Below are 115,508 nucleotides of genomic sequence, written 5' to 3'. Positions count from 1 at the left end.
TTTACAGAATAATATTCATTTACCGACAAAAAATGTTTTAGAATCTGTATTGGCTGCAATTTTTGTTAAGATGTTTGTTTCGTAAGTTGTGCAAGTTTCCTTTTACATTCAGCGATTTGTTTTTTCCAGTTTTCTCACCGAAATCTTTTGTAACTGTAGAGCAAACCTTTGAAATTTACATGTAAATAATGGATTTATATGACGGTGCGTCTGGTCTGCAGCCCTATGCCAGTATGCCAGGCATAGTTCACATCGAAGTCTCTATATATACTGAGCAGCGACACATAAGGTAAAATAAAATACACAAATGTTTTTGTTCTATACAGAACAATTATGAATGACACAATAGGGATGTTTCCTCAACAGACGCCATATGCTGAGTGTGGGATTGGTTAGACTGTACCCAGCCCTCAACCCAGGACGTTTTGGTTTGCTTCTGATCAGATCCACTTGTGCACTTGCCCGGTTGTCCTCAGCCACTCAGGTCACCACATGTCGGCTCACATAAGCTTCTTGTTACAGTTCTTCATGTGGGTGAGAGAGTGGGCCAAGCGCAACGCACGTGACTTACAATTTCCGGTGAGGAAATAACTCCCCAGTGACCCGTGGGTAACGCTTTTACACGTAATGCCCATGATATTCCTACACATTTTCAAGTATAAGAAAAACAGTGGCATTTGAGTGCAATTAATAAACGGGATTGTCATCGGTACAGTCATAGCTATTTGACAGATTAAAAGTTAAAAAGCAAAATCTTCAAGAAAATCATGAGCTGCTCGACTAGAGTATATCGGATACATCCCCTCTCCTCTATTCAAAATAAATCTAACATGTATGTCTATACGAAATACTGGAAAGAAACTAAAGATACTGAGATATATGGTTGCCTACGTTTTTGGATAAGAGACGCCAGATATCACGTATTCGTGTTTTTGTCATGTATGTTAGTAGCAATGGGTTATTCTTGCTTATATATTTTTTAATTGATCTTAACTGGTCTTCGATGGTGACAACCTCGCCGTTTTCAGATAGGACCATATAACGATACCAGTCTTATGTATACATAAGATGTATACATGACGTCTAATTTGGCCGTGGTTTGCGAGCCAGCACAGCATAATGACCCATGCAGGAGCCTTCCACCAATGCGATCACTGTGAGTTCAAGTCTTAGACAATGCTGGCTTCATCTGGTCGTATTCGGGAAGGTCTTCTAGTGGCCTGCGGATGGTCGTGGGTTTCCTCCGATCTCTATCCGGTTTCCTCTCTCCAATATGCGGCCGTCGTCATATAAGTGAAATATTCTTTAATACGGCGTAAAACACCAATCAAATAAATAAATATATATACAGCCTTCAGACATGTATGTCTTACGTCAGTATGGAGGAACACAGGGCTTAATTATATGTAGATGTGAAACATTGAAAAACAAAAACAAACACTAAATCAAAGAGTCAAAAATGAACCAATGATAAGCCTAAACGGAAGAAATATGCACAATTGGAAACAGTTATTTATGACTCACGCAAAGACTAAATATATTAAACAACAAAATGATAAGATTCACAACTTAAAATAAAATGTCAATAGAACAATGAAACAATGATAACATTGACAAACAATAATGAGTAAACAGTTAATTATATTGGTATTTAGACATTTATTGAATTGTAGAGTACATAAACTGAACCACTGAAAATGAAACACAAACCAATGGATTTGTGTTGACAATTATGTTTGTATTGATTGATTTATTTATCTGATTGGTGTTTTACGCCGTAGGCCTACTCAAGAATATTTCACTAATACGACGGCGGCCAGCATTATGGTGGGAGGAAACACGGGGGACACGCACGAACATCCGCAGGTTGCTTGTAGACCTTCTCAGGTACAGCCAGAGAGGAAGCCAGCATGAATTGGACTTGAGCTCACAGCGGCCGCATTTATGAGAGGCTCCTGCGTCTTTGCGCTGCGCTAGTACGCTAACCACCTCGGAGGCCCCTAGTTTACATCGAGACGTGACCTATACATATCATAAACAATATTACATGTTACATGTAAAGGCATAAAAAGCTGCCTATTACCTTTTTCTGCCTTTTATAAACTTAGTTGACGATAGGGATACCTTGGATATATCATTTCTCGATTAAATCGGCGTGTGCTCTATGCTCTAAGGGTTCCGTAAGTGGTTCATAACCCGTTCGTATATGACCACTCTGCCAACATATCAAACACTTTTCCATAATCAAATGTGTAACTACTACAAACGATGTTCTAAACCCATGAAATTAATTAATCACAAAATACTAATTATATTCATAATAATTGCAGAAGAAACGAAATCCCGTCTCGTTGTCATGGAATGCCTGAATTATCATTATATGAAAGCTGCGATACAGCCATATTGTCTGGAAAGAACATAAATTGTGGTGATGGAGCTCGCTCATGCAGACATTGGTGCAGATTTTTGCTCAGCTAATTGTATGGTCAGAGTTTTTACAGATCTTTTGTTGCAAAACGTAATAATCAGCAGTGTAGTCTGGGAAAAGACAAGCCAGAACGATCAATACAGTGTAGTATACCAGAGACCAGAAAAGCAATTTACCAACCTATTTGTCTCTTTCTGGCTCCTTCGCTCTTCAACTGATTTCTTTCATTTTTGTCTGCAAACAGACGATATACCCATCTGTGGCAATTTCATTTTGTTTCAAACAATAACTATAAATTATATCTTCCAGTGTATCTCTTCGTTTTATAGTAAATTTTCATGTATCCTTTAAGATGAGAACGGTCCAACCGTTCGACCATCAGGCACCAGGCACCACACAGTTGTCGTATTCTGAAAACATCGAAATCCACGAGCTGCCTGCGCTCCGACCGCTTGCTTTCCTTATTTCTTTTAGGCGTTGAAATCAGATTTACATTAACGAAACCAAATGAGTCGGAGGTGTGACAACTCTTGGCCAGTTTAGAGCTGTCACGCCAAAATAATCCACGTAATAACTGGATTATCATTTTAATCTTCCCCAGGGCTCTGTTTTTGTTGTGTATGACAAAACTGAAATTCACGCACACAGCTCTGGGTATTAAAAGTATTAAATAATTTAAAAAAAAAAAGAATCTTAAAAACAAATACCTTTGTCCTATTTCATAAAATCGGTTTCGACATATGTAAATATATAAATGGTGATTTAAACGCTTATTTTTAGAATAATTGTGAAAATTGGGAACCTTAATAAATGTTATTTGAAGACAGTCCTGCCCAAAAAACTTCGGGCGCCATGCACTGTAGTGATTATAATGTTTTGAATTTTGGCTCTAATAACACAAATATGGCTTTTTGGAATCAGCCTTTATATCAATAAAAGAAAGGCATCACTAGACCAAATGCATACATGAATCGCGAAAATATCTCTCCCAAATTTTAAAAAACGTGATATTCGTGACGTTGAATAATCAAAATATCACAGTCCAGAGTTAAGTACAAGCGTGCAGATCGAGAAAACCGAAAGTACCGTTTTGCATGTTATCAGTTGTAACCAATCAGAAACCATTTATTTCTATAACCCGAGAAGGGACCTCCATTATCGCGCGAACCCTGCTATGTCACTAACATACAGATTGAAGAGTGTAAGGTACGAGTGACTCGGCATTGTTTCTCTGGTTTCACTAACATGGCGCATTCCCCGGAAATGCGGAAAAAGAGTTCAAGTCTGTTTCTACCCCTCGTCTGAAATAATTAGGGTTATATTATTTGTTGTCTTTTCAAAGGTTAAGGCAAATGTGCTCTTGTGACGCACACTAAAGAATTAAGGCCGGTGTAGAGATACAACATCCACTCAAGAAAATTAGTTTCTCCGAAGTCTTACTTTCGCTAACTGCAGAAACTGCAGGTTGTTAAGTGAGGAAAAGCTTGTGAGTTCTTTTCTCCGATGCATGGGAAATTTGGCTGCCAAAGTGTGGCCTAAGCTCTTGTGATAACGGGAGTCAGGTGGGGCTGCTGGCCTCAGCACACGTCCTGTCGAGCCTGGGATCATCAAAACAACTATTTGCTGTTTATCAGCTCTGTCTGAGAACTCACTTTCGTTAGCCGAAAAATTCCGCCAGGTGGAGGTCTTTAGCCGAATGTATTTTTTTCCTTTTATATATGGGTGAAAGTGAAGGGGGGTCACCATGACGGCTTCCCCCTTGAGGCTCTATACTTACACAGGTACTTCTCATCACTGAGGTGAACGGCTGCCAAACTCTGGGCGATGAACCAGGCAGAAAAGTAAACGGTGGATGGATGGGTTAGGTAAAGTTTAGAGCTGTTCCGGATTAGGCGTCTGGGCGGTGCAGCGTCGTCACGGCTACTGTTTATTCTGGTGTGGTAATGAATACTCGGTGATAACAACGCCTGGATAACACAGATGTGCACAGCTCGATGTCATTTCGCTGATACAGCACCGTTAAGATTCGCTCGACTATAGGCTGTTTTCACAAAACTTCAGAAATAAAGTTTACTTCACTCTTTGTCTAAAGACACGAAGGATAAATGTATAGTTTTAAGTTATGAAAGTGGCCACGTGAGAATTGGTGATAATTGCCTTTGTTTGAAGACCGGTTTTTGTTGGTCTTGCATATCTTTAATTTGTATTGAAATTAACGACCTGATTAACTGTTTCTCGAATGCAAATTTCGGAACTGAATATTTGATTACCATGTCTACGTACTGTCGTCCTGTAGCCATATATGATATACTGACAATATATAACCAGAAGCCTTTATGTTGAGATGTATCACATTGATGTATATTGACATGTTAACCTTTGGCCATACTGTGTTGGCCTAAAGAATTCAGTGGTTAGCCCTGGAAATTATTTTTCTAACAAACAAAATACCTTACATAGCTGCAATTATATAGAATGATTTAATTATATCTTCACTTTGCTTAGATTCTTAATTGCTCTTATATAAATCAGATTGTAGAGTAGCTTGATAAATATTTCCAAGAAACTTCCAAGCACTACTAATCAAACTTTGTATAAACCTTCAGACAAACGTATATATTTGGACACTTACTTTACACACTCTGAACCGAATATACGCGCATGTATATATAAGTCAGTTGTTATGCTTACTATAACCAAAGGCGTGGGGCTTATAGAGCTGTCAGATTACATTGCTGATGGTTGCCACACTGGGTGTCAAAAGTATAATAGAGTATGTCATACACTCACCCCAGATTAACCTAAGACCTTAGCAGGAGCCAATCAGGTCATGGAAATGTCAAGAATTAAAACAGAGGGTCAACTAAAGCTCCCATCGACTGTCTTAGTCACAGACCTGTCCGACACTTTAATGGCTCCACATAAGTTTATCACACCCTTAAAAGCTGATCGGAATATGTTATGAAGTCTTTTTGGACATTGACATAATCGGCCGGGTTTCTTGTCCTATAAGCATGTAAGACATACACAGTTTCAGCTTACATCGGCAAGCAAATCATGACCGTACCTCTTACGCAGGCATGCGCAAACAGACAAGGTTTCACCATTGCGTATTTGCTTTAACTGATGTTTAACGCCATACCCATGTATTTTCAGTTATAGGATGAAGGTCAGTTTCACCGTTTGATGCACCCGAAAACCACCGACGTTTGGTAAGTTACTGACGATATTTCTCACAGATACAGATATGATCTCATTATTGCATGGTGGGAGACAAGTCGTTTATAATGCGCAATCGGAAATGAGCGTCGTCGACAGTTAATTTTCACCAATTCAATGTTCCACAATCAATGAAGGCCGCGGATCTACACACTCCCTGTCAAAGCCGGGGTTTGAACCCGCATTTTGTGTTTCCCAGTGCTTGAAAGGCAAGCTCTTCTGACCATTATAGGCTAGGCTCCGCTCACTCTTACCATTGTCCTCAGTTAACTAATCATAAGAAGAATTGCTTAATTAATTTTTTGATTGGTGTTTCAGGCCTTACTCGGGAATATTGCATTTTAACTTGTATGTTGTCAGCCAAGGTTATCTAGGTGGAGGGAACTGGTCAGAGACCGCATCTAGCCAGATACCTCACAATGCTCCTGACTAAACCCATAACCGAACAAGCGGAAAAGAGAATGGTGAATACTTATTGTTAGACTTTGGTCACATAAATAAAGAAATCGAAGAGGGATTTCAACGTGTAACTGGCTGAAGATGTCAAAGTACTATTATGAGAAGAATGTGCCAGTTAATAGGCGATGGCATATTACCAGCATGAGCTTCTCGCCGTGTCTTACTTTCAATCAAGTATATGTAGAATAACGTCCGAAACAATTCAAAAACGTTGATTCATTGCATATTTAACACCAGCAATTAAAGGATGTGCTACTCAAAAGAAAAATTCAAACAATCGTTTTGCAGGTTTTCAAATTCTTTCCTATAGACACATTGTCTGAAAAACTGGGTTCAGCGTTTTTTAATCTGGTTGAATAACTTGAACATTGCGTGATATCTCCCTTAACTATGTTGCCATGAAACTGCATTGGCGACGTTATTTCTCAGAAATGTTACCCTGTTCCACCTGATCGCATTCGTCCGTGCTAAACTATTTATGAATCCATGATAAAAATATTGATGAAATACAGACCAAATTACTACCGTTATGTTTGCATGCATGCGAAAAACCCAACCAGGATGTAGTTCATACATAGCAGTCATTACAGCTTAGGAATAGCTTTCGGGAAAAATTAGTCATAACTTCATGTGTGACAGACTGGGAGGACAAGAAATATTCCCTTGACTGAGGCTCTTTCGATCAAAACATGCTTTATCCTTGTTGTTTCGGGGTTTAATTACATTACGGTATGAAAGTCTCCCAATGTCATTTAAAGGATACCACTTCCACCACTGCCTCGGAGATTTCCGTGCTTAGAAAGACGTTAACGCTTCAACTGAGATCCCCCAATTCGCCCCCAACCTGTGGCGTGCTGGATGCGTTGGCTCAGGGCGCCAGACATTGTTTGACGTTATCCCTGGATTGAATTGCGTAAGAGGCGCTAACAGATGCCTCCAACTGACAAACATGAAGCAGATAACCGATCCGCGCCACCACCAGTGCGCCGCCTGGGTGCTTGAGGAAATTAAACCATTCAGACGTTCAGAAGTTGCTCTCTGTGACATCTACTTGTTTTGCAGTACCATACAGCAAATCAAATTGTCTGTCTCCGAAAAAAAACTATTCACGCTAACTGTCGGATTGCCAGCCTAGACTATCTACGAGAAGGCCAGGTCCGGAATTTTGCCAGCCTAGACTATCTACGAGAAGGTCAGGTTCGGAATTTTGCCAGCCTAGACTATCTTACGAGAAGGTCAGGTTCGGAATTTTGCCTGCCCAGACCATCTATGAGAACGTTATGTTTAGACTTGCCGGCCGAGATTATCTATGGGAAGGTCATGCTCGAAATTGCCTATTCAACATTCCATAATATTCAGAATAGCTTTAGTTTAACATTGCCTACATACTAAAAATCGCATTTGTCATGGATTTCGTTTTAACTGTCCCAAACGCCGATGAAAATTATTTTTCAAATAGTGGGATAAGCTTTGCCTGTATTTCCTATTCTGCGATATGTTGATTCTATATTTCGCTTAAATTGTTCTGGTGCTCACGCATGAGGTACATCCAACAATACTGTAACGATGACGACGAACTAGTCGGGACCAGAAAAATTACTTACTGATTCTTTATTAATTTGATTCTTGTTAAAGGCCACAATTATATTTTGCCAGATTTCTGGGACACCATGCATGCATATTGGGTGTTAACCAACGCTAGACTGCGCATAGACCACTTATTCGGTGGTTACCAAGGCCTAGCAAACATCGAGATAGGGAGAATGTACAAATTCCCTGCCCGTGGCTGGAATTGAACCTCGTCCCAGCGATTGAAAGGCATCTTTAACCACCAGGCCACAGCTCGCTCGCCAGAAGTGTATAAAGTAAGTTATCATAATGACAGAAAGATGCACACGTATATGACAATTAACCTGCTAAGCCAATATCATGCAGAAAGATTTTGTTGTATTGAAAGTAGTTACACCAAAACAAACATTCGAGGTTATAAATAGTTGGTATGTCGTCAAACACAACGCGAGAATGCCAAGAAAGCTCCTGTAAATCAGAACATTGCACGGTTTTGTAACCACGAAATGGTCCACAGAAGAGTCCTCTACCAGAAGTTATTCCCCAATAGGCTGAATCTACCTTGTAAATTACACAGAAAAAGATACACATCTGGAAGCCGTTGCTATGCCGACAGCCGCCCAAGACTAAACCTATAGTCCAGTCACTATAGTGGAATGTGTGCGGTACAGTTAAACTAGGTGCTTCTATACTCGCCATGAATTAGTCCGTCTGTCAAATTGGTCCCGTGACTATGCTTACACTCACGCCCAGGCCGAAATACAGTTAAATATACAGACTACGGCCCCGTTAGAAGTTTTACCTGCTACTGACTAACGGAGCCCGTACGAGCTCCTCAAAAACGGGTGAAAATGATATATGAACAATGAAGTCAGAATGGAAGATTATGTAAATTAGTTTTTCAATACACGTCGAGGTGTGGGATAATATTACTTCAATTTTTGTTTTACCTAATTTGCTTAATCATGGTTCTAGAGGACGTCTAATTTGCTAATATCTACTGATTTATATGAGGTTTGGAATAAAATCCTAACTGCGATAAATCGACTGAAGCCGAATTTCAAATGTTACGTGAACATTTGAAAACGATCACCCTGTCATTGCATCTTTTATTGTCTTTCATATTTTATATAATTTATGTTTTTTTTCTTTCTTCAGCATTCTATGCTGCCTTGAAAGAAAACTCTTTCTGGACACTTTTGAGGTAGTAATTGACCGGAATCTGAAATGACTTTTCGTCACAAGTGTATCAGACCTGTTGTCAAAAATGACCTTTCTACCATATCTAGAAGCCGTGTAAAAGCGCCCTACTCGAGAACTAAACGAAACAGGTAAGACAGAGTAAATAAAATCCACAAGTACTTAAACACAGAGTATCAACAACATGATGATGTAAGGAAAACAACAAAGTTTTTGGAGGCCACTGCATTCTATCACTTCAGTTTCACCGTTCCTGTCGTAATAGCTGATCTAACATCTAACCGTTTAAAAAAGTTAATTAAAACACCACTTACATGTATTTTATAACCTAAGGGTCAAGTCGGACATTCATATGCCACTCGCAAACCAGGAAGTGGGTGCTCTAAATCGATAACATTAACATAATTGCTAGTTGTATTTTGGTGGTAACGTACAAGTAACAGAGTAAAGTTCTTTATATTTAGTGACTATAAACATTGAACTGGCTAAGTAACGTACGAAGTGCAGAAGGACTTACTTCCACCGACAAACAGAAAGCTAATTGTGACGTGGCACTGAGTTTGTTTAAAAGTTACTCCGATCTGTCTCCTATATGCCAGAGCTAGGGATCCTGTCGAGATTTATCAAAACACTTCATCCAGACTCTAAGCTAATTTCTGCGTTAAAGAAAATAAAACTTTTCGACCGGAGACATGGAGGCAGTTTTCTGGAGCTTTTATCGTACGCAAGATTCAACAAAGAAGATTATTTTTTTTTCTCCCTCAGACTATATACATATGATTCGTGTCTTGGTGTTTTAGAAAGTTGTTGTACCCAGCGATCGTTTATAGGAAATGAGATACTGCCGGTTATAATGGTTTATCCTTGAACCGAACACATGGTCCTTGTCCGCGAGCCGCTCTGTCTGCCGGCTTTCGTTTTTACTCTTCCCTCGAGGGCTTCCAGCATTGTTCAGATCATTCAACGATAAAACCCTTTAAATCAATATTGCCGATGTATCGCCTTGTATTACGTATGTGACTCCATTAATATTATATAGTCATGACAGCCTTCACGGCGAGTATGTATTATTTCAGTCATGTGTTCAGAATTGTATGTAAGACTATTGAAGGGATGGATCAATCGGCGGCTGGTGATATCTTATCTTCGGGCACCCCTTTATTTAAATATAACGATTGGGAGTCATTAGGTATGTGTACATATTCTGTGTCTTTCTATGGCAGGGCGAGTCCATCTGCTGCTGCCACTGAAGTATCATGCTGAAGACACCAGACATGACACCCCACCCAGTTGTATTATATTGACACTGGGCCAACCAGGCCTGTGTCTTCCCTCTACCCTGTCGGTAGTGCTGAGCGCCCGTGAGTGTTTGGGGTTGATCGAGGCGGACGATCTAACCATGCTCCTTGAATACATCATTCGTCCTGTATTACAAAGAAAATGGCCCTAGTCCCGCCTTAATTTATTACCTGGTTAATTTCTTCATACACTTAGTCTATTTGCTATTGTCGTTTTGTAATTACCCTACTGAAAGTTTCAACCGAGAAACTATTTGTACCGACTGGGTAGCAATGTGCCTATTTTTAGGAGGTAATACTTGGTAATGGTGCTTTATTTGCACCCTTGTATTCGAATACTCAAGGCTGCTTGCTCAATTATAGGCAGGCGATTTTTGGATACGAAATACATTGCCTATATTAATACGGTTTCACTGTGACACTGCTGTACTGTAACCAGCTAAGCAGTTATGGTAGCCCGATCCATCGAAATGGCATAAAGAGTGGTCTCCCATTTGTATGGTTATTCACGCTGAAGTAAATAGCTCATGAATTATCACATGAACGAGGACCTCTTAACCTACGTTCTACCCGTGATAATAGCTACGGGTAAAATTAGTCTGGGTTCTACCCGTGATAATAGCTACGGGTAAAATTAGCCTGAGTTCTACCCGTGATAATAGCTACGGGTAAAATTAGCCTGGGTTCTACCCGTGATAATAACTATCGGTAAATTTTTTACGGGTAACTAAGGGCATCGAAGGATGTTTGATTTTCCTGTGAATTGAAGGGTTGGCAAATACCATTATCCACCTGAACTGCTGACTCCGGGCGATATGTGATGCGAGCGACACTGCCAGTATAAAATTTACTGACCAGTCAAATTCTACCCTGAATTTTGTATCAAGATATGGATTTCAACCCGTAATAATAATAATTCAGAGTACCGATATCAGGTAGCTGAGTGGAAACACACAACCGGAATCATAAATGCACTCATGCATAACACGGCATATTGCTGTTAGGTAAGTGTAGAAACTGAGGAAATATTCATAAATATTCACACACGACCATCCGCAGGTCGCTGACAGACCTGCCCACGTACGGCCGGAGAGGAGGAAATATTCATACAGAAGATTTATTTATTTATTGTTTTTTTTTTTACACCGCACTCAAGAATATTTCACTTACATGACGGCGGTCAGCATTATGGTGGGAGGAAATCGAGCAGAACTTGGTGGAAACCCACGACCATCCGTTGATGAAAGACCTTCCATGTACGGTCGGAGAAGAAGCCAGCGATGAGCTGAACTTGAACTCACAGCGACTGCATTGGTGTGAGGCTCCTGGGTCATTGCGCCTCGCTGGCGCGCTACAACCTCGACCACGAAGGCCCCATCCTTACATACCACATGGCGTGGTAATGTTTATTTACACTGAATAAATGAGAAATAATAATCTGCATGTAAACTGAAACCTATGGTGTTTGTCACGTTCATAAAACTTTTGTTACTGTCAACTGACTTATATTAGGCCTATACGACTTGGATTAACGTGGGTCAGATCACCAGCTGCATTTGGAAAATCATCCGAATGATTCAGCCCTGGAATCAAGGGATAAACAATACATAGTCTGAAATAAGGACTGTCTAATAGTCTGATAGATATAAATACCTATAACGGTTAGAGTTATGAAACAAGGCAATTCACATCAGGTGAAAGCACAGAGACATGTCCATTTTATTCAAGACTATGACTTTACCGTACATGATACGCTGTGATCGACAATGCGATGATGGGATGAGTTAACGTGCTGATGTAATTGACTGTAAACAAAGAAAATAGTGCTGTATAAGTAATATGTACTAAACATGACTGTATACATTAACGTTACATAATGGAAGCTAGACGGATTATACAAAATATATGCAAATACACAACGATTCATTTGGCTCACACTACTTACTGTACACTGTTATCGCAAATGTAAAACGTTCAATTTAGCCACAAACGTACCGCAATTACCACTAAACAAAATCTAACAGAAGCAACGATCATCTAATTAACAATCCAAGGGAGGCGACTGTCACCCAATGCTGGACGCTTTTTAGTACGTGAGCTATAGGATGCGTACATCAGAAAGATTCCTGTACAAAGCATCTACTTCGCATAACCAGACAACGTTATCACTTTACGCATATGCAGGTTATACAGATATACGCTCATGAAAACAAAAGTTGCAATTTATCAAGCTGAGAAGGCGCTACTGTACTGTTTATAGGCTTCGTATCGCTACGCTCGTCAGACACGCATTGACAAGGGCGTCGCCATTCTTTTTCCAGTGAATTTGCCGCCAAAAACAGTGAATGAACAAAACACTAAATCACTAGTTATGCTCCTTACGCCAAGCCTGTGGGTCACAGAGATTTATCCTAGACATACACATCATGTACAACATAAAGACAACTAAACATATTTTGGCCATTACAACACCAGTGCTGTCAGAGCTGGGGCCACTCTCACAAAGCGGGGTACGACATTTTTTATCGTACATTTATCGTATGAAATTTTGTACGTCTTTCTTAATGTGCCATTGCCTTATATGTGTGATATCGTACAAGTACGACATCTGTGTAGCAATTTATCTCTCCCAGGTTAATGGATGGTTAGGGGCGAATTTTCCACAACGCGATGCACACAGCACTTGTTTGCCTTATACAGGCGAATGAAAAATGATCTTCCATTAGCGCAAAACTGCGCGGGCGATGTATTGACCGGTTATCGTATGCAATGCTCTTCGAGTGAGTGAGTGCTTGGGGTTTAACGTCGTACTCAACAATTTTTCAGTCATATGACGACGAAGGAATCATTAGGGTGCATGTACGTGTAATGTCCCTCCTTGTTGCAGGACGGATTTCCACCGCTCTTTTATTTAGTGCTGCGTCACTGAGACGACTTACCGAAGGCAAGTAAGCCGCCCCACCCGAGCCATTATACTGATACGGGTCAACCAGTCGTTGCACTATCCCCTTCATGCTGAACGCCAAGCGAGGAAGTTACAACTTCCTCTTTTAAAGTCTTGTGACTCGATCAAGGATTGATCCTGGATCTACCGGTCCCGAAGCGGACGCTCTACCAACTGTGCTATCCGGGCCGGTCAATGCTCTTCGAACAATAAGTGCTGGGGATTCTGAATATTCGGGACACCTATAAAACTATAGGACTGTACATTTATAAGCAAATCGTAACGTGCTTAACTACCTTGTGGGTAGCATGCGTAATGTCAGTCTATCGGGTTGCCTTATATGTATGTCAGCAAAAAATCAGAAAGACAGAGACGCAAAAAAAAAAAAAAAAAAAAAAAAAAAAAAAAAAAAAAAAAAAACAGAGGAAGAAAAATCGGATAATCTTGTTTATTATGAAGACGTGTGCAAATATTCGTACTTCCAAAATGTACCACTTAATGACTTTGCATAAAGCATTTGAACAGCACTACCTTCTTAAAAGCGGAAGTAATGCTAGGCAGGTAAGCCAATGCCATGCCTATGACTCAAATTCATAGAGAAGCTAATGAATTCTACCCTGGTTTTATATCAGGATATGGATTCCAACCCGTAATAATAATTCAGGGTACCGATATCAGATAGATGAATGGAAAATCGTAATAATAATTCAAGGTACCGATATCAGGTAGATGAATGGAAAAATCGTAATAATAATTCAAGGTACCGATATCAGGTAGCTGAATGGAAACCCATAATAATAATTCGGGGTACCGATATAAGGTAGCTGAATGGAAACCCATAATAATAATTCAGGGTACCGATATCGGGTAGCAGAATGGAAAGCCGTAATAATAATGCTCACAACACTTGTTTGCCTTATATAGGTGACTGAAAAATGCTCTTCCATTAGCGCAAAACTGCGCGGGCGATGTATTGACTGGTTATTGTAAGCAATGCTCTTTGAACAATAAGCGCTGGGGATTCTGACGTGTGCAAATATTCGAACTTCCAAAGTGTACCACTTAATGACTTTGCATAAAGCATTTGAACAGCACTATCTTCTTAAAAGCGGGAGTAATGCTAGGCAGGTAAACCAATGCCATGCCTATGACTCAAACTCATAGATAAGCTAATGGAAGCAAATGGAACGATGATAGCGGTTGGCTATATTCCATGAGGGTTTGTTCTATATGAGAACAGAACATAAATGGGAAATCTAGATACAGAAAAAAATATAAAACAAGCGATTTCTAATTAAAGCAGCTTATTCGGAATTTCCAGAGCGATGTAAGCATAGATATTAGCGAGTTTTAATTCATGCGCGTCATATATGCAACACGGGTGTACAACAATATGTACTTTGATACTGACTTAAAGATATTGAACCTATTTAAACAATGGGATGTTTTTGTGATTGCGTTTGGAAGATCAAATGACCATTTATTTGTTTAAACCTACCTGTCACCGTGCAAACAGCAACACGCTATTCACACGGAAAGGTCGTGCCGTAATATTATGGGAGCAGGCCACACCGCACGCCTGAACCACATTACCATACAGGGTCGGATCTCTGTACGGTGAGATGAATTGATCTTTCCCCCTGGAAAGCAGTCACGCTGCCCTGGTCTCTAAACCGTAACTGTCAGCAAACACGGAAACCAAAAAAGTGAAACACCATCGATCTTTTGTTTTTCTCTTCCTACTTTTAAGGAGGGTTGATGAGTTACCCTATATACTGGACCTACTGACCTCCGTCGACCCAACTGGCGTGTGTTGTCCGGCAGAGTACTAACGTCCTATTCCACACTTAAGGTTCTCACATTGACCAGATGAACAATTATCATTCCTGGGCTTTTGCTCTACAGCACCGACAACAGGGACACCACCAGACTTTGGCTGACAGAGGGCTTATGATGGAGCGCACCTTTCTGAAACGTCTCTATAACCGAGTGTCCCATGGAACATTTAATGAGAGATCTATGGCATATATGTGCAACCTTTCTAGATAATCTCTATAAGGTACATTGGAACTTTCTTCTTGACCACTTCTTTTACTTCACCGGGTATTATAAAGTACCAGTCAACTTCCTGGTAAGTCTGCTTACACCTTTTATAATAGACTTATAATCTGAAATGTTCTTGGGGGGCCTCTGTGGCTCAGTTGGTTAGCTCGCTAGCGCAACGTAATGACCCAGGAGCCTCTCACCAATGCTGCCTTCCTCTCCGGCCGTACGTTGGGAGGTCTACCAGCAATCTGCGGATGGTCGTGGGTTTCTCCCGGGCTGTGTCCGTTTTCCGCCCACCATAATGCTGGCACCCATCGTATAAGAGAAGTATTCTTGATGTACTATATAGCAGCCTAGTCGGCGGGAGCTTGATTCGAACACGCAACCTCACTGATTAGCCGTTTGCTAGGATGAACCATTATATGGCCCACTCAGCAGGTTCCTCTCTACACGTGGATTCACCCAAACACCAATCGTCAGGATTATTTGAATTTTTATGCAGGCACTGCAAGTGTATGTGTCAAATATGGAAAAGCTAGTCAGCAACTAGCCATTGGTCGATGGTTTACTCCGAGCATGCACTTTTTTTTCTTTCACCCAAAATGCTGACCACTATGGTATGAGATAAAAATGTGTGGGTATGGAGTTAAACATCAATCAATCAATCAGTCAGTCAATTAATCAATCAGTCATGCTCATCCACGCGTCATCATTTCAGACCCTTCAAGAGCTGAGGCCAAGCAGCTCACCAGAAGATGACAAGCCTAACTTTGTTAGCGGTGTACTTCACCACTTTCACCATAACCAAGTATGTTAACACTCGTAACTCATTATATTCAGAAGTTGCTGGTAATTCGCTTTTCACACTAAAACGGTAATCAACCGTAGAGGCTATAGTTATTAGACGTTCATAGGATGTTTATAATAATCTTGCAAACGCAATAATTGGCTTAACGTTAAAATGGTTCGCGAAGGTCTTTTCTCAGTACATTTCTGTAGAGGTAGAAAATAGAGAAATGATTTCAAAACCTGGTAAATGATAATTGCTTGTACGAACGTTCAGCTGTCACAGATTTAATTTGCTCGATTCTATTGTGTGCACGTTCATTGATTGGGCAACAATTATTTGGAATTGAAAAGATTTTTTTCTACATTACTTTTAATTATGCAACATCTGCAAATAAACTGAGCTATTAATTGTCAGCACAGCGTCTAGTTGAAATGACAATGACGAAATAAAAAAAACGAAGCACTGTGTGCAAATAAACAAAGTATGATGTAACCTCGGTTACATGTCGTACTCACAATATTCACAATATTTATTTCTGTTATTATCGATTACTTCTGGTTTTCCGGTCAGCTGGGTTCAAGAGTCCATTGCTTCCTTGTGTCAAAAAGAATCCATTATAGAGGGGTTCAGATCAAGAAAATACTTCCGGGAGGTCCGGCCACAGTATCACCAAGGTACGAGTCAAACATCTGACCATTTTTGTCTCATATGACCAGCTTTGGGTAAGATTAAGTACCACTATGGCTCTGTTTAGATTGTCATCTTGGTGAGATTTTGCACGCGTTTTTGGTGAACTTCCTAACCCTTATACATATATTTATTTTGATTTGTATGCCAAATATTTAATACGAAAACTTTTTTGAGCATGCTATAGCAAACAAGAGAAGCTATGTTTAACTTTACAGAAACTGTAGTGGACAAATTATACATTTATGTGCGGTCTGGATAGGACCAATTAAATATATGATCGTGCGATTCAAATGTCAGATCATTGAGCATATCACGTGAATCTCCGTGAGAATTCCTTACATTTAGTGGGTCGTAAAGTGGATTCAATATAAGAACGACATCTGACAAATGTGGACAATTCTCCACTCTGACTTGCAGATGTGTTAGTGGACTACTGCACGGCGAACATGCTCTAGAAAAATTTCATGAGTTGGTAATGTAATGAACATCTGACAAGGTGGGTTTCATGTCATAATGTCTACACAGCCGCAAAACGTGCCTCTGTTCCAAAATCGTCAACAACCTCACCTGCCGAAACCGGGAAGCCAGTCAGAATTTACTGACGTCATCGACTTGAATCCTTGTACGATGATTTGTATTTTATAAGATTTTGCCACAATTACCTGGACTCGACTGTGTGCTGGGTACCCTGCAACGTGAAACTGTAACCATGGGGTTTATGGAGAGGAATCTTATCATCAAAGTGTGGTTAATGCCTCATCTCATGAGTTTTTGGTATACATGTCGCATATGGAGCGGGTCGTGGCTAAATGCGACTTGCTATTCGATTGCAGGGACAAACGGGGTGCATGAGTGCATTGATTTTCCTTACTGTTTATATAGTAAATTTGTCAGCTTCAACCTCAAAAATATATATATCCCCTAAGTTTCGCTTCACACCTTTCCACACCTCCATATGCAGCTTGCACTTTTCTCTACAACATATCAAAATATCAACCTAGCATGGCCACCCGTTTTTAGCTGTAGCTAACTGGAAGTGAAGTCATAACATTTTGTCACCTTGGTAACCTCCAAGGGGGTGGGTAATAACACTGTGCAAAAAGTTTTCCGTTCTATGCAAAACAAACAAAATTCTGATATATTTTATACCAAATGCAAAATAGCAGTGCCAGAAATTTATGGTGTATCAACAAGCTAAATGTCTCTGTGGCAGTATTTCACATTTCCGTGTCGGAGGCATATTTTGGATCCAATTGCCAGAATTGTGCATGAGCGACTATAAGTCTGGCTTTCAACAGGGAACTTTCCTCAACTCTCGTTACATCCTGGGTCATCCACCAGTATAAGGTGTACATATATACGCTTAATATATGTGGAAAACTTCGTCAGTAACATTGCCAAAGGTTGGTGGTTTACCCATCCATAACACTGACGGCCATTGTACAGGTGAACAATGTCTGAACAAAATGTACGTGCAATATTTCCAGCTTTTTATCAGCGTCTTATTCCCCTTTCAAAATTTCAATTAATTTGGATGAAATCTGCTTAGCACTATACACGTACAGTGGATATTATCGTCATTCGACGTGTAAATTTTCCATCCTGTGTCTTCTCATTTAATTGCTGTTGCAATTAATTCCACCATTTACCATAATCACGATTCAATGTTTTTTCTTCATAAGTAAAGTTGAAAAAATGTTAGTGAGTTAATAACGTTAATTAGTTAATTGGTATATTGTCCCTCTCAAGGTTAATTACACGATTACATTGTTAACACAGACATTCCTACAGAAGTACGTGTCAGTTTCTACGTGCAGTCAGTCTATGCGGTTAGTGAGGTGAACATGGTAAGTAGATTACCGAAATTTTTGGCCTCAATTAAATTAGAAAAAATAAATAATCGCATTTAGCGTACATAGTGACTGGTTTAGAAAATTTAGAGATTTCTGACATCGGTCCCAACTCGTCAGTTATTTATCAACTATATATATAAATACATGTTCGGAATTGGTAGATATCCAAAACACTTCTTGTTTACTTTTTTTACGCCATAAACATACCATTGCACTTATCACAGTCCGATGGATAGAAATGTCAATTTGTTTGATTTATAAGTTCACTGTATGTATGATTTGTCGTTGGGAATAATTAACCTTTAGCATAATGTCGTCATTGCCAAGACGCGCATGCGTTATTGGATGTTTTCTAACGTAAATGCGCCATATTGATTTCGAATGAACTATAAACAAATCGGATCGTATAAACCTGACCTTTCTTTAGAAGGACAGCTAGAAAATGGTATTGCAGCTATGTTTATATCCCTTGAATGAAAATTGAGTGCATCATGGGTTAAAGAAAACCCAATAATATACCATGTAAGATAAACAATGACTATATATTTCCACTTCCATGACACAGGAATACACAATTGACATCTACTTACGTCAAAGATGGCATGACCCCAGGCTGGCTTTTGACCTTTGTGACGAATACATCAATCTGACAAGCGATTGGCTGGATATCATTTGGGTTCCAGATATGTTTTTCTTGAACAGCAAATCTGCCATGTTTCATGACATAACCCTGCGAAACGTAGGCCTACATATTTCCCCGAACGGATCCGTATTCTTCACCCAAAGGTAAGCAAGTTTGACTAAGTAATTTGTGGGTACAGTTTCTATACATCGAAAATGTCAAATCTTTTTGATAACGTCGAGATTTGCATGAATGTGATCATGTGAGATTGTCCGTTTGTGGAACTGTTGGATTAATGGCCAGAATCGTGGTAGGAGGAAACCATCCGCCCATCTGCAGGTTGCTGGGTGACCTTCCCACGTAGGTGCCAGAGAAGAAGCCAGCATGAGATGGACTTGAACTCTGTGAATTGGAGTGAACTCCACGTCTACGCTAATATAACTACACGCCGTATTTGTACTGCAGTAGACGTTCAGTGCCGAGGGACCCCGTATGATGAACACTGCAAAAGCTCATGAGTAGATAACAATCCCCCTCCCCTCAGATATACATTCTGTCTGAGGGTAGTCAGTCGATCGGAATTACCTTTACTGTTGCAAAGCAGGCAAGATGCTGAAATTTGATTTTGTGCGTATGAAGCTTATTGTTAATGTTTCATTTGGATATTTTTCCGATTTACAGATTAGGTATAACTCTTGGATGTGTCATGGAACTGTTGAAGTTTCCACTGGATGTCCAAAAGTGCGACACGCAAATAATGAGCTGTAAGTTGGATTAAATGTTTGAAAGGAGGAGAAACTGGAAAAATAAAGCATCAAGTAGAAAAACCATTGGAAATACTTGTACTGATTTTTTTTTCAATTTTCTTCACTGAATTAACTTTATTCAGCTGTTTGGATGGTATCGTGTATTGATCATATTGATATTTTATGTTTTTTTCTGGCCCTAAAAGAGGCATTTAATGTCATATCTGCTTTTTTATGCACAACCACATATTACATGATCACATTTCAAACGAATTGTACTCAGAAATGAACAGAAGGTTGTAAAAAAAATTGTGACGTCACTTAGCGACATACATTACCAATATATCAAAATCTGACTGCATTTTAGTGAGCAAAAAAATCTATAAAAATGTTTTCACGGTGGCTTCCTACTGATGCTTCTTTCAATTCTTCTTTTGGGCGTCGGTATTAGATTTTCACAAAAGCATGTAATAATAATTGAATAGATGGCTGGAAGTCATCTCAGTTGAAGGCTGCGAGGCTAGTCGATCTGTTAATGGCGGGATTAATTTTTCCGACTTCCCCAAAGAACTCCTCCAAGGTTAAGTTTTTCGTGTTCTGGATAATCCGTCTGCTTTGTTGGGTTTGTTGTTGTTGTTGTTCCTCTGGTCAAACGCCCTGTCTGTTAGCCTATATCTTGTTTGATCCCTGTCTAGCTCTCGACTTATCAAGGGTCCTATCAGTTGTGCTTTGTTGTTTGTTGAGTTCCATTCCTCTGATCAAGTCCCTAAGTGTTTGAATTCAACCGAATCCGTCTGTTCCGTCTGTTAGATCTGACCAAAGAACATCTCGACTTTTTTTTCAGTGTTTGTTCTATTATTTTTTTTCTATTATTAATACGTGTATTCGGATCGCGAATATTGCTGTTTGCTCTGATCTTTATCCTCTGGGCTTTCCTGTGACGAATGGCAGTGTCCAGTATAGCTTGCGGTGCAGTTTTCTTCGTATCCTTCCTCTTATAACAAGTTTTCACAAGCCTGTGGATTTTTTTGTTCAATTCCTTATGCCGCTATTTATTTCGTCTCTTTTCTTTGGGTAAAGCTGTCTCCAGAGCCTGCCACTGTTTATTTCTGATGTTTTCCTGGGTTTATAAAGTTAACTGGTGTCTCTTCCGTCCCTTTTTCTCGGCGTAAACATATCCTTCATTTTATGATGATGCCCTTTCTATTCCATGCTTAGACCAAAAGTACGCCGCAATTTACACCTTGCCGCCTGCTCTGTAATGTTGTTCTTTTCAGTTGGTCAGCGCAGATGTTCAGCTACTTTCCTTCGTTTATTCTGTTATCATTGCCCCGCAGACACCCATAAAGCGGACGAGCTTACGATATTGTGGTTCGAAGAACACGAACCGGTCCAGATCGATCCGCATGTCCGGCTTCCGCAGACGAAGATACGGACCACACAACATGGCGACTGCTGGAGAATGTACGAGGGAAGTAAGTAATCCTGTAGGGATTGTAATTCGTTACTCTCTGTAAAAAGGGCTCCCTGCGACTATATCAGGCCCTTCACCGATTAAGTCGAAAGTCAGAATGTTAATCAGGTGTACCAACATCAAATGTGTTTTACTCCGGGTACTTTGACATCCTCTACCGATGAAACATGATCGCCGTCATGTTTTTACATACATTACATAAAGTTCAGATGACAGAGTGTAAAAAGTTAGTCGCAAATGTGGTCTTAAGCATTTTTTTTAGATTTTTCTTTAAAGACAAAAGGCCAATTGAAAATATTTTTTGTATGGTGGGTATTTAGGACCACCTTTTGGTATATATAGTCTTCGTGATAGTGTTATAATTGAGGATGTAACACATGTTTAATAAATATATTTGTACTAGAATTTGTACAGTCTGGATTTTGATCATATTTACATTTTTAATATATTCATAAATATTATCACAATTCGGATCAAATGCATATGTTTGTATATAGAGAACAAATTTACATTCAAATAAATTTATTAGGCATGCATCACATTCTTATTTAGAACATTATTATGCAACCGAAAGGTGATCCCAAACACTCACCATACAAAAATATTTAGAAACACCCTTTTCTCCTGAAAAAAAAATGGAAAAAATATTAAAGATCATATTTGTAAATAAGTTTTGACACTCTTTCATCTGGTTTTGGAATCATTTTTTTGATTTCTTTTCCTTTAATATATTACAAACATGTTTGTGTGTCTTTAAGCACAAAAATGCATATAGTTAATATGTGTAACTGTCTATTGCAACAATGCATAATAACAGTGTTTCGATGCACCTAAGCACAAAAATTGTATTAATATTTGTTGGTTTCATAATACAGAAAACTACTCATGCATTTACGTCGAGTTCGAGCTTCAACGGCTGAACGGATTTTACGTCATACAAATTTACGTTCCTGGGGTTCTGATCGTCATGCTTTCATGGGTGAGCTTCTGGCTGGATCCACGCGCAACGCCAGCGCGCGTGTCACTAGGGTTACTCTGTGTGCTCACCACCACAACGCACACTACGGGGGTCAACTCTAGTTTACCAAGGGTCTCCTATATCAAAGCTATGGATGTTTGGAACTTCACGTGTCTTCTCTTTGTGTTTGGGGCTCTCCTAGAATTCGCTTTAATCAACGTGAAAACCAGAAAAGAAGAGGCCACTGCGAAGGAGATGTTGCAGAGAAAATCTAGAACTACTAGTAAAGTAAGTAAGAAATATAGGTTGACCCGATTATGTCAGTGGACAGGCTTAGTTTGAACTACTCTATAACCCAGAGCGAACCCAAGCAAAGAAATGCAGTCGTACTTACGCTTAATATCAGCTAGATCATTTCCGAGCATACTGACAAAAGCCTCCAGTTTTACTCGCAAGAAAAGGGGCTATGTTAGCCATACATGTCATCGACTGAAATGTCGATCTCAGTAATACACATATTTGTTCATTTCATTCGACCTTAGTAGATCCTTTCTGCAGAACAGTCTGGCTCAGAGAAGGTCAAACACACTGGTATATATCACATGGGTACCTAACATAAATAATGGTATTTACTGGGACATTTTCAAAGGTTCCACTGCTCTCAGCCCGGTTTCCTCCCATCATAATGCTGGCCACCAAAATGCTGCCGTCAAAGTGCTGCCGCCACTGGAGTGTTATGCCGAAGACACCAGACATGACATTCCACCCTGTCACATTATCATGACACCTCGCCAACCAATCCTTGCTCTAACCTCTCAATATTCAGTGGCAAGCGAGCAGCAACAAGCACCATTTTTATGGCCGTCGTAGAAGTGAAATATTCTTGAAAACACCAATCAAACAAATAAATCAACTCAAAGGTAAGATTATTGCCCTAATACCGACTTATTTACTTCAACACTTTCCAGAAACAAGCCAACAAAACCAATCGATGGGAAATGTCTTGTGTGCCTTTTGCCCCAGCAGCAAAATCCGAAGAGGAGAAGGTCAACGGGGTCGAGGTCAAACAGGACGATGTCAAAGGAGCCATGTACTGGACAGCGGAACGACTAGACAAGACATGCCGTATTATTTTTCCTGTGGCTTTTCTCGTATTTAATGTATTTTATTGGTTATATTACAAACTGTCATAACGCTACATATAAATCTTGGTATAAGGTTGTGTTAATATCCTGTCAAACACAATCAAATAGAATCCTTTTCTATTTGATGCCTGTTCGAATGCCTGTTCCCACCCTCACGAAGTTATGGACGCCTGTTCCCACCCTCACCGAGTTATGAGCTATGGATGTGTGTCTCTCACCCTCTTCAAGCTAATACTCTTTCGAAACTACTGTCATTAAACGGAAATTTGCTGTCATCACTGACGTAATTGCATTGAACAAGGACATCTTGAGCGTAGGCCTTTCGACGACATTAAGGGATTAAACTGGTATTAGTTACTGAACATGCAAACTGAATATTTCTGTTGATTTATCATTGTTTATTTTTTGCTACTGCTGCAGTCAGAAGTCTGGCAAATAAATGATATTGAAATGTCTCAGCTCAAACGTTTAATGTTAATGTAATAAAATGAAAATAGCGTCACAGTGACAAAGATGATCAAGTACTTGAGCTACCAATGGAAATAATAGTTCTGCATTAGTTCTGTTCAAATCGCTGTTGATTTCATATTTTTGCTTTACCAGTGCTAGAGTGCCTTCGGGACCTTCGTGGCCGAGGTGATTAACATGCTAGCGCGGCGCAATGACCCAGGAGCCTCTCACCAATGTGGTCGCTGTGTGTTCAAGTTCAGCTCATGCTGGCTTCCTCTCCGGCCGTACCTTGGAAGGTCTGTCAGTCACCTGCGGATGATCGTGCGTTTCCCCCGGGCTTTGCCCGGTTTCCTCCTGCTACAATACTGGCCGCCGTAGCGTTCTTCAGTCCGGCTAGTCGATCTGTTAATGGCCAGAACAAGTTTTGTAAGCTCCCCAAAGGACAAATACTATATGGCGAGATATGTACACACCATATGCAAAACCCTTCGGTATATTGGTGTCCTAGTAAGGACAATTTACAACGTCAGAATTGAAACTATCCCACTTGTCGTAAAGTCTGCGAGAGAATAAACCGTTTTGGTCTTTGTACAAATATAGGTCCAGATGAGATGTACCATCTTAAGCGTCTGTGGTTTCCTTTAAATCCAGCGAGGGTGGGTCAATATCTTTGTACATGGGTCCAAATTGCGACCCCCCACCCCACCCCCTTCTGGTCGACGACCTGTTCTCATATGGATACGACCACATGCAGAAACTATCAAGGAGTAAGGCCCGATCTTTCTCATTCACTAAACGGTATATTGATGATCTGTTATCTTTAAACAATCGATATATAGCAGAGTACATCATTGCATCCCTTACCATCATGTGTTTACACCAAAGAAAAGCCGACAAGGGTGTTAATGTAATAATGAATGCGTATTTCATTTTGCAATGTGCGAGATATGTATAGAGGCAGCTGCGGGCGGTTACTTTGAGACATCCGAGGGTGCGGAGGATCTTGTTGTCGGTGCGCAGTATCAGGTGCTCCCATTTTTATCGAGCGTAAGTGTTACGCACATTCTTTCTGTTTTTCTGATTTTTCTTTTTTGTTTCGTTTTATATACTTTTCTATCAAATGTACATTCAAGAGCTAATGTAGCTATTAATGAGTTGAGTTGTACTGAATATTACAGATCGTGACATTTCTCTCCATCCGTGAAAAGCCAACCAGTGCGGCAACATCAACGCCCATATTATGCCGGAGAGGTGGGTTTACATTTTGAGCTTTAAACTACGTTACCTGTAAATGTCCTAAGAAGTGTCCATAAAAATGACCTTTTAAAACAATATGCTCCATGTATTCTGTTCAACGACGAGCGGTGTAATCTTTATTACAGACAGCAAGTCTTCACCAACAACTCCGCAACCCAGCACCATCCATCTTCAAGCCCCTCCTCTTTGTCCAGAGGTACATTTTGCGCTAAGACTTTTTCATTAGACTTCACCGTACTGGTTAGTCCCCAATTTTAGTTTTTAGCTCGCCGTTACGAAGTAACACGAGATATTGTGAGTATGGGGGGTGTTGGTATCCGAGTAAGCTTTTTTGTTTAAGACAGAAGGACGATAGTAATTGAGTAAGGTTTTATGTTTGGGTCAGATGTTCCAAAGTTTTTCACATAATCCTTATGAAACTTGGTGGGAATGATGAACAGGATTTGTGGGTTTACTCATTATATATAATTAGGGATATTTGTATTTTTAACTCTCCGTTAAGAAGTAATCTTTTTTGTTTGGGTCAGCTGTTGTCAAAGTTTTCACCATATGTTCATGAAACTACTTGAGCTTGACAAACATGCTTTGAAGATGTTGACATTATACTTGATTTTTCTGTTTTGGTAAAAAAAACTGACATGGTTGGGACTCTTGCTGTGTTTGCATTCACTTCACAAACATATATGTAGCCTCAGAGTAAGGTTTTATGTTTGGTTCACCTGTTATCAGTTTTCAGCTGCTCAATATGGATTTAAATGTCCGGTAAGGTTAGGGTATGAGTTGAACTGAAGGCATTACCAGCGAGCTGTCGAGCTTCTTATAACCCTTGTTTTATATAAATCTTAAAGAAAAAATATCTGTCTGTTCTAAATCTATGCATGAATATCATATCATTTCCACAAAGCTTCACCACAATTACAAGTGCGCGTGTTGAATGGGACCCATGGGAGTGTAATATGCACCATGTTACCATTTCGTATGCAAATTATAAATTTTATATAAAGTTATAAATTTATATCCTTGCATGACGTAAATTGACAAGAGACCGTATTTCACCGGTTAGGTGTGACCATTTACCAGCTATCACAATGTCGTCATTGCTTTGGTTTATCTCTCTAGGCTGTAATTGTGCTGTAACTTTAATTGTGTTAAGGAAATTTTTTTTTTCAAACGGACACTGCAGTAGTATTTACATACAATTTACCGCAAGGACAGAACATGGAATGTTATTACCCTAGGGTCGTAATTAAGAAGCTAATTCCTGAATCTTTTATCCCGCTATCATACTGAATTTCTGTAATGACAATATTCATTGTAATAAATCGCTTGTTTAGGTGCTTCCGGCCGAGCATGCGTACCAATTCATCACGTCCGCTCCCTACTCTTCCACAGGAGAAAGACCTCTATCGATGAAGAGTGTGTCCCATCCGGCATGATAGTCCGGGCGACATCACCGGGATTATTTGGATTAGGTCTAAGACAGAGAAATGAAACTGATGGGCCAATTTCGATTGCTGCAGACTTGTTGGAAAACCAAGAAAAAAAAAACGAAAATAATTTGTTTTTGCCGTGAATAGAGTAAAAAGAATATTATTGTTGTCGGTCGTTTCATTCTGTATTGTGTTTGCGAACAAATTTCCCATTTATACGATGTACATCAGAATTATTGACAGAACAGTAGTAACATTTAAACGAACAAAAACATTATAGTTTCGTCCTAGGTTAACGGTAAGGAATACAGGTTACAAATTAATAATGATTGCTCTAAATGATTTACAGCAATGCGATCGTTATGAGTTCAAGTCCAGATTATGCTGGCTTCCTCTCCGTCAGAACGTGTGAAGTCTGTCAGTAACCTGCGGATGATGTGGGTTCCTCCCGGGCTGTGCCCCCCGCCCCTCCGCAACCATAATGCTGGCCGCCGTCGTATATGTAGAATATTATTGAGTCCGGCGTAAAACATCAATCCAATAAATGAATAAAAATATCTACTGAATACAACCATGTTTATCTCCAGCTGCACCAGTTAACCTGTAGCCAGGGCATCACAACTGGCTGTACAAAACGCCCTGGGAGCAAAGGTCAACTATACATCGTTAACTTACTAGATCCTTTATATCATTACTAAGGGACAATTGTTTAACACCTTCAATGTTAAACCAAATATTATAAAGTTAACACGAATTTTACAAAAATGTGTTAAAGCACCTGGTTAAGCCTAATATTTTTGAGGGAGAATTGGCGATAGACCGATCTGGTGATTTCATCCGGTGTAAGAGAACTATAGTCTATTTCTTTTAGTCAGTCGGCTGTGTTTAGCTGTCTGTGAAATTAGTAATATTTGCCACCAAAATAGCCTGTAGCCAGTGACGCGTAACAACACTGGCTCCGCACATGGGATATGTTGAAAGTCCATATTCTTGCAAGGGAAATGAAGTTTGAACACTTTTTTCTAATCCATAATGTTAAACTACATGAGCTCTGTTTTAACGGTAAGAACGCATTGCCGCGGGTGACGTCATAATTATTTTAGAAAAAAGTGGCTATTGGGCGGAGTTCAATATGGCCACACCAGTTACCTAAACTGCCACGGATTTTACTCTAAACACTGTTTCTGACACTGACACATTTGACATTGTTCACGCGTTTTTGGGATATAACACACACAAAAAAGAATTTTATTGTTTTTCTTGTAGTATATGCTCTCACATTGTTTTTGAATAATTATGACATCTCATGAGATAATGAGATAATAAACGTACAACACATCAATGTGTGACGAGTATGACTTTTACAGACAGTTGAAAATATGCAACTGGCTAAAAGAAATAGACTATAGATACTTTGCAGAAAACACAAACTACGTCTGTCTAAAACCTGGTAAGGTAAATCATTCATATACCTGAGAGCACAGTATTTATTCATTCACACAGCCAAATTGTTTTTATTGATTTGAAGACTCCACAAACATCATTATAGTTATGGGATGTTTAAAAATATTTCTCTTGTATAGGCCTATTCTCCGTTGCAAAATTACTCCACTTTTTCAAAACTGACACTTGGTACCCAGTCAAAGGTACATTTCATTACACTATATACGTCCATAAACGAGTAGCCTTAGGCTTTGTGCACAGTATATCCTCTCAAACATAAATTGTGAGTAATTTATTTCGCTTTCAAAAGACGACCATTTGGCAAACATACTATGAACCAGGGTCATTCATTCAGATCTTTCCGTTCCGTCAGCAGTCCCAGGGAAATACATGGTGTTCAAAAGCGATAGTTCCCTTTTCACTTAGTTGTTATAAAATGAGGCTTTAAATGTCTATAAGAACTATCACGAGATGTTACATTTCCGGTTTCTTTGTGGACTCATCCGTTGTACTCCTGGATTTCTTCCACTTCCGGGAGAGTAGAAATACCATGGCGGCCGTTACGAGGAGTGTGCAAACAACAGCCATAGTAACGATACCAACCAACATCATGTTGCTGTTGTTTGAGGAGTCCTCTGAAATGTAAAAACAGAAGAAACGAAGAGATCAGTTCCGCACAAAGTGACAAAAGAACCAACAGAAATAGATGGAAACTGTCCGAAAACTCCGAAAAAGTTCAACAATTTTCATATTTAAAGCACGCCTGTCGCCAGGTACCTATCACACCGTGGCCGAAAAATAATGAGCCTTTCCTGCCTAAATTAAGTCGGGCCTAGGCTATGTGGCCTATCGTTCATTCGTGCCTTTGCGATGACGTTTTGCAGGCAAACTAGAAAACGTGTTACTCATTCGTTACAACAGATGTGGTAACGTGATATGGTATCCAGATGTGTTCTGGACTTATGAATGACCGATAAAACTGTAGGACTTGTTTAGACAAGCTTGAACCGTTTCGTTCGTTTCAAGATTGGGTTTCGGTCCTTTTGCGATCAAGTATACGTTCCGTGTTTTCCTGGTGATACTTGAACTGGACTCAAACCAGTCCGTGCCATAGAAAAGACAAGCAAATTTCACTTTCAGTTTTGATCCGAGAAACCCCAGGAAATTAGTGATTGTAACAGAAATCATAAATAATACCTATAATTCGGTGCAATTAAATGCTTCTACAGCATGTAAAACTTTAAATTAATGCATGATGTTATATATAAGTGTTATTATTACCGTCTGATTCCGATCCGCCAAACGTTATGGGACCATGGTACACCATGTATCGTGGGTGATTGCTCACCGATCTTTTTACTCGAGTCTTGGGTGTTACAGGCGGAGGTAGGCAAGCAGATTTGGACTGAAAAAGAAAGTCAAACTCCCTATATGATTGTTTTCAGATATTTAGTGAAACTTGTCAAAATGTACGAAAAATTAGGCCGTGTTACCTGTTAAGGTATACAAAAGAATTACCTACACTGTGACAAAATATATGGACGATATACTTTGGTGATCGGTTCGCTGCAAGTTTAAAGATGTCATTACAAATACAGCAACCTAAAGCAAAGCGACAGGTTTCAGCATTGGTAAGTGTCCGAATGCGATAAGCAACTTCTTGACTTAATACTATTCGTATTACTCTCAAACTTCAAAATAATTATGCCCAAGAGACTTAGCTATTCGTCTTAATTATATCCAAGCCCATGATTCCTCCACATTATGACATTTTGTGTCTCAGATCTACCTCGAACCTATAACCAATTCCAGATCGGCATTTGTAATCTTGTTTAGATCTAATTTCACCAGCTTACAGGCGGTCGACATGGCTCCTCATCTTCATCCATTGAGCAGACGATGGCTCGGCAGACGACAAACACTGTGTTCACTGCGCCGCGAAACTTGAACGCTTGGAATTCAAACTCGTAGAGGTCGTGCTCCACTAACAGCTGCTTGAAGGTGTCGTCCCCATTAACGCACCTGCCAAAAAAAAAAAAACCCATGGCTGAAACAACCAAGTTGCATTGTAACAGGTCAATATGAAACACTTTAGAGAATTACAAAGCGACTGCATACCTATAACGAAACCCCAAGAAGAACAGCAGTAAGAACTTACTTCATAAAACCCAAACGCCGTACACCCCAACCTTCCCTTTGTCTAGGTTACAGCCAATGAGCGCATGTTTTGGCTGATTATTTTCTCCCAAAATGGCGGAAGTGTCTTACCCGTCTCTTATGAACCAGTGTTTGACTTCTATGGCTGATCGGGTTCGAGTGGCGTAACAGTCCTTCACGTACATGTACAGGTCGTTGTCCGCCTGCATCTTGATCTTACTGTAGATCCGTTGACGAACAGTCACGTGGGTACCAGGATGTATGGGAGATCGGAAGAGCAAATCTTCGTAGAAACCCATGGAGTATTTGAAGGACCCGGTGCTGTTGCTGGTGTATCGGACCGTCCTGTGAGAGCAAGGTGAAAATGATGCATGAATTTACACGTAACCTGCCATGTGTTTGAGTTTGCATACTTAATAGATCTGTTCTAGGAAAATCCGCACAACATTTCATCGCAGGCATTTTATATATTGTGCCATTTATCTTAAATGTGGCATTAAACAACAATGAAATAAAATTTTTCTTTATTGTGACGGAAATAAAAAGGCTAACTTAAATATATGAAGTGTAACAAAATATTAAGAACAGCCAAGACTAGACTATGACCCACGTGACATCTCCGATGAACTGCGCATCAATGTCCTCGGACTTTCGTTTGTAGCTACAGTGCACATCTAGTCCCATGATCTTCTTCCGCGTGATCCCCGTGGACTTCAAATCGGTTGACCCGGAATTGATTCTGACTTTGTACGTCACTTCGTCCGGTCCAATCTTAAGGAAATTAAATATGGATAGTGAGTTATTTAGGAAGCTTGGTGGAACCGAACTAAACGGCCACTGACATTTTTTAATGAAGTCCTCTATTTTTAATGACGTACCTTATCAATCAACTTTTAACCAGTAATTCTTACGATGCCATGGGATGCACCGTGTTAGAACAAACCGGAAAGACGATGTCCAGTCACTCGTACCCTAAGCACATAAAGGCAAAACAGGGTCCGGGTGACGTCATCGGAAACTGCTACATCATCGGGTTTTACAAGACACTTGGGCCTGACTAATTAAAGCTGATGACAAGATGGCACTTTCGTCTGTCTCGTTGTGCGAAATTTTGCTTACTTGGTTGTGCTACATCACAGAAACAAAAGGCTGTGCTTTTTTAAACATCCTGTGGGATATTTTATCGATGCATACTCCTCACATCGCATAGGCCGTTCTCTACGCTTGCGTTACATCCCTGCTACCACTAGGCAATGTTGACCTTTGGAGCCTGTGCAACACACGTAAGTTTGTTTAGGTTTAGCCCCATCACTTGTGTCCTTGCGCGGATTTATAATCAGCATTCGTAGTTAGAATGTGATCGTTAGAATCATGTTGAACATACTTTAGATAAAGGGAATGCATGTGCATCAAGTGTCAAGTGTCAATAAAAACAAAAGCTGAGACAGAGATTTTGTGTTTTCTGTGACATCACTTCCTGCCTCATCACCGTGACTCCAATGATCTCGGCGTTGTTCAAGATTTCTTTACAACATTTTCTAGTGGTGGCGTGGATATAAAACTTGAGGAGCGACGCGTGTACTGTAAGGATTATGCATGGATATATATATATCTTTGGTCATCATATGCAAATAGTCACCGTTTGTTCTGTTTCACATTGTGTGATTCCAAACGTCAATTGGATAAGGCCTTGTTTCGTCTGGCTTGACTGGCAGTGTTTTACAGCAGTTGACGATCCCGCCCGAATGCCGGTCAAATCCAAACCTACCATTTGCGCTGGGTTGATGGTGATGGTAATGACGTCATTGTCACACGTGACTGAGGGAGAGTATCTCTGGGCTGAGGACATAACATTTACAGTGTTCTTCAGTGATTACAAGCAATAAAAGGGCCCTAACTGACGATGATACGTGATGTCACGTGTTTGAACCCAGCTCTCACTGCTTCGACGGGTAGTGTATTTTAGGAATGAATGAATGCTTGCAGGGGGTTTAACGCCCTTCTTAACAATTTTTCAGTCATATGTCGACAAATGGTCATTATGCGTGTGTACATATACTGTGTCCTCTTGTGGCAGAGCGAGTCCATGCCGCCAAAGTGCTCTAACCGCTTAGTGCTGAGTGCTAATAGAGGCAGCAACAGGGAACATTTTCAAAGTCTTTGGTAGGGCCCGACGTGGGTTTGAAATATATTTAGTACATTTGAATTATATTAAGTATATATAAAGATTATAACCTGTTTAACAGCATGTTACCAGGAGGGCCTCTGAGAAACGTAATTATGACTTTAAATCCACCAAAAACAATAGATTTACTACCCAAGTCGATCTCCAGCCGGCCGACCGGTAAAGCTCAGCGGGTGACGTCATAGATGACCAGCCCGAGTTTAGCTGACCTATATAACATGGGAATTCGTGTCAGAATGATGTCATTTTCGGGATGGTTTCTAGCTACACAAATGAAAATATACTGCCGTATCAATTTGAACCCAAAGTGGACGATGTTGAAGTTCCGATTTATAACACAGGCATCTCTGGTCAGACATCAGATTTTTTGGCAGAGTTTGTAGAAGCTGAATTTGATCTTTGTCCAGGCATTTCCAACCTCACTGGCAATGGACTGGTAAGGTATAGCTTTATCATGTGTTAGACTGTAGGTCTACATTTCGTGTGCAGACCTATATCAGATTTCATATTTACTATTCTTTCCTTCTGTCTGCTTCACAATAAATATCATTCTATTCCCAGAGTGGATTTACTTCAAAAATGGGTTTGCGGGAATTGATTTTCGTGCATTTAATCAAAGCAATACTGAAAAATTGCTATAGGTGTTTAGTTTTCCTAGTTATATTATGGCCGGAATTACTCAAGCACGTCAACCAGGTATTATGAAGGGTGGCTTTAAGAATTTGGATTCTTTTCGGTTTTAATCGTCCTCTGTAGCCGGTCAGAAACCGCTGGCATTATCGTAGGTGTCAAACGGCCATTGCGTTGTTGTACATAGTTCACAAATTTGTTATGAAGCTCACTCATTGTTCCGCACGAGAGAGACAGCCAATAGGATAGCGACATTCAAAGCGACATTCATTGGAAGTCATCACATGGTTGTATCTACTTTTCTTTCACTTTACCGGCATACCGAGGATTGATCAAATGAATGACTTATGAACTCTCGCTGTGTTTTGCACCCACCAAGCCCTATCACCAGATTTTATATACATTATTTAAAGCCTAAGTTTTCCTCCCTGCTGTTAAAATTTAGCTGCCCGCCATGATTTCTTACCCCAACTTCTGCCAGCCCGGCAAAGATTTAGCAGTGTTTCGTGGGGGTAAACCATTCCGTCTTGTGTTGTGAATTCACACTAACTCTAGGGTTCTTCTACTGTTTTTACAACCGTATGCAGAACAGCAAACCATTTCTTGGAGAAATTCGATATGCTTGTTGTCACTGGTGTGGCTTTTAAGCACTGAACTAAATAGCGAAGTCCTGACAGCTTTGACTTGAATGACGTCATTCGGCGAAGACTACTGAGTGTTGACGAAAAAAATGCATAAATCCAGCATTATTATCTAGTGATTTTAATGTCATATTACTCAGATTACTTTACTTTTTCTCAACTTTTATTTATACTCAATTTAACAAGATATACAGGGGTAGCTAATTATGAATAAATAATAAATCTGGACACTAATCCTTTAAGGAGGTTTGTTAGGTGTTTGGCAAAGAGTGGTACTTTGGGCACTCCGGTTTCCCCCGTCCATAAACCTGACCGCCATCATATATGCAAAAATTTCCTATATACGTCGCTGAACACCAATCAAATAAATAAATAAGCAAATAAATAAATAATATAACCGCACCATGCGCTGCGTACCTGCATTATAGGGCATGTCCCTGTTACACAGCTCCGTCTTGCAGCAGTAGCCGGGGTTGATGACACAGTCCGTCTCACTCTTGCAACCTTTTCTCACGAAGATCTTCCCATAAGTGGCCGTCCTCTCGTAATAACATTGATACTGAAAGAAAATAGCATATTAAAACGGTTTTAATAAGAAGCTAACATTTCCAGACTTTCTTTTGTCTTTTGGTTTGAGGTTTAACGTGGTCTTCAACACTGTTTCGGTCAAATTACAAACGTGTCTCCTTGTAACACTCTTTAACACCGATAGAGACCTGATATCTCATCCAGTCATGGGACACGCATACAAATACAAACCAACAGACATGACACCTCATCCAGACATAGCATAGTGGCAGTGTTTCATGACAACAGACCGGACACCCCACCAAGTCAGTAAAAGACATCGGACAGGACACCCCACCCATTATGGTACAAGACACCGGACAGGACACCCCACCCAGTCACGCTGTACTGACACAATTGTGAGACACGAGGCACGGAACCCAATCCAGTTATAGTATACTAATACCAGCGTAGTCATAATATAATGGCACCGGTGTGGATCCCAATCATACCATAAGGTATACTGACACAATTACAAGACACCGAACGCGACGACCACCCAGTTGTTGTATACTGACACCAGGTCAAGACACCAGTAAAGACAGGTACTACTTATGAGATGAAGGCTGGCATTAATGTCCTGTTGCCGCTCTTTTCCCAACAACCACTCACCCAATAGCTTATTCACGACTCGTCGACACATTTTTAAGTAATTATAACGGCAAGATATGTTAACAAACCAGTGGACAGAGGGACAGGTATGTAAACAAAGAGACAGGCTGATATGTTGACAAAGAGACGGACACGTGTGTAGACAAGACAAAGAGACGGAGAGATGTGCAGATAAAGAGATGGAGAGATGTGCAGAGAGACATGGACGGAGAGATGTTGGACAGACACACGGAGAGATATGTAGATGGACAGACGGACAGATATGCAGACAAACAGACAGACAGACAGACGGACAGATATGCAGACAGACGGACAGAACCCCAATATAGAACACTTACCCCAGGTGAACAGTTATGCTCCACGAATAAGTTCATACAACTTTTGTGCGCCTCTTCCTCCGTGTCCGCCATATTGGAACACCCGAAACACTTCAAGCCATCTGAAATAAATCATAATACAATGTCGATTTTCATCGTATTCAAAGACATTTGAAGGATTTTAGACATTGCGGTTATGTCCAGTTGTGGCAAAACCCGTTCGCTCTAGTTTCCTCAATCAATAAAGCTGACTCCCATAGTACGAGTGAAAAATTGTTCAGTATGCTTGGAATTCTTACAATAGATGAATAAATATTTAAAACAGTCGTACTCCTACCTGCAGAGGCAAATAGTCCACAAAAAATTAAAACCAATATCCCGCAAAGCATCTTGAAGTGTTAGCTCGGATGTGGGCAGCAGCTTACGCAATGCTCGATTTACTGTTAGGCCTATACCATAACGCCGAGTACTACTGACCCGTACAATACTGGCGGTGCAAAACAACAATGGGCGGGTAGAGAATAACAGGGTTACGTGTAGCGGATTGACACGTGCGGAAGTCCGGATATAACAACAGCCGAAGTTTAAGTGTTGGGCTAAAATCGGAAAGAGGCTCAAGTCAAAATTGGTAAGATAAGCTTAATGAAAACGGAGTGTTTACCAGCTACGGTATTTCTTGCCCGGAAACACTTCTTGTGAACGCGTTGGATGGATGATGCATATTTATCCTGTACCAACACCTGAAACAACGATTAAATGAAATAAGTATTAGCCCCATAGCCGTATTATATATCCATTCACATACTTGTTAAATTTATTTAGTTATTTGAATGATGCTTTTCGGCATACTCAGGAATAATTCTGACCAGCTTTATGGTGGAAGGAAACCGGACAGAGACCAGGAGAAACCCACACAGTTGCTAAAGTTAATACTACAATCAATGTATGTAAATCAATGTATGTTTACTTAAACGTCAATAGATTATATGAAATTAATGTGAAAAACTTCGCGTAATTGATCTCTTTATGGGTTGTAATGTACAGAATTTCCGAACACTACAATAAGCTTGATTGAGTAATGTGTCAGATCGCGTAGTTACTAAAGTTGTGAAATACATCGTCGTGTAAATCTTGAAAAAAAATCATCAATCATCACTAATAATTTGACCCAAGTTATTGTATGACGTCTTGATTCACCTGAAAAATGCATATGGCGTCAACAATAATACAAAAATGGGAAGCTCTTGCAGCAATCTGCGGGTGGTGGTGGGTTTCTCTCGGGCTCTCTTTTGTTTACTTCCGCCATAACGCTGGCGTCGTATAAGTGAAATATTCTTGAGTACGGCGTAAAACACCAATCAAATACATAAATTAATTAAAAGTGACAAGATTATGGCTTAATTATACTGAACGTTAGAAAATGTTAAATAATGAATTTGTACGGTATCTTTATAGTTACTGCTTTAAACAATGTCTCCTGAACAGTTTTGTGTATAAAGACGAAATTGATCGCTCGGCTAACAAAGAAACGTGTATAAGAAAGTACATTTCTTACCAAATCGTACTTGACGTTTTGTGTTAGGTGGGCACTGACTACACTTGGGAAGGTGACCTGTAAAGACAGGAGAAATTTATTTATTTGATTTGATTTGATATGTGTTTTACGCCATATACAAGAATATTTCACTTATACGACGGCTGACGGGATCATGGTGGCAGGAAACCGGGCAGACCCCAGGGATGGCAGAAGAAATGATCTTCAACTTATGAAGGTCAGAATAATTTAAATAAATCGGTTGGCTTTGTTTTACAGTATAAAATACTCTTTTCAGCTGAAAAATATCATGTAACTCTCACCAGTACTATTTTTTTTTTCAAATTGAAAACTCGATTCGAACACAAGCGAATATACATCAAAGATACCGCCAAATACTAATATATAGGTGGCAACTGAACCCAAATTTGCTTCATGACAAACAAACTCCCCTGCGACATGGATGTTACAGTCTGCGATAGTTGTTCAACACACCGATGTTCACTGTTAATGTCGTGTACACAACACCCAGCCACTGTGAGGTTCTTCAGGTCAACACTCCTCATATTTGAAGGTCAGAGAATCTCGGCGGCACGAATGGCAATCGGGAGCTCGGCAAACTATGTGACTCTTCATGAAAGTACGTGATTTCTCGGTTATGTACGTGACTTGCTGTGTATGTCACAGTTCGACCGCGTTACTACAGAATACGATGGGGTCGACCACGAATTGTTTTAAAACAGTATAACAGAAAATGTTTTTTTTATTTCACAGCTGGTGATCATTTCAGACAACACAGTTGAGAAGAGGGTCGCCAGCTTGTGTACGTTAATGAAGAGTGTTTGTCAACAAAGCTGATATTTTCAAAATGGTGCGACAAGGTAAGTTGAAGTAAAGCCTATCGCACTGACCATTTCATCGGGTAGATATTTGTATTTAACCCTTTCTAAAGATTTATTAACAAAAAATATCACAAGGTATGATTTTGAGAATGTCAGAGGGTAGGAAATATACGCTTCTTTAGAATTATACGCGATTTTTTGCAGATAAAGTTAAATAGTTATGGAATGGTAGTATTTAACCAAAGAAAATACTCCTTCTACTTCGCATATCTTTGCACTGATTTAATGCAGTATATAAGTTTCATTGTATACCTTTTTTCGTTCTTCTTTTTTGCTCTCTTTAATAATACGCAAGAGAGCTCATCAACATAAAGGGATAAAAATAGCAAGGTCAAAGGAGTAGTAGAGGCTGTACGTGTTGTATACGATATTATGATATTATTGTTGCGATTAATATTTATTGGAGGTATATTTTTTTTATTATTTCACCTGGATGTGTACAAATTTACGCTTGGGAGTCAACCTAATGGAAAATAGATGCATTAGCTTACTGGAAATGGATCACAGGCTTAGAGCACCCATCTGAGGTCAATGAAAAAAAAACGGCCCACGCCTTTAGTTTGTTGAACAGGGACAAATTCAACAAATCGTTTTTTTTTAAATATTTGATTAGTATTTAACAGCCTAATTTACCAGTGATATACAAAAACGCACATCAAGGAAGACCAAACTAAAGTTAAAACAGGAGATCACTAGTCCCGACGCGTCTCTGTTATTGTTTAAACCAATTCCAGTAGACGGTGAAGTGTCCTACCATACATCAATGTCATCTGTAACGCCATTTGATTTGGAAAGTTACTTGCCATGATGAGCAATCGGGTACCTTGGTACCGTGCAGTGTGAATTCGGGTCCGAGCAAGACTGAACATTGCTCACTTGCAATATTTAATTTTATACGTGAAGACGTGTTGTTTTTTTTTTTTTGTCATTAGGGCCTTAAAACATTATAAGGTCAGGGAATTCATCGTGTTGAATGAGATTGTCTCGTTGAGTACACGAACAGCTGCGATCAAAGCTCAACTGAGGTACATATTTTGATTATAGTCAACCTACAAATTAACGTAGTATACGATTCGGATGCTGATTTTTTATTCATTCGCCTGGAACATTTCTTGCGTCTTTCCAAAACTAGTGAAAACTGTTGTCTGCTTCACTTTGCATCAATCCGCCTTAATTTCGTACTTCATATACTTTCTTTATTCTCTGGTGGTTTGTGTTGAACGTTGTTTCTAGAACTGGCCTTGCGATTATTGACCTGAGGCCTATTGCACAACGCGATCGTAGCTTAAGTTGACTGTAACTACCATGGCAACAAATGTTTTTAACGGTATGTGTCGCCATGACAGTTACAAACAACTTAGACTACGATGGCTTTGTGCAAGCAGCCCTTGGAAAGTGCATTTTGGTTGACGGTTGATATACCAATATCTGTTTTGACGCCTAGATTATATACTTATATGCTAATGTTTACAGCCTATGTCCTGGGATGCTTGCTGGTCATATTCTCCATAACATGGGGTTCCGCTGTGGAGGATGAGTTGGAGAAATTCATGAGAGGAGCTTTAGATTCCATCGCAAAACAGACCGATCCGAAAGCAGACGAAGGCAACAAGATGGATTACGACACAAACCAAGCAAAGGACAATTCCTCACAGGAAGTGAAGACTGAGGTAGAAAACACTAGCAATTTTACGGACGGTATCAGCGAGGACGATAATACAACAAGCAACGTTGCCAGGGGAGAACCCGCTTTTGGAGAAGGGATAGGATCCGGCTTTCACCGTCACATTCCACGGGGTCATAATGGCGGAACGTTCGGTCAAGATCACGGCATTCAAGGTCAAAACGGTTACCGAGGACAAAGGGTCATCGGGAGTCACGTGGACACACGGATTCAAGGCCAGTATCCTAATTTCGGAAGCCCGGAGGTCTATGGTGAACATATTGGAGGGCAGGGTGTCCGACGCAACATCAACCAGCCACAGGTACCGGACGGTCGCATGGGACTTCCCAGGCCTGATGGCTGCTTATGTAACGGTCCTATACTTAACCCTTGCTGCTTCGAGCTGCCCAAAGGCGTAATTCGCGGTCAAAGGGATTTTATTCCAGGTGGGCAGCTTCCTCAAGGTCAGTTTCAGCAAGGTCAACGTCCTCAAAGTCATCATCACCATCCCGAGCGCCAGTCTGGTCTTAAACTTCCAAATGGTCAGGAACCTAATGGTCACATTATGCCACCCCAGACCCCAATAGGGCTGGAGTATAGAGGCGACTTTACGTGTCCCGTCATGAACGGAAACTTCCCGCACCCTACAGACTGTGGTCGCTTCCTCCAGTGCGCCCACTCAGTACCTTACGACTCGCCTTGCCCCAAAGGATTGCTGTACGACAGCACCACAGGGATGTGTAACTGGCCAGACTTGGTTCACTGTAACACCCTTACCAAGACAGAGTTTGTCAACCAGAGTAAGTGTCGTTTCGTTTCGTTTTTTCTACCATCTTTGATTGTGAACCTAGCATTAATCTGCATGTATTTACGTTTTGGTTCCTATTGCATTTTGTGAAACCATTTCGACCGTTTCTGAAATTTCCAAAGCTTGTAATGAAATATTCCTCCAGTATCTGTTATACGAAATCTAGCTCTCGGTAATTTCTAGTGCGTTTTGCTTTCTATAGCACATGTGATTCCATTTCACCCATTTCTAAGAAATCCAAATCATGCAATGAAATGCTAAAGTTGTATATTTTTGGCACGCATGGGGAGTGTTGAATTAATTAAAAATTGACTTATCCTAGGTTGAATTATCTTATTTACGTTCGACCGTGGCCTAGTGTCATAGCATGCTAGCGCAGTACAAGGGCCCAAGAATCTCTCACCAATGTCTCTCACCTGAGTTCAAGTCCAGCTCATGCTGGCTTCCACTATGATCATAAGTGGTAAGGTCTGCTAGTAAGGTGCGGATGTTCGTGGCTTTCCCCTGGGCTATGTCCGGTTTCAAACCAGAATGTTGGCCGCCGTCGTATATAAGTGAAATATTCGTGAGCACCGCTTAACACACCAAATAAATAAATAAAGAAGTCGTTGTTGTCCACAAAACCTGAATTAAAGTTTCTGCGATAAACACGTTTTTTAACAAACCATACAGAAACTAGCCACAGCTTTAAGATTTCCCACACACAATGATTTCAAACTTGTTTAAATGTTTTCCTGTTTTCAGTATACAACTCAACATTGTTGATCCCGGCCGCCTGGGAAGTATCGTGGGCCAAATGCCGCTCGCTAGAGGTCGCTGTCAACGCCGTCTTTATCTCTGTTGCCCAAGCCGTTCTTGGCAAACCCTGTCCAAATTCGGAGTGCCAGTTCCCGTACATCATAGTCAATTGCCTCAAATAATTGGTAAGTCGAATAAAGTCTCTTAAACATGCTACCATCTGCCCATAACAGCTCTAACAAATGTTTATGCATCTTGGGGGAGAAGTCTAACAGTCTGTGTTTGCCTTATGTGATCTGACCCCAATGGGCATGGTGAGAAATTTGCTTTTCTGAGAGGGCCACAGAAAGAAATGGAACTATTTTGCTGTAAAGCGTTCTTTACCATTTTATGTATACATTGTAATTTCCATTGCGCAGACAAAACCAGTTATATGATATTATGAAAATATGATATTCATTAAATATGATGAAAATATTGTATATGCTTGGTGAATTTACCACATATCAGCGCCATCTTTAGTCGCAAAGTGTACCGCAACAAAATAAATAGATGATATTTTTATTTGCAGATGAGTGCCTGGAGTAAAAAGTGCGGGATGATCAGTATTAATTTAGTTAAAGTCTGTCCAAGAAGATTATAGAAACCAGGATGAAGCAGCTAAAGTGGACACTACAAGACATTTCAGTAACTCCGTGAAACTACTTTCTATTACGAGTTTCTTCGGAAAACATGTAAGAGTCATAAACTCGTCAGATGGAAAGGTTGTATCCCGCTCTGCATGACCACCATAAAGTTAAACATCTTTAAGTTAAAACATCACAACCCAGCACGACCTTGTGTGTGAAACGATTGTTTTTAAATCTTAGACCTGTCAAAACCACATAAATAAGTCGTTCACAATTCTAGTTCTCGTAATGAAGTTTTGAAGGTTGACTCGAGTCAAAAATTAAAAACTTCGGGTGTTTATCGAAACGCTTCGTGAAAATTTCGAAATCCATAGGAATGGAACTGCAATCACAAATTGGTATCTTCTATTGTCTTTTGTTCAACTGGTGTGTTCGGCGTAAAGTCTGCCTTGCGTGGTTCTGAACCCGACTTTGTGACGTCCCACTGTACAAAGAAATATCATTCTTTCGAACTCCTGTTCCTATATTAGTAAACCTTCCGTCGACCATAAAAGGATTGTATGCTTCCCGTCGTCTAGATGTACAGTTGGTACCAAAGTCTGCATAGCTAGTAAATATAAGAGACAACATGAAAAGTAAAACGAGAGCAGCGACGACGGTGTGATAGTTGGAAAATCGCTACACATATTATCAGTTTTTGTCAATATAAAAATGCGTTAAACTGGCCTAAATCACTTTTCTCTCACAAAGACAGAACCACACAACATTGACTTAACAGGGGCAAACCATTATGACTGTTTCGTAAGGTAGGTATGCCCAAGTCTGCAGGATCTAAACCCTTACACAAATGTTCAGTGAAAAACCAATAAAGGACGTCCCGTCCAATGTTACTCGTTACTGTGTGACTTATTTGTACTCTATATACCACATATTTTTTCCAATATGAAGACGTCGCTGGCCAAACGCTGTCATTCATTGATGAGATTGTGTCTTCGGATCAAATTTCAGCTGGTTTGGCAGCGGCCTTCCATCAGGAGATTTGTCAGGTACAAAGGCAAGGGGTGGAGGTTGGTAAGGGGGTGGTGGTGGGGTAGTAGGGGTGTATGTTTCATTATCTCCACCCATTAACCGGACCGTCGTGAAATATTTTTAACTATATCATAGAACACTATAAGAAACGACAAGTCGACAGTGGCTGTAGTTGTTTAAACCTGGGTGGTACTACGCAAGGACCATACGACGCAGATATGATTTATCTTAAGGTTGTACTATACTAGGATCATACGACACAAATGTGATTTATTTGAAAGTTGTACTATACAAGGACCACACAATGTAGATGTGAATTATCTGAAGGTAAACTGGGTGGTACTATACAAGGACCACACGATGTAAATGTGAATTATCTGAAGGTAAACTGGGTGGTAATATACAAGGACCACACGATGTAGACGTGAATTATCTGAAGGTAAACTGGGTGGTACTATACAAGGACCACACGATGTAGATGTGAATTATCTGAAGGTAAACTGGGTGGTACTATACAAGGACCACACAATGTAGATGTGAATTATCTGAAGGTAAACTGGGTGGTGCTATCCAAGGACCACACGATGTAGACGTGAATTATCTGAAGGTAAACTGGGTGGTAATATACAAGGACCACACGATGTAAATGTGAATTATCTGAAGGTAAACTGGGTGGTAATATACAAGGACCACACGATGTAGACGTGAATTATCTGAAGGTAAACTGGGTGGTACTATACAAGGACCACACGATGTAGATGTGAATTATCTGAAGGTAAACTGGGTGGTACTATACAAGGACCACACAATGTAGATGTGAATTATCTGAAGGTAAACTGGGTGGTGCTATACAAGGACCACACGATGTAGACGTGAATTATCTGAAGGTAAACTGGGTGGTACTATACAAGGACCACGCGATGTAAATGTGAATTATCTGAAGGTAAACTGGGTAGTAATATACAAGGACCACACGATGTAGACGTGAATTATCTGAAGGTAAACTGGGTGGTACTATACAAGGACCACACGATGTAGATGTGAATTATCTGAAGGTAAACTGGGTGGTACTATACGAGGACCATACGATGCAGATGTGATTTATCTGAAGGTTGCTTAACGTCATACTCGATACTTTTTCATTTAAAGGGATACAGAATCGCCGCTGATTGGCTGATAATGGTTTCGCGGTTTCCTGGCTTCAACCCTAAAGCATTGGTCACGCATGAATAAATCTGTCATACCTGTAATTCAGTTTAGGCTTGGCATAACCTGGACATCTTTCCCAGTCGTCAATCGGATTCTATATCCCTTTAAACGACGTGGAGGAAAGGCGAAGTAAACCTTCCACCTTTGACGAGAAGCTTGCAAATTCTCTGTCTTATGACAAGTGTTCTCCCGGTGAACTTCATGTAAGACCACACTGGAGAGCACCTTTAACTACTTATTTTCAACAAGGCTCCGAGAACAATGAAAAGACAAGAATCTAGATAATGCCCTGTCCCCAAATGGAAGTTTTGCTGAGAGACCATTTTTAACCTATGGTCACACCATGCAATGTCGCCATTTTGAAGAAAAATAATCAACTCGAAAAACTGAAAATAGAGATATATATTTCATACTGTTTATGAAAATAAAAGGCCTACATTTGTAAACGTTATAGCAGCTCTTAAAAGTTACTGTATCCATATATACACAAATCAAATACGTACATAGCAAAGATATGACTGTGTTTCATAATATACATGAATTTGAATTTTTTTCGCACAATGTGTGCTATTATATAAACAGAGACTGTTTCGTCAAGGAGGTGAGAAAACAATAAACAACGACGACAAAATCGTGGCGTAAAATTGTAACACCTAGGCTACAACAAAGTCAATAACACGTGGAGGAATATCTTTCTTAGTGGTTGCTAACCCTTCGTTAGTCCAACAACTGTACAGTGACCTGTTCCTTGACGCCATCTGCAAAATGTTCAATCAAGAACTTATATTTTACAATACCTACGTTAAATTAAACAACATCTGCCAAAGCATACCGCGGTCTAAACTAAAGAAACATACGGAATTTATGAATCCTCAAAAGTGTACCACTGTTAGTATGAACTATGGCATTAACAAAAACATTTAACACATCTATCAGTGTTCAACATTTCCAGGGCAGTACTTTGCTCCTGTTTTCTACACCAACTCAATCATCTTTGTCATCTATTCATTATTTTCAATGTCAAAAATTTAAACAACTAACACAAAATTCGGACTTGAGGACTACGGTGAACATTACTTAACTTCTGCTAAAGTACAAAGCCAAAGGAATGAACAAAGCATAAATGTGTGGCTATATTTTCAAGTAGTCGAGAAGACAGGTAATATATGGTAAATATAAAACAGAACACTACAGCCTACAGAGTAAAACTAGATCAACGACGACGGTGTGATAGTTGGCAAATGGTCACATGTTACCGGTGAAGTACGACCTCCTGTCATTTTAGCTCAATTATAGGGTTTATTCTCATGGTTCACGTAAATTCGTAAAAACAACAATTTACAAGCCTCCTAGCTCCTTGGCTTAAGAAGAATTAGGTACTTTAGTAGACCTCGCCAGTCTAGAATTACACTATATGCTCAAAGATGATTGAGATCACTACAAGACCAGCAAAAAGTAATAAGGCTTATTGGTCCTGAAGTCCTGTAACTACAAAGATTCGGCAAACCAAGTACAAACCATTCTTAATTGAGCATCTACACCAGACATCTAAAATCTTCATCAACCCAGTCTGCGATTCCATAAAAAAAGCAACTGTTATCTTAATTTAAATGCCATTTTAAATGCATTCATCAAAAATTACACCTTAATTTTTCGCCTACAATACTATCACGGCAAAAACGATAACTGTTTCACATATCTTCGTCCAAATTTTGACAGAAATTCATACATATTACACACTTAACAGGCAAGACATGTATATCTAAAAATTACTTACATTACCACACAATAAATGATAATGCACCGCACCAAAATACTACACTGGGTGAGTTACGGGTGATAAGGGTAAATTGCAGTCTAAAGCAACAGAGAATGGCAAAGAGCGAACCTAAGATGAGAAGATGTTAGGAAAAGCCCGCAATATACTGGCATTTACCGTCCGTATTACCAATGATAATGATTTGTGACGTATATTCCTCAAGCCTAATGATGATTGGTTCTGTGATTCCACGTGAATGATGCAATGTGATTTAAATATAGATATGCTTAAGTGCATTAAAACGAAACGTTACAACAATTCTAGTGTATCGAGACCAGCTCAAAATATACCACATTAAATACGAACAAAAACGCATGAAAACGCCAAAAAGGAAAAAAAGGTAAACATCATTAAGTGAGGATACTACTGACATCCACCTAAGGCCTAATATTTCTGTTTTTCGTTCAAAGGCTGCACAAATACTTTAACCATGTTAGAGTTTAACATGGTTTGTTAACTTTATTTGTTTATTTGCTTGTTGTTTAACATCACATATTCACTGATATGATGGCGGTCAGCTTATGGCTGGTCACCAAAGTGCCTGAAGTAAGCCACCAACCTTTGGACAGTCACTAATGCACTTCACACACGACTTGCAGATTGTCACTGCAGGTAAATAAAGCAGCTTTAGTCAGGAATTCTATCTCAAAGGATATCATTTGAGATGAGGGCTTCTGAGTGTACTTCATGAATATATATCCATAGGTAACGCTGAAGTCCATATCTCTTTAACTCTCTTTTACCATATACATGCATGTCAACCATCATACAGGGTACAGAAAACTTAGAAATATGCATCTATCAAGAGAAGAAAACATCTAAAATTTTAAATACATGTATGCTAGGCATGAATTACTTTAAATGTACCCATCACAGGAATTTCAGATGTAACAGTTACAGAAATCTTCATTTGTTACAAGTACAAAAAGCTTTAAATGTAACAGGTACAAAAAACCTTAAATGTAACAGGTACAATAAGCTTTAAATGTAACAGGAACAATAAGCTTTAAATGTAACAGGAACAAAAAAACCTTAAATGTAACAAGTACAAAAAAACTTTAAAAGTACAACATAGAGAAGACTCTGGTGATTCAAATTAATCGAATCTTGAGGTACATGTACTTATCTTAGCAGAAAGGTTAAAACCAAGGCATGACTCAGCCAATAATCCAAGGTTTCACAAAATATTCCTATATCAAAGTTTTATTCGGGTTAATGTAAGAAAGCTCTAGTCAGCATTAAAGATTTCAAGAAAGGCTGATCCAAAATAAACTTTTTCAAACATGTGATTGAGTTTACACTGATACAGCAACACTGAGTGTGTTTCTTCAAATATCCCTATGTTAATACAATAGAAACTGAACAAAAATAGGTTTGTGTAATGGTATATATCACAACATCTCCTGCCGTTCCAGCATGCTTGCCATAACAGTTAAAAGTGTTTGAAGTCAATATCGTTGCCTATTCGTAAGACAAATATCTTAACCAGACTCCATATCACAGCATTTGTATACCTAAAAATTATTTTTGCATAAATGATGTGTTTAATTTTCCATCTCCCCACCCCCTCGCATAAAAAAAACAACAGAAACAAAACCATATTGCCTTTAAAACACTTTGCTGCAATGTCACTTTAAGTGTTTACAGGAACTGGGAGTCAGACATAGCATTAAAACGTATTACTCAGGCTTTGGAGTCCACAAACTCTGTTCAGGAAATTGACCACTTACATGACAGATACATACTCTTACATTTTTTTTTTAATCTGTCAAACCAAGATCTCAGCTCACTCATCTATATGCCATTTGCTAAACATGTCAACAATTATACACTATGTTGCCCACATCCGTATGGTACGAGTTGACCTCAGAATATCTATATGATCTAGATACTCTCTTGAAGCTCTCTTAAAAGTAAGAACAAATATAGTCATTTACAGTATTCTGGAATGTTTCAGGAGGAAAATTTAATGTGTTTAGAACTTCAATACCTTGTGGTGTATAATACTCTAATGGGCTCAAGCGGTCTAACAAAATACACTAATATTATAATATAATACCTCTGCTGTATATACAGTATATAATAAAATATCTCTAAATTGGTCCATTTGAGATTCTCAACTTCATACAGAACATCTAAAGCTTCTCTACCATGAAGTTTCACTATAATACTCTGCTCAAGTCTCTCAACCAATAAATACATCATCAATGTCTACTAAACAGGCACAAAAATCATTCAGCAGATTTCTTTTCCATTCAAAACAATTTGGATCCAACATGTATAATATGTTTTACATGTCTATGGCTTCCCATGATACATGTATATTTGAAAAAAAAAAAAAAAAATTTATTTTTGTGCTGGGGTGATACCTGTTTGGAGGTTGGTCCAAAAGACTACTGCATAAAGATGAAGACAAACACCCACTCCAGTTTGGACTAGAATAACCACTAGATGTGGAAAAAGTGATTCAATGTAAAGTTTTGTAGCTGCCCTACTCATACTAGCAGATAACAGCCTCGTAGTACATGTAAGCCCACAAGCTGATGGTAGCAGATGTTATGGTTACAATAGCCTACATGTTGTATGGTTTCACTACGGATGAATTAACCACAGCAATGGAACCGGCCTCTTGTTTCACACTTTGATGACAGACTTTGACAGCCATGATGACCGACTGTCACTGTGACGATGGGTTTTACTGACATCATGACACATTTCACTGTCATGATGATATTGTACCGCCCTAGCATGAAGTGACGTCTATAGCACCAACATTGCTTGTGGGATTAGTGTCCAGGCCCTACTTCAGAAAACACAATCACTCAATTTTTCGCAACTATTTTCATAAACCCATATTGTCTTCAGGACTATATAAGCATAACAAGCACAACTTACAAAAAAAAGTTACTAAAACACAAATTGTGAATATGAGGAAAGTTTATAATTGGACACCATAACCCAACAGCAGAGTCTCATACCATGCCGAGTGATAGCCATTTTAGCTGCTGTCGCCACTGTCACATCAACTACAAGGACTACACTGGAAGCAGTGTTACAATTTAGTGTCACTTATGCCCACACGGGGGCGTCCCACTTTGACGCTCTGTGTCCTTTGTTTTTCCTGTTTCTGAGTCCTGGCCACAGCAATATGCAAACACTGCACCCATTGTTCAGCATTTTTTCTGTCTTTGGCCTTAAAGATGTAAGTCTGATCAGCTGTAAAGATTTCAAAGGCCCGTGGGATGTCCCGAATGCCCTTTCGCACTGCTTTGACGCTCTGGATTTTGGCAACGGGAAGAGTTTCTTTCCTCTGGAATGTTGAAAAAGGCTGGATCGATTAGAGGCAAGGGTGTGGAAACCCTGCCATGGTAACAACAGTTGGTAAGACAACAGCATGTGGGGACATAGCTTGGCCAACTATGGGGTTTTATAACAATATTTCTATAGGTCTTAGGGTTACAATTATCAAAACTGTACATGATACTACAGCTTAAAGACAGTCAGTTTTATGGGCAACAGAAAATGGGAGGGCCTCTTGTAAACAACTGATATTTTGCAAGTTGGTGTAAGACTTGCATGCCAACAGCCCAACAAATGCAATTCAAGGCTCACCAAGGCACCACAAACAACACATTTCCTTCCTATAAATATTTACTCTTTTGCCTTTGCTGTAGAAGTCACAGAAACTACAGAAGTTAAATATAAAGGTAGGCCTACTCACTGAATCACTTTTGCTGTAGGTGATATGAGCTCCTGACAGAGTGAAGTAGCGAGTCTTCCATCGCTTAAGGAATTTCCATCGTCCTTTCTTCTCCTTTAGTTGGCCCTGGTGGTAAAATTTGACATCATTCATTTGCAAATATCCGAAAATACTACCAATGATTTTCCACACCTTTCCACTAAATTTTTCTCAACAATATTAAAAGGTTTACTTTAAGGACAAGACAGCACCTGCATGTAGCTGACACATATTTCAAACTGGGGGGATTTTCAAGCCTTCAAGTTGGATATTCAAGCTTTCTTAAAAGTATATCCTGTATTATTTTAATAAAATTTCACTGAATAACATGTAAAACAAAATGAAAATACTCCTCAAACGGCTGGTGTGAATGGAGGCAGCCATCTTGAGAATTTTATCCAATCAAACGCGTTGCTATCAGACTGCGCTCTATGAAGTGACACTACTGCATAAAACATCATGATTTACTTACATGTAGCGGAAGTGCCCTTTCATGCAGTGTTGTGGGACATATCGTATCATTTACAAATCGCTCGAGTCACAGGTGAGTGCCAGTTTACAACATACCACCTTTGAACTGACAAAACTCCTGACCAAAAATATGGGCTAAAGTAATTATTTCTGAACGTAAGAACTAACTGTATGGGTGACCTACCGCTATAACAGGGAACCCATCCTGGAGGAGACTTGACACTTTGTCAGGGTGGTTACACATGAAACAAGCCCACACCTTCTCAGGGGCGTTGAACTCGAACACATCAAAATATCGGACACTGTGCAGCTCCTGTATCAGCAAGTCCTGGTCCTATACACAGCGAAACAATCAGACAATGAAGTAAACACAGGTAAGGCCATCAGTAATTATATGTTTCTTGAGTGCAACTCAACCAGCCCTCCAAAAAGGGCCCTAAATTAAAATCTTCTTCAGGACTTTGGTAGGATTATCTTTCCTTAATTTCTGTATCAATGCTTCCAGAAAATCTTACTCCTTTCCGTTAACCATGATAAGGCTGTCTTAAGCTCAACAAAGAATTATTTATGGGTGGATTTATCACTCGTTGTCCTGATTTCAGACAATTTAATCTCAATTTTGACATTTTACACCACATTCTGTCTTGAAAAAGTTCTGGGTGTTGAGGAGGATGGGGTGGGGGTTGAGCCTTCAATAATAGTTTCGTCATATCAAGATGAGCTCCCTGGAGCAGGCAGGCTCTAGATACTGTGTATCTATCATGTCTTCCTATGTGCACTGGATACTCCCCCTCCCAAAAAATCACTTTGAGCCTGGTGACAAGATCTTCAGTTTCCTCCTTGTTCCTTTTTTTTAAACTTCATCATATTTCATCGTCCCATAAAGCCTTGACTTAACACACTGGCTACACCTAACCTTGTGAAACTGATCATTCTGGGGGTCTGTGTCATACTACATGCTAAATGTTGATTGGCTAGGAGCAACAGACCTTTTGAGATGGAAACGCTGATGTGACGAGGGTGAGGAAGTTACTGCTGGTTCTCTCCATCCTCAAGGCATCCCAGCATGCCCGCAGTGAGCTAACAGCTGGGTCCTGAGTACTCAGTGCTGTGGATGCCCGAGACTGCAACAGATAAGCAAAATGAATACTTATGCGAAAGAAATAATGTCAAATTATAGCAAATTTGGTAACTCTTGCCCATTTGTGTCTCCAACTAAAAGCTGATGTGTGTGTTCCACATACATTCTTTAAGAGACATTTTAACAGTAAGGCAGTGTAACACTCCACCTTTTGTATATGGCTGAACTTCTGATTTACCGGTTTACAACATTCTGTCAAAAAATGTACATCAAAGCATGGTTTCTTTCACATTAGAATGTACAATGTAAGTTGGAACGTTGTTATTAACCCAATAATCAGAAGTTTTTTTAATACATATCTATTTTCATACAAATAATGTGATGTGAAATAATGTGAATGTCTTCAAAAAATTCTGTGTGAAAACAGGGTAAGAGAAGAGACTCATTGTTTGACAGGCTCTGTTAGATACTTCACTGATACTAAAAAAGGACAACTTGATTTTTAAAAATACATTAAACCATTTTTTTTTTTGGCTTAGTCGAATTAACAATATTTTCAGTTATTTCAGCCATACAATGGAATTGTGAACACCAGGTTCAATGGAACATCATGCTCAATGGAACATCATGCTCCATGGAACACCAGGCTCATTGGAACACCATGCACATAAGAACACCAGGTTCAATGGAACATCATGCTCAATGGAACACCAGGCTCATTGGAAAACCATGCACATAAGAAGACCAGGTTCAATGGAACATTATGCTCAATGGAACATCATGCTCAATGGAAAACTGGAAAACCAGGCTCATTGGAACACCATGCACATAAGAACACCAGGTTCAATGGAACATCATGCTCAATGGAAAATCATGTTCAATGGAACACCAGGCTCATTGGAACACCATGCACATAAGAACACCAGGTTCAATGGAACATCAAGCTCAATGAAACACCATGCACATAAGAACACCAGATTCAATGGAACATCATGCTCAATGGAACATCATGCTCAATGGAACACCAGGCTCATTGGAACACCATGCACATAAGAACAACAGCTTCAAATGGAACATCATGCTCAAGGGAACACCAGGGTCATTGGAACACCATGCACATAAGAACACCAGGTTCAATGGAACATCATGCTCAATGGATAATCATGTTCCATGGAACATCATGCTCATTTGAACACCATGCACATAAGAACAACAGGTTCAAATGGAACATCATGCTCAATGGAACACCAGGCTCATTGGAAAACCATGCACATAAGAACAACAGGTTCGATGGAACATCATGCTCAATGCACCACAAAAGATGAACCCATAGCACCAGTGCACAAACAGTGAGTCTACCATTACTGGGCCTTTACGGTCGCTGTGAGTTCAAGCCCAGCTCATGCTGGCTTCCTCTTCGGCTGTATGTGGGAAGGTCTGCCAGCAACCTGCGGATGGTCGTGGTTTTCTTCCGGGCTCTGTCCGGTTTCCACCCACCATAATGCTGGCCGCCGTCGAATAAGTGAAATAGTCTTTGAGTACGGCGTAAAACACCAATCGAATAAATAAATAAATTACTGGGCCTTCACATTTATGCTTCTCTCGAGGTATCAAAATTGTCTTAAGTCCTCTGTCATTGACATGACCCAACAAGAGAATGGACATAGAACAGCCCAATACCACAGGTCAAAATACTGAATTTCACCTGAAGTCTGGTTTATAAATAGTACTTTCAGAAGCACACAAACGCCCTTAAAATGACACTTTTGAGCTCAACACTGAAATTTTTCAAATCAATCAAACTACAAGAAGTAACTCTTAAGTGATCCTGAAAGGTAGAAGATTAAATGAGAATCAAGCTAAACACACCAGGCTGAAAAATGCTAACCCTTAGGTGAAATACAGTATTGTCAGAAGATCCATACTGATAATGATATATTTCACAAACTTGTCAGAGCAATAGCTTACCTGTATGGCTAAGAACATTAAATGTATCCAAGTCTTTGGATTTTTAGTATCCATTGAAAAGTAGATCTGACTGTACAGACACTGGTCACCTTGTTTGACACACAGGAAATTGAGCTTCACATAACGCTTGTGTCGACCATCTGAAATAAAAAAAAAAAAAACAATGGGTGAATATACATATACTTATTTATTGATGTGGTCGGCATTTATCAACATACTCAAGTTTTTCAGTTATACAATGATACTCAGTTTTACATATGGAGGAAGCCAGAGTGCTGAAAGTATTAAAACCCCCATAATGAACTGGTGTGACAAATACATTTTAACCCATTAGCCCATATTACTGAAGGTAAATGATCTCTGATGAACTTCGTGTAAGACCATCTGAACAGCCAAATGATTCCCCCCACAACCAATGTTCTGTGAACAGTGGAGATGAGGGAACCTCACAGACTCCCTGTCCACGGCTAAACATAAGCCCACACACGCTGTGAAAGAGTAGCTAACTCTACAAGTACATACCAGTGGTTTAAAATTTCTCAGCTTTTTTCAGTTTAAGCTGAAGTTTATAGTTAGAAAAACCAGTAAAAGTCACATAAATATCCCACAACTAAATTGTGCAAGGCCACAGCAATTAGAATTTCTGGTTTACAGCCAAAATGAATCTTTTCCCAATGTAGGAAGAGGGAATCAAAAACTAAAAATAAAAAATCACCCAATCTGTGGGAAATGTAGAATGTATGGAATTTTTACACTTAAAGACACATTCACATCAGAAAGCCTTGAAAAATCAAAAAAGCACAAAAATATTAAGATCCGACAAAAATAAAGAGGTGGATTTTTGGTTTTATTGTGTTTTTTAATTTTTTAGTCTCAGTGAACTCGTAAAACAAGTATTGCTGCATTGCTAACCACAATCACTATCAGTGAATCTGTTATGCAAGTGGTCTCTGAATCACTTACTGACGACGCAGCACTTGGCTGGAAGAGGTATCCTGGCAGACACGGTATTGATGTAACTCTTGATCTTACTCAGGTGTTTTTCACAGAACAACTGTATGGTGTCCCTCTGGCTATTAGCTTCTATCTGTATGGTTGGAAAAATAAGTAGTCATTTAACAGAGATGCAAAGTATACTTCAGTAATAATACCCTAAATGACCTGAAATTTCGTCCATGGCTAAGTTGGTCATTTTTCATGATTATGAAGGTTCCATTGATTTATTCATTTATCTGACTGATATTTATCTGCCATACTCAAGAATATTTCCCTTATACCACGGCAGCACCAATGCGGTCGCTGTGAGTTCAAGTCTAGCTCATACTGGCTCCCATATGTGGGAAGGTCTGCCCGCAACCTGAGGATGGTCGTGGGTTTTCCCCGGGCTCTGCCTGGTTTCCACCCACCATAATAAATAAATATATAAAAATAAATAAATAAATATACCACGGCGGCAAGGTTCCATTGATTTTAGAATGATTTTTTGGGGTGTATTTGGACTTTCGGCCAATATTTTACAGAGAAAAAAAGTGTTAGCATGAAAAGTACTATTTTATGACATTTATTGACTTCCAAAAATCCATTTTTTTTAGGTCATCCAGGTTAGTTGAAGTGAAACAGGAAGAAACTACTGAATTGACCAATTTATCTCATATTTCATTCACGCAACACATGCAAAAATATCCATAAATTTGCATTTAATCCAATTAGTATATTACACCATCTGTTAACAGGTGTCCAAACACGCCTAACATTAAATCAAACAAAAATTTGAAGAAACATTTGATTTCTGGAATGATAAATCATTATCACACAAACTAACAATTAACGGCTTGATTGTAGTAATTATAGAAACAACTGCTCACATATCACATACACTGTGCTTTAACGGAGATCCCTAACAACCCCCGTAAATCAAAGGGCGTTTTTAATGTCTGGTCCATATTTTCTCAATCTGTGGCATTTTTAGCTCATGTATGTAACTTTACAGTATTCAGCCTCGTGTTATTGGAGATGCAAGCCACTCCTGGATATGGAATAATCTTGAAATTAGCTGTAAAAGTATAGCGATTGTCTCCTGTTCTCTGTGTTGTACACATAGCGAAGGCTCAGACGCCCGTAGCGAATGTAGCGCTGTGACATCACAAGGTCAACGCTAGCTCCATTGTAAAGGAGTAGATTTTCTGATGTTTGATCACCAAATCCTGCCGTTTTTCTACATTTTAACTAATCGGAATCACTTCAGGGGATATCAAACTATTTATCAGCAGTTTGGAAGGTGCAGCACTGAGGATCTACTTTAAATACCTAACTCAATCCCACCCCAACCCCACTAAGACCACATTACCCTCACCCCCATGTCTATACCTGCCCAATCATTCTTTGAAATTAATCCATGCTTACACAGAAATTCATCAGTAAGTTTTAACTTAACATGAGGAAGGGTTTTGTTTTAACCTCTGAGGTGTGTGTGGGGGGGGGGGAGGGGGGGGGGGCTCTGTGGGAAGTTGGATTAATTAATGAACCTGTTTTTCCAAATCTTACCAGATTAAAACCAAGTAATACCTCAATGCAATAATCATTAAATTTTGAACACAGTAATAAGTAGGTATTTCGTATATAAGAAGTGACTGCATAAGCTTCTCATTCAGACCTCCTTTTGCAATGCCTCTGAGATTTGAACACAATATAATAGCTATGAGGCACAGTTGTCCGACAAAAGCCTTTATTTAATAAATATATCCTAAATGTCAACTGATCTTTGAATAAAGTCAAAAGATTCAAAGAGTTTCAGGTTTGACTGAGATTTCATCTTATAACTGACAGTTTTGTTGAATTCTTTTTTACTACGTAACACAAGGCAAACTAAAAACGTAACAAGATGCATGTATGTAAGTGAAACTTGTAAAGCAAACTGCTCAATGAAAAATACGAAAACGTATCTCCTATCAGTGCATTATTTAATATGATTCCTTTTAGTGGCATTTTAGTGAAAATAACAAGGCAAAGCCATATGGATAACAATTTCAAGTATGTTCCTGTCTCTTTACACACACGAACGTGCCCGACAGCAGTCATTCGCTCAATGTACATGTATTTCATGTTAATTATGGTATAATCGTTATGTTTGATAACAGATTTAGTACCTTCACTGAAATGTCACTTAAGAACAAACAAAATGTTGTCATGTTTACATACCCTGACCCGACCAGAGGGAAGGGCTTAAAGGAAACACGAAATGCATGGTTTTAATTTCTTACTGACAATTTTACATATCTTAAAATATGCCCCACAAAAGAAAAATTAATGAAAAATTTCCTGAGTAACCATAATCTTCATTTTAGAGTCACTTTTCATGAATCATTTAACACGCAAATGACCATATTCTACATAATTACTTCTCTGAATTTGAAATATTCTTTCCCCTGATATTCACTTACCACAGGTAAGGGTGTTAAGATTGTGGTGTTGTTGCTGACACTGCCAGTCATAGAGCCTTTCTCAGAGGTCGGGCTGCTTGACCTTTCAGCCTGAGATTTGAAGTTAGGAGTGCTGGCTCTGGGGGGAAATGAATGGGCAGTGTGACATTCAAAACTAGGAAAAGAGTGCAAATTATCCAATTCACAATTGTCTATAAGAAAGAGACACAAGAAAGACAGCTGATATTGAAAACTGCCTCAAATTTACATCGAAAACTTCAAGTTCTGTATTTGACTGGCAACTCATGAATTCGTGAAGATAATTCCACACACATATGTAACTGTCACTTTTGCTTTAAGTCATGCACATAAAAATGATGAGGACTTGAAATTAGCTGAAATGAGTTAAATTTCAAAGCAAACAATTCTCCTAGTAAATTACTGCCTCTGATGTTCTTTCTTAGCACCATGAGAAACTATGCGTGAAATCCAGTTAGTAATTATACCCTGATGTTCTTGCTGAATTTGACACCTTGCCAGACCTGGCAAGGCTCTGCTCACTGGAGCGTAGACTTCCACTAGGCACGTTGGACGATTTGACACCAGATGTACCGCTGACATAAGAGTTGTTTGGGGGATTTCCCACTGTGATGATCGTCACGTTTCCTTCTGTTTGGCTGGACACAGATCGCATTTCCTTCTCCCCTGAACTGTGACAAAACAAACGCGAACAGTTATTTTCAGTAAAACTAACCATGATTTGGGATTCTCGGTTCAGTGGCATATGTCATTATAATAAAGACACAAGGCTATAAGCTGGTTAAGTGACCACAAACTATTGTCCAATCTTAAACGTACCTGCAAATTTTTGGCGGCGACAATGTGTCACTCTTTCTGTTGGTCAGATATTTTATCTATACACACTTAACTAGGTGCCTGAGTACAAGAGGATGTTGACCTTTTGTGGGATGTTGCACCTAATGTGAATCTGTGCTTGTGTTTTAAAGGCAAAGAAAACACTAAAATGAAGTATTTATCAGATGCTCTTTGTTTTTTAAATAATTTTTCTAATTGTCTAAAATACATTTAAAACATAGTTATTGTATACATGTAAGTATCTAGGGGTGTGGGAAAGTCCATGGTTTGGTGTCAGTATTCTTTAAAGGCAAAGAAAACACCAAAATTAAGTATTCATCAGATGAAAGACCATTAAACACTGTCCAGGGAAATAGTTTGATTTACTTTTTTGTAAGTTTTCAAACCGACTAATTCAAAAATGCATTTAAAACATAGGATTCTATGGTGGTCTGTTGGGACCCAGAGGGTATCAGTGATGTCACAGCAAATATTTTTGGCTTGAAATAGTTTGTTTCAAGGTCCACTTGTTGAATGCATTCATGTCTCTAAATGAAGATGCAGGTTTCAATGATGTAATATAGAAATCTATGTGTGTCAAGTTGTAAAAAGCTGAAGTGACACTGGTCACTGGTCCCATATATGGTGCCAGAAAAGGCCACAGCAGAATCCAAAGTTTTAAATGCATTCACTAGGTTGAAATATAATCTAAAAAAAAATAAATCAAACTATTTTTCCGAACACTTTTTAATGGTATTTCATTTTACAAGTACTCCATCCTAGCGTGTTCCTTGCCTTTAAGCATCTGCTGTAGCAAAGTATCCTACACATGCTTATCACTAACTCATTAGCGTCACTTATGACTTCATCACAACAGACACAATGTGTACCAAAAGCCAATGTGTACCAATGAAGTCTTGTGAAATAAAACATTTTTTTTTTTTAAAACATTTTTATGTCTCCCAAATATCACAACTAATTGCACAGGACTGTGGCAACTTATGGCAACAGTGTCTTTTTCATACCTTCAACAACCCATGGAAAATGAATTTCAGATTGCTGTTGCAGCCAATTACAAACATTAAAATCCTGCAACTGACAAGTGATTTAGATGGACAGACGAGACAATACTGGCTGCAGTTATGCAGCACATTTATTTAGCATGTAGCCACCATTTATTAGATGGAACACAGAGACAATCTGTACTGTACTCATCAACTGAAGTAATAGGAAGTCAGTGTGCACAGAATTTCTTAGCCACCTGATTGAATTCCAAACCACTGTCACATCAGTTTCTTTTCTTGTTAAGGAGAGAAAAACAAACTGTATATATAGACACATACACACGCACGAATCATTTAGCTAAAACTGGACACATACTCATCAAACTTAACGCAGATGTTTTTTTTTCTGTTGAGAAATGTGATGGTAAGTCTCTTACCATTTAGAAGTGTTGGGGTAATATGGGTAATACTGCTGCCTTCCAAACAAATCATTCCTGTACAGGCCACAATGGTCACATGTCAGCTGACATCTGAACACACCCCGGCATATATTACACAGTCCTCTCTGCATGTTGACAGACCCGAGGGGAGAGCAGGAATGAGGGAATGGTCTGGACAGGAAAGTATACAGCCTTAAGGGGCTCGTCAGGGAGGGGACAGCGGGTGGGGCATCTACATAACAAAGGGGGAGGGGGGGTGGCATGGGAGGGGGGAATAGGAGGGGGGGAGCACAGATGTGGTGGGGTAGGAGATAGACGTATGGTAAAGAAGCACCAGGGAGGTTAATAAAACAGAAAGAGAGAAACTCTCTGTGAGCATACTGGGAAAGGGATAAAGGGGTAAAGGATTAAAGGGTGCAGATTTGATCCACTACAGAGTCCAAGAGCCAGAGGGGTGTTGCATTCCACAAGGCAATTAACCTGTCCAACCGCTTGTTGACCCCCTGCAGAGTAAATTGCCCTATCCCTTTCTCTCCCCTCCGCCACCAGTAGCTTGGATCCGACTGACAGGCCTTTGCTAGTTTTAACCAGGTAACATCTGGTATTGCTCACCTGAGCATACAGCCTATTCTCTTCCAAAATAACTGAGAACAGATCCAATTTTAGCACCTAGGTGTTACCCTGGACAGTGAGGACTGTATTAGATAACTGACTAGACAGTGGCTAAGCTGATATACAAGGACTGTCCACAATACTGGCTTTGCACTGAAAAATCACAAAGACCTTCATGTATTTCAAACGTAAAGCTGTCAAATTTCAGAGAGACATTTCATCATGCCTTTGTGTATCTAGTCCATACACTTGTGCATCCTTTGTGTTTATGTGTACACATTCGTCTTAAATATTACACATTGTAGTATTATTTTTTTGTTTTTAAGTGTTCGATTCGTTTCAGCCCATGGTTACTATGAAAATTAGGTTACACTAATAGTGTGACCGTGTTAAAATATAGATTACAGTTATTAAATTGGGGGTAAATGTGTAAGTTTTTTGTCACACTAGAGACTCAAAGGCAAAGAATCAAGTACATGAATCTATCAGATTAAAGACCACTAAACAATGTCCAGCAAAACTGTTTCATTTATTTTTGTTTTAGAAGTTTTTCGACTGAGTAAAATCCTTTTAAAACACCAATGTTTAACGTAGTCTGTCGTGACTCAAATGGTATCACTGATGTCACATCCATATTTTTTGCTTAAAAACAGTTTGCTTCAAAGTACATTCAGCGAGTGACTTATATTTGTAGATCTATATGCATTTTGAATGAAGGAATTTAGCAGTGCATGTGTGTCAAGTGGCAAAAACCTGGTAGTCCCAATATGCTCTGAAAAAAACCACTACGGACTCCAAAGTTTCAAATGCATTTTACAAGGTTGAAAAATTCTAAAAAAAAAATGATCAAACCATTTTTATGAACAGTGTTTAATGGTCTCTCATCTGACCTATACTTCACGTCGTTGTTTTTGTTGTTGTAGAGATCATGTTGGTTTCTCGGGACTTGTTTACCAATAAAAAGTTACAAATCACTACAGTCCAGATAACTTCTGCCTCTCGCCTTTCATGGGAAGGTGGGATTGGGTATTGTTTTTTTATGATATTAGCCTACCCTATTTAGATCAGATAAACGTTTCTTCCCTGCCAAAAACATCACAGCCATAGAACTGGCATCAAGAAAACAATTGTCATTCCTGTCTCCATATTCGAAACATTCACATACATAATTCTTGTATACGTTTATTTTCAGACTAATCTGGATCTTAACTTTCTGAAATCTTGCAAAATTAAATCTCGAATGGCGTATAAAATCTATGTCTTACTGCCGTGTTCTCACGTTTCTCATGGATTTGCTGGCATTAAGTTGCCAATGGTGCCCTCCTGTGCGGTCTTGCATGAAGCTTATCTGTATCAGTATGATATGTGTTACGAACTGACGAGTTCGCCAGACATGCCAAAGTTGGTGCTATACTCCAGGCATTCTGGATTTCTCCACTCATAAGCTGACCACCTTAGTAAACTGGAAAAATTCGGGATGGTTTTAACCATCAATCAAATCAAATACATACTCAAAAATCCGTCTGAAATAAAAATTTCATATGTATGCAAATTCCTACAAGAGTTAGTTTCATAGTTTTAACTTGTGAGAAACATGTGAGAAAGGAACACCAAACATACTATTTCTGGTTGTCGTCTTTCAACTGCTCTACCAGAATTCGCACCGAGCTTGCACAATTCTGTCCAAGTTTGTTGATCTCTGCAATGTGTTCGGCCAGTAAGCTGTGATTTGTCAAACATAGGGCTCTGATTTCCTGCAAGACGATTGGCTGGATTGCATGTTCTGTGGAAGCCAACTGACCAACCAGATACTCCAAGCTTTCCTTTGCATGAGACTGAAAAATACAGAAACAAAGAAATTGGAATTACTTTCAAATTATGGGGAAAAAGACTTGAAAATGAATGTCTGAACTGCAATTTATCAGTTCATTCTGACCTCTCTTTGTCTACTCCATAAATCAAAGTGCACTCAAGTGGAATCAAGACAAAGCACATAATTTCAGATGTCCCACCTATCCAAAACTCATCCCTAAATATGCACCACTTACATGGGAAAGTGACCTCAAGGGAGGTAATTTTGTGTGGCCCTACTGGCTAATTGGATACAAAGTCCCCAATATGTGCAAATACTTGACGGATGCTTGAAGAATATTTTTGTAACTGACATATCTAATATATTATAACAAGTGACACCAAACAAGAATATAGTCATAAATTGATAGTATTTATCCGAAATTGTGTATTTCCTTTCAATTTTCTGAAAATCAAAGTTTAATGTGAAGCGGGGATTCCATTTAATCACTATTCAAAATAATGGCCATGCTGAAGGCTACGTTATCATATTTTCTTTAATGATTGTAAATGCATCAACATAAACATTTATTTTATAAAATTTTATTATTATGATATATTTGAGAAGTGTTGGTAATGATTCTGTATCAAAATCACTTACTAAAATATCACTGACACAGCAAGGGCTACAAGAAGTGAGACGTAAATTAATTCAATTTCAAAAATCAAGACATTATTATAAAATGCTATTGGTCAAATTCATCAGATGGACTGTGGTAAAATACATGCAACATTATACCAACCTCACTCAGGTTTCCAACTGCTCCTATAATCTGTGCCACTTGGGTCAGTGTGGTAGGCTGCTGCTCCACTGTCTGTTTCAGCAAAGGGAGGTGACTCTCCATGCTGGCAGGGTTTGCGATGGCTATATCCACCAGGACGATCAGCACAAGAGGGGTGAGGAGTGTGTGAGACAGGAACTCACATAGCTTCTCTACATACGGCTCCATCAACTGGGATAAACACAATGTTGTTGTTGTATCAAAGGTGTGGTCAAAATATATACGTACTGCTAATGTATGTGCTTTATATGTATATTTCCAGCCAAAAAATTCTATGGTATTGCAAATACAGTCAGCTGTTCTTAGTTTTACAATAGCTCAATCAAACTGCATGATGGCTGTGGCCTTATTGCTGTTTTGATATTTTATTTGCAAAACTTAAAATTTTATACAAAGATTCACAGGCCTCATGTCAAAAGTTAGGCAGATTATAATCTGCAATCTTTCACCTTCAAAATTATATTGTTTATATATATCATATGGACATTCTTTGTCTTGAACTTGAGTTTCTTTTCACTACTGCCCAGTTATATCTCACTGCGATCAATCCAGAGGGTATGTCATAGTAAATTCAGAGATCGTACTGATCCCACCTGGCCATGTTTTTAAGTCATGTGAAGAACTTGGCTAATTATAGAAGCTGATGTTAATGCTACAATCAGGCCTGTCCTACCTTGGGTTTGAACTTGGTAACAAGAGCGAACAGTTCAAAGAGGCTGACTTGCTCGGCAATGTCACAGGTGGAGAGGATAGTCACCAGCTCTGAGAGGTGCTGTAAAATAGGGTCCTTGTTCTGGGTAAAGATCTGAGGCAGAACTCTTGTCAGGGACGGATTACCTACAACAACAACAACAATACACCTGATAAACAAGAACTCTCGTCAAAGATGGGTTACCTACGACAACAACATCACACACTTGGTAAATTTTGCCAAAAAAAAAAAAACATTCTTTGTTATCTTGAATACAAAATCTTTACAGAAAGCAACATTATTTTTAAATCCTAAGGCAACTTTAAGTTCCTGAACTTAAAATGGCTCTAGACATGGCCCTGTTCAGTTAAGTAAATCATGGAAAACCTGACCAACCCGTCCCAAGACTTATTTTCATCTACTCGTAAATGTATGGAAGAAGCCACACTTTTAGATGACTGGCTGTTTATAAATGTAAGTAGGGTGACTTGCAACTGAATTAAATGTTAATACATCCCCCTGTCAGTCAGGCCAGTGTTTGCTTTACTCTGCAGGCATGTTGAGCCATGCAATGGGCATGAAAACTTACCGAGGAGAATACATCCCCCTGTCAGTCAGGCCAATGTTCATTTAACTCTGCTGGCATGCTGAGCCATGCAATGGGCATGAAAACGTACCAAGGTGAATACATCCCCCTGTCATTCAGGCCAGTGTTCGCTTAACTCTGCTGGCATGTTGAGCCATGCAATGGGCATGAAAACTTACCGAGGAGCATACATCCCCCTGTCAGTCAGGCCAGTGTTCGCTTTACTCTGCTGGCATGCTGAGCCATGCAACCGGCATGAAAACTTACTGAGGAGAATACATCCCCCTGTCAGTCAGGCCAGCATTCACTTAACTCTGATGGCATGTTGAGCCATGCAATGGGCATGAAAACTTACCGAGGAGAATACATCCCCCTGTCAGTCAGGCCAGCATTCACTTAACTCTGATGGCATGTTGAGCCATGCAATGGGCATGAAAACTTACCGAGGAGAATACATCCCCCTGTCAGTCAGGCCAGTGTTCGCTTTACTCTGATGGCTTGTTGAGCCATGCAATGGGCATGAAAACTTACCAAGGGGAATACAACCCCCTGTCAGTCAGGCCAGTGTTCGCTTAACTCTGCTGGCATGTTGAGCCATGCAATCGGCATGAAAACTTACCAAGGGGAATACAACCCCCTGTCAGTCAGGCCAGTGTTCGCTTTACTCTGATGGCATGTTGAGCCATGCAACCGGCATGAAAACTTACTGAGGAGAATACATCCCCCTGTCAGTCAGGCCAGTGTTCATTTAATTCTGCTGGCATGCTGAGCCATGCAATCGGCATGAAAACTTACCGAGGAGCATACATCCCCCTGTCAGTCAGGCCAGTGTTCGCTTAACTCTGCTGGCATGTTGAGCCATGCAATCGGCATGAAAACTTACCGAGGAGCATACATCCCCCTGTCAGTCAGGCCAGTGTTCGCTTAACTCTGATGGCATGTTGAACCATGCAATCGGCATGAAAACTTACCGAGGAGAATACTAGAGAGGATGAGGTGAATGTGTTTGGCCAGTAGGTCAGCGTTGTCTATGGCCGCCAGGGAAAGATAACTGGAGACGTTACGACTCAGCTCCTTGTTCTCACAGGCCAGAAAGCGGACAACCGTCGGCAAAGTCCGCTCCATGACAGGACGCTTACTGTAGTGCTGTACCACAACAAACAGTAACAGCTTAATAAACATAGGTGATAGGATAAATGACTGAGACTAGAACTGTCCTTCTAAACAGGTTCCTCGATACATTGCAACCGAGCATTTCATTTGATCAGGATTTCACTTCATGCTAAACACAAAAAAAATTATGAATTACAGCCAGTGCTAAACTTTTATAAACAAAGTTTACAATGAGTAAGAGGATCTTAGATTTAAGCTTGAGTGTTGGAAAGAGTAAGTCACAGCTCGCTTTATGAAACAATTACAACAGTTGTCTGGAGTAACATGTAGTGTACAGATATATCATTACGTCAGCATTGTGACAGCTTTGCAAAATGTGTGTGGGATTCTATGTGGGAAGCCAACTGACCAGAAATACACAGCTCATGATATCCGAGGCTATCTTGGCGTGGGGCGTGTCCTCATCCTTTGTTGTGGGGGTGAGGTTATGATCCAGACAGACCTCTAGGAGCCTGACAAGGGCTGACGCATGTCTCTCCACACTTTCTGTCTCTCTGTACAGACAAAAATAAACAAACACAATGTACATATTGTATAAGTTGCATTCCCGTGTCTGGCTGGGCTCAACTATACTAGCTATGTACAGCAAGGTAATCCTGGCCACATTAACGCTCAGTGGAGTTTGAAGTTTGGTGTTTGAAGTTTGGAGTTTGAAGCAGAAGCAGAAGCAGCTTTATATGGCTAACAAAATTGCAATATTCTGAAATCACACACTGTATTTAGTATTTTCAGTCTGTCAAAATGTTTTTGCCACAAGTTACCACAGATGGAAATACCATGTGCAGTGTCGAATTCCAATTAATGGCTATTTAATGTAGTAACCATACTGCTGCTACATGTAAGTGAAGCCGAATACCTAAAAGAACAAATTTGAACCCCGAGGGTTCAAATACCACAAAATCTTATGACATTTCAAGTAAAACAAGGATATTTTAACAAAAAAACCAAAAAACAACTGGGGCCGTCGGAAATGCAAATTTTAATTATTTGAACTAATATTTGTTGCCTGATTCCGAGAGTTCAATATTCATTGAAAAAAGATGTTTGGAATGTATTTTGATGGTATGATGATATCCTACTGGAAAAACATGGGTTTCGGCACCAAAAGTAATGCTTTATGACCATTACAAAAATGCATTTTTACAGCAAATGAATCTCTAGGTAAATACAGAAATTCATTTCTATCATGAGTGATCGGTCATATTTCTATAAAGCCTCTTAGCTAAAAATGGCACCACATTGTTAGCTTTCCATATAGTAACCATCTCAAGCTAGGAAAACCCCTTCACCTACCTCACTGCTTGATCCACTTGCACATGATGAAAGTAATTCAGGACAGATAACCTTAGAATTTTAAACCCTGTTCATGCAAATTTCACAGAGGATATGACAGTAACAATTCAGCAAACCAAACACACATCTATTGGACAAAATAAAATATCTGTACAGAAACACAAAGATATACTACTTACTAGGTCAGATAGCATACTCTTAAAGCATTCATGGCAACATTGTCATACTGACAGGTTACTCCTCTGCCCAGCCTCAAGCCAGCTGTAGTCTACATCCACTCAGTGACATGCCTGGACTGCAAGCCTGGTTAAAAGACTGCAGGATAAAAGTATATCCAGCTCTAAAACTCTATCCAATGTAAATCTGTCTATGTATGTACATGGAAGTTACCCTGTAGCCAATCAGAGCCAGCTTCTTTCCTGCCATGAGGCCTGACATCATTTCAACCATGTGCCAGCTGCTCATATGTTATTTCATCTTGACCTTTGTGTTTTAAAAAGCTTTCTGTGTTCTGTCTGACCTTTAATTGCACTGGAAGATGGTCTCATGTCTCATGAATACACCCCTAGAAACAGTGATCAGGCTTGCAGTTGAGATATGTCACAGAGCTGAGGTGAAGAATATGCTTCAGCGTGTGAAGTTTCAGAGCCCTCACGCTCTTACCTGACAGCAGTGGTAACTCTGGTAATACAGATCTCCACGACGCTCTGATCATTGTCGCTGATGGTGTAATCTGCAGATTCCGCGATCAGACGGATGTTGTCCAGCACCTCAGAGAGGTCCTCCTCGATCTCTTTATCGTCCAATGAAAACAAATCCCCGGCTTTTGACAAGTCTTTCTTGGTTATCACCTGGGTGAATAGCTCATGCATTTTGTCAATTTCCTGATTTGCAAAAAAAAAAAAAAAAAAAATGCAAACAAATTTTAGCACCTTACTCTGGGGTATGCCATCGCATCACTGACTGCAGGAACATGTACGTGAGGAACTGTCAGACTTTCAAGCAATATCACAAGCAATATTCTGGGGCTAGTACTTGCCCCAAAGGACTATGTATTTATTTTGAGCTAACCTGTTACAACAACAGCGCAATGTCCATTTACTTTTTGACATCATGATGGTGAAACAAAGGATTATTATAAAGGGGCCTCATTGGCTGACCAATTTTTCGAAAGGCTAATTGGATTTCACGGAAATATGTCATTTGTCATGTTTTTGTAATTAGTAGTGTTTCAACAGGCCATGGTGAAAGGCAGATCTCCCAGTGAGAAAATGACTGAGAGGATACAAAGCAAATTGCAACTCTTAAATCATCTGTGGAAAAAAAGAGTTGTTCCCATCCTTATGGTAATTAATTTCTGGAAAAAATACATCAATAACACTGTGAAAATTACCATGTTTACCTTGCTTTCAGGAAACCAATCAAATAATTTATTGATCAAAATACTTTTTACAAGCAAAATGTGACAAATAAATTTGTGGTACATGTATGTTATAGATCAGATTTCTGTGGTCTAGTATTTTTCTTTGGGTATTATTAGACATCCATTTCTGGATCAAAAAAGAACCTTTCAGTCAATCATGATTCTGAGGTTAATTGCAGAATGGCACACTTATATACGTACAGGGCTTCCTCTGGGTCAGTATTTTTTTTAGCCAGTCACTTTAGCCTCTCATCAGATTTTGTAGCCAGTACAATCTTTCTTTAGCCATACTTTCTTAGCGGCCTTGACTTAATCTTTGTGATCTTCAACTGATTGAATGGGAGCAGCAGCCATGACTCTTGGTGGTCTCCATCTGTAATTCGTTTTATCTACCTTGGTATAGCTGCTAGAATCTGCTTGGTCTCTTCCAGCTATATCTGGAGTTTATCCCATACCACATTTAGAACAACTGCCCTCAAAATAATGGGAGAGTGTTTTTGTTTTTTGAAAGAAATCAAACCTTTTTTCAATTAATCTGTGTAGGGTCCTAGTAAAATGAAATTTCCTCTATCAGAAAACTTTGTTACAAAATAAATTTATAAATTTAGTTCAAGGGTGGAAGGGTTAAATATTTCAACGGAGGTAACTTCATTTACATGTCTGACACTACCTATATTTATCTCCCTTAATATTTTTTAATTTTAATTTTTTTCTTTAGATTTGGCTATGAAAGGCATCCCCCAAAATGCCGTGATTCTGATTCATTAGTCTACAAAAATGATTTCCAAGCATTATCTAATGCAAGTCAACTTCCAAGAATGCTGAACTCTCTTTGTAGATTTCTGTCAATTAAAATTGCCGTGACTATGTTGTGGTTGTTTCGTTGAAATGAAGGCGCTTGAAATGGAAGTAAATGGATTGTTTTCATCAGAAAATTAGCGAAAATATGCATAAAACCACAGAAAACTCTCCTGCTTGAAAAGTACTAGGGTAACTTCGCCAGGTTATTTGTGTATAAGGTTTGTACATTTTCTTACGCAAATAAATTCATCACCAAAAACATTCGCATATTTTCGAATTTTATCACCATTTCAAAAAATTGTTCTAAATTTGCGACCGTTTCTTTTTTTAAATAATTAAAAAAAAACAGATATAATGCTTGCTAAAAATAATAAAATAAAATAAAATAAATGCACATGGTTTATACGAAACTGTGATTACGTTTATTTATTTCCGTTTGAAAAGAGAAGAACAACACATGGCCATGTGCACTGTGAGTCTTCGTACTGTCACCATTTCCACCTCTTCAATAGCCAGTATGTATTCTCAAGTAAATACTTTTGTCACCAAACCCTTTCACCATTTCCCTGATTTTATCATCAATCCAAATTTTTATTTGCAATTGGCGACAATGGCGAGCACCAGCGGAAGCCCTGTACGAGTATATGAACAAAATCTGAAAATTTAGTGTTCTCTCATAATCATTTTCAGACAAAAACGCCTTCTTTCATGATCTGTTACTTACAGAGAGGACCTGTTTCCTAACATCCCAACATTAATCTTAGCTCTTACTTGGCCAAGACAGTGTTAAAATGCACTGCTCAGCATCACTTATACAAGCTACATCTGTGTATTTATCTTTCACGCTTGTAATCTGCATTTATACCAGTATTCAATGTTTTTCATATATACCCACAATAGTTATGATGACGATTGCGTCTGCTGAAACTCTCTGCATTTTAATCTTACAATCAGCTCTTGGTACTGCACTCTTATGGGCACCCAAACAATGAAGTTATGACTCAATAAGCCGAATTGGTGTTTCAGGATTCTCACGTGTTCACACAGATATCCGCAAGACAGGTGGGGGATCTTGCATACTACCGCAGCTAAAAGATGTGATATTATGTTAAATGTCAACTGCTCTGTTGAGTTGATGGACATATGTGTTTTCAATCTAGTAACTATCGTAAAATAACGTCTTTTATCTAAGATAGTTTGCATGAGCCCCTACCTGTCTTGCCGATCTCTGCATAAACTCGCGAGCCCCTTGAAATGCCAATTAGGCTTAAGCAACATGTTATCAACATTACAACACAACTTTGGTGTATATTATGTATGTCTTAATGTGAACATAAACAAATAACAAATTATGTAGGGTAGGTTATATGTCGCATGCATGTCATCTTCATCATATTTTGAATGAAAAAATATACTTTAAGTACAATTCAAAGCACAACCCAAAATGATGAAAATAATTACTGGACTGCCATTGAACTTAAGCATGCACAAGTTCAGAAGAGTGGCTAGAAGTATGGTAAGTCTCATCAAAATCGGCGAAATAGTTTGGGAGGAGATGGATGGAGTCGTGTCTACAGACAGCCAGACAGATGGGTGATTCCAACATACCCCCACCTCCCTCATGCTAACTTGGTTATGGGGTATGACAACATTAAAATGAAACCAAAATCAGCTATTTAACCTATTCAAGCTGAAAACCGTAGGCTATACGCATATCTCACTTTCATTTTTTATGGCATCAAGAAGGACTGGAGAAGGACTTTAACTAGTAAACAATCAAATATAATGATCCAAATTACCAGATTCTGGTTTGCCAATGTACATCATACACAGCTACATTCCATCGTTTCCACGACAGTCTTCGCTGGTGCTCATGAGTTGACAGGTTGTCGACGTTGTTGTTGTTGAAGTACCTGGCTTCTCGCGTCAAGAAGAGAAATTAAAGTCGTGAAAATAGATTACACACCCAGATCTTGTAGTGCGAAGACAGAGCAACTCTTCCATTCAAGGTTCATTTCTCTCCGACTGCGTAGGCACATTCAGCAATTAATACCTTACATGAAGAAAGAAGAAAAGTTATTTGCAGATCTCATGACTGACAAGAAAAAATGTACGAGTCAGAAAAGACACTTTAGGGAAGTGTACCTTCAACTCTGGGACCGACACTATCCACACTGGGACTGGTTGTCGCCAACATCAACCCAAAATACCCGGAAACCGTGCTACTATGAAAGGTCTTTTTGTTTTTCATAACTAGTCAAAGTATATGTGTCCTATGCAGTTTTGGGTGTATTTGACACCACCGGACGATCACGGAAATCAATAGCTGCAATATATATGTAACTCATCTATCTTTTGAATGTCGCAGCATCGAGAGTTACAATGCGGAAGCCCTCCTACAATGTTCAAGTTCTCACTGAGGATATTTATCAGTAATTATCTTAAAAAATAATCCACGCTGCAAAGGAAAAGTTGTACCGGTAATTAAGATTGTCATGAGGAACATATAAAATAAATTTCATCCTCGCACTCCGATAAAATTAGTTTTGGGCTAATTTGAGCCCCACCCCCACATGTGCTGCACTTAAGAAACACTATTTTTGAGTTTGCACCTATAGTTCTACGTGTTCCGATGCATCAACACTTTCGGCCTTTCAAACGTAACTTGACCGAAAACCGATGCTGGCCCTGGCGGGCTACTGTATTTAGAGACTCACTTAGGACTAAGAGATTGGCGTGACAGTGGTATATCTTTCATACATCAATACTACAAAGTTGAATACAGGATACAATAAAGACTTATCCAACGATTCTGTACTTGTGTATACAAAGCTATGTACATAAAAACAAAAGTTGATATTTGGTTGACATAAGCGGTGACCAGTCTCAGCATGGAGCTTTAGTCCCCTCAGAGAGATCCCAGTAACAACGAGTCCTGATGTCCTGATGGGTACCATTGCTTCAAGGGAAGTAACTTGTGATCGGTACCGTGATGTTACCGTAAAACTACGAAAGAAATCCCTTAAATTAATGCACACCGAGAATAAAAGAAAAGAAAGCGTTCCCCTTGTATTCAAAGGTCAATCACATTTTGCTTTATGGAAAGTCACAGGTTAAATTCACATACATAGTTTTCATATGTGAGCTGTTTTGATATTATGACAGCCGAATCCAGTCCCTTGTTCGGTTCATGCACAAGTCAAAAATTTACATTTTGTATTTATCAGTCCACTTTATGGTACTACAACTGTCACGACCAAAATGGCTTCATCTAGAGAAGACGTGCAAATTTCGCTGCACGATAAAGCTGTTTTGGAAAGAATATTCAATCCAAACTTGCCAAATTACATCGATGAGGATGAAAAAGAGGAAGAGTCTTTAGGTATACTAAAAGATTAGCCTATTTGCCCTTGCCGATTCCGTTTTTATCGCTTTCTGACTTCTGAAGTTCTGTCAATATACCTATAGAGATATGTTTAAAATTGTTTCATACGTGGTAAGTAAATGTAGATCGTCTCTTGAGTGTGCGGTTTTAAAATTCTTTAATATATGGTGGGTTGTTCAGTGGTGTTGTTGTTAGTGCACATCTTGTACAAATTAGGGAGATAGATTGCTCAGTAGGCCTGTGATTATGTTTGATAAATTTATAAAGGATGTCCTTAAATCAATGTCAGAACGTGCCCCAATTAAAAACTGACAATGTAAAAACATAATGTGAATCATATTTTTCATGGAGACCTAAATTGTGAACAAATCAAATTAAGTTCAGTTTATCTAAATCAAGTGAATTCATTATTATGTATTTCAGAAACCGAGGATGATTCTCCAGTTGTCAAAGAATCTAAAGCTTTGGAGATTGAAGGTGTAAAACTTGCGGAGAAAGGGGATGTGACAGCTGCTCTGGAGAAATTCAACAATGCCATTAACCTCATGTCAGACCGGGCGTCTGGGTATAACAACCGTGCTCAGGCCCTGCGTCTGAAGGGCGACACACAAGGTGTGTATTCAAGTAACTCAGTATAGTGTAATGTTTAGTGTCATCATTGTGATGAATTATGACTTCAATTGTGCTGGGGGCCTCCGTGGCTCAGTCGGTTAGCGCGCTAGCGCAGCGTAATGACCCAGAAGCCTCTCACCAATGCGGTCGCTGTGAGTTCAAGACCAGCTCATGCTGCCTTCCTCTCCGGCCGTACGTGGGAAGGTCTGCCAGCAACCTGCGGATGGTCGTGGGTTTCCCCCGGGCTCTGCCCGGTTTCCACCCACCATAATGCTGGCCGCCGTCGTATAAGTGAAATATTCTTGAGTACGGCGTAAAACACCAATCAAAAAAAAAAAAAAAAAAAAAAAAAAAAAAAAAAAAAAAAAAATAATCAATCAATCAATTGTGCTGACATTGTGGCCATCCTGTCACTAAGAGGGACCTGTGAAAAAGGCTAATGATAAGTTCCTCCAGGTAAACCGAGGTAGCTCCTGAGTTGAAAGTTCAGGTCCAACATTACTTGTTCATATTACGTACCTGGTAGATGAGTTGAAAGAACCGGTAAATTCAATGGATAACTTTTGTGTACCTTGCCTGTACAAAGATTGTTGTGAAAGTCTTATAATGCTTTGCTTGCAGTTGCCGTAACAAAGGAAAGTAGTGCGTTGGACACCTGTTGAAATCACACTGATTGTTGCACAAACAAACTTGTGTATAAGAGTATTCTGTCTTCACAGGTGCCCTTTGTGACCTTAATCGTGCAATCGAGCTGAGTAAAGGACGAGGAAAAACAGCTTGTCAGGCCTTGACACAGAGGGCTTTGATCAAGAAACTAGAAGGTATGTTTTGAGAATTTGGTAACATGTGTTCATAATTTTCTATTTACAAATTGGCAGGTAGATTGCAAGTTGAGTAAAACCAAACTTGACAGTGACTAGGGGAGTGATATGGGGATAGGTGAAGTACAGGCAGGTCAGGGTCTGTGTGCTTTGATTGAGATGGGTGTCACTTCTGGTGTCCTCGGTGGTCTCCTCAGCATGGCTACGCAGTGAAGCAGCACTGAATGTTGGCATAGAAACTGGTTTGACATTGCTGTGAGTAGGACAGTAAGGCACAATAGTGTAATATTGATAACGTCGTGCAAGCAGACAGACAAAATTGAAACTGGAATGTAGGAAAATAGGCTTAGCTTTAATGTTGTCTTCATCTCACAAGGTACATGCATGTGCACCAGAAAAACTTCCATTCCAACTGGAACGTACATCCACACTTGCTAAGTTCAGGTGAACTGCATGGACATCGAGTGTCGAGATGTGTTGAAGGTGGCATTTGACACCATATGTAAAGAAAACACTTGAGAATTTTGGCTTAAATATGTACTTTGAAAAGATGTTGTATTTTTATAAACCAATCAAATTGCTCAAATTTTTAATCTTTTTCATGATAGCTGAAGTCAGCTTGCCAACCCATTTGATTTCATTAGAGATTTATGTTGCACCATAGCAGATCTGATAACTTTTGATGCAGTAAAGTTTCTTGTGGCGTATGTTTATTTAGGATAGTTAAGATGATATTGATATTTGCGCTGGAGAAAGGAGTTCATGTTATCATTGTTGTATTTTCCTTGAAACCATTTGATGCAGATATTCATTTCACAAAATCTGTTTAGTTGAATTACATGTTACAGAAAGATACATATTTCCTTTCCACGGTTTGTTCATTTAGGTGATTGTGATGGTGCTTTAGAAGATTTCAAGCTGGCTGCCGATCTAGGTGGAAAATTCGCCAAGCAACAAGTGGTGTCTATGAATCCGTATGCTGCTTTGTGTAATCAAATGTTGTCAGAGGTCATGAACAAACTCAAGTATGGGGAGCAGTAATTATTTGAGTGAAACACCCCAAGCAACTGTAATGCAAAATGTGAAGACATTTTAGTAGATCATGCAATTACCCCTACTGGTGAAAATCTTGCCTGTCAGTAGTTGATATTTGATAGTTAAATCATGGTGATTTATTTTGGTTGCTGTTTGACTTCATAATAAATTTACAAGACATATCAGATTTACTGTTCAGTGAGTTGATGAAAGGGTAAATGATATGGCAATGGTGCTAACATGAAGATGGGATCTGACCATTTCTGATTCATATATGGATGTACGTAGATTTGAGGTACTTTTGTTGAACTATATTTTGTTATATTGTATGATGTTTATTTATCTCAGTTACAAGTGCATTATTTTTTTTTCTGTCTTCTGAAGCGTTTTATGTTTCTGTAAATATGGAGGGGCTTAGGTGTTTTTCCTGCAGCATGTGTCCATGGCCCCGGTTGGTGTGATTTAGCGTGATTTTCAGTGTGACGACTTCAAACTGACTGTAACCCAGATGTAATGGTTGAAGGATTTACTCTATGTGTCACACAAGCATTTGAACTTTGATCGCCTGATCCTGAATCCAGAAAGCACTCTACTGACTCAACTAAAGGGAAATTACCACTAGCTTCCCCGTACTGCAACCGTGTACTCTGAAAACCTACTCCTGTTGGTACATGTGGTTTGTCACTTTTCTGAACAAAATTAAATCTTTAAATCAGTGCATCCGTCTACAATCCGTATAGGGGGAAAAGGCTGCCACCTCTACTTATAGGTCTATGTTTATTGGACGTGTGTGTCCAATAGATTTCTGAATGTCAAGCTTTGTGAAGTATTAAACTGCAAGACGATCTTTGCCTCAGTCTTTACCATGATGAAATTGCATCCTGTCCTTCATTGGGGACTGACGCGTTGATGAACCCATTCCAACCTACCATCACACCTGCCTCTAAGATTTCCTTGTAATTAGCAGCACGTTTAATGAGACACTTACCTTGCCTGTACATGTACTAGCAAGCATTACAGTGCACTGCCATTTTGAATTCATAATCTGGTTTTGGGCTGTATTACGTTCATATGTAGTCCCTTTATTTGTTTATATTTGATGTTTATTGATGTTTTTGATATACATGTACTGTATTGCGGTTGTCTTGCTGTGATTTAAATTTATTACAAGTGCTTTATATGTATATAGCTGCAAATAATAAAATATAAGGAGGGACAAACATCACATTAGCTGTTCTAATTTGAACACTGTCTAGGGTGTAATACACAAAAGGTTGAGGAGTTTCAGTGATACCTCTGGTCATGGTTCAAGTCCGGGCTGGGACAATTTGCTATGTAGTACATAATGATGTTACATTGTTACACAGAAATACACGGGGGTTGTGTGTATACTGTTATTTTAACTCTGGTGGTCATTATTATGCACTGTGTTTATGGGGATTTTGATATTGATGAGGGTGATAACTACATCACCAGTTTGGTTGTGCCTTACAGTTTATATTTGCAGTGAACATTCCCTGAAAATGTTTCAAAGTGTTGCAGTACATTTACACTGGCTGTGCATTTTTCTAAAAAAAAAAAAATAAATAAATAAAAATAAAAATTAAAAAATTGTTACATGAAGTGTAAGTTCTGATTTATAGTGTTCTGTTTTTATCTTTCTCCAAACCATTCATGCTTGTTAATGCATAATATTCAACTTCTATGTGTAGACATATTAACTTGTTCATAAGCAGCATTATTCCTGTACAATGCCATATGTCGCAGTTCAGAACAAAATTAATTTTTACGAAAAAGGCTGCGTAACAAGCTTGTTGTTCAGCACCTGCAGTTAGCACACAGGACTGTAAAGGTGACAGTTTTTTGGGGGGTCTGAAAAAGTTTTATGTGGTGAAACATTAAATGTGGTTTTGAAATCTTGAAAATCCGACCTGGCTGTGCATAACAGCGAAGGGTCATGAAGATCCCCTTTCACAACATTTACTCATGCTTACCCCACACTCAAGTTTTAAAAGTTAACAGCCAAGTCAATGACACTTTTACTCAGCATCTTTAGGGGGCATCTGAATTCCCTATCCTCCACTGTTCACAGGTGGCAATAAGCTGATGCCTGTTTAATAAAGGCACAGAAAACACTAGCATGCAGTATGTCAGATGAAGTGTTATTATCCATTGTCCCTGAAAATAGTTTGATTTTAATATTTTTAACCTGGTAAAATGCATTTGAAGCGTTGGATTCTATGGTGGCCTTTAGAGACCAGTGACGTCACATCACGCTTTGCAGCTGAACACACAGGCTGCTAGATTGTCATCTGCATAGTTTTGTGAACCTCTAGATGAACTATACAAGAAACAAATCGATGTGATGTCACTGATACCCTCTTGTCACTACAGACCTCTGTAAAATCTGATGTTTTAAATTTTTCAACAAATTCGATTTGAAAAATTAAAAAAAAATAAATCAAACTGTTTTCCAGTGTTCAGTGGTCTTTCAGTTGATATATACTTCATTCTTGTGTTTAAAACCTTGATGTGGTATTACATGAAGTTCACTTAAGACCACTTTCCTGTGACATGCATCTGTCACCAGTAAAAGATTCTCACTTGGAAAAGGTGGATATTCCTTGCTCATTCCAGTTTCTGTAACTATTAAAGCCTGACTACTATAACTTACAATGTGAGTGAAATATTCTAGTGTACAGCAGTAAACCAATCAAGATCATTGGTCAAAGGGCCATGATTGCCTGAAACGGGACATAGTTCATGTAATGTGAACTCCCGCTTCACAAGCTGAACTGAATGTAAAATGACATGGCTGACAAGTGAGCACAAGTCTTTCTAATAACTAGCTCTAAAGCATGATTTCGTCTTACACAACTGATACGCCCTGAAACAGCTCTTTAGATTGCTCATCTAATGAGGTGACGACCGTTAATGCAGGTTTCCCAAACTGGGAAGCCAGCAAGCATCTTATATAAAGGGAAATGGCAAAAACAAAACTGTGAAATTCACATTGAGGTTAATCACCCTGTACAGCGAGATTTGGATGTTGTCAGATAGACTCGTGTTTTTGTGTCGGTCCTATCATCCCGAGGGAAAATTCCCGTTTTACATTACAGTACATGACCTGTAGTCCTCTCAACTCACCATACACCTGCCTTTGTTCATATTCCATCAATGAGCATACAGCACTGTTAGCCAGAGGCACCAGAGAAAAAAGGACAAACGCAAAATTATAAAATTTGTTGTAGAGTATAATTAGCAGTGACCAATATAATACAGAAACTTTAAACCCAATAGCACAATACATAGTATTTTCTATCTTTCTTCAGTTTCCTTTCACATAACAAGACTGGATCAATTATTAAAGAAGAACACTGTTGAAGTTGATACAAGTAGAGTTGTACTCTCACAAACCTATAGTACGTGTAGTTTGACATTACTGGTCAGGCCAGCCTCTAGTCCACCTCGCCTCTCGAAGGTTAAACACTGTGTTTTACATAAAGATTGGACAGTTAAAACGCACTTCAGAAGTATATAGACTTTAAAATGATACTTTTTATGACAAAAAAATTAATCAACAAAAAATTCTTTAGTGGCCCTTTAAGTTGGATGAATCAATCAGAATCATGCAAAATGTGTCGCTGGAAAAAAAAAAAAAGCAGGTGAAATCCAACAGGCCTACAGCACACATGGGGCCAATGGTTGTGAAGCCGTTATATTTGAGCCCTTCTCCAAAAGCACCATGGTGGGTGGTTTCCTTAACATGGGTAGATTGGAGAAAAACTTTCCTTTTCTATGGATGGAGGATAAGAAACCTACATGCAGATGCATATGTCACATGGGTTAATCTCATGGCCAGCTGCTCAAATAAACCCTTATGATTTTAGGCTGTTCACAAATTTTTTACCTTCCCCTTGTAGGCCTAATATAGGCAGTGTTGTGCTTGCAAGTATGAATAATAGACCAGCCTGTCACCAAGAAACTTTCGTCTGACTTAAAGCCTACAAATTACTCTTTTGAATAAAATTACAAGACAAATAAAATTATAATACAAATACAATCAGTCAAAATGTGCTTCTTGTAAATACATACAATGCAATGGCACTTAGAATTTTTAACAGTGATGCTAATGAACAAGAGGATGTCAAATCAACAACGCATTCAGAGAATCCCACCAGCTCGCCTGCTGTTGAGGTCAACTAGACAATAGAATCAGAATAAAGATAAAAGCCGTAACGTGTTGTGGTGGTAAAGACATCATTCTGGCCAGTTTGTACACAAAACTGAGGCAGTGGCCTTTGATATGCAAACTGTGAACTGCATGCGGTAATCCATGAACAATTCCAACGTTGTTCATGGCCGACCAGTGTTGAGCTATGGCAGTAAAAAAAAATTTCATTATGGGGTGGTTCAACCAACTCTCTGGAGTGGTCATTGATATGCAAATCGCTTCCCATGATTGGCTATCCTTGTACTCTGAGTGGCCAATGTAGCCCTCTGAGTGGCTGAACAAATACTCAACTGACAACAGTCACTGACTGTATGGATGGCCTTAAATGGAGGCTTAATTTCTAAAGAACGTGTTTACTACAGAAAAAAAATTGAAATTTATACAACTGGTAAATTTTTGAATTGAAAGTCTATCAATTAAAATCATTAAAAAACTTTCACAAAGCCTATAAAACGAGAGCCAATACAACAGTTCAACCTTCCATTAGTGGGCCCTTAAGAAATATAAAAAACAAAACTTTCTAATCAACAAGAGCTAAAACAAAATAGCTTAACCTACCATCTGAGAATGTGCATTTACACACCATACCTCAGAATAGGGAGCCAAAAAAAACAAAGCCTAACCTTCATTCCATGTATGATAGCCCAATATACAAGAGCTAAAAAAAAGCTTAACCTTCTATCCGAGAATGTGCATTTACACACTATACGTTTGACTAGAGAGCTAAATGAAAAAGCTTGACCTTCAATCAATGAATGAGAGCCCAGGAGCTAAAAGAAAAAGTTTAACCTTCCACCCATGTATGACAGCCCATTATACAGGAGCTAAAAAAAAAAAGCTTAACCTGACACCGACACTTTTTGTCCCCTCTCACAATACCTCGCCTTACTTTGTACAGGCGAGCTAAAAACTCTGTGGAACACGCTGAATGAAGACAAAATAAATGTTTCCACAAAACTTGTGAGTGCCTTTTCTGTAATCAACACCTTTTTTTTTTTTACATGCCATAGTGTAGTTTATGTCTTTCTTAACTTCATTTTGCTGCGGACAAGCTGAAAACCATAACAACAGAAACCCTAGAAAACTGTTTAAATTTTTCTTCGTATCAACAGCAGAAACTAGATCTGAGGTACAGTTTATATGCATGGAAGACCTACAGGTACCCTCATCTGGTCGGCAGTTTGTGCAATCAAATTTTTGCTTCATTACTCTGTGAACTGAAGTTGGCTCTTTCACTCAGTTTGGAACTAAAACAATGATTTGAGGTGGGTCATAGGAGGTGTTAGGGTCAGGGGTGAATTCAGAAGCCAGAAAGAAGTCAGTACAGGCACAGGTTACCAGATTTGACTTCAGCAAGGCTGTGGTCTAAAAGAAAAGGCAAGACTACACTAAATGTATATATACATCAGTGAAGTATCCTGTAGGAAGTTTAAAAACCATACCTCTCTATTTTTGTGATTGTGCATATTTACCGAGAAATCACAGTTTGAAGTAAACAAAATTGCTTACATTGAGAAATCGAACGCGCCGACATGTAATCAAATTTAACTCATCAGGCATGGGAACCCACCTGTTTCCGCTGATGTCACTTGGGCATTGTCTTGCCCCTTAGCCATACAAATGTGGGGAATGAGTAACGAGGCCTTCGATTTCTCCAACACGGTGTATCCCATGGCCTATTCCAGATTAATAGCTGATTTCTAGAGTTACATGTAACAACACATCAGGACAAAATGGCTGTTTCTGTTCGTTCTCATTCCACTCCTCTTCCAAAATAACTAAGGTTCTGTGGTTTTTTTCTCTTCTTTTAATAGTTCCTCTTTCATATTTCACTTTTTCATTCCACTTCCTTGTCGCTTTGAAATGACTTATGCAGTTTTTTTGGGGAGGGGTCCTAGAATCAAATTAATGGCATCTGACAAGTGTGAATATGATACTGATTCTTTTAATGATAAACTGATGATGAAAAAAAACGACGACTGCAATGAAAGAAAAGAAAACCTAAACTGGCCACATGAAATATAAGATATTAATACTTGTCAGCGAAATAGGGCACAAAATATTGAACATAACTGAAACTGTATTTAAAAGGGTATTCTAAAAAATGACTTATTTACAAACACATGGAACATATATGTTACACAAAAAGGAGGTTTTCATGCATGTAAATGAACAATGACATTTGTTTGATTATATTCCGATACTTTTTGTGCTCAACATGAGAAAACATGTACACAAATCAATAATAAAAAATGACCAAACGATAAATGCGTGTGGGTGTAAATATCACTAAAATACATAAAAAGAGCACTCAATTAAATATCTAACATGTAAGGTGACAAGCCTAATCTTGCAAAGGCATCTCTGTCACAGGTGTAAATTATTCGCAAGTCAAGTTTTATGCTTAAAGAGGGAAATAAACTGGCTCATGTGGACCTCGATCGCACCTAACATCCTGCTAAATGTTACTCTTACGAAAATAATACCAACCTGGGGGGAAAAATTCATACAAACATGATCTGGTACGAAAATCTTACTCACATCAATAAGCCATGCTTACAATCTTCAGTAATAAGCCAAGCTAGATTTGCTTGACAATGAAATGTACGAAGTGGATGTAACATAACAATTAGACAACTATTCATGTAAAATTCTTTTTGAAATGTAGTCCAAACTATTAACGGCAAACCGAACACTTTACAATACCAGTCAACTGTTCTTTATTTTTTTTTGTTCCAGACAAAACCTTAGAAAGTTAACCTAACATTAAAACGACATGTTTCAGAATACACTCTGAAATTCCTTCTAATGCGTTCTTGTTTAAAACCAATCCACAGACCTACATAAACATGTACCACGACAAATGCTCTCAAGAGTCACCTTGTGTGACAATGTATGATGTAGAATAGCACATACATTCTACACATGACAACATCATCAATGAACATGACCACAGGCTGCTGTAGCCTAAAGGATACATGCAACAGTCCATTGTCAAGCTCAACAAAAAAAAATACCTTTGTTAAGTGGAGCAAGACATTCTTTCAATTTCAAAATTTTTTCAAAATTTACAAACTGATTCGACAACTGACAGATTTTATCCAAACTATTATTTTTACATCATGAAAATACCAACTTGCTCTGATCACCAGAGGGTTAACTGAGATGCACAATAGACTTCTTTCTAAAATTTTCAAATAACAGCCTTTTTTCTTTTTAATGACAACAATCACGTTTCAAAATAATTAGAAGGGTGGTCTGTTGTATGGCGAGACAGTGGACCAGAGTTACAAAAGGGAGGCAACCCATCCATCAAAGTTGAAGATCTGCTAAAACTGTGACCTAGTTAAGAGAAACGTTCAACACCTACAGGATTAACACACAATTGTTCACACATAATCATCCTTAAGAGAGTTAATACGAGCACAGATTTTCAGGGCCGGCCCCAATTTCATGTTCATCGTTGTCATTAAATGATCTTCTTTCAACAACAGCAGTGCTTGCCCGTCTATTTCCTGGGCCTTGAACTCCTCAGCGTATGTAGCGCAACCAGTAATAGAGTTAATGAAATCGTACACGTCTTGTACCTGAAGTCAAAAGAAAACAAAAACAACTTTAGAACCAACCAGAAAAATAACATTCATTAGCAACTATTCATGAAGCACACGACTTTAATACTTGAACATAACAGATTATTAAAAGCTCAGGGGGACCGTTTTCCAAAGAAGGTGTAACTTATGCCAAACTAAACTGTCATAATAACACACTGTAGAGATGCGTCACCATAGTAGATTTGTCACCATGGTAGTTACGTCTGACGCAGCATTATAACCTCTAAGTAAAACAAGCTCTAGGTATTGATTTCATGAACCAGTTTTCAACTGGAGTCAAGTAAGATTAAGGCTTGTTGTTGCAAAGTGTATCATGCAAAGGAACAATTTGGCCCAAAGCGTGTGTTCAACTTGGAGTCTTGAAGACGAGCTACATAGAAGATCCTAACCCCAGAAGAACAGAGTTGTTTTCTTCTGTGACATTGCAGTGCTCGTGTCCTTCGTATATGTTTTACACATACACCAATTATTGTAACATAATAAAGGAAAGAACACGAGTTCACATCTTTGTACTGTACGGTTACTGGCTGGTGGGAGTTTTACAAGATTCCCACCAAACCAAACTGTTCCCTCATTCAGTCTGTTATCTAACCTCTCTATGGTTACATCAGAATTGGAAACTGCTTTACAACTGATAATTTAATTCAACTCTAGCTTTCTACTTGATACATTTATGTTTACATATGAGACTGACACCAGGAGTAAATAATTTCCACGGGCCTCTTTCACAAAGTGATTGTAAGTCACGTTGACTGTAACTACCATTGTAACACATGCTAAAAATATTTGATGCCGTGGTAGTGCACGATTGCTTTGTACAAGACGCACAGAACCAGTCCTTACTGTCCACTTGGAAGGGTTTGACTGAGGGTTAGGTTCATCTGTCTCCATCTCAAACTCCTGGGGAGGGGATGGAGAGCCCACGGAAGAGCTACTCTCGTGTTCACTACGCGATGAGCTGTTATCCTCCAGAGGCTGTAAAGAGCAGACAGCAGAGAGAATTAGGTCCATAATACTAAAGAGGCTTTTTACTCAGACATATAATACAAGTCTGAGAAGTATAATCTGAGCCTATTACACTCCAGGGGCTGTAAACAGCAGAAAGACATTTTGGTCTATTACACTCCAGGGGCTGTAAACAGCAGAAAGACATTTTGGTCTATTACACTCCAGGGGCTGTAAACAGCAGAAAGACATTTTGGTCTATTACACTCCAAGGGCTGTAAACAGCAGAAAGACATTTTGGTCTATTATCCTCCAGGGGCTGTAAACTGACTCACAATAGCAGAAAGGCATTAGGTCTATAATACTCAATGGGCTTTACACAGTCACACAATAGCAGAGAGGCATTAGGTCTCTATAATACTCAATGGGCTTTACACAGTCACACAATAGCAGAGAGGCATTAGGTCTATAATACTCAATGGGCTTTACACAGACACAAAATAGCAGAGAGGCATTAGGTCTGTTATACTCAACAGGCTTTACACAGACACACAGTAGCAGATAGACATTAGGTCCATAATACTCAATGGGCTTTACACAGTCACACAATAGCAGAGAGGCATTAGGTCCATAATACTCAATGGGCTTTACACAGTCACACAATAGCAGAGAGGCATTAGGTCTCTATAATACTCAATGGGCTTTACACAGTCACACAATAGCAGAGAGGCATTAGGTCTATAATACTCAATGGGCTTTACACAGACACAAAATAGCAGAGAGGCATTAGGTCTATTATACTCAGCAGGCTTTACACAGACACACAGTAGCAGATAGACATTAGGTCCATAATACTCAATGGGCTTTACACAGTCACACAATAGCAGAGAGGCATTAGGTCTCTATAATACTCAATGGGCTTTACACAGTCACACAATAGCAGAGAGGCATTAGGTCTATTATACTCAACAGGCTTTACACAGACACACAGTAGCAGATAGACATTAGGTCCATAATACTCAATGGGCTTTACACAGTCACACAATAGCAGAGAGGCATTGGGTCTATTATACTCACAGGCTTTACACAGACACACAGTAGCAGATAGACATTAGGTCCATAATACTCAATGGCTTTACACAGTCACACAATAGCAGAGAGGCATTAGGTCTATAATACTCAATGGGCTTTACACAGACAAACAATAGCAGAGAGACACGAGGTCCATAATACTCAATGGACTTTACAACAGCAGAGAGACATTAGGTCCATTATACTCAATGGGCTTTACACAGACACACCTTAGCAGAGAGGTATTAGGTCCATAATACTCAATTGGCTTTACACAGACAAACAATAGGAAAGAGACACGAGGTCCATAATACTCAATGGACTTTACAACAGCAGAGAGACATTAGGTCCATTATACTCAATGGCTTTACACAGACACACAATAGCTGAGAGACATTACATCTATAATCTAACACACAGACAATTGCAAAAAAGCAGGAGTCCTAAATGAGTCTGTCCCCTAAACGCTTGGAAATTCCTTAGCCAGTAACTTGCGATTAGGTATCTGATTCAGGCAGTTACCAGGTTACTGCCCTCTGCCATTTTCCAACCCTGGATTATCTAACTTTTTACACGGAAAGTTCAAATCTCAAATAAGCCCCACATAAGCACTAACATCACTGTCTGGATGACACTGTATAATCAACTTAATGTGCTACTCAAGATTTTATTACATGTTTTACAACCTGTGATGATGCAAATGACAAGGTGTATGTAGAAGGCCCACAGTAATCTCCCCTTACCTGACTGCTGAGACTGTTGAAACTCATACGACCACCGCGTCCTGACCTCCAGCTCTTCCTCATCCTCAGTCCTGCTGGCTTCCTCTTCCTCATACATCGGCCTGCAGGCATTGACACCGACCCTACATACAGACACACACACAGGCGGACCCATTAGTTCAATATGCATGGATGTCTATGTTAACATATATGTACTTATGTACTTATATATTGTACAAATCTCAAATACAGCTTGAGCCCTATTAATATAAAAAGTTTCGATTTTGGCAAAATAATCAAAAAACATTTCCTTATCTATTTTGGGGAGATCCGAGCACCAAAAGATAGTAGAAACTTCAGACAGCAGTTAAAATATTGTATGAGCCAAATAAAAATCATAAAATAACTGCAAACTAGCTCTTAAATGAATGTGGTAACATAGTTTCCTGTAAAAAGCAGGCATGTTCAAATTCTCTTTTCCCAGTCAAATTCTAATTTTAAGTCAAATTCTGGTTTTAAAGCTTTGGAGTCCTGAGAGTGTATATATTGGAATCTTGAAACAAATTAGACACAATGTAAATTACTCTTTACCAAAGACAATCATGGCTATGGTATGACACATGCAGGACCAAGTTCTCAAACACATTTCAGCACAGATAACTGGCAGACATTTCCAATATGTGGCTAACTGTCAAATGAAATACATGTGTACATTTTCATCATGCCATGCTAAATGTGTACCCTAAATGTGGAAGCAATAATGGGTCAAATCATGCAACAGTCCTTTGTACTGCATCGTAAACTAATGATATGCAAAAGACTAACCACCTAAATTCACATTTTCATGTATATATAAATAGAACTTCTGGAAATGAGAATTTTTTGCTGCAAAAACTGATCAATGATTTGTTGTCCTTGTTCAGGTTTCACATAGTTGACAAACTATTACACACAATGTATACAAGTCACTGTCTCCAACATCCAGGGTTAAACAATACCTAATATAATCATACACATACACGTTCAAGTGTACATGCAAGTATTTAGGTATGTGTAAATGTGCATAACAATGCACACGTAATGTGGCTAAAATGTAGCACTTGCTTTCTATTATAAACCATATAAACGTAACTTTGCGAAGAAGTTGGTACTATAACGCACATCACACCAGATTCACGAATATGGAGATTACAGGTGCTTTGAAGGACGCATGCAGACTGTTGTTATTGGGAATGGAGAATATCAACCCAACTCCCAGACTTATCATATGTACAATGGAGAATTAGAAACCAAAGGTACAAGTGTATCACAAACAACACACCTGTACACTATACGTGAAAGGAGATAAATTCATTCAACAGACAGCTAAGAACAGGTGTGCGTGAATTCTGAAGGAACAGGTAGTTAACAAGTACATATATGCATGTTGTGACCCGATCAAAACATCTCCATGAACTGCCATACATTTCACTTTTGTTCAGTTCTTGTGTGATTTAAATTTGTTCATAGGGCAAGGTGAGGTGCTCACAATTTTGCTACATTCAATGCATTGTGTTACCAATAATAAATGTTTTCAACTGCACGTACATTTATCAAATTATTTTTAGACTTTCCTTTCCCTTCTCTATAATTTGAGATGCTGTTTGAGTAACCATATAATCTCTCCCCTGATATATATATACCTCTATGTGTTGTGAAAACATGTGGTAATGCAAGTCTAGTTGACTGATTAAAGTGTCCAGGTTAATCAAATTTATCTAACATTTTCACATATTTATCATAAGACAGTTTGGACATATACATGTACATTTAAAGGGATACAAAATCGATGCCGATTGGCTGACAGCGGAGATGCGATTTCCTGGGTTAATTCCTACAGACTTGGTCATGCTTGAATAAATGCGCCATACCTAAATTTCACCTTAGACAGAGCATAGCCAATCAGAATCAATTCTGTATCCCTTTATGCGGCATTTGCATAATGCACGGCTTAATAACTTAATGAAGGCTTTCATATACATGTACTACTGTACTCACAAAAAAGATACACACACACATACACACATATATATATATATATGTACACGTACACTTCAACAACAAAAGCTTGTTACATTTAATGCTTTCTACTTCACGTTAGAGGCCTAGCTACGTGTACATGCACAACACATCTGCAAGATACTTATGCTGTATACGTTATACGCACGATGATGTACATCTAGACAGATAGTTCAGCAAAGAAGAAAAGACAGATCTATATTGTATGTACATACATTTTTGAAGAGTTTCCTGAGAATACCTACATATAGATACCTAATATATACAAAGCTTCAACAAATTCTTCACAGTCTCACCGTTCAGTACATGTCTCCCCCAAAATATGAGATACAAGTTATCCTATTTTTGTGAACAATCTGCACATTAACAGGGAACTTTAGAGACAAAATTTTAAATTCAATAATTTTTATAAATTCCTTCAGAATTCATACAAATGCTCATCATGTGAATTTAATTTGATTTGTCAGAGGTAATACTTTTTTATATTTTGGCACAGTAGTGATATCTAGACATGCTAGGACAACTCAACACTTTCTGGATTCATAAAGTTTGAATTCAATTACAAATGACCATGTACCATTTGTTTTTCTGTCCAAAAAAATATACTGTATTTCCACCGAGGGTTTGACATGTAAACACGTACTTTCAGAAGCACATGAAGGCTTTCAAATGATACTTTTGATGCCAACACTTCAGTTTTTCTGATAAGAAATTAATCAAACTTCACAAAACAAACTGTAAAGTGGCCCTATAAGGTGGATTAATCCGTCGGAATCAAGGAAAATGTGTCGCAAGAAAAATGCTAAAATTTTAGGTGGAATACATTAAATTTCGTTTATGACGTGAAAAGGAAAAGGCAATTCAGAAGTCCTGCAAACAGAATACATGAGCTTTTAGGTACTTTAGCTGTTTTCAAGCAATTTATGTGCTCGATGGCACAGGTCCATAAATGGGCAAATATTCACTGATATCAGCAATTCAGCTTTAGCGGGTGTTTTAAAAGACTTCCAATGACCCAGTATACTGCACTTTACCAGTCCTTTAAATGATAATTTAGTTAAAGTATAAACTTTTGCAAGGAAGCTTATCTTGGTAGCTTATCTGTTGGCCCATTTTCAAAGACAATATAAATAACATTGAAAAACCAAGTACTGTAAATCTTCAACCTTTTCGCATCTTTGCAAGGTGTTTATGCACATTTAAGCATATCCTGAAGGCATTATTATGTGTGAACTGATAACATTATACTTTTAGGGAAGCCCTGAAATTGGCCAATGCAACCACAATGTAGTTTAGTCTCAAAATGTTCATAAACTGCACTGAAAGTTGTTTCATATGCGAAAAGGTTGACAAATTCTTTTTCAAGGACTTTCATTGTATTGAAACCCTTTTAACAAAACTGAAAGTCCTAAAGATTTCAACGAACAGTGGGAATCGAGCTTTAGGGTGAAGGTGGTACATGTGGGTGAGACCTGAAGCAAGTGTGAGAAGCTGCCAGTGGGTACCACAACTGCTCCCAGCACATGTACTTACGCACTAGATGTTTAGTCTCGGAACTGTCTTTAGAGCTACTTGACTTAAAGAGACTCAGGCGTCGCGAACATCCAACATTGTAGCGTTTTGCACAGGTTGTGGAACAGAAGCGCTTGGAGCAACGGAACTTCTCTGCCTTAGCGACTTTGCCACAGAACTCACACTTTAGGGTGGGGAGCGGGCCTGGGGCGGGCTGGATATGTAGGTCCCTCTCCTCCACTGCTGAGGAAAGCACAGTGTTACTGGAGTACGTTAGCTACCACCGGGGACAAAGGGAAATAGAGGGTAGGGAATCTGGGGGACTGAATGAGGATTGGGAGCAGTGAATGACAAAATGAGTGGATATGGTTTCAATTTGGCAATACTGCAGCCATAATGTGGTGAAAGCATGTTTAAACCATGAGCCATCAGAGGGAGTGTAGTTGACATACACAATAAGATTTTTTTTTCTGGTTTTGCATGTGTTAATAATACCTTTGTCCGATATAACCATGTGTGACCTGTTCCATTATTTGATTTTTTGGGTAGTTAAGTAGAAACTGCTAAAGTCAAAGTAGTTAAAACTACAGATCGATAAACTTTCTTCTAGGTTGACATCTAATTCTTACACATGTACAGAATCTGGAATTTTTAAATTGCTCTCTTCAGCGTGCATGTCTGCGATAAGCAGATACATATTTTGCTGATCATGTCAAGCATTATGTGTATTGCTCTTATCTAATCATCATGTTTAATCAATAATGACACGTGCCATCAATATCCTCTTTGTGAGCTAACTTGTGTTGGAGCCTTTAGATTTAGATCTTGGATAATCAAAGTGTTTCCTGAGGTATGACCAGAGTTGGGAGAGGTTTAATGCATCCCTATCAAACCGAATAAAATAAGTTTGGCCTGAAGTGATAGCAGAAACCCTTCACAACAAGGAAGCAAATCTTCCTCATTACCAGGAAAGTTTCACATATGAATGAACTCAGAGGGAAAGAAAACTCAGATTTACATGTATAATCAAGTCTTCCTGAACCCGAAGTTTGATGTATGTGGTCATGTAAGGTCTCAAGTGTGCACGATAAATCTCAGACCCATTTTCACAAAACTTTCAAGTTAAGATTTTTCTAAAAACAAAAACACTGGAAAAAAAAAATTCATACATGTAAAATATATTCTGTGAAAATAGGTCTGCATTTCTATGGTACCAGATAGGACTTTGATAAAGACTGCGACTACACCTATGTTAATACACTGTGAGTGAACATCCATGACAAAACACCAAGTACACTACGATAACCATGGGGTGGGACAGGTGACCTACCTCCCTGGGGTCTGTTCAGCATTTCCTCTGGGGTCGGGTCACGGAAAGCGTACGGCGAGTGGTCATCTTCAGAGTCCTTGGCCTCGGCATTGTTATGCTTTGGAGGAATAAAGTCTGTGAGCAGTGAGGACCTCTGAACCTAGTAAAGGAGTTTTAGGGGCACACATCTAATGGGTAAGTGTGGTAGTTACAGGGCCATAAAGCTCTACCTTCACATTTCATAAGCTGGTAAAACACATCATTTATGTACTGCTTGAAGTGTCCTTCATAATGTGTATATTATTTACAAGCACTGGCCATATCATTTGCAGAACTACATGTATTTACCTTGTAATACAAGACAAAAGACTCCAGAGGTTGATGGTAAATCATAAATGAGAGAGAATTGTAACCTCATTCGATTTGATCTAACTAAATACGACATCAAACAGATTATGGGAGATTGGGTAATGTCTACTGGAAATGCCTGGCCGCTGTCGTATAACAGGCACATGTGCATACTCTTTAATTAATAACTTGTAACAAATTACTCTTCGAACAGAGCGCAAAAAAAAAAAAAAAACAAAAATACAGAAATTGGACACAAAACTGTAAAACATTAGTACTGTTAGACTGTTTCAAACTGCCAGCACAATTCATTTATTTATTTATTTGATTGGTGTTTTATGCCGTACTCAAGAATATTTCACTTATACGATGGTGTCCAGCATTATGGTGGGTGGAAACCGGGCACAGCCTGGGGGAAACCCACGACCTTCCGCAGGTTGCTGGCAGAGCTGCCCACGTACAGCTGGAGAGGAAGCCAGCATCAGCTGGACGCCATCGTATAAGTGAAATTCACAGCGACCGCATTGGTGAGAGACTCCTGGGTTATTACTCTGCGCTAGTGCCCTAACCAACTGAGCCATGGAGGCCCCAGCTGCCAGCGAAATGTGCGATATGTACATACCGGAAAAGGCTCGGGCCCCTCTTGAATGATAAACCCCTCAATGACATGGGTCAGGATATGAGGTTTCACAATGGCCCTTTGTTTTTCAACAACAACATCCTTCTTTGGCTCCGGTGCTTTCTCCACCTCCATATCTTCTTCCTGTTGTTCTCTGTCAGCAGGTAGGGCGCCTTTATCAACAGCTGCCTGTTCCACTACTTTCTCAGTGATGGATTTAGACGCTGCCACAGATGCAGTGGGCACTTTCTCTTTGGGTAGCTCGGCTGGTCTGGGGACTGGAACAGCAGGGGGTGTAGATGGGGAAGCTTTCTTAGACGCATCAGATTCTGATCCCGATTGGCTCTTTGATGGAGTGCCCACGGTGCCATTAGCTGAACTGGTTGATGTGGTTGCTGTTTTTGCCTGACTGTTTGTAGGGTTTGTTTTTGATTGGCTGGTGGAAGTTGATGTAGTTTTGCTGCTGTGAGATCGAGCCTTGGTTTTGTTCAGCTTTGGGGTCACTTGCGGGATGTTCAGTTTCGTCGCCTGACTCAGAGAGTGCATGCTGGTTGGGTTAACCCGAGCGGTTGACACACCTGGTCGTGACGTCGATGGCAGAATAGTCAGGTTACGTCCTTGCCCAGCAGAAGGGGATTTCCCCGAAGGGTTGTTGGAAGGTTTGGTTTGCAGGTTTGTTGGCGTGTCCACTGGCTTCTGGCCCTTCATAGCATTCATATTCTGAACATTGGCAGCAGCAGCTGCCATCATGTTCTGCTGAGGCTGCATAGGACCTGCTGGTCGGATGAAGAGTGGTTGGCCTGGTATCAAAGATGGCGTCTGAGTCCCCAGCAAAGGTTGATGTGCGATAGGGATGCCCTGCTGCTGGAGACTGGCCATGGCTTGTAACACGGCCTGATTGGTCAGCATGGGCTGGGACGTGATGATCTGACCAGTACTGGTCACTAGCTGCTGCTGGCTGGTCAGTCTTAGCTGTTGGGCCTGACTGTTGATTAACTGTGAAGGCTGAAGCAGTATAGAACCATTTAAAGGAGCAATTTTAGTGCAGTTTATGCACATTTTTTATTTGATTCTGGAGACAGAACTACATTGGTCGGATTGGCTATTCTCAGGGCTTCACAAAAAGTATAATATTACCGGTCTACACTGAATAATGCGATCAGAATATGCTTGAACCAACACCTTGCAATCATTGCGGTTCCACTTGGTTTTAGCACTGCTTAATTTAATAATGATGTTACACATATGGTATATGTAGATCCTTAACCCTCATAAACTAAGCTGAGAAGCCCATGTTCTGGAATTCTAAATATTTTTTACGTACAGCTATCAGGGCTAAAAGGGAGTGTTACCATACTGATAATGGGTTAACTTACATCACAACCCTGTGGCAGGAAGCCAGCAGTTGACACAGGCTGTCCTGGAACAACACCTTCAAGCAAAGAGAAACAACAAAAAACATCACTGCGTGATTTCTCATGCTGCATTTCATTATTGCCTATTGCAACAAACCTTAACTTTAAACTCCAAATCAGCAACAGCTGGAGACGATTTATTTATTTATTTATTGGATACAATAATACTTATACAATGGCAGCCACTTAAACACGTACATGTTACTGAATGGCAAGAGAAATAACTTACTCACCTTGGGCATTAGGCCATTTACCTCAAGCTGGAAGACTTGGAATCTACATTATTTACCTATTTGGCTAGAAGACTTACCAATTATTTATTTATTAATTTGTGGTCCCAGCATTATGGTGGGAGGAACGTTCACAGAGCCTGGGGGTAAGATGGATTTGAGCATGTGACTGGTCAGGGGTAGACTGACTGAGGGGAGAACAATGCTTTTATCTTAATGAGCCAGGCAGTGATTGCACTCTCCTAATGTAAGAAATACCCATAAATTTCCGTAAATGTTAACATCCATGAAGTAAAAAATAAAAATGCTTAAAACAGGATAACTTTCATAAATGAACAATATAAAACTATAACAAAATATTAAATGGAAATCAGACTAGTGTACTCACCAATCTGGCCAATAACGATTGGCTGTGCAGCCTGAGCTTGGCGGGGAATCATGGTAGCCTTGCCTGCCATCATGGCTGCCACCTGGGCCTGGTTACTGTTTGACCCTGCTTTACTGGTGTGAGACTTGCTCCCATTGGAGCCACCCTGGGAAGAGGTGCTGGTAGAGGAGGAAGAAGAAGTGCTGGTGCCTGCCATACTCATCTGGGCCTATTGGAAGAAGTAACAGAAAATTGAGAAGCTGAACTATTGAGAACACGAGCTGAACTTGAGAATTTCCTAAAGGAGAGGGGTGTCATTTGTTCTCCTGGAACATGGTGAGACAGATAATTGGTAAATTAATGTCAACAAAGTTTTCCTAACATTTTTCACAAGCCACATGACACACCAGGACTGTTTTTACCTTTGACGACAAAAGAGCTCGAACTCAAAACACCCTTATTGATTTCTCTAAATCAAATGTTCAACAAGTCCATTTCAAACATGGTTTCAGTTATTCAGCTGAATATCTGGAAAACATAACGAATATATGGACCACAACTTCTATTTATTCAGTGAGCAATGTTTCAGTACTAAGTACTAATATTAGTAATGGTATTAGTACCTATACCGAAATGTCGCTCACTGAATAAATAAAAGTTGTGATCCATATATTCATTATGTTATCTATCTTCTAAACACCACTGAAAGAAGTCATACACCGAATACCTGGAAGTCTTGGGAATTTACCTGCCTCCATGTACATGTAAGTAAATTACCGAAAAGCAAGGAAAAGTACTCATTAAAATTACTCGTCTTGGGATTTAACTTATTTTACCCGAAGACGGAAGACTTGGAAACTACATTTTCTTTTTGGGGCTAAAAGACTTATTAATTTCTATATATTAATTTGTGATGCCAGCATTATGGTAAGAAGAAACCAGACAGTGCCCACGGAAAACCCACAGCTATCTGCAGGTTGCTGGCATGAGTTGGACTGATCTCACAGAGGCCACATTGGGAAAAGACTCCTGAGTCAATGTGCTGCACTAGCATGCTAACCAGTCTGCCACAGAGCCTACCTCTTGGGAATTACATTATTTACGTGCACGTTTTGGGCTTAAAGACCTGGAAATCATGTTATTTACCTGTTCAGCAGGTAGACTTGGAAACTACATGTACCTTACGGTAAATGATGTAAAGTTTCCGTCGCTTTCTGTTATAAACTTTTGCACGGGAGGAGTTAGCGGCAAGATGACACAAATGGGTAATTGGCCCTATTTATAACTATACTCATGCATTAAACTGGAGAAAGTAATAAGTCAGACGATGACTATTACAAACATATAAATTGCAAATTCTGTCTCGATCTATGGCCATGCCAAACAAGCTATGTACAAATGTTACAATGTACAATGCAGACCTCAAAACGGTGAACGTAGGATTGTAGGACTGGAAGACCTTCCCATGTATGGCCGGAGAGGTTGCTAGAAGACCTTCCCACGTACGCCTGGAGAGGAAGCCAGCATGAGCTGGACTTGAACTCACAGCAGCCGCATTGATGGGAGGTTCGTGGGTCATAACGTTGCACTAGAATTACATTTTAGGCTGGGAGAATTACGGAAGTTATATACCTTTTTGGTTCGCTGATTTGGAAACTGCATAATTTAACTGTAGGGCTGAAAGACATGGGAAATACATTCAAGTTGGTTTTCTTTCTGGCTGAAGGACTTGGGTATTACACTACTGACCTGTGTGGCGGAAGGACTTGGAGATAGCACAGGTAAACTGGGGCTCTTTGGGCTAACAGATGGTGGTCTGCCCTGCATGGCCAGGTTCAACTGCTGACTCATCTGAGCCTGCATAGCCGCTGCAAGTGTGAAAAAACCAATTTAACATAACATGATGCAAAGACACTAAAACATTCTTATAGAGATAATCCATACACAAGTTTTAAACAGACACTTTGTCCATATCCCACAAGGCAGAGAAAATGTACTATACACATGTTACTATACAACTGCACTATTTATTCAAAGTGATTAATTCATCTGCATGTATCTTTTATGAAGTGTTCAGGTTTTAAATGTAGGGCCATGGTAGAGCAATTTTTTTTTTTATGCTACTAGAGATTACCAGATACTTGTACATGGTAGAATCTCAACCATTGTATATTAGACTTAATAAACTATACACATTCGGGGCTTCCTCTGGGTCAGTATTTTTTTTAACCAGTCGCTTTAGCCTCTCATCAGATTTTGTAGCCAATAAAATTTTTCTTTAGCCATACTCTCTTAGCAGCCTTGACTTGATCTTTGTGATCTTCAACTGACTGAATGGGACCAGTATCTATGACTCTTAGTGGTCTCCATCTGTAATTCATTTTTATCTGCCTTGGTGTAGCTGCTAGAATCTGTTTGGTCTCTTCAAGCTATATCTGGAGTTTATCCACATTTAGAACAATTGCCCTCAAAATAATGGCAGAGTGTTTTTGTTTTCTGGAAAAAAAATTTTCAATTAATATGTGTAGGGTCCTAGTAAAATGCAATTTCCTCTATCAGAAAACTTTGTTACAAAATAAATTTATAAATTTAGTTCAAGGGTGGAAGGGTTAAATTTTTCAAGAGAGATAGCTTCATTTACATGTCTAACACTATATTTATCTCCCTTAATAATTATTTTTTTTTTAATTTAATTTTTTTTCTTTAGATTTGGCTATGAAAGGCATCCCCAAAAATGCCACGTTTCTCATTCATTAGTAAACAAAAATAATTTTCAAGCGTTATCTAATGTAAGTCAACTTCTAAGAATGCTGAACCCTCTTTGTAGATTTCTGTCAATTAAAATCGCTGTAACTATGTTGTTTTTTTCGCTGAAATGAAGCCGTTTGAAATAAAAGTAAATGGATTGTTTTCATCAGAAAAATAGCGAAAATATGCATAAAACCACAGAAAACTCTCCTGCCTGAAAAGTACTAGGAGAACTTCACCAGGTAATTTGTGTATAACGTTTGTACATTTTCTTCGATAAACAAATTCATCACCAAAGACATTCACATATTTTCGAATTTTATCACCATTTCAAAAAATTGTTCTAATACTGCGACAATGGTGAGCACCAGTGGAAGCTCTGCTACCGTTTCTTTTTTTAAATAATTTTAAAAAACAGATATGATGCTTGCTTAAAAAATAAAATGAAATAAAATAAACGCACATGGTTTATACGAAACTCTGATTACGTTCGCCAACCCATTATATCCATTTGAAAAGAGAAGAACAACACATGGCCATGTGCATTGCGAGTCTTCACACTGTGGCCATTTCCACCTCCTCAATAAAGTAAATAATTTTGTCACCAAACCCTTTCACCATTTCCCTGATTTTATCGCCAATCCAAATTTTTATTTGCAATTGGCGACAATGGCGAGCGCCAGCGGGGGTCGTGCACATTACATTCATCTGGCTTACTGGCTAAGCACTAGGTATGTGTACATATGTGCTAGGTGTGGCATTCAATACCTGCAAGTAAACATAGATATGATTAAGCAAAACTGAAACCATTTATGAAACTGAGGTAGATGTTCCCTATTCACCTTGTACAGCTGCATTCTGAAGCATGAGTTGCTGGTTGTAGGGGAACTGTGAGAGATACGGGGGGCCAGGCAGTGGGGAGTGGATCAGCTGAACTTGAGAGACAGGAGACCGCATACCACTTTGCATGCTGGCCTGAAGACTGGCGGGCATACCCTGCATCGCTCCCGGCATACCTGCTTGCAGACTTGCCTGCATGCTCGCCATCCCAGGCTGTAAGCCATGCATTCCAACAGGCATTCCTGGATTCATAGCATTGTTGTTGTTGTTGTTGTTATTAGCATTTGTGTTGTTGTTGTTATGGTTGGTAGGTGGTCCACCCCCGCCATTATTTTGTCGCTGATCTGCGGACATCGTCACTTGAAATGTGAACTCAGCACTAGACCTTACTTGTTACAAATCTGTAAAAAGACAGAAGAAACCTAAAAGACAAAATAAGTCTCAAGGCGAATACGTGTATGGGAACGACCATAACTGTTGTATCTTACATAACAGCTTAAATGTATGTGCATCATATAATAATTAAAGAATTAGATTTGATAGCAAGGCCACCACAAAGCTGGCATGTAGGAGACCCATGAAGATTATATATTAATGTGCTTAAATATTCACCTTAACATGGATTCTAAAACACACACAACATGTGAAGGTTGGGAATTTTGTAATTTACGGTAATTAACATTCATTCAACACACTGATGATGGAAAATCTTGTATATTTAAGGGTTGACCACTGCCCTTGTGGTGTTTATTGTGTAACCAGATACCGCTGAACCTTGTTTCGTACCCAGTCAAGGGCACATTCTCAGGATTTGACGAAGTACGAAACAAAGTTCAGCAATATCGGGGTTACACAACAAACACCAAGACGAAGGTGTCTATTCTACCCTCAAAAATTAAGAAAATGTGGCAAAAAACTGCATATTTCATGCTTAGGCCATAGCAGTTGACCTACACATGTCAAAGCTACGTATGAATGACGTCGTGTCTTACTGTTGCGTGACATAGGAATGCAAAAGTTTACTGTACATGTATTATGATGTCATACTGCTGAGCTCAGATTGGAACGTCTTGAAACAAATGTTTCCGTTTCAACGTTATGGCACCTGGGTGTAACATATGAAAATACGTAAAAACAAAAGCGACATCTATAAACTTTGCAAAACAATACTTTTATCACTTAAGGAAATTCTGATAGTTCACCTTTATATAAATCACGAAGCAAATCTAACAAGTAAACACAATGAAATTCTTTTATTCGTAGACATGAACAGCATGAAATTATATTACTCAGGGAGGTAAACATACCGGCCAATGTGTTGCGCGGCACACTTGAAGTGGTTTGAAAGGTTATCTCTATTTAATGTGTATATTTGTAGACGGAAAAACTTTCTAATCAGTTTCAGTACTATCTTTACTGACGATGATGATGGTATTTCAAGACTTGAAAAGTGAATTTTACTTACATCATTCAGTCAATGAGAATCTAATATATACAGTAGGATTTATGGCAAAATATCTAAATCCTTCTGTCCGTGCCTAGATTTAATTTGTACTGTTTCTTCCTGTGTCAGTGTTCGGTTCAACTCAACAACTCATGCAGTAAACATTAAAAAAAAAAACAAACCATTATATAGAGTGACTTCCCTGGCCATTTGAATAAATTTACGAACTTTAAACCTAAACAACAGAAGCTGAAAGGCATTCATTACTTTCGCCACTGTGGCGAAGGGACGCCAATTTGCTTTCACCACACAGAAATTATATTCGCCAAAACTAATGTGGCGAATTGCTAGCCCTAGGGACTAAGTAGATAGTCCGAGTCTTATAATGAATTCGGGCTGTTTCGTTTTTTCATTTATTATTATTTTTTTTTTTTGACGCAAAGGGCACTTTGAGGGAAAGGCAGCGTCCGGTAATCGGACACTAAGAAGGGCTGGATTAGGCCCTGGATATTGACACGAAAGTGTGAGCACCATGAAAACATGAGACGGAACGTTACACTTATAGCAAAGAAATCAAGACAAACAGTAGTAAGAATATATCACTTATACTAGATTAGTTGCCATTGATGTGTATGGCATACACTTGTGTTTATTTGGGGTGAGAAAGACAAGATAAGGCAAGCCAGCTTTTCTAATTGTAAAATTTCCCTCTATTTCACCTATACTTATTACTCACTGTGAACAACATTTTCAATCAAATCACGTCATTTCAAATGGCTTACCTTTCTCCACAGATAAATTAAACAGGTCTTATTAAGAAAGAAATAACTTGTGATCAATGCAAGTGAGTGCTTAGGGTTTAAGAATCGTACTTAACAATTTTTCAGTCATATGACGATGAAAGAGTCTCAGAGTGCGAATAATATGCCTTCTTCTTGCAGGACGGATTTCCACCGCTCTTTTTTCTCGTGCTGCTTCACTGAGATGACTTATCTTTATGTGTGTTGTGTTCAATGTTGTTTTGGGAAATGGCCTTGCAATTATTGACCTCACCTTTTGGTTGATAGCTGGTATGATTAATGCTTATATTCCAATGCTAGACAGATTCATGCCACTGAGGCATGTTTTTATACAATACCTACATCACAATGCACTGGTCAATATAGATATTAAAGCCTGGGACGCACTAGGCAGATTTTTTTGCTTTCAGGGATGAACTTATGCTGACGATATTCGCAGCACAGTTGCAGACGTTGATTGTTGTCAGTGGGTTATGTCATGTGACTTAGTAAATCATGTGACACAAACAAAATGTCACAGGTAAACACAATTCTGTTTTCTTTGATTGGTCAGCTTGAAATTCGTTGGAGCAGACACACTACAAGGACAGACTGAAATCGCCGGTGTATTTCTTCACTAGCATCAGACATGTTTGCTGCAAGGGAATTTCGGGGCGGACAAGATCACCAGCAAAATACGCTGTAGCCGACGCGGACACACTAAAACAGATTTTTAGAAATTCACAAAATACGTCAAGTCAAGCACGAAAATCCGTCTAGTGTGTCCTTTAATTACAGGTTCAACAGGCTCCTAAAATTTCAGGTTCGGATAGGTCAGAAGTGTCACCCACAGTGTACATTCATTCTGAGCTGCTTGGCAAGCATAGTACCTCAGAAATACAATGAACAAGAAGCATAAACAAAAAAATTGTGAGATTAAGTGAAAAGTGGGATAAACAATGTTCATCATTTTTCAATTCACAAAACCTCTCTGAGCAAGGTTTATAGACACCTTCTACAAATTGTGTAACTATAAGCAAACGGTTATCTCCCCTTGCCCCTAATCTAAAGGACAAGACTATTGAATGTTTAGTATTTGTATTGCAACATTACAACCCTATCTACACAGCCATATGCATTCAAACTGACCCTGTCATGCCATAGCTGTAAATTATGTGCAGATCGTTCACAATCAAAGCAACCCTTCAACCGTACAAAATTCATCAACGCATTATCATAAATCTTGATCAAGAAAACGGAATTCGGAGCACGTCTTTGTTTTCGAGATGCAGTCACATTTTCTTGTGGTTTTTGTACACGAAATGCAGGCTCAGTGGCTCGAAAGTAGCGTCTTCCATAATCTATGCGATGTAAGAAACTCCTTACCATCTGATTCGTACATAGACGGGCCCAACATCCTGGTGGGAAATCGGCAAAACAAAGCAACTTCAAACGCGTCCACCAGCTTCTGTCTGGACGGCCATAACTGCCAGCGACAGACAGCCAGTCACGTGATCGCTGGTTTTCCTCCGGGGATTCACCATTGTTTAAAAAACAAAATGTTGATCATTATCTGTCTCTCACATTGCTAAATGACAATCGCCGGCTGAGAGATTACCAGCGTTAACGCTGATTTCTAAGATTTGATAGAACCTGGATTTAACAGACATGACAAAATGCTATCTATGGCACTTTTGGGAGAGAAGAATCAGAAATTTTAGAGTATTTATGGTAAAAAATTGGCTGTCAGATTGTATCTCTATCATATGTGCCTTTTTACCGCTGATTATTTTTTTCTTACATCAGATGATTACTTCATTACCGGAAATGTTAAAATTCATATCACTGAACAGGCTTTTTTACAGACGAATATTTCTAGATTGATTTTAATCGTGCACATAGCAAACAGTCCGCAAACCATCCTTGTGTTAGGTTTGTAATTCGGAAATTGTATTGTCGAAGGTCTTTTTACGACTACCGCATATTGGTAAACACTTTTCAGCATGGCGGCCGAAGAAGCAGTGTTTGACAGTTGGGAGGACTTTGAAGATAGTGGGGTGGGTATTTAATGTTTTATTCGCCTTGAAAACAGATTTTATTAAGAAACTAACAAAAGACCGTATGCCTTTATTTAGTCGTCTTTGTGAGATTGTCATCCATTTGAATAAATCACCATGAGTGGTGGACTGCCTCGGAGGAAACGCCGAGCAAAGAAAGGAAAGATACTCCGAGAAAACAAATACCGCAGACGGATAAACGACATCTTAACGCCGTTGAGGCACATAACAGTCGAGTTGATCTGATTGAAATCAGACAGTAAAAACTCCATCCCTTTAGTTTAAATGGCTGTTTTAAAACATAAAAGTTAATTTTGGCACTGAACCATTGTGAAGAATATACAAGGTTGATTATTTTGTTCGTCGCTGATCCACGCAGATTTTCATTGTGAAACAACCTAGTCTTTACAACAGTCTCACTATGTGGACAGGCACTTAATGTCACTGTTATACATGTAGGTTATATTTACACATATATACACCTTGAAGGGTGAAAAAGAAAACTCGTGCCAACTGGACACCCTGTCTTCAGCACAAAATGGTATTAAAAAGGGATGTTCGGACAACCTCTTTCACAATTCTGGCAAACCCCCGCCAAGGAGCCCCTCATCAATGCTATCGATGTGAGTCCAGCTCATGTTGGCTTCCTGTCAGATCGTACGTGAGAAGTCAGCCATTACCCTGCGCTGATGGTTATCAGCTCCCCCTGAGCTCTGCCCAGTTTCCTCCCACTAATATTCTGCCCGCTGTCGTACAAGCAAAATATTCATGAGGTTGAATTAAAAATAAAAATTAAGTAAGTAAATCTAGATCAAAGGTTGAAAAAATTGCAGCAAAAAACATACAGGAAAAATCTTTTTGAGTATGACATTTATTTAACACATTTATTTGTGTGCATGTTTTTCATCAGTTGCTGGAGATGATGTCATTGATGAACTTGCAGGGAAAATGAGACCAGCTTAATGCCTCCCTGCCCCACTTCCTCTATTCGTAGTCTGCTACCCACAGAGTTGTTCTGACAGCTATTACTGCTGTTGTCACGACTAAACGTTACTTTATTTCCAGACTGACTTTTGAGGCCTGAAGAAAAGTGCTGTTTAATTTTTATGCCTTAAGAACAAATCTGAGAAGCTTTTTTGTACTTTCATTTGTTAGTACATATCCTACTGCACTTTTGTATTAATTAAAAAGTAAAAACCAGATGTTTCATTTACACTTTACAGACGAGTGTGACAGTGTCAACTTTTTGCCAAATGTTGCAGCTATAATGTTCTGATGATGTTTTTCTTTGTACTCCACTCCTTCAACTAAATCTGCTATATTTCTGTAAAATTTGTATTGTTGATATTTTTCCTTCAGGCCTTGGACAAACATCTTGATACCTTTAAAGTTTTGAAAAGGGAAACAAACAGGTGAATAACAGTTTCATTTATTTAATCAAAAGTTGCCTGTGAATATTTCATTTAATTTTGATTCTTCATTTGTTTGTTCAACATTTTATGCTGTACACAAGAATACTTTACTTATGTGATGGGTTGGGTTTATGGGTAAATGAAGAATACAGGGTAAAAAAACTTTCTGACAGATCTGGATCTGATAGGTGAAGAGCTGGATTTGAACCATAACTTGAGTGGTAGGTGACATGTACTTGTGCTGGGAATCTAGTTTAAACTGTTTAAAGTGTAATGTGAAAAAAGATAAGGAAATGTTTATAGTACCTAAAGACAACAAAAATTATTGCTTGTGAACCACTTTAATTGATGTTTACTTTTTAGGTTTGATTATTTATGTGAATTGTAGTAGGATACAAGTCAAAGAAGAGAGCGGAAGAACAGCTTTCCAGCCACAGATAAAAATTTTGAAGCGTGAACCAGGTGGTGGAGATGCAAGTAGAGGGAGGTAAGTCTGAAATTTCTATGTATAGATTGCAGAGTTTTGTATTTTTACCCTATTACCAATGACTGAAAGAACCAGTGACCCACAGGCTTCCCAAGTTCTCAAACTCCCATCTCCTGTGCATTATGTAAGTGATTTGAACAAGGCAAATTACGTTTTATTCTATTCTTACATACCATTATGAAATAATGGAACCATTAAGGGGAAGAAATAACACCAAGAACAACCAATCTCTCCTTTATGTTAATATGTAACGGTCTAGGTTGTATTTTGAGCATGTCCCTGCCAATGGAATTGACCAATCAATGCACATTTCCAAACAGCAATTCTCCATGTCAGTTTGAGCTCTAAATTCAAACATAACAGTTTTTTCGATGACAGAGGAATGATGATTTTAGGGCAAAGTAATGAAAAAGCTGTCATAAGTGAATGATTCATTTCGTGGAGAAACTTGTGGATTCAATTGAAGGTTAAATGGAAGGGGCTTCCTGAGATGGTAGCATTGTGAGAATTTTATGACTGTGGAGCTGATTTCGGCAGATTCAGGCCTACAACTTCTTCAACTCGGTTACACTGTGTTTGGGTTGAAAACACATGTTTCTGTCAGCAAGCATGACACGAGTCAGGCACGCTGACACAAGTCACATCCGACAACTGGGAGGAAAGAACGATTGAATTTAAAACACTGCTCAAATAGCAACGCTGTTCTTCAGATGGCCTTTAGCTGTATGTAACTCCCAAGGTTGGACTCGTTCCAGTGGCCAGTTATTATTATCCCTTGTATTCCTACACCAGCATGCCTCAGAACAGTGGCTGCAGTGGCACAGAGACAGTGGCTTGTGTACTGAGCTCTGCATTTCGGGAGATGTCTGCCATCATCGTGCATTAGCTGTTCACTCCCATCGCTTGCTTGTAATACCAGCAATTCGCTGCTTTTGGAGGGGTGACTAGTAAGAGGATCGTTGCCTATGTTGCACTTATGCAGATATAGTGCCTAGATGCTTGTTGTTACATGCCAGCTCTTTATATCTCATACAAGGGATATGTGATTATTGGCCTTATGATGTCGGCTATGGTAAATAATTCACCTTTAAACCTGACTGCCTGACCAATTATATGTAAATTCATTTTGCCATTTTCCTCGGAAAATGTGAGCTGTCAGATTTGGAAGAAAACGGATGTTCTGACAGCACAACCCAGTCCCCCTATTTTGTTAGCGAAATGGAACTGTCCCAGCATCCATGACAAGGACAGCAACTGTGTATAGATTGTCAATTTGAGCACATTTTGCTCATCATTGCTTTTAGTATTAAAGTTTTTGGAGGTATATTAGAATAAAACTTAGAAAACTGACCATGTTGGTAATTAAATAATTGTCTCCTAATTTTGTAGAAAGATTTTATTTATTTATGTCGGTAAATCAGTCAGTGTGCTGGCTGGGCATCTTTAAACATCAGACATTCACGTAGGGAGTAGCCTGAGTTCAAGATGACGTGTAATTTTTAAGGAAGGTTACATATGCTGAGAGTTTACCTTTGTTTTCTTAATACATTTGCCCGAAAGGATCCTTATAAAGAATAATAATCTTCTGTTTCTGCAGTGGACAGCAGGCTCCTAAGCCAATGAAAAGTCTGGAGCAGAGAGAGGCTGAGTATGCGGAAGCAAGGCAGAGGATATTAGGTGCGGCGTACAATAAGAATGACTACGCACCAGTAGAGGGAGCCACTGCCACACCAGCACAAACAGAAAGGTGAAAAGCCCTTTTGAGACTTTCAGGAAGTTTGTTTTTGAAAGGACAAAGTACATGTAGTTAATACTGATTATTCGCGGTTTTTTTGCCAGAATCTTTGTCCGCGTGACAAGAATCACATAGGGTTTGATTTGCCATTATGGACCCTTTGAAAAGTAAACCACATGTTGAAAACACATGTTTCTGTCAGCAAACATGCGAAAAAGGATCAAGAATTGGCTCTTTGCACAAACATGAAGGAATCGCCAACGTGAGCGGTCCCCATTCACTGAATTGTAAAACAGCACCAATTGGCTTTATGTCCATTCCAACCATGACACTGTGAACTCATGTGTTGTTAGGCTTGTTGAGATGGGAAAAAGGTGACAAAGCACCTGTTACATTTGGATAAATTTTGTGGTATAGTTCACTTCAGAATTGGAGGGATCTTAGAATACATTTTCAAAACGTGTTAAATTGTGCAATGGTCATGCTGTTATTGACTAATGCTGATTAGGTTGCTGATACATTTGAGTCTTACACTGCTGACAGTTTTGCATTTAATGTTTTTTTTTGCAGACCAAGCCATTTGATACCAAACATGGAAGAGTTGAAGATCTCTGATAATGCAGTGGTACGCCAACCCAAAGGCCCTGATGGAACTAAAGGTTTTCATGTGAAGAGGTAGCTAAGGGAAGATAACTCTGGATAAACTCCTGTGCAGATTGTTGTTTCATTTTTATCCCACCCCTTTAATACATATAACTGTCATCATGTACAAGCGTTTGCCGTTGGTTCCCAGCTGGACAATTTAACATGCAACATGTTTTCATCAGCAGTTACCATGAGATTCCTGTCCATTTCAAGAATTGTTTTATCTTTAAGGATCACATTTTTTTCGGAGAAATACTGATTCTGGAAGAACTGTTTGTGGAGACTTTTTGCAGAATTCGTGCTGACATGTTTTGCTCGTTTTTGCAAGACATGTTTTTATTAATCAGTTAAGATAAATGGTCATGACATTGTCAAATCAGTGTGCTTCTCAATCATAAAGTACCTTGATTTAATATAAAAAATTCTTCCCTAATGACAATGTAGAGAAAGATAATAAGAATATAATTTTAGTGGATCACACGCTGGTTTCACAAAGCACTCAGATTAGCATGTAGCTAACCTAGCGACCACCACCGCAAGCATAATGTTGCTTTGGTTGCTATGTTAACTGCTTGTACACAGTGCTGTGGGTCAAACTTTTTTCAGACGGGTTTGGATACTTACTGTACATTGTAGGCTTTGACTGGACAATCAGCTTGAAAAACATTAAATACTGTATTTCATCTAAAGTTTTGCCACTAAAAATTCACTTTCAGAGCCCATAAAGCATTAAAATGATACATTTGATGCCTAGACATAAGTATTTCTGAGAAGAAATTTATCAAATTTAACAAAAAGCTCCCAAGTGGCCTCATAATGTGAGTGAAGCAAAATGTGTCACTTAAGGTAAAAATAGAATCTTTGGTGGCTCAGTTGGTAAGCACGCAAGCACAATGTAATGACCCAGGAGCCTCTCACCAATGCGGTCACTGTGAGTCCAGCTCATGCTGGCTTCCTCTTCACGGGAAGGTCTTCTATCAACCTGCGGATGGTCGTGGATTTTCCCAGGGCTCTGTCCAGTTTCCTCCCACCATAATGTGGCTGCCATCGTATAAGTGAAATATTTTTGACGATGGAGTGAAACACCAATCAAATAAATAAATAAATAATGTAAAATAATAATACATAATACAATAATACATTAGTAATTTATAAGTTTGGAAACCAAACCCTGTTGAACCAGGCTTTTTCACAAAATGAGAGAAAGAATGTTGACGCCTGATCATACTGTACTATTGATGATAGTAACACCATGACACTTTCATTATTAAGTTTGAGAGATTTGCCCACCTGTAGCTACTTTTGGCGTGGTGAATCCCCACCTACATCTCTAGCTATCACAAATCTATCAAGAAACCATCAACACATAATCCCGCCCCCCAAAATCCAGTAGTTTGCAGTATGTAAACACGCTGATGGTTTTGCGCCAAACATAATAGAATCCATACAAACTCCTGTGATGTTTGATCACAGACCTTGGGGCTGACTTCACTTTCACTTTCACTTTGGCCCATCTCATCATACATGTATAGTATTCCACTGGAGCTCAATTTTCCGTTCAAAGAATCATGTTTGTGGGAAAACATCCAAACTCCTCACAGTGCACATTCTGCTCTCTATCATGCCTATACTCTCCTGAAATCACTGCTGCTGTCAGTCTAGATAGACAGGAACTAGTGAAGATGAAGGAAGAAAATATTCAGACCAAAATATACAGAATATGTAATTTAAAGAAGACTGTGCATGTTTGTGACTCATGGGAATCAAAATATCAACCTACTTCTAATAAACCAAAAGAAAAATTGTTTGTTTAGGGGTATCAAGCTCAATTTTGTAAAACTTGGGCAGGTAGGATGGCTTATATTTGTATTATCTAATTCTTATTTTTGTGAAGAATGGATTCCATGGGTATTAAATGTGAAAGTGATACTATAGTTAAGAGAAATCCTCATGGAAAATCTGATTTAGTTTAATATTAAATACAGATTTACATTTCTTGAATAATATTCCAGCTGCTGCAGTCTTTGAATAATGATAATAATAATAAAATTATAAAGTAAAAACAGTTCTTTGTGGTAGGTGGATTTCTAGTGGGTAGATATCGTTACCTGAACAAAAAGCTTTGTAATTTATACCTTAATGGTGGCATGGATGGAAATGGTATGTTGGAAGCAGAGCATTGCACTGTCAAGCAGTTTGGATGTCCCCAGGGTTTGTCATTGTTTATGTTCATTGACCGATATAATCAGGGAAATGCCTGAAGGCTGTTTTATGCCAAGGCGCACGTAGCTGGTTGCATTTGTTTGCATGAACATCAGTGCTTATGTGTTGACAGGTTAAAATCAGCTCCCAAACAATGTTTGTACTGTGTACATGTTAACTCTACTAGTTCTTCATCATTTTTAAAAAGATTTTAGGAATTTTTAAAGAAGCAGCATGAACTGAATTGAAAAAAAAACAAAAATAAGCAATATACACAAACAAGATTAAATGACACCTTGAAATTTATAAGATAACAAAAAATCTATTAATGAAGTACGCCTCGAATGTTCGACAAGTATTTACTTTTTGCACATTACATCACATACAGTTGATTATGTAGTCAATAAAAATCGGTAAAGATTAACTGAGATTGTATGTTTGTCACAACATGTATATATATTTTTCTATATGAACATATTTAAGGCAACAGGTACGACAGAAACTTGTCAAATGCCAGACAGTAAATAGAAATTCTATTTTTTGAAATGAGAGCCGCGTTGAAAACGTAGGAGCTCGTCCAATAAGAATTGTTTGAAAGAATTTAGCCGACATCGTGCCATGCAATATTCATTATAACCTGTGTACAGTTCTGTTCACTTCATTATTGCATGAAGCATCATGTTATGTCAAGTTCATTATCGTGTAGTGTTTAGCTCATTATTACCTGATGTTCTGTTCATTATATTGCGTGATTTCTTGCTCATCATGTGTGAGGACTTTTTTTCTTCTGGTTATTCATCACTGCTTATTGGCCTGTTCATTATCAGATAAATTAATATCCTGTCCATTATTGCATGTTATCCGGTTCAGTTCATTATCGCATAATGGCACGCTCATTATTGCATGATGTCCAGTTCTGTTCATTTGCATGTTATCTTGTTGGTGACATTGTTGCGTCATGTTGATTATCGCACAATGTTCTGTTTATTATTAACTTCAATATATATTTGTGTGTAAACAATGCTCTCAAATTATATAATATTATCTAAAATGTTTTAATTGATTTTCATCAGCTGTGTGCATGTATGTATAGCCCCCATAGACATTTGCTGGTACCTGTGAAGGCTGTTTGTTATGGGGTATTTTTCATCAGCTGTGTACATGTATGTAGTGCCCCCATAGACATTTGCTGTTACCTGTGAAGGCTGATTATTATGGGGTATTTTTCATCAGCTGTGTACATGTATGTATAGCCCCCATAGACATTTGCTGTTATCTGTGAAGGCTGATTGTTATGGGGTATTTTTCATTAGCTGTATACGTGTATTTAGTGCCCCCATAGACATTTGCTGGTACGTGTGAAGGCTGTTCGTTATAGGGTATTTTTTAGATACATGTAATGCTTATCTTCAAACTTTTCAATCACTAAAGCACTTTTCTCAGTGGAATTTAAGGATACAGTTACATGTATTATAAAAATGATGCTAAAATGATCAGTTAGTGTCAGTAAAGATGCAGGCTTCATGAAACTGTGCATATTAGCCCTCTATACGCCATAGCTCTCTCTCTTGGAATGTTTCAAAATATTGGTTTGCAGAGGTGGTTGACATTTAGGTTGAAGAATTAGGGTAGATCTGTTGCTATGGTGATTCATGAAATTTCTGAGGAGTTGGAGTAAGACAAAGAAGGATAACTGTTGTACAAAGCAATGCCAGGCATTCTCATGTGGCACTGTACTGATGGATATGAGATACAATTGTACAGTTACTTTATATGCCTGGATTTGTTTTTTTTTCCCTTTAGCCATGCTCTGTAAATACACAAGTGGTTTGTTACAATGACATTCACTAAAACAATAACAAAGGCACAGTTTCTGCATTAATTCAAACAGGGTGATCATATCTGGGATGGTCTAGATGGATATTACATGTGTGCAAGTCACAATTTTAGCTGAGCCAGCAATTTCCAGCAAACATTTACTAGAGCGTGTTTACATGTTTATATAGACGCAGCAGTGTGATCCTTTAGCAGCTGGAGGCGCAGGAGGAGCTAAATCCTATGTTTACATGTTTATATAGACGCAGCATTGTGATCCTATAGCAGTTGGAGGTGCAGGAGGATCTAAATCCTATGTTTACATGTTTATATAGATGCAGCAATATGATCCTATCGCAGCTGGAGGTGCAGGAGGATCTAAATCCTATGTTTACATGTTTATATAGCCTCAGCAGTGTGATCCTTTAGCAGCTGGAGGTGCAGGAGGCGCTAAATCCTATGTTTACATGTTTATATAGCCTCAGCAGTGTGATCCTATAGCAGTTGGAGGTGCAGGAGGAGCTAAATCCTATGTTTACATGTTTATATAGCCTCAGCAGTGTGATCCTTTAGCAGCTGGAGGCGCAGGAGGAGCTAAATCCTATGTTTACATGTTTATATAGCCACAGCAGTGTGATCCTTTAGCAGCTGGAGGTGCAGGAGGAGCTAAATCCTATGTTCTCCAGACTGTTACAGGCTTTTGAATTTGAAGTGTGCTATCACACTCCCATACCTAATGCATGAAGCTGAAACAAAGTCTTGGTGTGCTAGAAAGACACACCTGACAAAAGCAAAAGTTTGGGCAGAAAGAATTTAGATGTGGTAGTCAGTGTCCTGGTCTTTCGCAAGGGTGTGATAACTACACACACGCTCAGAAATAGACAAAGGCCTGCAGTGTTATTTAGAAACATGATATTGAATAGAAGAAATGAATTGTTCTTGACCCTGGCTTAGTACACTAATAAATAGTTGAGTAACTGAAGTTTATTATGAGAAATTGATTTGTATAAATTGTCAGTGTGAGCAAGCGGTAATGAAGGTGACAAGCTGCCAATCAATCATGTTTGAAGTGGCATGGGTCGCACTTATTTTGTGGGGTTAACTTAAGACTTCATATGCTGGAATATTTTTCCCCGTCATGGAAGAGATTCCCCTCAAATTTACACGAATTTATCTATAAAGGTAGTTGTCAGTAACATTGAAACAGTATCCAAACTTTTGGTAATTATAGAATCTGCGATTGGTGAACAGGAGCTCACAGTTTAATACTAGTCATGTTAAAACGTCCAATCATATCACTGCACTGCATCTTATCATATGATATCTTGTCATATATCATGCCAGTTATCATATCCAAGTATTTATATGTGTAGCTAATGGCCATGCCTTGAACATGACATGTATCTTAGAATCTGACAGTTAACAGTTATGCTTCTGTGGGACACTTTAATAGTGGTTCTGGTACAGACAAGATATGAGTATTGAAAATGGCATCTTGTTAGAGTAAATGTCCAGAAAAGCAGACCAGTCATGATTTCTTGATACTCTAGTGATGTGGACAGAGTGCTTGTCAGGATCTTGTCTTCAAGAGAGCATACTGGTACTAAAGATATTATGGGCTTGAAGGACCTTATGGTTTAAAAATGCGATTGAAGACAAAGTTGTATGATCTTTCAACCCGACAGTTAATGCTAGCCAGGCCAGTGACATGGAGACCAACTGTGAACAGTCAAAAGCACTGACAAAAAATGTACATAAGCATCGACTGGAACTAGAAAATAGGAAGTACCAGCATGTCCAAAAAACGAAATGTACATGTAAGTGTATATATTTTACCTTTTTCTCCATTTTCATACTTTACCGGTACTGTAATTCATCAACCTTTTTGCATGTTTGCAAGGCGTTGGATTTAACCATATTTTGAGGGCATTAGTTTGTGTAGACTGATAAAATTACATGTTTTGTGAATCCGGGAAATGGGCCCATTCAGCCAATGTAGTTCTGTCTCCAAAATCAAATGCATAAGGTGCATAAATTGCACTAAAACTTGCTCTTGCGAAAACGTTGAGGAATTAGGGTAGCTGGAACATTGAACATTTTCATTTACATGTGTTGTTTAACAGGACTTTATGTTTCTGGAATCCTTTGATTAGCATATTTGAACTGTAAAAGTAAGCCTTGCCACCTTAAAGAAGGTGTAAACACCAGTAATAAGGGCCTAGGGCCCAGTAGCATGCCTCAAAGCTTCTGGATTTTAACTTCTTAGCCTGTCACTTGTGGTCATGGTGGTGCAGTGGTCAAAATGTATTGAGGGCTTAAATTAGTTGTTACGTTGAGCCCAGAAAAATCATCAAAACAAAATGTATATACACCAAGAATTTCATTGGCCAGAGCATATACTTGTAACTGTAGAAGAGGTTTCCAGGTTTCTTTTGTACCTATCACATTATTGAGAACATTTCTGATACTTTTGCTGGAAAACATGCCGACGTGGGGTATTCTTTATACTGGCGTAGTTATGTTATAAAAAGATTGATGACATGCAAGCAGATTAAGTACAGTAGGTTTAACAGATTTTTAAAGGTTTGACTGGTCAGACTTGTGTGATTTTAAAAATATCTTGCCGTATGCTAACTGGGATGGTTCACTACATGCACGTATGTGGACATAATACCAAATCAGTGATGTCCATCAATCAGTTAAAATGTGCTCAGTCTCTCATCATTTCTGATTAAATAAGGCATTGTTTCCCTCACTCCTGAAATAATCTTTCTGGGAAGGTTGAAGTTTGAACATGAATACAAGTGGAAAAGGATTTATAATTGGTCTCCAAAGGTTTTCTGCAGCTGAAACGGATTTTGATATGTGCTGCCTCACTGAACAAACTATGACTTGAACAATCAGGAATTCTGAGCTTTTTGTATAACATAAATATGCTGTATATTTAATATGTTGTACATGTGTGTGTGTTGTTAATTGCATTCACTTTCCAATTGTTCATCCAATGGCCATGAATAGGAAAGTTTAAGATAATGTCATTGTATTTGAAAAGTATTTTTAACCTGATATTGCAAACATTATATATGTATGGATTGTTAAATAAACAATTGTTATGTCCATGACCTGGGATATTGTGTTGTTTTTTTAAGGCACTGACCACCTGAATTCCTCAACCTTTTCACATACAGAAACAATTTCCAGTGCAATTTATGCACATTTGTAACATTGGTTGGATTGGCCAATGTCAGGGTTTCACAAAAAGTATAATTTTAATAGTATACAAAGAAGAATCTCTTCTAAATAGGCTTGAGTAAACACTTTACATGAATTACAGGAAGTTTCCTCCAATAGTTTCAAGTTCCTGGTTGACTTGCAGTTTTAAAGTTCTTGGCAGAGTTCAAGAATACAGTATGATCTCTGACATAAATAGTGGTGAAGAGGTCAAACAATGATTTATTTACAAACAACATGGATGGAAATTCAGGATTTCACCAAGTTCCTCAGGAAAAGAGGACAGTCTTTATTCAGTGCAATTGGAATTCAGCTTACTGGTGATCAACAAACCATTGTATCAACAATAAATACAACAAAGGTATTTAAAATACACACATACACACAAAAAAAAAAAAACAGCAGCAGGTGTGAAGGTAATAAATATGGTAATCGGTACCAATATGAACATAAATTTACCTGTTAGATGGGTAAAGCAAAAATATGAAATACCGAGACATCAAAAGTAGATATTGGTCAGAATTTATGACGTTTTAATTTCACACAAATTGATGTATTTTTGCCAAATATATGTAACAAAAAAACGGAGGGATCATAGTGAAATTCTAACTACTTGCCTCTACTGGGACTTTTGGCTCAAATTATGGACAAAATTTTGAATTGAGATTTATCTCAAATTTTGACATTTGGGTGCTTCGTTTTGTAGGGAAAAACTTCCAAGTCGTATATTAAGCTTGCTCATATGGTTAGAAATACAAGCAACACTGTACTAACCCACAAACAAAATCACATACAAAAATGAACTTTTTTTTTTTTGAGAGAAATAAAGGCCATAAAATATTACTTTTAGTGGTGAAATTTAGATTTTCCTAAAGAGGATATCATCCTATCTTCCAAACAAAGCTCACCAGATCTTTTCAAGATCAATGCAAAACTCTCAGAATCAGACAAAATTTATAACTTGGTCTGAACATAATACACCTGAAATTTCCCCCAAGCAAATTACATGATTGGAGCCTGCAACTTTCAGCCTTATCTCTCACTAAGATCACAGACCTGTTTCTTAAAATAGTAGTCCAAAAAATGAGATACATTTTAAACAGTGTTCGGACCATGCAGTTTGGTAGACAGTTGACAAGCGAATGTACTGATTTATATACCCTGATATTACAGAGTTTTGTGTGATAATTCCGTATTTGTTTTGGTGATATAATGCCCATATTACATCGGTAACATTTTTTTTTTTTTTAGATGATAGAACTTGAATGATTCATAATCAATCATGAAGTGTCAGCAGTGTTGATATCATTTAAAAAGTAAATGTGCTTGATGGGGAAAAGTGTTTTAAAAAAAAGTGTAGTAAAAAGCTTTGAGAAGAAGCTGAATGGAAGCATACTGTATTACTGTATCACCACAATACTGTATCTGAATACTGTATTACCACAGTTTCTGAATACTTTCAATGTGGTCTGCAGTACTCCCCATACCACAATCACAACAAAGTCTGTCAACAGAGCCTTCAGCAATATTTTCTTCCAAACCTAAACTTTAACAGTTTTGAGTACACTGGTAATAACAATGTCATTTATATTTACAGAAAAAAAAAAAAGAATATAATGCAAAACATACCATAATACACTGAGCAAAAAGCTGAGCACAACCTGCAATAAATATATATTTTGAGTATCAACAAGTATATATATATATATATATATATATATATATATATATATATATACACAGTTTTCTGGAGATTCCTCATCCTTATATTTGTCAAGTTTCAATAAAATTCATGAAACTTGGAAAAACTAAAACATATCCTAAAATTGACACTTCCTTCTAATGTACAAACTTTTAACAACAAAATACAGCACAGGTGTACCTCTAATAAGGGAAATAACCCATACCTATAAGCATTCTCTAATATGATGCAAATTCAACAGAGCATGTTAACATGAAATAGCCCTAAACCATTCAAACAAATCAACAAATTCAATTCATTTAAATAAGATGTTATCAATTTTCTAAAAATCAATAAAAGTCTGGTGGTTCTGAGTGTACATCATCTGGAATCTTAAATACATTTCTTTTGCATTTGACTACACTATATAAAAGACTTCTGATGAACAACAAAGCACTAATGTAAAACAAAAAGTTTTTGGTCAATACCATTCAGGTCTAGAGCAGAAAATTCTGATCAATAATCTGAAAATTGATTACTTAAAAAAAGTCATTGTTGCTGTAAAAATTTGATACTTCTAGTTAAATGTGTAGCTTGTAAAATGTCAACATAGTAAAGAAAAAAACAAAAACAAGAAAGACAAAAAGAGACCCTACGATTTCTTACCATGTATCTTGCGATGTTAATAGGTACCATGCTCTTTCTGGTATGCTAGAAATTTATGTTAGACAAGAAAATTAAGGAAGAAATAAAAAATAGTTTTCAGATAGTACCAAAAATGGCGAGAGACATTTTGAGCCTTCATTCTAGCTCACATTCTCTTACATCTACAAATTACAATATCTGCTTGTTTCATACATAAAAGGCTCTCATCTGGTTCCATTTTTTTTTGGTCAGAATAAAACCAAATAACCTACACAGATCTGTTTTATTCTCCTGGTTAACTGTTGAAGATATCAACTCTAATGGAAACAGTTCTTGACTAATTATGGCTGTTCAAGAGAAACATGAAGATTTCAGTCCTGCAGTTCGATACTCATCCGTAACATTAATACAAAATGTAGTAACTGTCAATGATGTTGTATTAAGCTACTTTAAGTTACCATGCTGACAAAGTGTTGAAAGTCTTATTCACAGCAAATGTTTTGTACACGTGAAGAAGTAAAGAGTCTTTTAATATACAAGTACAAGGTTTTAATAATATCACAGATAGCCTGGAGCTGTATAAAAAGAATCCAATTCGATACCTATATCTATAGATTCTATATTCTGATGTTGTAAACTCGATTCAGCAGGGAAAAAAAATCTGAATGAATCAAGCTCAATAAATGTTAAACAGGTGTGGGTTGTTCGTTACATTTAAGATAAATTTAAACATATATATTTTTAATCACATGTATTTGCATGTATTTATGCCAGGGAATCAGATTAAATACTATGGATATATAATAATGAGGGGTGATAATAAATTTACCTCTCAAAAGCTCTCATCAATCCTGTCATTAAAGCGTTCTTCCAGGTGTTTGGAAGGTCTCAATGTCCTTGGGGTTTTTCACATGGTAATTTTCATAAAATAAACTTGAGCAATCGACAGATTTTCTTCAACAAATTTTGAAATAAATTACCATGTTGAAATAACAGATCATACTGATATTAATGTATGTCTGGGGATTAATTTAAAAAAACAAAACAACAACACCACATTTTATCACAAAGTTAAAGTCTTCAACCATCATCAGATCAATGCAGAAATCTGAAATTTGGTTTCTGGTCATTTCAATGTCTGCCTTTCATAAACTGTATACTTTCCCAATCATCAAAACTTAAACACTATTTTTTTTTATCTGCCTTTCCTGTTTAATTATTTATAAACCATAAACATAAAACAAAAAGACATAAAAGAAAGATGAAAAATACGCTGGAACAATATCCATAACCAATGTTGACAATCAGTATAATCCTCTCTGAGCTGAAGGTCTGGTAATGATGGAAATGATTTACTCAAAATCTGAGATAGAAATATTACACCTGGGCCAGTCTTACGGAGCAGTCGTAACTTGTGCCTGGCGTAAGATCCATGGCAACACACAGTCAAGAGATATGGCACCATGCACAATGGTAAAAACCCATTACGTGACAATTTTGTAAACATGAGCCCTGTAGAGATGATTCAAAATACTTACTTTCCTATCTGAATTATTCTAGGTTGTTAATTTAATAGGGATGTTTGAAGCCAGTGGTTTGATGGTTTCAGTCATTACCATTACCTATATGGACAAATACATGTATCACAGGAATTGCATCAACAGACCAATAAAAACTCTGCAAATGTGTATTATAACCATTCTTTGTTTCACAAGTTTGTTACAGTGCGAACAAAGTAGATGCATCAACTCACCAATAAATAAGTATCTCGTGAAAGTGCATACATCGCTTAGTTCTTTTTCAGACAATGTGTACTATACGGTTGCATCAACTGACCAACAAA

The 115,508-nt window shown here is 38.8% G+C and overlaps 6 protein-coding genes across 12 annotated transcripts; 3 read left to right on the top strand and 3 right to left on the bottom strand.

The window, feature by feature from the left end:
* The first annotated feature begins 19,052 nt into the window (after positions 1 to 19,052).
* Positions 19,053 to 24,085, top strand: LOC135475806 (glycine receptor subunit alpha-2-like). Its single transcript, XM_064755746.1, has 6 exons — positions 19,053 to 19,282; positions 19,800 to 19,882; positions 21,202 to 21,339; positions 22,214 to 22,584; positions 23,265 to 23,421; positions 24,045 to 24,085. Exons 1-6 carry the CDS (start codon positions 19,053 to 19,055, stop codon positions 24,083 to 24,085), a joined length of 1,020 nt encoding a protein of 339 aa, XP_064611816.1.
* Positions 24,086 to 28,199: 4,114 nt separating this feature from the next.
* On the bottom strand, positions 28,200 to 35,611 carry LOC135475551 (CUB and zona pellucida-like domain-containing protein 1). Its single transcript, XM_064755476.1, has 9 exons — positions 35,468 to 35,611; positions 35,152 to 35,252; positions 34,052 to 34,193; positions 31,818 to 32,017; positions 30,789 to 30,949; positions 30,290 to 30,523; positions 29,878 to 30,043; positions 29,303 to 29,426; positions 28,200 to 28,656 (listed from the first exon to the last, which is right to left on the bottom strand). Exons 1-9 carry the CDS (start codon positions 35,517 to 35,519, stop codon positions 28,496 to 28,498), a joined length of 1,341 nt encoding a protein of 446 aa, XP_064611546.1. The 5' UTR covers positions 35,520 to 35,611; the 3' UTR covers positions 28,200 to 28,495.
* Positions 35,612 to 47,820: 12,209 nt separating this feature from the next.
* On the bottom strand, positions 47,821 to 69,658 carry LOC135475307 (ventricular zone-expressed PH domain-containing protein homolog 1-like). 2 transcript variants are annotated; one of them, XM_064755151.1, is made up of 15 exons: positions 69,450 to 69,658; positions 66,090 to 66,310; positions 64,483 to 64,627; positions 63,932 to 64,106; positions 62,357 to 62,520; positions 61,645 to 61,854; positions 60,671 to 60,885; positions 56,646 to 56,849; positions 56,161 to 56,278; positions 53,684 to 53,807; positions 52,721 to 52,860; positions 50,661 to 50,795; positions 49,856 to 50,005; positions 49,183 to 49,287; positions 47,821 to 48,789 (listed from the first exon to the last, which is right to left on the bottom strand). In XM_064755151.1, exons 2-15 carry the CDS (start codon positions 66,296 to 66,298, stop codon positions 48,514 to 48,516), a joined length of 2,370 nt encoding a protein of 789 aa, XP_064611221.1. In that variant the 5' UTR covers positions 66,299 to 66,310; positions 69,450 to 69,658; the 3' UTR covers positions 47,821 to 48,513. The 2 variants fall into 2 exon arrangements, with proteins under 2 accessions (XP_064611221.1, XP_064611222.1); XM_064755152.1 differs by having other exon boundaries at positions 47,821 to 48,771.
* A 1,253-nt stretch (positions 69,659 to 70,911) lies between these two features.
* On the top strand, positions 70,912 to 75,053 carry LOC135475335 (tetratricopeptide repeat protein 36-like). Its single transcript, XM_064755191.1, has 4 exons — positions 70,912 to 71,032; positions 71,459 to 71,647; positions 72,367 to 72,468; positions 73,355 to 75,053. Exons 1-4 carry the CDS (start codon positions 70,912 to 70,914, stop codon positions 73,507 to 73,509), a joined length of 567 nt encoding a protein of 188 aa, XP_064611261.1. The 3' UTR covers positions 73,510 to 75,053.
* Positions 75,054 to 76,752: 1,699 nt separating this feature from the next.
* LOC135474741 (polyhomeotic-like protein 2) lies at positions 76,753 to 99,245 on the bottom strand. 6 transcript variants are annotated; one of them, XM_064754318.1, is made up of 11 exons: positions 99,142 to 99,245; positions 95,535 to 95,933; positions 93,694 to 93,812; positions 91,966 to 92,173; positions 91,309 to 91,364; positions 89,936 to 90,937; positions 88,987 to 89,125; positions 87,678 to 87,899; positions 84,108 to 84,229; positions 82,192 to 82,323; positions 76,753 to 81,324 (listed from the first exon to the last, which is right to left on the bottom strand). In XM_064754318.1, the coding sequence occupies exons 2-11, from the start codon at positions 95,884 to 95,886 to the stop codon at positions 81,127 to 81,129; spliced, it is 2,550 nt and encodes an 849-aa protein (XP_064610388.1). In that variant the 5' UTR covers positions 95,887 to 95,933; positions 99,142 to 99,245; the 3' UTR covers positions 76,753 to 81,126. The 6 variants fall into 6 exon arrangements, with proteins under 6 accessions (XP_064610388.1, XP_064610390.1, XP_064610391.1 ...); XM_064754320.1 differs by having other exon boundaries at positions 87,678 to 87,896; XM_064754321.1 differs by having other exon boundaries at positions 88,987 to 89,083.
* A 513-nt stretch (positions 99,246 to 99,758) lies between these two features.
* LOC135474913 (SUZ domain-containing protein 1-like) lies at positions 99,759 to 104,515 on the top strand. The gene is made up of 5 exons (XM_064754598.1): positions 99,759 to 99,812; positions 101,172 to 101,224; positions 101,613 to 101,711; positions 103,309 to 103,458; positions 104,017 to 104,515. The coding sequence occupies exons 1-5, from the start codon at positions 99,759 to 99,761 to the stop codon at positions 104,123 to 104,125; spliced, it is 465 nt and encodes a 154-aa protein (XP_064610668.1). The 3' UTR covers positions 104,126 to 104,515.
* Positions 104,516 to 115,508: the final 10,993 nt, after the last annotated feature.

Source organism: Liolophura sinensis, chromosome 9, assembly GCF_032854445.1.
Source record: "Liolophura sinensis isolate JHLJ2023 chromosome 9, CUHK_Ljap_v2, whole genome shotgun sequence".
Taxonomy (NCBI): Eukaryota; Metazoa; Mollusca; class Polyplacophora; order Chitonida; family Chitonidae; genus Liolophura; species Liolophura sinensis.
The sequence above is the reverse complement of the archived record's forward strand: the minus strand, read 5'-3'. Positions and strand labels throughout refer to the sequence as shown.

Bases quoted from the DNA above. Each gene is read 5' to 3' on its own strand.
- LOC135475806 (XM_064755746.1), top strand. From the start codon at position 19,053: ATGACACAGGAATACACAATTGACATCTACTTACGTCAAAGATGGCAT. The intron at 19,883-21,201 runs GTAAGTTGGATT...ATTGCCCCGCAG, and splicing joins CGACACGCAAATAATGAGCT to ACACCCATAAAGCGGACGAG. The intron at 21,340-22,213 runs GTAAGTAATCCT...TTCATAATACAG, and splicing joins CTGGAGAATGTACGAGGGAA to AAAACTACTCATGCATTTAC.
- LOC135475551 (XM_064755476.1), bottom strand. From the start codon at position 35,519: ATGCTTTGCGGGATATTGGTTTTAATTTTTTGTGGACTATTTGCCTCT. The intron at 30,044-30,289 runs GTAAGACACTTC...TTTTTTTGGCAG, and splicing joins CACTGGTTCATAAGAGACGG to GTGCGTTAATGGGGACGACA. The intron at 28,657-29,302 runs GTAATAATAACA...TTTACATTTCAG, and splicing joins TGGCGGATCGGAATCAGACG to AGGACTCCTCAAACAACAGC.
- LOC135475307 (XM_064755151.1), bottom strand. From the start codon at position 66,298: ATGCATGAGCTATTCACCCAGGTGATAACCAAGAAAGACTTGTCAAAA. The intron at 53,808-56,160 runs GTAAGTGAATAT...CCAACCATACAG, and splicing joins TCTTAACACCCTTACCTGTG to ATAGAAGCTAATAGCCAGAG. The intron at 52,861-53,683 runs GTAAGTGATTCA...TTTTTATTTCAG, and splicing joins AGCCAAGTGCTGCGTCGTCA to ATGGTCGACACAAGCGTTAT.
- LOC135475335 (XM_064755191.1), top strand. From the start codon at position 70,912: ATGGCTTCATCTAGAGAAGACGTGCAAATTTCGCTGCACGATAAAGCT. The intron at 71,648-72,366 runs GTGTGTATTCAA...CTGTCTTCACAG, and splicing joins TCTGAAGGGCGACACACAAG to GTGCCCTTTGTGACCTTAAT. The intron at 72,469-73,354 runs GTATGTTTTGAG...TTGTTCATTTAG, and splicing joins TTTGATCAAGAAACTAGAAG to GTGATTGTGATGGTGCTTTA.
- LOC135474741 (XM_064754318.1), bottom strand. From the start codon at position 95,886: ATGTCCGCAGATCAGCGACAAAATAATGGCGGGGGTGGACCACCTACC. The intron at 91,365-91,965 runs GTGAGTACACTA...CTTTGCTTGAAG, and splicing joins AATCGTTATTGGCCAGATTG to GTGTTGTTCCAGGACAGCCT. The intron at 84,230-87,677 runs GTAAGTACATGT...GTCTGTATGTAG, and splicing joins CGAGACTAAACATCTAGTGC to GGTCGGTGTCAATGCCTGCA.
- LOC135474913 (XM_064754598.1), top strand. From the start codon at position 99,759: ATGGCGGCCGAAGAAGCAGTGTTTGACAGTTGGGAGGACTTTGAAGAT. The intron at 99,813-101,171 runs GTGGGTATTTAA...TTTTTCCTTCAG, and splicing joins AGGACTTTGAAGATAGTGGG to GCCTTGGACAAACATCTTGA. The intron at 101,225-101,612 runs GTGAATAACAGT...TGTGAATTGTAG, and splicing joins TTGAAAAGGGAAACAAACAG to TAGGATACAAGTCAAAGAAG.